The 117,977-nt window shown below is 39.8% G+C and overlaps 4 protein-coding genes across 10 annotated transcripts; 2 read left to right on the top strand and 2 right to left on the bottom strand.

Moving 5' to 3' along the window:
• Nucleotides 1-20,142: 20,142 nt before the first annotated feature.
• Nucleotides 20,143-23,722, bottom strand: BAG5 (BAG cochaperone 5). Of its 2 annotated transcripts, none has more exons than XM_057397163.1 (2): nt 23,654-23,722; nt 20,143-23,102 (listed from the first exon to the last, which is right to left on the bottom strand). In XM_057397163.1, exon 2 carries the CDS (start codon nt 23,072-23,074, stop codon nt 21,722-21,724), a length of 1,353 nt encoding a protein of 450 aa, XP_057253146.1. In that variant the 5' UTR covers nt 23,075-23,102; nt 23,654-23,722; the 3' UTR covers nt 20,143-21,721. The 2 variants fall into 2 exon arrangements, with proteins under 2 accessions (XP_057253146.1, XP_057253147.1); XM_057397164.1 differs by lacking the exon at nt 23,654-23,722 and adding an exon at nt 23,270-23,290.
• A 126-nt stretch (nt 23,723-23,848) lies between these two features.
• On the top strand, nt 23,849-30,774 carry LOC130592670 (cytochrome c oxidase assembly factor 8). The gene is made up of 5 exons (XM_057397167.1): nt 23,849-23,994; nt 24,753-24,950; nt 26,011-26,074; nt 27,916-28,006; nt 30,523-30,774. The coding sequence occupies exons 1-5, from the start codon at nt 23,884-23,886 to the stop codon at nt 30,626-30,628; spliced, it is 570 nt and encodes a 189-aa protein (XP_057253150.1). The 5' UTR covers nt 23,849-23,883; the 3' UTR covers nt 30,629-30,774.
• Nucleotides 30,775-47,242: 16,468 nt separating this feature from the next.
• Nucleotides 47,243-96,617, top strand: KLC1 (kinesin light chain 1). 6 transcript variants are annotated; one of them, XM_057397160.1, is made up of 16 exons: nt 47,243-47,411; nt 67,414-67,675; nt 70,018-70,248; nt 72,236-72,314; nt 74,232-74,457; nt 74,966-75,053; nt 75,782-75,883; nt 76,537-76,710; nt 76,857-76,956; nt 77,817-77,866; nt 77,953-78,020; nt 79,414-79,522; nt 82,847-83,008; nt 88,215-88,345; nt 92,755-92,821; nt 94,192-96,617. In XM_057397160.1, exons 2-16 carry the CDS (start codon nt 67,415-67,417, stop codon nt 94,255-94,257), a joined length of 1,914 nt encoding a protein of 637 aa, XP_057253143.1. In that variant the 5' UTR covers nt 47,243-47,411; nt 67,414; the 3' UTR covers nt 94,258-96,617. The 6 variants fall into 6 exon arrangements, with proteins under 6 accessions (XP_057253143.1, XP_057253140.1, XP_057253141.1 ...); XM_057397157.1 differs by lacking the exon at nt 47,243-47,411 and having other exon boundaries at nt 82,847-82,981; XM_057397158.1 differs by lacking the exons at nt 47,243-47,411; nt 92,755-92,821.
• Nucleotides 96,618-100,223: 3,606 nt separating this feature from the next.
• XRCC3 (X-ray repair cross complementing 3) lies at nt 100,224-117,760 on the bottom strand. The gene is made up of 8 exons (XM_057397168.1): nt 117,675-117,760; nt 116,809-116,906; nt 116,322-116,459; nt 115,205-115,417; nt 105,605-105,759; nt 103,301-103,513; nt 101,917-101,963; nt 100,224-100,586 (listed from the first exon to the last, which is right to left on the bottom strand). The coding sequence occupies exons 2-8, from the start codon at nt 116,861-116,863 to the stop codon at nt 100,364-100,366; spliced, it is 1,044 nt and encodes a 347-aa protein (XP_057253151.1). The 5' UTR covers nt 116,864-116,906; nt 117,675-117,760; the 3' UTR covers nt 100,224-100,363.
• Between the last annotated feature and the right edge of the window lie 217 nt (nt 117,761-117,977).

Consider the following 117,977-nt stretch of genomic DNA (forward strand, 5'->3'; position numbering starts at 1 on the left):
TTCTGGGAGTACATGCTGGATGAGCTCAGTAACATCTACTGAGCTGCAGCCTTGATCCGATTCCTCTTTATTGATACTGCAGAGAAAACACAAGAATTTTGCTTTGTCTCTGCCAAGACAGCAAAAGCACCCTCTTCCTACAGCACTCCAAGCAGGAGTCAGACATGATTGTGCCCTTGAATGCTTCATCCACCCTGCTGGAAACAGACACCTTCCCTTGCACTCACCTGCAGGTTTCGACAGAGGGGAAGGAGAGCATTTGCTCTTCCCTACTGAGGACAGAAGGCATGAACTTGCTTTGTAAGGGAGGGGATGTCCAGTTCCCCTTCCAGACAGAGGCACAATTCAACTGACTTCTATAAAAAAAGATTTCATTCTGTTTGACACCCACTTTTCATGTAGTGGGGCTCCACTTTGCCATCTGCATTGGCCAGTATCAGCTAAAGACAAAATACAGTCTGGGGCTTGACTTTCTAGATGGAGCAAACAATCTCAAAACAGCTGCAGAGACTGTTCAAGCTGCCAGAATATAAAATGATAGAAATATTCATAGAATCACAGAATCATAGAATAATTAGGGTTGGAAAGGACCTTAAGATCATCTAGTTCCAACCCCCCTTACCATGGGCAGGGACACCTCACACTAAACCATGTCACCCAAGGCTCTGTCCAACCTGGCCTTGAACACAGCCAGGGATGGAGCATTCACAACTTCCCTGGGCAACCCATTCCAGTGACTCACCACCCTAATAGGAAAGAACTTTTTCCTTATATCCAATCTAAACTTACCCTGTTTAAATTTAAACCCATTTCCTCTTGTCCTGTCAGTACAGTCACTGATTAAGAGTCCCTCTCTGGCACCCTTGTAGACCCCCTTCAGATACTGGAAGGCTGCCATGAGGTCTCCACGCAGCCTTCTCTTCTTCTGGCTGAACAGCCCCAGCTTTCTCAGCCTGTCTTTGTATTGTTTTGTGTTCTTATACGTCTCTAGGTCTCAAGAAAAACTGCACACAATGCTTACATACAAGTCATGGTTTTATCTTTACCAAAGGAACCAAGAAAGAAGCTCAACACTATTTTATAAATACCTATATTTAGTCTTTATAACATTGTCTCTCATTCCTCTACTAGGGCATGAAGCTGAGAAGAATACAGAATAAGTATCCATTATGGTACTGTTTGTAGGAAAGGACAATCATCAAGGATAATCTCACTTTTTAAGGATTCTTGGGGGGTAAAACACAAATCCCTCCAGAATCTCATACTCTCTACAGAACAAACAGAAGATGCAGCATTCTTACAAGCCAGGCATATCAGAGGAAGACAGATATCCAAGCTGACAGATACATAACAAAACAATATTTCACAATGACAGTAGTGAGACACTGGGGCAGAGACACAGAAACAGGTGGACTCTCCATCCCTGGAGATACTGAAAACTCAACCGGACAGTGCCTTGAGCAATTCAATCTAACTTCAAAGTCAGGCCTGTTTTGAGCAGGAGGTTGAACTAAATGACCTACGGGTCCCTTCCAACCTAGATTATTCCCTGTCTCTATGATGCAGACAAGGATAACAACATCCCACCCTTCCACTCTGACCAGCAGTCAATGAACTTAACATTGTCTCTCTCTCCATGGGAAGGCTGCACCAACCTAGAGCTAACGAGTTGCTGATTCACCCAGCAGTCATGTCAGGCCAAGTCCTGCAGCATCGCCCCTGAGGAAGCTCCTCTAGCTAAAGCTGACCAACATGAGTGTGCATCTTTCCGCATTACAGTAAACTCCCAGAGGCCATTGCTTTTAAGCAAACACAATATTTCAAATGCAGCTGACAAAACAAAATTTGGGGACAGTATAGCACACCCTTTCCAGATGAAAATCCCCATTAAGTGTAAACATAGTTCTTACTCATCACACTAGTTTTCCCACACAACTTTCCTCAAACCTGTACATTAAGGCTGATCCTCTCTTCATCATCCAAAAGCAAAGCTTCTTCACTAATGTCAGCTGCCAGTTCATCCAGCTGGGCCAAGCTGCAGCTCTTGTTGAGCCTGTATGCACCTTTTCTCTGCTAAACAGCATTTTGTTCCGGTTGCTTCACCAAAGCCCATCTAAGATGGGCAAAATGCGAATTTCCAGGAGACCTCCATTTTCTTACAGAATGCACTCCTAAGGTTTTCTTCACGTCAATGTTACATTTATTATCAAAACTATTTCTGCATTGTCATTGCATCCAGGAACCCATGGTCCTATGACTGCTCAGTGGATCTCTGCTGCATATCTTGACTGGTTTTGATTGAAAAATTCCTAACCTAAAACCTTTTTCTGCTCAAATTTCACTCTTTATTTGCCTGATTTTACAGCTACTCAGTTAACTGCTACTCACTGTGGTTTGAAAACCTTGGAGATAGCCTGTGAAGGTGTACTGTGATATGCCTGAAAGGACATGCAGTGTCCTCTTACGGATGATGGTTAACCTCACAGATTTCAATGTGATGGTGCAAGAGGGAGTGAGCAACCACTTCACAGTACACAGTCTGTGGCTGGGCACATGCCAAAGGCAGGGCAGGCTGGACTGCTCCCCAACCCTGCTGCTGCCAGAGGTCCCCTTCAGTGAGGTCCCCGAGAATCAGAGTAGATCAGGGCTAACAGCATCCATTGCCTACCCTCCAGACCTCACTTTAATTACTCTCACGCTGCCAGACATGGTTCACAGACTGAAAACCAGAGGGACTATTGCAGTGCTCTGGTGTGACTCCTGCACACCACAAGCCAAAGTCTCTGCCACTAACTCCTGCAGCAGAGGAGAATTCTTTTTCCCTTGTTATATCATAGAATCATAGAATGGTTTGCATTGGAAAGGACCTTAAGATCATCTAGTTCCGCCCCCCATGTCATGGGCAGACACCTCACACTAAACCATGTCACCCAAGTTACCCATATATGAACATGTATCAAGCTTGCAACATGCTGCATCACGTAGAGCTACCAGCAGTGAAAACAAATGGGCTGTGTGTCATGCTCAGAGATTAATTAAATGGCTATTGAGTAGCCCAGCTTCCTTAGCTAGCAAAGATGTTTTGGAGGTACTGGGAAACTTTGACCTCCAGTAATGTGTCACCATTCTCCTTCACCGAGGTCACCAAAACATGTGGCAATGCACTGATGTATTCATATCCCCTCTGAGAAGAGCATGGCCAGCAGAGCCACCAGCTGACACCTTGCTCTTCTTCACAAATCTTGAGGTTTTAATAGGCCCCTGGAGGCAAAGGAAGGGAGGAGATGAGCCTGCCCCAGTGTGTCCTGGCATTTCTGGAGGCACGTTCACTCAGACACAGACTTGCAGAAGGCTTACGTTTGCTCCTCATCAAAGCAACACAGGAAACAAACCTGCCAGCTGAAGCAGCATGCACTTCATACAAGCCAAAGCTAGTACCAGCCATGTGAGGAGTGACTTTATAACTGATTTCACTTCTTTCCATTGGCTTACACAAACAACCACAAGCTGAGTCTGAAAGTCACAGCCTTGGCTTCAGTGGAAGTGCAATAGAAACAGGAGGAGATGCATGCAGAAGCTGGTGGTGGCAGAGGTAACCTGCAAAGGCAGTCACTGGCTGCAGGAGTATTAATGTACCCACAGAAGAAGTTCATAAATTGTTTCAGCAGTCCCCCTGCTAATCCTCAATTCTGAAAAACGTGTGGATGAGTTGGTGACCTGTACAAAGTGTACAAGGGCAGGAGGCATGGACAGAGTTTATGCTCCTTCTCTAAGCATCCCAAGGGCCCCACGGAGTGCCCCCAGCCACCATGCCACCAGTGCAGGGTTGAGCTTATCCAGTGGCTGGGACACAGCCCCTCCATTCCCTGCTGCTACAGAATGTAACTCCTGGAGCAGCTCTTCATGTCCAAAAGGGCTGTGGGAGGAGACGGAAATATTGCAGGGCACAAAGGCTGGTGGCTGAGGGGACCAGGGTTGCAGTGGGGGGGGTGGCTTGCTTGGGAGTGAATGTCACACAGCTAAACACCTTGATTAAGCTCTACTGAAAAGCAGCTGTCAGGTCTGCCACCGATTTCATTGCTTAATTGACTCCTGAGCAGTTCAGGGAGTTGTCTCAAAACCAGAGGGCACATTTCGTTGGTTGTATGCAATAAAGAATTGCTGCAAATGTTTATCTTAGGGGCTCAGGAGACAGAAAGCTCTTAGGGTAGAAAATATAGGGGATAAAAAGTGGGCCTGTCCTGAAGGACATAAGCTTGGACTGCCTCACGTGAAGCACAGTGCAGAAAATGCCAGTAGCAGCATTCAGGGAAACATGAATGCATTGGTACAGCTCAGGGCATGGAGGTGAACTTTTACTTTGTGCAGAGCTGGTGTTTTTGAGCTGCCTTTTCATTGCAGAGGACAACAGAGAGGGCTGAATGCCAGGGCTGCCTGCATGGAGACTGCACCCCCAGGAGAGCCGGAGCTCTGGTGTCCCGGGTTGCTGGAAGCCACAGTCCCCTGGAGCATCCTCCATGTCATGGGGCCACACAACATCGGCTGGCACCCATCACTTTCCCTGCTTGTATTGTGGTTTTCTGCTTGGAAAAGAGAGTCTATGCAATGCCCTCTCTGCCTTGATACCCAAGAATGCAGAAGTGAAAAGGTAGCAGCTCTTTACTGCTATGGCTGCCACTAATGCTGTCCTTGGGAAGGGAGGCAGGGCCATGAGACTTAGTCTGCTGATTTGTTGGCGGTTGAATTTGCAAAGAATAATTAAAAACATAAAACAAATAAAGCAGAGGACAGTTACTGATTTTCTTTAATCTATTCCTCAAAATAAGTAGATAAAAAAATTAAATGATTTCACATTTCAGCCGTGGGGAAAAATCCAAGGTTTTTTTTACCTCCCAACCTCACCTCGTTGAACACCAGAAGGAGAAGGTGAAGATGAGCCATTCTCCCCTGACTCACTAGGGCTCATCTGCTTCATCTCCATCCCAACCATACAAACAATGCTCTGCTCTCTCTAATTCAATCTTACCTGGTACTCAAAGGTGCAGATACAGAGTGTGTATACAGCTGGAGCCACAGCTAGCACAATGAATAGTCCCATTGCTCATAGAATTAAAATGCAGAGCAAAGACCATGACATTGCAGAGTACATTCATGGAAACAAGTGGACCAGCAGTTATCTACCAGACCATGACTGCCCACTTCCAGGCTGCTTAGAGCATCTAAGGCCAGAGCTCTAAAAAGCTCTGTGGCTATGCAGGGAATGTGGATTTCCCTCCAGAGCCCTAAGCCACAGCCATGCTGATGCCCACAGCAGGAGTATGAATGTCGCCCTCTCTCCTCAGAGGTGGAGCAAATGTTCTAAAGGAGCTTCCACCATCTCATGTCATTTTGCAGACAGAGGGCTATCAGGCCTGGCTGTCACTTATCCTGCTTGGTCCCTGAGGCAGATCAGCATTGGCAGATAGGTGGAAAATTGCTTTTATTCAGAGAGGTTAAAAAATGCTTACTGGCAAAACCTGTGGCATTAACTACAAGAGATCAATAGCTGCTGGATTTTTATATTGCTTGAGACTAGCCAGCACAAGGATAACAGCTGCTTTTTGATTCTGAGCAAGGTCTAGAAAGAAACCATCACTCGCCTATTCAGCCAGGTGCTTTTTATTAAATGAAAAGTCACTTGTTTCACAAGCAAATGCTCCTAAATTTGAATTCACCACATCAAGAGGGTATCAGGTACCTGCACTGCATACTGCAAAGAAAGTTAGAAGAAGAATCCAGCCTTCATGCATTAAATACTGGTCTAGAGAGGGTGGGCACCAGTGGGGTAAGGGATTACTGAATGCAGTATCAAGAGGAAATGAATGGTAAACAGTGCTGTGAGCGGGTGCATGTGTGACAGCAGTACATCTTCTGCAGTAAGCCCTGCACAACCCTATTTTTATCACTTTTCTCTGACCCAAATACAGGCAAACACAATACCCTGGAGCTGTCTCGACACAACAGGGTTGGTTCCTGAAACACCGCTAAAGCACCTGCACTCCTCACACCTACCAGATTATATTCATCTTCCTGATGCCCAGGAAATGGGCAGTTTTGCAGCCTCCTGTGCAGGAGAGAGGGTTTACTTTATATACTGCCAGATCAGTGGCACAGAGGTCTGACCAGGAGGCAAGGCTCAGGGTCTCAGTGGACCACGGGGGATGCAGTGGAGAGCAGGGACAGCTTTGTGCGAATATCAACTAATGCCCTTCAGTTGGCAGGTGTGACTTGAACTCACAGAGACAAACTGGACATCGCAGTAGGCAAAGCAGCTGGGAATGAATTAATGCACAGATAAAACTCCTTCTGCAGAAATATGAGAGACTTTTGGAGAAACAGCAAGAAAGTTATTTACTGAGGAACAGCCTTGGCATATCCAGGCTGGCAAAATGTGCCCATGTGCACAAACCCCAAGGAAACCCTGCACAAACCATGCTGGGGTGGGCTGACATATAAACACAGCGGGGGAGGATGCGCTTTTGAAGCTAAAGGACAAAGCTGGCATAAGGATCATAGAACCAGCTAGGTTAGGAAAGACCTTTGAGATCATCAGGTCCAACGTTTACCCCAGCGCTGCCAAGACCACCAACAGACCATATCACTGAGGGCTTCATCTACATGGTTTTTGAACGCTTCCAGGGACAGTGACTCCACCACTTCCCTGGGAAGCCCAGCCTAATGCCTGATCACCCTCTCTGTGAAGAAATTTTTCCCAATATCCAGTCTAAACCTCCTCAGGTGCAGCTTGAGGCTGTTACCTCTTGTCCTAATGAATGGTTATAAACTGGTCATCAGCAATCTTAGGCAGGACACTGTGAGACTGCAGCTAGCTGGGAAGTTTGGGAACAGGGCAGTGGAAACAAAAATAGTCCATTTGGAAGGAGGTTTGCTGAGTTTAAGAGGGGATTTTTATGAAGTGGTGTTTGCAACAGCCAGGGTCAGCAGGCAGTGACCCTAAATGTGCCAGGAGCGCAGTGCTGCTGTGTGGTTGCTCTGGTCCCTGTCAGGGCACAACATGGTCCCTTACCCTGTGGCTAACCTGTGTGCTGGGCATGAGCCCACACTGCACTCCAGATGCTGTGTGAAGGGGATGCACTCACATATGGCAGCTGTGGAGCTGTTTGCCATAGATACAGGAGCTGGAAGGGTGCCCTGGGTGTGGCCAGCTCGCTATCAAATAGACTGAGAGCCTGAAATGGCCTTAATTTGCTTAACCTGCTATAAAAATAGGATGGAAAGCAATTCTTGGAAGTGCTGCCCTTCTCCATATGCCAAACCAGCACGGATGGAAGAATGAAACTCCCAGATGAGCACATTGGACTCCACAAGAGCACATCAAGCAGAAACTCGGGACCTTCTGTGGTCCACTGCTGTTCTGGCCATGGTTATATTTATTTGTTGCTGTTGTTGAAAGGTAAATCTTTTTTTACTGTGTTATCATCAGGTTGGGGTGTTATCAACCAGTCAGAGCTGGTTTAAATTGGGTCTTCGAGTCATATAAACCCTGAGGTAAAAGCTCATAATCCCAGGCAGTGTTTGTCCTTCTAAGCAAGTTGTAGTGCAGCTAACATCTTGCCTTTCGTGCTGTCTCCTGTGCATGGGTTTGCACATATAAATGACTTTGCTGGCTGAAATAACAAAGTTTGCATTTCTGCAGCCAGAAAAAACTGAGAGACAAAAAAACAAAAACAAAACCCCAAACAGCTGGCTAAGCATTAGCCCCATGATATTTTTTGAAAGGAATTCTATTAACTTCAACTTCCTCTTGTTCACTGAGCTTTTCAGTGCTTCTCCTACCATTTACATTTATGAAGGGCTTTAAAAAACACCTTACATGCCAGCACTTATGTTGATGAGTTCTTATGTAAGAAATCCACTCAGTCTGAAAAATGTAAACATGCACCTCTACTTCCATTTTATGGTTTCATTTTTTGCAAAATCACAACTTTTTCTTCCCTGAGCACTCGATGAAAGCAGCTGCAGTGTCACGTCTAAGCAGTTTATCAGACACCTCACATCTTCAGGAATTTAACACCAGCGGCTGAAGACTTATCAGCACCCTATAAACATCTGCCAGTGCTTTCTTGGTGCTTTGAGCTGGTAGGCAGTCCTCTCCCTCTGCACAGAACAGGCCACTTCGAGTGAGGAGGGGCTCAAGGTTTTGCAAGACTGCATTCCTGGTAGCTTTGGAGAACCATGTGTTGTGAGATGGAAGTCAGAGCTGGTCTCTCTAGCTAAATGACAGAGCTGAATCCTGCCCCCTGCAAATCCACAGGCAATAATCATTCTGACTTCCCGCACTGCCAAAATGCCCTTAAAATGCATTTATTTTAGTTGTTCTGCCAGCTGTTTTATAAAAAGGTGAAGTCAACAAAAAAGTCAAAGCCTTGCTGCTTTCAGTTGGAAAAGTGGCAAGTCAGGTTAAACCCTTCATGAGACCTGAGGAATAGTGTCTCCTATTCTGCACCCCATGACAATACAGCAGCCGCGAAGTACTGCAACTTATTTTGGGAAGTGTGTCATGCACTCCAGTTATATATAGAAAACAGCAGATTAAGTGGTGCCACTGTTTCTTTCAAGACCCTCAGGAGATTTAGGGGACCAGGTACAAGTCTGGCACCCAAGCACAGGGGGATGTCAGACGAAACAGGTAAGTAGAGTAGAAATGGAATGGCTCAGACCCTGCAAGGCAGCAGCCGTGCATGGCAGACAGCGACAATCTGGAGCAGCACACAGAAATAGAAAGCTTGTATTGTCCCTCCCCCTTCCTTCCCAAATGAAACCTACTTCCATCAAACTGCAGTAACACTGCAACTAGGGGAGCATGTGGCTTCGTGCTTCACAGCAGAACCATCCTGGTGAGATTAAAAGTCACAGCAAGTATCAAATCAGAAAGAAAATCAAGAAGCAGCACAAGACACTGTAAAGTGTTGGCAAAGGTGGGTTTTCCACCCACAATGAGAAGAAACAATCTGAAGCAGAGAGCAATCTGCCTTGAAGAACCATGGGCAATAGACACTCCCAACACACCCAGCAGCTCATACAATGGCTGGAACTATCCAAGTGCCTGCTGCAAAGAAATGAAGTGTTTAACCCTGTGACACAAGGAAAGAGGTGACTTTCATCCTCAAGTTGCACAAACGGCTGGGGTTGCCTTGTACAGTGCATTGACTGTTTTCTCCAGGTGGTCTGATGGCCTGGCATCCCCATAGGAGGTGGGGACCTGAAAAAGAGGGAGCTTCTCTGTAACAGGTGACTTTATCTGAGGGAAAGGCTGAGTTTAAGCTAAGGTGAGCAGTCACAAGTAGGGATTCTGGTGCAGGTGTTTGTATGGAAGGGTGTTTATCTCACAGAAAGTCTTTGGAAGGAGCAAAGCTAACCTCTCCGTCTTTACATTTTAAAATCATATTAAAAACAGAGTCAGGGATCTGCAAACTGCTTTACACCTGAGAAGGTAGCTCTGCTGTTGGTTGTGGTGGCTTATCTTCACAGTGCTTCCATCCATATGCACCCAGGGTTGGAGCTTATGTGGACCACTGAAGTCAGGCTGGAAACTCCAGTTCAGCTCATGGGTTCAGACTGAACAGGAACTCTGGTCATGAACAGCCATATATCTACCCTACTTCCCAGTGTCACTGGTCTTACTCCTCACTGTGCTGGGTATTGAACCAAGACACAGAAAGATCTAATCATTAACCCAGGGACCAGCAATTTAAGGCCCAGGTGTCAAAACAAGGTTTTCTCAGGCCTGTGGTAATGATTGCCACCCACATCTATCTTCTTACTTTGAAATGTTATTCCCTTCCAAGCTAGAACACAGATGAGAAATACACAGTACAGAGAAAGCTTCAACTTAAAACACAGCCTGATAATCACTAATATAAGTGATCTACCTTAATCCAGATTATGTGAGTGTATTCATTGTCAATGAGCTACACAAGCCTATAAAATCCCAGAGAAAGAGTGCTTTATATTTTATGAGAACTCTAGCATGCTATAAAGCAGAAGGCACTCCTATGTTAAGCAGTTGAGTGTGTAAAACTAAGGAAGGGTGTGGGAATTGGGAGAAGGCTGAGCAACATGAAAAGAACCAAGATTTTCGCATGTTTCTAGTTAGTATGGAGATATTTTTAAGGGTCCTGTTAGAGGTCTCTGAGCAGTACTTTGTCTTCAGAAAATGTTTGGAAACAATCCCTGAATGAGACCTCTTTTGGAAGTTTCAGGTCAAGTAGCTGAAATATGCCTCCTCCTCCAGTTGAATACCTTCCCTCCAGTTGCTGAACTTGGTGATTCAGAGAAGAAGAGTTTCCATATGATTCCTTTCTGTCGAGCTTTCAGAAGATCACAGGATCAGAATGGCAACAGGAAAGGGTCTGGGGGTTGCAGGTTTTTCAAGCACCCGCATAAGTTAGTGGTACATCAGGATGCCTGGCTGGGCAGAAGCCTGTCACCTCCATTTATGTGGGGCAGCAGGCACAGCTCCAGGGCACAACTGAAGTGGTCATCCTCTTGGGGGGCTCACTGGCAGTTGGCACAGCCTTAGTCAGGGAATCAGAGATGGTGGCAACCAGCCATGGCTGGCATGGGGAGCCATGGCACAGCAAATACGTGCTCTCGCCCTAGCTGCAGGCAGGCCAAAGGCAGAAGCCAGTGGTGTGAGTCCTGCACTTGATGTGTGAGATCAGACAGGCCCAGGCTTATGCAGGATCATATGCTGATCATGAGCCAACTGCATGATGCTGTTGCAAGGAAGATGTTCTTGGCTGTGTGTCTAAGGCTGTAACAGCTAAAATATGAGAGGCAATTATGCCATGTTACTAATTGCTAATGACTCCCCGACTGTAGTCCTGTGTCCATTTTTGGAAATAGTACTTTAAGAAATAGGCCTCTCTATGGGAGAGTCACCTCAGCAACCGGAATTTAAATAACGTGATGTTATTCTGTCATGGAATACTGAAGCTGTTTGGGTGCTTAACCCATAAAAGCAAGTGCTAAAAAAGGGGCTAAAGGAGGAAACAGCTATTTTCTGTGAATAATAAGGGATTAGTTATTTATTACTAATGATTGCCTAATAACTCTCCAGATTCATGGGGATAAAGTAAGAATAAAACCAAAAAATTAGTATTTAAATCTTTAGATGAAGAGTCAAACTGCTAGGGAAAACTTGCTGGCTATAGGAGTAGTAAAGACCTAGAACAGACTACCTGCAGAGAATGCGGATTCTTTAAGAAGGTTACACAAACGTTTGTCACTCATGATCTGTTGATATTAATCCTCTCTTAATGCAGAAATTTTCATGAGATGATCTTCTTATGTCTCTCCCAAGCTGTCTACCAGACACTACTCACAGCTTTCTGTGCTTTTTGTCTGTAAGAATTTAACAGAACTTTATAGCTACTCTGAAGTGGATGGCACATTTATTTCCAAAGAAGATTAAGCTAAATAGAAATACGTATCATGTACTCGCATATCCAAAGACTTAAGAATGAAGACACTCAAAACCTCAAAGGTATCTTTGGGGTAATCAAGGCAACATGTCACACAACTTCCTTCAGAAATTGTCTCTTCTTCTCTTTTCCAGCCTGGCTAATTTGTACCCATTTGTATTTCTACCCACACCATCTATTAGCTTAAGTAATTGCTTTTTCATCTTTGATACTTACCCTACTATTTAGAGAGAGCAATCTTGTGTTTTTTTCTCAGCTTTCATTTTTAACTACAAAACTGATCTTTTTTAATGCCTTCCAATAAAGCAGCTCCTTTATTCTTCTGGTCTGTTTTGCTAGTAATGACTACCTCTTGTAGTCATCAAGCTTCCCTGAGTGCAAATAGCCAGAAGTTCCTCTGATATTTCAAAGGGGGTTTCCCTACTGCTCTATTCAGTGACAATAATGCTTCCCTTTCTGTACTGGAGATATCATCTCTGGTGCATTGTAGGAACATCTTCATCTTCTTCATGGCCATACCATAGGGATAGCTGTGTAGAAATACTCAGAAAGCTTTCCATGAGGTAGTGCCAAAACTGAAAGCGATACTGCAGTGACCACTCAAATTTCTACATGAAGTTCTATGCAGCTTCTGAGTAAAGATCAATTGGCCTTACATTAAATATAACAACTGCATCTGCTAGTCTTCAGTCATATAGCATTATCCTACATTGCATCACCCCATAGTAAGCAAGTGGGAATGCAATCGCATCATGAAATGGTGGATGTGCTGGTGTGTGGCTGTTTTTGTATCATATGATTAGAAATTGCATGGTTACTTAAAGTCCAGACCTTTTGCATGCTCATGTGTTTGAGATGCTCTTCAGCTGACTGTGCTGAACGGCTTTCTGAATTTATAGATGTACAGGAATGCAGCTTTATGAGCTGAGATCAAAACCAAATTTCCCATGGTTTATCCTTGTGTTGACTCAATTGCTGGTTATTTTCTACTACCAACACTTCAATGATCCCCTAACCACTTATAAACCCTATCTAAAACGTTGTCATCTTTGATTATTATCATCCTTGATTATTTGGACTCACTGACTGGGGCCCTGACCGCAACCTGCTGGCTGAGTTCCCAGCTTGACCTCAGACCTGCCTTATCACCAGGCTTGTCTGGCCTGCTGTCACAGTGGCTCCTGGCACCCTATCCTGTTCTCCATCTTGTCCCCTAACTCCTTCCATCAACTGAGTATATCAACAATATTAGTATTTTTTAGCCACCTTCTTGGCTGTTCTTGTACCCTCTCATGTTTTCTTATTTGTTGTTACAACCTTCTAATGTCCTCTTTTTCTGTATAAGGAATGAAACTCATAAAAATCCTCCCAGCTGCTTTGTCTCTTAAATGGTTTCTTCACAACTACCAGAGCCTTGGTCCAAGAGATCCATGACACAGCAGCTCATACAGAGTGCATGTGTTTTTTCAGGGTCTCCAGGTCTTACCGAGTGAGTAAAATTGATCTTGGCCAGAGAACTCCACAAACAAATGCATCCTGAATGTAATCTGTAACATTACATTACAACATGACAAAGCCTTGGGTGGCATGGTTTAGTGTGAGGTGCCCCTGCTCATGGCAGGGGGGGGTGGAACTAGATGATCTCAAGGTCCTTTCCAACCCTAACTATTCTATGATTCTATGAGTTCCACCAGGACAAAGAAATAACTCAGCCATTGGTGAAGTGGTAGAAACTGTCCACAGAAGAATTAGTTACTTGGGAAGCAGCTTGAGCTTAGGAAGAACAAGATGGACCAGAAACAGAAATGATGCAATTTGCCACAAAACTGAATTAAAGGATTATAATGAAAGACAGAGACAAAATAGAATAGCTGTGTAGAAATAAAAGAGACAATAAATCGGCTTCTGCTCTGAGAACAGGAATGCTGAGAAATGTTGCAAAGCACTGAGCTGGAATGTGGCTGTTCTCAGGCCTCTCAAAGCAGCTGTTGGCTTCACTGCCTTTCAGTAATCTTCAGGGTGTTTTAAGATTATTTGCCATCATTGCTATAAACTTACTTGAACTTTTCAGAAAGCCATCTTACAACTTGTATTCTGCAGGCTCCCAGTGATCCCAGGTGTACTCTTAGGAGCTCCCAAAAGGAAACCGTTGTCAGTAGATTTTAATTTGCATGTGTAATTTTTGGAGTTTATAATTTGAAGAAGGTTGGAAATCACAGCACACACACCATATGAATGTCCGCTTACATATATATGTTCAGCAAGATGTTTTGTAGGTGATTAGGTATTTTTCATATGAATTTAGTACTCCTAACCCTCCTAGTACCCCTAATAATTCAAATCTGAAAGGACATCTAAACATTATAGCAATGTAAACCATCCTTCCACACTATGTGCACTTTCACAAGCAGTCTCCTGTTTCAACTGATGATTTCAAAGACCTGTGCTGGGAATTGGGGTGGACTGTCCCTGAGGAAGCTTTTATTCTAGTTTGGATACTATTGCACTTGCCGAAATAAACTCATACTTCCAGCCAGGTGAGATGATGAGTGATAGCTTCTGGTCTAAAAACCACTCCCATGTGGTTCCTTCAAACAACACCACACATGCTGCTGATGTAAAAAACCCTAGTGAAGTTTGAAAATGTTTCCAGTCCCTTTCTGCGGGTCACTCAAAATTATTGGTTGCTAGAACATCCAAACAGCAAAGCAAGCTGGGCATGAAGGTGGTGCCACAACGAAAGCACTAAAAATACATAGTTCTGTGTTTTACAATTGCACTGCTACAGATTTGTGATAACTCACCTTTTTAGACTTCCTGTAAACAATGCATCAAACAAGGCACTTGTACGGGCTCCTAGTTCAGGTTGGAAGTATCTAGCCTTAGATACACTTGGAGCTGAAAAAACTCACGAAAAAAAAGAAAAGAAATACTACTGTGAATTTCCTTTTGATTCAGAGAGTAGACATTTTCAAAGGAGCTCAGCCTGTTTGGGTGTATTTGCTTGGTAGCCAAGCAAAACAGGAGCTGAGAGGCAATTCAGCTGTGGTCTATAAATACACTCTAGACTACACACTAGGGGAGGAAAAAAGCTTCTCGTAAATATGGTTATGCTAGAAATTAGAAGGTAAATCAATCCTAACAGCAACAATGGTTTGGAGCAGCTTTTCACTGGTGGAATGAGGCAAAGCCATTTTAAGTGGTGGCTTGATTAGCTGCAAGGGTGACCTTGTGTTTGTGACAAGAAACAACAGGGTGCGTGGGTCTATGGATGGGCTCCTTTTCAAAACATGGCCTTACTTGTCACAGTGGGAACTTTGGGATGCTGAGAATTCTGAAAATCTGGCTTTTACTAGAAAGTGAGGACAGTGAGTGTCTAGAGTGTCTGAAAGTGAGGAGAGGCCATTTATTAATATTCATAGTCGACAGAGCTCTTCAAACCTCCTTTTCATGTGGTATTAATATGAGGCACCTGAAAGGTAAGAAATAGGCATTTGATCATACACTGACTTGAATAAAACAATGTTACAAAGAATTAAAAAAAAAAAAAAAAACAAAGAAATTTAGCCTAAAATTATCTTACTACTTGCTGTTACTTACAGACTTGCTAACAGTTATTATACTATTCCTTCCAATTACCAGTTTGTTACAGGATAAAACATTCATGTTGCACACTATCTTCTGCAAGACAAGATATTCCAATAGTGTGCTAAGAGTTCCCATGATCAGAAATTTCAGAGAGAATGAGGGTAATTATGGCATCCCTAGAGATGGGCAGCATTGTCTTGCCCAAGGGCACACCAAAGTAACCCCCATCAGCTAGAGGTTGGATAGTGCCCTGGAGAAATGCTTCGGGTGACTTAGGGTAGAAAACAGTGTTGATCTGCAGGGTATAGACTAGGTATAATGCAACAAGGCAAAGGGAGCTTTGCTTTGCTTTTTCTTGTGCTATAAAACTGAAAGAAGTCAGTCAACCAACCACCTCAGTTTTCCTCCAGCCTTCCTTGTTTTTCTGCTTGAGGTTTTCATTTGGCTTACAGACTTCCTGGTGATCACAATCACAGATTTGGATTTGGGTATCTGTTTTGGAGTTGATACAACTGGGGAGCTAAATAAGACAGGGCCTTATTAAGGACATTGCACTGCATCATTGTGTTTCTTCCCTCTTGAGATATTTCTGATTAGCTGCCTGAAATACAGGTTTCACAAGGAACTCCTGTGGCACAGAAGTTTGTCTGGCAATACTAATTGAGAAGAAATGGCCCAATTAAGAAACTCATTGTACTTTTCCATTTCTAATGGCAAACTCTGCTACAATTTATGTCCTGTAGGAAGAGTTTTCAAATTTTGAAAGGGTCCTCATTATTTTTGCAGTGACAAGCAGAGCAACTCATGCATTCATCTGTTTGGAAGTCCCCAGAATGAAATACTGTAGAAAGGATAAGCAAAGCCTTCAACAAAAGCACACCTCATCCTCAGCTTCTTCAGTTAATGACCAGCTTTCAAATGACATATATATGCTTACTAATATAATTGAAAGCATTATGTAAATAATTGTTTCAGGTAGCAAACCAGAATGATATCCAGGCCAGCCAACAACTAGTACATGCCCCACTCAGGGGCTCAGGAAAAGCCTTAAACAAAATTTCTCAGCTTCATCTAAAACAGAAAGCCTGACAGAATTTCAGGGACTATCCCCCCCAAAAAATCCACTTTTTCAGTGAAAACTCATAAGCAACAGGAGACCAGGTACAGAGTGCACTCAAAACACCAGCTCTGAACATCTGGTCACATCTCTGCTAGCAGCTGCCTCTAGCAGGAATGTTTCCCCAGATCCTGCCATTTCAGTGTCCCCTGCTGGCACCCAGCTTAAACCCCCAGGCCTTGTCATGGGTTCAGTACTAAAGTCCTTCTACTCCTTCAAGTTCTCAGCTGAGAATTTTCCAAAGGAGAGGATACACCTATATGGAAATAGAGTTTTTCCAGTTAAACCATTTCAGGCACCAAAATCTGCCTGTCCCAAACACACACACCAGAATTTTTAGCAAGGCAAATTCTCTCCTTTGACGAGTAAACAGCTGATCAGGACAAACAGGTCAGCAGCTAGCTGAGCAACATCTAGAGCTATTGCCCAGATGATTTACTGGCCTTTGAATAATATTATTTACTTCAAATAAGCCCTACTGTTAAAAGGGAGAAGAAGAAGGTACAGTGAACTTGTTACCTATAGGAATATTCCACATCTGTAAACCATATTCTTATCTGATGTCTGTAGAGTAAAACTTTTCCAGGTTGTGTACAGTGCTTCAACATGATCCCTTGTGCTTTGCATTACTTGAACACTTACTATATAACACTGAAGAGCAACTGAAAAGAACCGGTTTATTTTCTGTACATGATTCACTTCTATTTCCTTCATCATAGCCCATTACTAAAGCAGTGAATTCCTACTTGTCTGTAGGAGTTGGTAGTGCCACCTTCTTTCCTCTTCAGAGATTTAGTTAATGACTGGCTGCTACTGAAAATCTTAACATTTGCTCTCTAATGCCTGGCTGCATGACCAACCCATTCATTTTGCAGTCGCTCTGGCCCACATGTCCTTCTACAATCCAGTTCAAACCCACAAAACACTCCCTCCTCCACTTTTGTTAAGTTTGTTTTCCCCCATTTTATTGTATTCAATCATCTCATAGGAGTTGGCCAAGCAGCAGAAACTGCACAAAGCCAGCAGCTTTCTGGGCAATGTCTGATTTCCATCAGCAGTGAGCTGATAACTTGCCTCAGTGCATCCCGAGAAAACATACTGAGCCATCGGAACAATCATGTGAACATGCCTCATCTACAGAGTTTAAAACCAGATTAGCTTACCTCCTACTAAAGATTCTTTAATCCACATTGATTCAAAGCTATTGCTGAAGAAGAAACACAACCAATGACTGATGTAATGATTGTAATGCAAGGTTGAAAGCAGAGAAAACCAAAAAGACACCAGATTTAGCAACCACAGTTATGAGTGGTTTCCACACAAAGAACTTTATTTTCATAAATACAGCAGTGGAAAAGCAAACTTCTAAAGGAGGGGAAAAAATAACTTTATGTCCATATGTTTAATAAAAACACTTTCTCCAAGACAAAAATCATTTACATTCTGATAACTCACATTCAAAAATAAATAGAGAAAGGCAGCAGGGCATAACATTCAAATGAATAACTAGTAAAAGGTAGTAAAGTTATTTTTATTAATAATCAAGAATATAACACTGCAATACTTAATCTTGAATTTGTATGTACCAATGCCATATCCTACACAGCAACAAATCAAGATATACACACCATAAGGAGCATGTTCAATAACTCCTGTTAAAGTGAAAAAGTAGGAATCATATTTAACAAAAAATCTCCTCCAAGCTGGTAACAGAAAACCCACTTTGAGCAGTAAACAACAAAAATAAACACTGAAATAACGCAAGAAAACTAATTTAAAAAGAAAACCAATTATCAAATAGGAATAATGATATAGGATTACCTCTCCCCCAAATAGCCAATCATTTATTTTGCTCTAAGGTAGGTAACACAGCACACAGGAAAGTTACTGTATTCCAGTACAGTACTAAAATGCAGGCTCCTGCAATTTGGTCCATTTGCATGTTGCTGATTATTTTAGCCTGTCACAAAAGCAAGGATAGTTGTGTCCCTCAATCTTTGGGTAAAAACCAGAGAAATTACATTCTTCATCACAAAAGCAAGATTTTGGGAAATGTGTGGGGTTTTTGGTTTTTTTTTTGCTTGTTAAGCATACTTAGTTTATTTCATTCATGCAAAAGCTGTGAATTAATGCCATTCCAGATGAGGATTTTACCTTAAAATTTAAATAGTAATAAAATCAGAGGACACTGGAAAAAAGCTTAATCCACATAATATCTTGGTGCTGAACTCAGTCAAAATTGCACTAATCTCACACATTTGCCTTCTTAGAGACACAGATGTAATGATTCATTCAGAAAAGCTAAGACAAAAATGTAAAACAGATAAAAACTATACTTACTCATTTTTACCTAAGAGGTTCAAACATTTATAAAGCTACACATAACCTCCAAAGAACATGGACACTAAATTGTTAAACAAACTACAAGTAACCACTGCAGACCTGACGGTAATACTAAAAAAAAAATAAATGTGTAATATCATTATGCTATCAAATTCTTGCATTTCCTAAAAATGTAAATGCAAATCAGAAGTTACAGTTCAAATGTGTAGAAAGCTTGAAATGAGTATTCAGGTGCATACCATTATTAATATTCTGTGTTAGCCACATAGTATATAAATATATTGGAATTTTAAGTAGGGGAAAATACATCTTTTTTTGAGGTAAGGAGAGAGAAATTTAACAGGATTGTATCTCTGAAGGTGCGCAGAGTGTCCTGGGTCACTTGCTGAAGCAAACAGCTACGGGCAGGTGTGTTCTGCAGCAGAGCAGGGGCTTGCAATGGACAGGGGCATTCAGTGTGGTTTTCCTGAGCCAGGGAACCCCAGGGGAGCACTGAGACCCACCTGCTCACAAAAGAGGGGCCAAGAGTAATGGCTCCTCCAACTCCCACAAAGGGCAGCCCCAAGGAGTGCGGTGACCAGTGTGGCACAGCAGTTCATGCATTCCACATGCCGCCTGCACAGGTCAGGTCACACGTCCTACCTGACCCACAAGGCAGAGTGGTGGGCACATGCTGGAAAGCATAAGCAGCAGCCCCATTTGGGGGACCTGTACTATCTACACCAGTTGGTGGTGGCTGAAGCCTTTACTCACATGGAGGAGCTGCAAGGAGAGGCTACAGTGCAGAGCTTGACTTGCAAGAGGTGCCCAGACCCTTCTCCTGGGGCAGGAATCGGCAGCAGGCCAGACTTGGACCTGCTCAGGCGAGTTGAGAGGAGGGCACAGAGATGATTAGAGAGCTGGAGCACCTCTCCTATGAAGACAGGCTGAGACAGATAGGGTTGTTCAGAATGGAGAAGAGAAGGCTCCGGGGACACTTTCTATCAGCCTTTCAGTACCTAAAGGGAACCTATATGAAAGCTGGAGAGGGACCTTTTATGAAGGCATGTTGTGATAGGACAAGGGGGAATGGCTTTAAGCTGACAGAGGGAAGATTTAGATTAGATATTAGGAAGAAGTTTTTCACTATGAGTGTGGTGAGACACTGGAACTGGGTGCCCAGAGCAGCTGTAGATGCCTCAATCCTGGAAGTGTTCAAGGCCAGGGTGGATTTGGCTTTGAGCAACCTTGTCTAGTGGGAGGTGTCCCTGCCCATAGCAGGGGGGTGGCACTAAAGGTCCCTTCCAACCCAAACCAGTCTACAACAAACATTCTGTGATTGCCTAATTGTGCCTTAGGCACTGTACTCAACTGAAAAAAATATGCCAGTTTATGCCAGTTTTGGTAAGTAAATTGGCAAAGCAATCCCCTGTACAATCACAAACCAAATATATTCACACTCTGACGTTACACAGCCTCAAAAACTACATGATCTCAAAGCATATTATGGAGCAAACATATTCTCTCCTTCTTGCAGGAACAGGCACAGGAGACCTGCCTGAAGTCCCCCACATCCACATCAATGCATTCATTTTTAAGCAGAATCCATATCTCCCAATTTTGATATTCATTCTCAGGACTCAATAGAACAAGTGTCATCTATCATATTATGTTACATTGACATACATTATACTATAATTATATTTATGTGAGAAATCCAGTTTGCAAAGATTACAAATGTACCAAGCTGCTAGTAAACAGTTGCTCTATCTACATATGACAGTGCAAGTTAGCAGTGTCATAAAGGCACTTGTCTCTCACAGACAGTATTGTCTTTTCTAATCAGTCAAAAATAGATCTAAAAATATTTAACATCCAAAATGTTTTTTACTCCTTAAAGTGGTGCAAATCGTCATCTATAATCAATTAATTCACCATCAAAGACCTAAGTGCAAAGTATCCATAATTAAATGTATATTTATAATTAATTCATTTTAGTGCCATGCTCTCAAAAAAAATGCCTAAAACCATGCTATAGTAGAAATTTGATTGGCACTAGCAACGACAAATGAAAAGGCAGGTGCATACAATAGAATAAGCAAGCTTATTTACAAAGTTACTAAAACAATTAAGTGCTGGGTTGCAAGAAGAAGCATTTGCCATAAGTCTTTTCCAAGACATGCTTAAAGCCACACCTGACCAGTATGAAACATGTAACATGCATTTACATCATTTGGGACATCTTTATAGCTACCTAATTTTACAAAAATAATTTCAAAAATGTTCATTCACTTTAAAGTGGTTTGGGTTTTCACTGAATGTGAAAAGACAAGTCCAAACCAGAGCTAACAACAAAGTTGAAAAAGACACCTAAGTAGCCACTATACAAAATTCAGTGCAGCTTTCAGATTACCAATGTATAAGTTGCCAGTATTTATGGATGGCAGTGTGAAATCCCTTAAATCCAGTTTATCTGGTCAGTATATATGTACAGATTTCCCCCTTCAAGTCTCAGCAACTTAAAGCAACTTAAAATTTGACAATTTCCAACAACAAAAGACCTGGTTTTAGAAATCAAAGGGCTCAGGTATTAAAAAAAAGACATAATTGGCTTTGCCTATGTAAATGTTAATTGGTAGTTGGCATTATAGCTCCATTAGCTGAGAAATCTAAACACCCAGAAAGGTGTGAGGGATGGAATAAATCAAGTACAGCCCAAAAGCCAGCAGGTTTTTTGCCCTTTGCACATTAAGAGTATATCCAGACTGCTGTGAAGTTGTTGGATGGAGCCTCATGCTTGAATATTAATTTCCATGTCCAGTCTTCTGTAAATAATTTTGCTAGTACCATACCCTAAGGAAGTTTCTGCGTCTTTGAAAAATCTGCATCCACTGACCATTGCACAAGGTTATTAAAACAAAGACAGGAGGAAAAAAAAAGAAGCCATTTGATCAAGTATTAAGCTAATCCTTCAGAGAATCACACTTTCTTTACTTATAGCAATGACCAGAATTGCTGATGGTGTACTGACAGTTTCCATGGAAAGTGGGTGACTGCGTGGGATAGCAGACATACAGCCAAGTCAACTGCTTATGCAATCTTCGTGATACAAGCAAGCACAGAACACACCACTTGTATTATGTGCTGCCTATGATCTGCATAAAGTGCCAAAGGAAAAAACATTCCTCTCTGTCAGGCCATGGCTATTTCAGTATTCCCATTCATCTGTTTTCATGTCCAGGTAGTAAAGAATATTCTGTGCAAGCTTTACCGCTTGCTTTCTGGCAGTCTTGCACCGCTCATCACCTTGGGGATCAACAGCATCAAGTGCTAGAAGTTGTTTTGTAAGAAGTTCTTCCAATCTCATGTAATTCTTATCTGTTCTGTTTCCATCAAATGAAATCACCTCCTGCTGAATCTGAGACAAGTTTCCAAGAACATTCCAAACTGCTTTATGAGACTGATGTTCAGCAGCAATTTGCTCAGAATACATTTTCCTCTTTTCAAGTGCTTCCTTCAGATCAATATACGTTATGAGAGTTTGAACTTCTATTACTGCTCTTCTCCTGGCTTCTCTAATACAGGGGTTTTTTCCTGGACTCACTTCATCCAAGCGAGCAATTAATCCCTGCAATTCTGCTCTAGATCCCAAAAACAAATCAGAGGCATTCTCAGTTTTTAAAAGTAAAGAATTAATTTCTTTCATTTTCTTCCGGATCTCTTCTATTTTTAGAATGGACTGATTTTGTGCCAAATCATAAGCCTGAGTAGAATCTGCTTCTTCTTCCAAGTCCAGATATTTCTGCAGTTTATTGATCTCTTCTACAACTTCCTTTCTGTAATTTCTGATTTCTGTGTGTCCACAGACATCTAAAGCATCCAAATCAGCAATAAGGCCTGTAAGCACACAAGACAGATGCCTGCAGGTATCATTACTACTCACTCCCATTAGAAGTGCAATGAGAGTTCCTCTTGCTTTGTTCACATCGCACATTACAGAGTTAATTTTGGAGACGGAAGGATGTGCATCATTAGAGAGTGGCAGGGACAGCTGTTGCTTCACACCGCTTTCTATGATCTCCTGAACAGCACATACTTTTGTCAGAGTGCGGTATCTTGCTTTGCGTAGAGAAACCTTCCCTCCAGTTTTCACCTGGGTAAGCCTCAGTACAATGTCCTGAATACCTTCTTCAAACTCATCACTTATACAGTTACCTCCTTTGTAAAAAGGTGTAATCTCACGTTCCACAAGTGACTGTGCCTCCTTGAATATAGCCTCTATTTCCAGTCTGCGTGGATGGTTTGCATTTTGTTCCAGCTCCTTAAGGAGCCTCTCTATTTCCTGAGCAGCTCGCTTTCTGGCTTGCTGAATATCGCCCTTGCCTTCGGTGTCTACAGAATCTATTTCAAAGAGCTGTTTGGTAAGACTCCTTTCTAGTTTCTTGTAATCCCGATCAGTAGATAGACCACTGAAGACAACCACTTGCTGTTCAATCTCTTTGACTTCTTTCTGTATTTCATGCAACCGTTTTATGGATGGGTGTTGGTTACCCATATCCATTCTCTTCGTTTGTCCAGTTTCAGATGAACTACAAGGAAAGTGAGAACAAGACTTGCGATTAATAAAGTGCTATGCAAGCACACAAAACTTTCACAGCATCCTGAATCACTTCATCATTGCAGCTATTTTAAATATCACTAGCAATAGGAATAAACCATTCGGATATTTCATAGCCATTCCTCTGTTTTTTCACACCCCTTTCTCCTGCTCGGGCCGCAGGCGTGATGCTTTAGTTACCACACGACCGGCTCTTGCCGTTTACGCACAACCTCCAGCCCTCCCCTCCCTACCTGTTCCGCAGCCGACGGCATCGCGGAACAAACCGGACACCCGCAGCCCGGGGGAAAACCAGGAGCGGAACCGGGCGCCTTGCGGGTGCCCCAGCCCCAGGGCAAGGCTGACTTCCCCCGCACAGGCCCCACAGCCGGCGCTCCCGCCTCCAAGCCCCTCCGCGGCGACGGGGCCCGAGACTGGGAGAGATGACAACGAGCCGCCGCTAGGGAGAGCCCCGCGCCCCCCTGCAGCGCCCCCACCCGTAACGCTCCCCCGGCCCCCGCGCACCCCGTCCCGCCGTCTCACCCGCCAGGCACCGCAGCCGATGAACCGGGCGCCCGACCCGCCGCTGCGCCACGGGCCGAGCGGCAGCGAGCCCTGCGAGCCCCGCCCCGCCACCGGGAGGGGGCGGACACGGCGCTGCCGAGGGACGCGGCCCCCTCCCCAGCACCGCCCCCGGCCGCCGCGCCGCGCTCAGAGCCGTCCTGCCTTTGCGACATCGCCGTAAAGCGCCAGGCGCCGGCAGGAGATGGGCGATGGCGGCGGCCCGGCTGTTGCGGGGCGGGTGCTGTTGTCACCGTCGCCTCCTCTCCTCGGCGGTCAGCAGCCGCCCCACGGTGGAACGCGGGGACCGGCAGGAGAGCGCGGTAAATCCGGGCGGGACGGTGGGGGCAGCTCCTGTGTTTCGGACCTGGCGTGCCGCCAGGCGGTGCGGGAGGCCTTGAGGTGTCCCGGCCCAGCGGAGCCCTGAGGGAGGAGCAGGCCCCCCCCCCCACGGTAGCTCTCAGCGTCGCTGGGCGGGTGCGTCCCGATAACAGCCTCGTGTTCCCCGAGGCCTCTCGTTGTTTATGTAATTTCCAACCCCCCCTGTGTTTGTAAATACCACGCTGTGGGGGCGCCGAGGCTCAAGGGGAGTAAAGTGTTTGTATAAGCGGGCAGGGAGCTACGAGCCTCTAGACCCGGGTGTCCCTAGACCCAGCCTCAAAACTTACACGCTGATGTGTGCACACAAGGATGCATGAGGAAAACAGCGCTTAGGAGGACTTCCGTACTTGCTAGTTCTTGCTATCAAGTGATTTAACGAAGTGGAAGATCAGTAATGCAAAAGGGACAAACACCCACACACCACAGCCCTCCCCCTGCTCTCCCAAACTGTTGATTGAAAGAACCCAGAAGTGTTGGGAAAGAGTCACAGATATCTTCTCTGTAGTGCATTTATAAATAAAAGTAGATTTTAAATGTATCGCATTGTTTTCGGTCACGGTAAATGAATGTGCATAATTTCTGAACTCGTGATGGTCACATGTTTTAAGGTTGTGTGGAGTTTTGGAATTTATTTCGCATCAGGATGTTATCTTAAAACTCGGCCAAAGCAGTCATAATGAGTTCTGCCTGTGTTTTCCAGGGCCTGGGTTTCAGCCCCCCCGCGCACTCCCGTAATGACTGGATCGGCCCCCCCGACAAGCACTCCAACCTGCGGCCGGTCATCTTCTACGTGCCCCCCGAGGAGTCGCCCTTGGAGCGGCGGCTGCGGGAGGCGCGGCAGGAGGCGCAGGCCTACGACCAGTGCTTCTGGGCACGGCACAACCGCGCCTTCTGCCAGGTGAGCGGCGCCGCTTGGCTCCCCCCTGCTGCCCACCCACAGTTGGGGTTGGTGTCTGAGGGGTAGGGTGCTGTTCCGCTTACGGTTACTGGCTGGTGATTGCTACTGCTTCTTTTAATGCACACTGTGTCTTAGTGGAAATTACTTTTTTGTCATTCATTTCTTTAAACTGATGTACAGTGCTGAGGAGTCTGTATATTCTGTTGCTGTTTAGTGGCATATAACAGTATTTGCCTTTTTCCTGTCTTGCACTTGTATGGAGTTGTAACCACCCTACGTGCAAGACCTGTCTATAACTGGAGCAGCTGTTGAAAATTATTCAGAGCTTATTTTGCTCTATCATAAGTGAGAGAAATTAAGTACAATCACCAAGGATAAATGAGGGAAGTGTCCTGTTTCACTGGCAGGGTACCCCAACAAGGCTAAAAGTGGGGACTTCTCAGTCACGATCTGTCTTCTTTCGTGATTGGTTAGGAGACACTGAATTTTGTGGGCAGAACAGTAATAGTGTGGTAATTCGCCATCATTTGTGACAATCTTTGATCATCATATCCTCCTAAGACTTGCAAAGGTCTCAGAGGAAAAGCTTAGTTGTTTGGGTTTTTTTTTTCAATTCTGTATAACTGCTTTTTAAGTTTGATAAGCTTACATACAAATAATTATTCTGCTTTCATCTAAGTAATTTCATATTTTTTAACATTGCATGTTTTTCTGCATGCTCAAATTCTCAGTTACACAGCATATCTTCATAGTTTGTCTTACAAACTGAAGGTTTGGATCCTGTCAAGCAATACTGAAGCTCAGCTGTAGCTTTAATCCACAAATAAGTTGTATATATATCAGTAGAAGACTTGCAGGAATTGATTGATGCATGCAGGCAGCAGGATCTAGGTGACAGACTCATTGGATTCAGGCAGGTGTTTTGTTGATGTTTCCAGTATAATGAGTATTGCTTATTATTTCAGAGGGTGTTAAGCACTACACTGCTGTATGATTAAAAACAATGGTTAACTTCAAGGACTGAGTACCTCAGATTCTAATGTGGAAAAACATGTTTTAGGAAAAAGAAGAATTTATTTATTCACGACTGAAAGCCAAGGGTCTGGAAATGAGAGATGAAACAGGTTGGTGAGATATTTGTTTATGGTTCAGGATGCATTCTGAATTCTGCTTAACTTTTAATTTCATTAATATATGCTTTTTGTGTTCTGTCACAAGTAAACCTTGAGGGTAGGACTCAGAAGTGTTTTCAGGAGCATGATAAAGAGGGGAGGAGCTTTTCAGAGATGTGCATGTGGGGGTCAGATCATCTATTGCACTGTTCTTCCCTATGTCCTTCTCACAGCCGGAGGGAATGCACTGAAATCCTGGCCAAGTAATATAATCATCCTGTAGTCTGAGGAGAAAAGGGCCTTTTTCCTTTCACAGTTTCTAAACCAGTGAGCTAGCTGAGCTAAACAAACAGAGCATTTTCCTCAAGTGCATGTTATGGTTGGGTGGATAAATTCACATTCATTGGCTTCAGGTCCATAGTGTGTACAGTGAACACAGTATTTTTCCTTAAGGGAGACTAAGACAGCTTCAGAGGAGACAGCAGCTGATACCTGCTTGTCTCTGCCTGATCACAGTTGCTGTAGAATAGTTGCCTCTCTAATTCATTATGTAAAATTGAAAACAGGATGCTTTCATAATAACAGTGAATTGGCCATTGTGGTATGAGGTTGAACGTTTTATTCATAGAATAATGATCTGTTTGAGTTTAGTAAAGCATCTGCTCTGACATTCTGTATATCACAGACCATTATTTTTCTCTTCTGTTTGTATCCCGGTGACCAGTGTGTGGTTGAGATAAAATTTTAATTAAGTTTTGTGTTATTTCAAAGGCGTTTTTTCTTTTATATTGCCATTTTGGGTTTGGTTGGTTGGTTTGTTTTGGGTGTGGTGGGGGGGGGTGTGTTATTTTGTTTTTGTTTTGGGTGGGGATTGTTGGTTTAATACCATAGAAATCAAAGAAAAAATAGTAAGCGGGTACATCCCTTCTAAATAAAATTATATTGGCTGCGTGTGTTGATTAACTTTCTGTAATACAGTTCTATAATACAGCTGTGTGTGTATATAAAAATAAGAGTAATAATATATATGAACTGTTGGAACAAGATGTAATTTTTTGTGTAAGTGAAGCTACAGTCAATTCTTCTGATACCGGCATGAAGAAACAAATTAACTACAGGTGTTAAGTAGTCAGCCTTCAAATAGTCTTAGAGTAAATTTATCCCATTTATCCCATAGTATGTTAATCCGTAGTAATATATCAGATTTGTAAATAATGACACATAGGACTGATCAATAATTTACATTTCTATGATCAGTCTCAGGAGCTTCACAGAATAATTGCTATATTGTTAATAAAGCTGACATCTCGGAACATATACTTGTTGGTATAAGTTACCTTGAAATTTATTAACAGCAACAGAAAAAATGTACATCTGAATATCTGTCAGTCACAGCTGGTGTTCTGGTGTTCTTTCTATATTCATTGACTTGCTTGGGGGGGGTGGGAATTAAATTACTAAGTGCTCTTACTTGAGCTGTTTAGACTTCAGCCCTGCAAGAGCTTAATTTTACTCAAAGGTAGATACTCCTAGATCTATGGATTTTTTCATAGGGGTCCACTAATTCCCTAAATAATCTAAGACCTTCTTAAGGTCTTTCAAAAGACCTTAAGACTTTCAAAAGTAATAAGGGTTTAAAAGTTACACCAGCTGCAACATGGTAAGTATTTTTAATCTCTTGTGTTCCCTAGACTAAGTTTTAAGAAGTTGTAAGATAAAAATGTATTAACTGACTCAGGCTTACACAGGAAGCTTGTAGGAATAAGGGGTCAGATGTAGATCTCCTGCATCTGAATCCAGTGTTTTAATCCAGTGAATTGTGTTGACATTGTTATGCCAAAACTTATTTTCAGGTCAGAAAGCAACACTGAATGCAGAAGAAATGGCTGACTTTTACAAGGACTTTCTAAGTAAAAATTTTAGAAAGCATATGCAGTATAACAGGTATGTAGAAGATATTTATGTTGACTGTTACACATTACAGCCTTAGTGAAAGGCATAAGATGAAATTTGAACATTTTTTCCGTAATTGGTAAAGCAGCATCTAAAACCATCATCTAGAAAATTAGTTTTTTAAATGCTATTATTAGCATTTGTCAGAAATTTGCATTAGCATTTGAGTTCTGCTGCTGCTTAATGTTGATTTAGGGGAGAGATTAATCTCTTATCTGAGATTCAGAGAGGTGATCAGGCACTCTTTTCATTTATGGGTCTTTCCATGCTCCTAACTGAAACAGACAAATATGCAAATAGAAAAGTTTAAATTTCTGTGTAACAGATTCTAGTTGACTGTTAAATAGGGACTAGTACATGTGATTAATCTCAAAGGAAAATTGTACTTAGTACTCTTGGGTTTATTCTTTTGCAAGCATATAGAAAAATGAAAGTGATTATTCTTGAGTTTTTGGTTTCTTGTGTGGCAAAGCATTGCTGAAATGATTTCCTGAATTCATCCTGTGTAGAACCTTACAACCGGGTAAGCCCTGCCTCTTCACAACATCTACTGCATTGTTTTTGCAGCAGTAGTTGATAAATTGAGTTGGGCATCTGAAACAACTGAAAAATTACTTGCAATCACATACACCCTGCAAGTAGCTGTGCGCAGTTGATAGCTAAAAATGAGGAAGGAATGGGAAGCTAGAGGAGAATAGCACTTAGTCCAGTTACACTAGCACCTGCCCACTGCATGTGAACCCACAACTTCAGTTTCTTCTCTGTATTGGACTGAAAGATTTTTGGGCTTAAATGTGTCAAGTGTAACTGGTTTCTTAATGGTGTAATGCTAGTGATAATTCTACCACCACTATAATTGGCCTATAATAAATTGTGGTTTAGGATTCTTGGTATATATTGTGCATACACCATAACATACTCTATTGTAAGAACAATTTTAATGCAAATCTTGTCTTGCCTATGGGGAGAGAGGGTGGGGAGGAAAACCTCACCATAACCTAAGCAGCAGCATGAAAAGAAGGAAAGTAAAACATTAATTTTAGTAAGAGGATTATTGTTCAAGTTGGCTGTAACTGGTAAGTGAGAAAGCAAATCATTTGTTTTAGAACTGGTCACCAGATACCATTGCTGTAGTGACCTTGGGATAGTATTCCATTTTTATGGTGAGAGAGTTGAGGTTTTGTGCCTACACATGCCCTTCCTTGTTGCTGCCTTGTATAATCGGGTAGTGTCAGCTGCATCATTGTCGTTTCAAAGTGAAACTACACAGCCCTGAAAGCAGTGAGCTTTTTACAGGCACTCTGATTCTGAGGAGTCATATTTATAAAAATCTGTTTATGCATTCAGCTGTATGTTCTTTTGCAGTGTTGAAAACTGTCCTGAAAACTGGCTGCTGAAGTGTTGCAACTTCTAAAATTTAGTTAAAATTGAAACAATGACTGTACATACACACAATATTTAGTTCAGGGTTCTTAGACTGGAAATACAGTCTAGCAAAAGGATATAGGACATCTGAAAGGATATCTGAAAAGAGAAAAGAAACAGTTTTGATGTTAGCATGATATTTTGATTTAACATGACATTTGAGGGGAGAGCTCAGTGCTGCTTGTCAACACAATTCCGGCTACTATCCTTACCTGAGAGGTTAGTATTTCAGGTTTATGTTAGATCTGTACATGCAAGGTTTCCCACAGAGATCTCAAGAAAATACCCAAATTCCAGAGTTTAATATTCCCTGCTAGTTCTACAGTAAATATATTCTATTGCTTCTTGTGCAGCAAGAAATGACGCAGGGAGCCTTGTTAGAAACTAGAAAGAAATTGTGATATTATCTTAGTTCCTCAAAGGGGCTAGAATTTGAAGCAAGTTCTCAGAGGTTAAAAAAGGGCTGATACAGACTATCCTGTCTGTATCTTGAATTGGTTCCAGAAGCCATGCATGCTTCATAGAAACTATTCGAAGATACAAAGACTTTGGTGTAAGGCATAATCTTTAAAAGGTGCTGCATTAGAAGCATAATGTTTCCTGTACTGGGTTATACAATTACTCTTTGAAGTGTGATTTTTATTTTATTTTTCTTACCCTTGTAAGTAACCAACTATGTCTTTTCCAGCACACATCTTCATACATGTACTAACAAGTCTTACCCATAGCACAGTGCTGGCAGGAAATTCTTCTAGATGGCTTTACTTCTGAAGCACTGCAGGTGCTAATTTCAAATACAGTTTGTCATAAAATTGCAAATCCCTTAACTGGTTAACAGTTAAGCTCTCAATGGTTGTAGCCCTATAGTCCGCATCCATCTGTTCATGGCTGTGGATATTCAATAGACCTTTTCATAGATTATTTAACTCTCATTAGGCACAAAAAGTTCTGCCACAAAGAACTGAAAATGTAGGCCATCCCTGATGATCACTTTGTCAATGCCAAAAGATATTTTAATATAATTGTGTACCTTTCTCCCATTCTTGTTCTATGTGCTGATTTTCCTGGCTTTGGAATCCTAGAGATTGGTATAAACGTAACTTTACTATCACATTCCTCATGGGACAAGTAGCACTGGCAAGAGCTCTGAGGTGCCTTCGTTGGAAGAAGAAAAATGTTGGAAATTAATCATAGCTCCGTGAAGAATGCAACACTAACTAGGCCTGCTATAAACTTGTCGTTTATAGTGATGTTCATAATCGGAATGACTTGTGATAATTGCTTGAATCTGTTAAATTATGTAAATAAAAGTTGCTATTGGTCTTAATTTATAATCACTGTGTTGATTTCCTGTATCTTTTATTCCAAGAATATGTATAATATTTTCCAACCAAGTTGTATTATTAAAACTGTTCCTTGTTTACATTAAATGGAATGGATCACAACTATCACATTTTTACCACAGTCATAGCTCTGAAATAATGTGTGATTTGGTATGCTGGACGTACACTCAGGTTAGAGAATGATGTCTTCCCCCTACCTTGTTAGTTTATAAAGACAGAAATGCCTCATTTGCAGCAGTTGTCTGTCTGGGGCGGCAGCTATCTGTAAGTAATACAAAGTGGCTGAAGTGAGAAGTTACGATTTTTGAGTATACATACAATCAGTTTAGGGTAGTCCTCTTTTCAGTGTGATTATTGTCTGTTTTTAATAAAGATTTAAGATGTTTTCATATAAATTACTAATGCAATAGGATCTTCTTCGATAATGTTGTTTTAATTAAAAGCAACATGCCCCCCTTGGACAAGAGTTCCTCTAACCTGTGACTCGTAAAAATTTTAGTTGCTGAGCAGTGAAACAGATGCACTGCCAGTCACTAAATCCTGCTAGAAAAGGAAGCTGATAGTCGGCTGTGTGGAGGAGAGCAACATTATTACTAATACACACTGCATTCTACTGGTTCATTTCTTTTAAAAAATGTGCTATTCTCACCAGTTTCTCAGAGACACTCAAAACAACTTGCTTGAGGGTGATTCTTCTGACCCCCAGGTACATAACATCAACCGAAGGAGGCTGGTTTAAGTGAAGTCTTAAAATGTTGTGCCATATATCACTGATTTAAAATAAGTTCTATTCCTCAGTATGTTTTCTTTGTTCATTTATACAGTTAAATGATTTTTTTGGATGTGCTGAGAGGATTCTGTTGAAAAGAATGTATGCTGTTAGATGAAGCGTGTTTTCCTAAAGCTATGCTGTGGGGAAGGTTCTGCTTTTGGAAACATCAGCTCCATAACCATTGACCTGTTTTTCGTACCTCAACATGGCATGATTTATTCACAGGCTCTTTTAGCTGGAGCAAAAAGAGCTTTGTCAGTATCATCTGTAATAATTCCTTTGCAAGATGAAATAAATATTAATGATACAGGAGCACTGTTTTGTACCCTCATGCTATCATCAGTGGAGCTAAAATGGTCACTGAATTGTGGTTTTAACTTTTTTTATCAGTAAATGAAAACAGTCATTAATAATGATTGATGAGGTGATAACCAACAATTCTGGAAAATATTGTGAATATTATTTACTGCATTGGTAGTGTAAAAGTTATGTATTTATTAAAAAGTTACAAAATGCCATATTTCTTTAGGGAAAATACATTTTGAAGATAGACTACTCTGGGTATGTAACATAATTCTTCAGGGCTTTACAGAAAATCGTATCTTATGGTATGCAAGCTTTGACCACCATGCAAATGTAAACTTTAATAACTGATTCTGTTGTAAAAGAGTGATTGGGTAATACAAGACAATATCGCTGAAAGGCAGAGACCAGAACCCTGGTGGACTGGTGGTTGAGGTGGTTGATAGCCGTATGTTCTGACAGTCTGTGTGCAAGATCCCTACGGTAGTTTCACATATGCTTTTAAGTGGATCGAGGTCAGTCAAAAGAAGGATTTGCCTCTTTTGAGTTGCTTGCTGTTATTAACACAGACATTTTGTGTCTGCTTGCTGAGCCAGATCAGGAAATTGTTTCATTAGTAGAACTAATCCAAGGAAAAAAGTGTTAGATGTCACTTGAATTAATCTGCCGTGATGCAGATCTGAGTGTTGGTGGGTGGGATTCATATGGAAGGTTTGGATTGCACTTCAGTTAATTCATAGTTAAAAACTCTTTTCTGAACGTGTAATCTTAGTGTTGGTCACCCAACAGTGTACAACTATACAACCGGTATAGTTGGCATGCAATGGATCACACTCTGAGCTATTTGTAGGTAAAGTTCATGCCTTCTGGCATTGCCTTCATAGAGTCTTTCAGATTGGAAAAGACGTTTAAGCTCATTAAGTCCAACCCTTAACCCAGCACTGCCAAGTCCACCACTGAACCATATCTAGGTGTCTTTTAAATACCTCCAGGGATGGTGACAACGCCACTTCCCTGGGCAGCCTGTTCCTATGCTTGATAATCATTTGGAAGGAATTTTTCCTAATATCCATTCTACACTTCACCTTGAGGTCATGTCCTCTTGTCTGTCTCTTGATGCTTGGGGGAAGAGACCTACCCCCAGCTTGCTACAACCTCCCTTCAGGCACTTACAGAGGGTGATCAGGTCCCACCTCAGGTTCCTTTCCTCCAGGCTAAACAACCTTAGTTCCCTCAGCTGCTCCTCATAAGACTTGTGCTCTAGAACCTTCCCCAGCTTTGTTGCCCTTCTCTGGACACATTCCAGCACCTCAATACCTTTCTGGTAGTGGGACCCAAAAATGAAGATGGTATTTGAAGTGCAGCCTCATTGCAGTGCACACTATTTCTGATACAGGCCAGGATGCTATTGGCCTTCTTGGCCACGTGGGCACACTGCTGGCTCATATCCTGCAGTCAACATTGAAGGCGTTGACCCAAGTGTAGGACCTGGGATTTTGCCTTGTTGAACTTCATACGCCTGGCCTCAGCCTGTCCATCCAGCCTGTCTAGATCCCTCTGCAGAGCCTTCCCATCCTCCAGCAGATCAACACTCCCAGCCAATTTGGTGTTGCCTGCAAATTTACTGAGGGTGCACTCGATCCCCTCATCCAGATCATCAATAAAGATATTAAACAACACTGGGCCTAATACTGAGCCCTGGGAAACACCACTTGTGACTGACTGGCTGCCAACTGGATTTAGCTCCATTCACCACTACTCCTTGGGCTTGGCCATCCAGCTGTTTTTTTAGCCAGTGAAGTGTACTCCCATCCAAGCCACGAGCAGCCAGTTTTTCCAGGAGAACGCTGTGGGGAATGGTATCAAAGGCTTTACTAAAGTCTAGGTAGACAATACCCACAGCCTTTCCATCATCCACTAGGTGGGTCACCTTGTCACAGGAGATCAGGCGAGTCAAGCAGGACCTGCCTTTCATAAACCCATGCTGACTGGGCCTGATCACCTGCTTGTCCTGTACGTGCTGTGTGATGATCTGCTCCATAACCTTCCTCAGCACTGAGGTCATGTTGACAGGCCTGTAGTTTCCTGGATCCTTCTTTCAGCCATTCTTGTAGATGCACGTCCCAACTCCACGTTTAGTCAGGGGATAAATAATTAATGCTGATAAATGATGGAAAGTGGCTCAGTGAGGACTTCCACCAGCTCCCTCAGTACCCTTGCGTGGATCCCATCTGGCTCCATACATTTGTGTGTGTCTAAGTGGTGTAGCAAGTCACTGACCATTTCTCCTTGGATTATGGGGGCTTCATGCTGCTGCTTATTATCCCTGTCTTCCAGCTCAGGGAGCTGGGTATGGTCTCACTATTGAAGACTGAAGGCAGTGCCTCAGCCTTTTCCTCATCCTTTATCGCTATTTCTCCTGCATCCAATAGAGGATGGGGATTCTCCTTAGTCCTTCTTTTGTTGGTAACACAGAGACATTTTCTATTGTCTTTTACAGCACAGACAGATGAAGTTCTAGTTGGGCTTGGGCACTTCTAACTTTCTCCCTGCATAATCTCTAAACAGTCTTGTAGTCCTCCTGAGTTGCCTGCCCTTCCTCCAAAGGTCATAAACTCTCCCACTGTGCCAAGATGCACTATGCAACCATTCCATCGCCCACAAGTCCTTCTCTCTTAACAAACAACAGGTCCAGGGGTGTGCTTCCTCACCAGCTGTCAGGAAGTTATCTTCCACACTCTCCAGGAACCTCTTGGGATTGTTTCGTCTCCGCTATATTGTATTTCCAGCAGACATCTGGTAAGTTGAAGCTCCCCATGAGAGCAACTGCGAGACTTATCCCAGCTGCTCATAGGGTATTTCATCTGCCTCTTCATTCTGGTTGGGTGGTCTGTAACAGACTCCCATTGTGATACCTGCCTTGCTGGCCTTCCCTCTGATTCTCATCCAGAAACACTCAACCCTGCTGTCACCATAGTCAAACTCTAGACAGCCAAACAGTCCATAACATAGAGGGCTACCCCAATACCCCTCCTTCCTTGCCTACCTCTTGGGTAGTGTACAGCCATCCATTGTGGCACTCCAGTTGTGTGAGTCATCCCACCATGTTTGGGTGACGGCAACTACTGCATGGGTTTCCTGCTGCACACTGGTTTCCAGCTTCTCCTGTTTGTCACCTATGGGTGTGTGCACTGGTGCAGATGCACTTCAGTTGGGTTATTGATCCTGCCACGTTTTTGGAGGGATAAGCCCCAATTCTTACATCAACCGTTTTCAGGCGCTTCCATGGTTTCTAACACATCAATAACCTTTGCATCTTTGCTGCCACATGGATCTCCCTCCCCTACCTCCACTGAGACAGCAGACCGAAGGACCTCACTAGCACATCATCCCACAAACACTGGTGTGCTGCCCCATCTCTAGTGAGCCTGGTTGTATCCCTTTCCCCCTTCAAAATCATTAAGATTCTGTATCGAGGGCTGGGTCCTTTCATCTAAAGCTGTTTGAAGGAGTCATGTATTTATCTACTGGGTAAGTGTTGAGCTCTGACTTAGAATAACTAATAAAGCCACTGTGAAAAGATGTTACTAAAAGTAATCCATCTGAAGTTTTGACTCTCATTACCAAAACCACATACATTTACTGAGATAATTACATTTTCTGAACAGCCAAAAGCCATATCAGTTTTGCAAGTGTTGCATTACTTTGTAGGTTTTTTTTCTTGACACAGAGCAATTGTAATAATGCCAGCTGCTTTCAGATATTATTGATTATAAATCCTTTATACATGAAAGGAAGAATAAGGAGCTGCCACAGACTACTAAAAATACTTTTTTTTATGTATATGAAGGCCTCCTACAATAACTGAGGCTGGTGAAATAGATCAAAGAGTGACTTTTCTGTGTTCATTTTCTGAGTGTGAGAAAAATATAGGTCAGTGTTCTTATCAGTGAGGTGTTTAGCTAATCCTGTCAGAAGGAACGGCAGTATTTCATCCTTAGCTGTGTCAGCATTTGTCATATTAATCTGTCTCCTGCACTCAGTAAGTGCATAATAAAGCAACAGTATTCTGGTAATATTAAAATAATTTGAAGTGGTTTGTATTGACTTTGGGTGTTTATGTTCGTTCTGATCATCTGTGTGTTTTGTTGCTATTCACTGATTTTTTTACTGGAGCATTAATTCTGGTAGAATATGAGAGGAGTAAGAGGAAGTATCAAATGGCGATTAAGAGACCAACTAACAGTTGGAGGGAAGTGATAGCAGCATCTTTATATATGCTTAATAAAGAACTGTACCTCTTAAAAAAATAATCTCAATTTCATTATGAATATTAAAAGTAATGGTAGCAACTACTGAGAAGATATCTTGTATGTTTAATTCAATATTCTTAGTGATAACATTAAAATCTAGTTCAAAACTCAGATTTCTTATTTTGAAGCTGACCCTTCCTGGCCCCATTTTAAGGAGACTGTTCTGCTTGTAATTCTTAGCTGCTGCTATCACTAAGCAAGATTGGTACCCTACAGGGTAATCAGATGTAGCCAAACAAGAACTTAATTTACATCCTGCGCAGAGCCCATGGGCCAGGCTTTTGCATAAACACTGGGAGATTGAAATGTTTTCAGGAAAGGGTAATATATGCCTGGAACTGTACTATGCATGAAAGACATTTCATATTAAAAATTAGATCTACTGATTGCTGTAAACCAATTCACAGAATAATAGCCCTGTAATTGAACATTCAGGTTCATTTCTCAAAAGAAAAAAAATAGTACGGGAAACACAACTTACTCTATTTCTTAAGTTTATTTCTTATGTTTATTTCTTACAAAGAGTTTATAAGTACATGGAATATAAGCATCTTGAAATACACACTCTTTTAATATTTGTTATTATATAAATCACTTATTAGTGCCTTGACTTTGCCTTCATTAAGGGATTAAGATTTACCCAAGTACTGTGAGATTTAGTTGACAGATACATTCAAATAGCAGATACTGTGGAAGTGCAAAAGCAGTCCTTATGGCTGGAAATTGTAAAGGCAAAAAATTACACAATCCCATTGTAAGTGTGATCTTATGCAAGAGAAATATTATAGTACTATGCAGAGTCAAAACAGTATTAGAAGCCATGTAAATGCTTTGAAGATGTGGTCTCCGTTTCACACAGCTGCTTGTGGTTTACTAGATACCCATTTAACTGCATTTCTTATATTTTGCAGGGAAAGGCACAGTAGTTTTTCTTACTTGTTCATGCAAGTTGTCTCCCAGGTGCATTGTGACTGGGGCCTGAGATGTCAGGAAGCAGCAAGAATGACTGTATTCATCTCCTGAAGTGCCCAGGAGGCAATTCACACTTAGCCTAAGCTGGAGTAGCCCTGAAGCTCCTTTGATAGGCCATGACTGGGAAGAGTTTCTGGCAGCCCCCATGCCAATCAAGAACTGCTGGCATCCAGCAGTACTCTGTTCACACTGCTGTGTCCAAAGTACCCACTGCTATGATTCAGCTGCAGAACTGGCTGTGATAACTTTCTTCAGCTGAGCCAAAGCACGTTAACAGGCAAAATGCAGGTTTCAGAATCATAAGAAATTCAGGTTGCTATTCATATCTCATTGTTAAAGAACTTCTTGTTGGCACATTTTACCTGACACAATTTAACTCATTTAATAAATGCCTGGTGACCAGTGTGTCGTATTGCATTGGCTGCTTCTACAGGTTTCCATAAAAGTGACAGGTTTTAATTTCTAGAATGATTTTAATAATTAGAAGTCTAGATTCTCGAGGGGCAATGTGTGTGTGGGTGTGTGTGTGTGTGTGTGTGTGTGTGTGTGTGTGTGTGTGTGTGCAAAAACCAGATTCTGTCGTAAGGCCCTATTACAAGACAAAAATCCACAAATTGCAAATTTCAAAATTTTGATTGCCTGCTTTGATTGCTTTCCAAGAGATTTTATTATTCTGGAGTGTCATATAGAAAATGGATGGTATGACACAACATAAATATCCTGTAACAAACCAAGTCAAGACAGTTCTGACCTTAGTTGCTATAGAAACTAGTAATACTTAGGTAGAAAACTCATATTTGTCCAAAATTGTATGAGACTGGAAGACAAAATGGAAACTAAATTCCAGTGAATATGTAATAAAATGTCTTCAGGATTTACCAATATTCTTCTCACACTTACCAAAATAATACTTTACTTTAAATGTTGTGTCTGGAAAACCTCCAGTTTTCTCAGGCCTATGACAAATTGCACCATGAAAAACCAACAAAATGCTAAGCTGATATCCGAGTAAATAGCCACAGGTGCTTATTTGTGTCAAAGGAGAATTCAAGCTCACTTCAAACAAAAAATCAGCTCTTCCATAGGATATTATGGAGCAACTTTAACTGACAAAAGATGCTCAAAACTAATTTATTTGCTATGCTTCTCTACTGCTTCTTCCCTAGTGCTGCTTTTGCTGTTGCGAAAAGAGGCATCTGTTCAAGGTGACATCTGGAGACTTGCAGGGCATGCTTAACAGTTACCACGGTATCACAGCCATAAATCTGATTGCCATAGGGCTGACTAAAATAGGCTGCTGCTTGGACAATGTGGCTGAAGAGCTGCCACTGGACAGAGCATGTTTTCATCTTAGGAAGATTTTTCTCCAGCTTTTGCATCACGAGGTTTACACTTTCTCTAAAAGCAGCAAAGAAGCTTATTACTTACCCTCTTGAGTCTTTAATTTATAGGTATTATCTAACAGCCACTTAGCACTCAGTGTTTGATTTTGTATGTAATTAACAATGTTCTTTCAACTTTTAGCTCTATTATATGTTTACATGTAAATTAGAAAAGCAATCTCACCTATCTGCAATATGAACTTTGTTTTTTGGCACTACCCAAGAGAGTTCACAGCCAAAAATTCAAAGAGAAAGGAGATAAGTGAAATTAATGAGAATGCCGGTAACACAGCATTCCGGCTTCCTTTGGCTGCAAAATGAGTGGGATGCGATATGACAAACGTGTGAACCTTCCTTTATTTAGAGCGCTTTTTGCATCAGTGAATGATAAACCTGGCAGTAACATTTTACAGTTCTGTAGTTAATTATAAGGATATAGGGATGTTAAATTGCTGCTACAACAGAACCGTTTACTGGGTAGATTTCTGGTCAGTGTTATACATTGATGAAGGAAGATACTGTTATTCATCAGCCTGTTCTGGGTGAGTCATGTTTTCAAACATATGGTGATAGTGTACTTTGTGGCCCTTCAGCATGTAATAACAAGTATAACACTGTGTAGGCAGTACATTTCACTTTCATGGCTAATTTATATATATCAGCTGTTCCCAGCTTTCTCCTAGTGTTTATTGAGGCATGTTTCAGTTCCAGTTTATAGTTACATTATTTTCCATACACAGGGTTTTGTAAACTATGTAAAACTGCAATCTATATGTCTTTGAAACAATTTCAATGTACTTCAGCTTTCATTAAAACATAATTATTATTTTAAATATGAAGGAATAATTTTACGTTAAAATACAAAGACTCAAAATCTAAAGCAGTGCATATGGCATGTTTCAACAGTTCCCCAGAACCTCACCAGGAGACTTGTTGTTATCTGATGTGATGGAGTGAACTGCTCCCTCCATGTAATCAAAACACCTCAGACAATCCAGGTGTTTTAGGTGACACTGGTGTGCTGAGAACCACGGAGGTATGGATTTTTTCTTTGAAAGAAATTACTACAAGTTCTGATTTCTGTGAATTTTACTATGCCCTGCTCGCCACCAAAGTCAAAGGTCAAGGAGTCCTGCTTTAAATGCCTGTCCTCTGAAGCAAAAAATCCTGTAGTCTCAGAATATCTGTGATGATATACATACTGATGAGATAGCTGCCTTCTTAGCCAGTTCCCACATAAATTACAATTCACCTAAGTTGAGTCTAGCCTTTTTGGCACAAGAAAAGCCTTCAGAACATGATGTGATACAGCAGTATCTGCCAAACCTGACAAATTAATAGCATCCACTCCCTGGTTTTGGGGGTTGTTTTAGGCATTTTGGGGTTGGTTTTGTTGTTGTTTGTTTTTATATCCTGGTCTCTAAAACACCTATACACAGATGTATGAGGAATTCCTTTCTTCAGAAATCACCACCTACAAGGCTAGTTTCTAAGACCTCCTTTCACATACCCTAATATAGGGGGTATACGAATGGGTTATGGATTGGGTTACAGATGGATCCTGTGGAGGTCCTGGGCAGAACTCTCCCATGGAAGCCAGGTCCTTGTGGTTGTCTAAATCACACAGGGAGCAGGGAATATTATGGGCCTGGGAAGGCACAAAGATGATTTAAAACCATTCTTCCAAACCCTTCTCATCTGAGATACCAGACCCTGTTCTGGACCTTTTGAAGGACGTCCGCAGACTGAGGTCTTCAAGAATATCTGCTCTCAGGTAACTGACAGACAAGTCTGTCGAGATACAAGACACTACCCATCCTGTAGGAGTCAATTATGCAATGATGGCACTAATGTTTTAAGTCTAAGACTTGAAGGCAGCAATGTACACATCTTGCTTTCTTCACTGTTGTTATGAGGATACAGAATTGAAGAGTGTGTCCATGGAATGTCTGTGCACTTCTTACTTTAAATGGGATTTCTCTATGAACTGGCAAGAAAATGTTTCATTAAAGCAGATAAAAAAATAAAGATAGAAATACAACAGAAGAGATGGGAATTACAACATTTGAAACTAAGGCATAAACTTCACAGTACCTACTTGCTGTGGGAAGAGGGAGGCAGCAAGGAGAGAGAATTCATATTCAAGCCCCTCTGAGTAAGATCATCTTTTCTTATCCTGCATCTGCTCTATTTCCCAGAAAACAGGATGAGGAATGGAATATTTAGCACAGGCAGTTCTGCTTCCTATTGATTTCTAGAGTGACTCTGCCCTTTTCAGCCCCACATACTCTATACCATCCATCTAGCCACAGGCATACCCACAGAAGCCATTTTCTGTAAAGACATAATTGCTCATTGGCACAGAAACTACAGAAACAATTGTCATACAGCAGAAAAATTTCCATTTCCTTTTCCCTTGGGGCAAACCGTATTACCATCAATTCCTCATCCCAGTGCAGCTGAGTACTGCCTTGGTTTGAATACCCTCTTAACCAAGGTAAAGAAAGACCTTTTATTTTCCAACAATGAAAAGCAGATGTAAAATGGCCTCCCATAAAAAAAATGAGAAATTCCAATCAACCTTGGATGCCAAGTGAATTTGCTGTAATTCCATATGGAGCGTTAATTGAGAAGGAGAGAAAAGCATTTAACAGAAGAACTGAAAGGGGGGTAAGGGTTTGGCAATTACTGTGGCATGTGCAGAAAAGGAATACAAGTGAAAGAAAGTTACAATCAGACTTAGGAACAATAATTTTCAATAGTGACCATGGCACAAACAATTGCTGCACATTAGCTTCAAGAAAGATGAATGCAATGAGAGCAGAGAAGGGCAAGTTGAATAATCAGGGAGATATGCAATCTCTCTTAAAGAGATTAAGAGTTCAGTTTGTTTAACCAAGCAAATTGGTGGTCAGGAGGGGAGAGAGGAGTGCAGAATCTCGTAGACAGGTGAGTGGAGAAAGGATCAGCTAAGAGGGTTACCCAGGGAAGAACCTTCTTTCTCTACAATAATTTAATCAAACATATGAAAGAGAAGCATTACATTTGAGGATTTCATTAGAAATGCAAACATATAGAGAAATGGGGCCAATGACTTGCAAGGAAAAACAGCTAGAAAGGAAGGATACAATTTGCACAGCATCTGTATGTATATATTACCCTTGAGACTCAACAGTGGAGGAGTGAGGTTCTTGGGCAGGAAGGGCAGGATGCTGGCTTGGTTTTCAATAGAGTTTGATAATTACATTTAGGAAAAGACCAGATGAGGTAGTTGTCTGTAATACCTGTTAGACTTCTGAGACTTACTTCTCTTTCATCAGTAGGTGCAAATTTCCACTTGGAAAGTAGAGGCACATACTGACATAAACATTTCTTCTGATTAGCATATGCATGGACTTTAATAAAAGGCAGCATCTGAAAAATCACAATATTTTATAAATATATGTAGGAATCTTAGTGGCAATAAAGAGCATATATCTGTATGTTCATGAGGAAAGCACCAGTTTCCCGGGTGCCACAACAAGTTCATGTCTCAGTCTGTGCCTTTGCCTAATGTTTGTTGGAAAACCAAATGCCTTTCTTATGCTTTCAAAGATTCCCTTCTCAAAAAAAGAAAAATCTCATAGTGGTTAATAAAATTATCCTAGATTTACACTGATGTGTGACTGAAATTAAAATCATAGCCCTCACAGGTTTTTGGTTTTTTTTAGGGAAAAAGCACTTTTGATAATGAAACTCTGGAGAATTTACTGAGAAAATGGTAGCTATAAGTCTCCTTTGCCATGGAAAAAACACTATAATGCCTACCAAGATTACCAAGGTAAGAGTCTCACCCTATCTAATTGCAAGTAATCTAGCAGCAAAGCCTGATGACCTAGCAAATCTCCATAAAGGAATGCTGACAAACCATATAGTAACAAACAGCTGGTAGTCAAAGAATGAGAAGGGGATAATGTAAGTAATAAAGCAGGCACTTAGAAATCAGTAGAGGTGATCCTTCTGTTTTCTGCCTTTAGCCAAGTGTTCTAGAGTTTGAACATAGACTGTCAAAGATTTTGGTTTGGAAGAATGTGTTTGTGGGAGAAACTTTTTTTCTTGTCAATACCAGGCCAATAGAAAGGTAAAGAAAGGAAGCACATTCATACTCGGGAAGTAAAGACATGGGATGGTAAATAGAAGTACTGTATCACACACTGAATGTTCCTACTCTAGTTGTGGCCACGACTGTGATATTCCAGCAACAGAGTTTTCTATTTCCTCTGAAGAATACATTTCTGCAATGGTTCAGTGACTAAAGTAGGTGAGTACAGAAAGAAAAAGTAACTTCATATGCAATTATTAATAATTCTCATAACCTTGAATGAGCAACTGAAACCCCATGAGAGAATAACCTCACTAAAAAGTGAGTATAGAGGAGCATAAACAACGCACTATCTTTCTTCATGTCTAAACACTGTAAATCATGAAAACTGAATATGGAGAAGGGTCATTCCAAACTATAAAGGTGCTTGTATAGTCAACTCCCAGCTGACTACAGAGCTTGAAAGCAAGTCAGGAAGAAGTCACTCTTTTACTGAAATTGTAAGTATGGCAGCTGTAAAGAAGGAACAGAAATGGCTGGTTGAGCATAGTAAGGATGTATTACTATAAACAATCCCTCATAGAAGGGGGAACTTCTTGAATGCAGGGAGTAAATATACAACCCTAATAATCATCATAAGCTCTCTTCTGTAAGCCCTCCAGCTGTTGGGAATTTTGATACTTAAAAGTAGGATCTTGGAAAATACCAACAGTGTCTGTAAATACATATTGCGAGGAGTTTGTCAAAGAGTGCAATTATTAGCTCATTGGCCATTTACCTACTTTGAAGATAATAGTGAAAATTGGGATATACAAGTAGCCATGTAGCTGAAACTGTCAACTATTTTTTGGTATGTTCACATTAATATTGACATGAAATTCTCTAATAGTTTGTAGCTTTCAAGCGGTTACTTTAACTGTATCACCTGAGGTTTGTAAGTCTGTTTTTTTATAACAGAACTGTTTTAAAGCTAACCTTTCAGTCAGTATCTTTTGGGCTTTAATAGTAGCACAGCTCTGTAATAGTTGGGAGATTAAAAGAATTCCACTTGGCAAAATGCTGCTGTCCAGCGCTGAGCATCCCGCTTGTTTAAAGGGAGTAACAAAAATTAACTGATGAAATGGCCTGTTAAGAGTTGAATTAACACTGCATGCTTTATTTCCTTGTTATTTCTCTGTGGATAGAAAACAGCAGGGAAAAGCATGCTGGCTTTCATTTGTTACAGCTTTCTAGAAATCCTTGTGACTCTGAAAAAGGAGAATTCACTTGCATGTGAATAAAGCTTATTGACTTAGGAAGCAGAATCACAATCAGGGTTGTTTTTTTTTTACTTAGAACTTCAATGCCATGCTCAGTGGTGGGTTCAGGCATCTTGACTATGAAAGTGAGTCAAGGCAAGAGAAAATACCGTCCTTTTACTCTGAAGTGCCTGAATTCCCCGACACCAAGGTCACTCTGCATGCAGTAATTGAACATATGCACAATTGGGCTAAAATTGTGCCTGAAACCATGTACCTGACACTTTTTAAATCTTGAGCATTGATTTTTATGTTTTCTCTTTTCCATAAAGGACATTCTTGTAGAAAATACAAACTAAAAGCATATGCAACTGTCAAGTGATTGTGATGAAAAGCCAGCAAGGTTGCTGAATCTGGCCTTTCAATAGTTATTATTGCCAGGATGCTTTTAGACAGCACTTTAGCAGCAGTTGAAATTACTCCAATGTAGTGCTTTATTGTAGCCCATACTTATAAAATGAAGTCATAGATTTTACAGACTGTCGCACTAGATTTAAAAAACTCTTGTCTCTTTTGGAGAAAAGATTCTCTAAGACAGGAGGATAATTTTTTAATTAAAACTACCCACACTTCTTAAATGAAGTGAGCCTGAATTTCCTTACAGAGGTTTGCTCTATTTGTGGATGTCAGTTAAACCGCATCTCAATTTGTTGCATGTGTATCTCACACTGTTGCACCACAAAAACCCAAGAGCTTTGTGCTGCATAAGTTGAACTGTTCCCTTTTTTCTTACCCATTGTGAATTACAAACCTCCTTCCCTCTTCTGGGAGAGAAGGGAGATGGGTATATTGAAAATAAATAATCCATCATTGTAAATAATGGTTTTGGGGGTTTTAATACCCACTCTGATGTCTCCAGAAAGCCATGGTGACCTTGTTGGTGGCAGACAAAGAATATTCCACAGTCAACATGTCTAGATCATTCAATCCTAAAAGCAGGGCATGTAGCATAACTAGTTCCCTAAAAGAAGATGGAAATGTGGACAGTAAGTAGTTTTTACTGCTGGATGAACTTGGATAATTCTTACGTAGATGAGACAGGAAAAACAAGATCCAAGTGGAAAGGAAGTTCTGATATTTCAGGTCAGGCAGAAGCTTGATGAAGAAGCAGGCTCACCAAGCCTCTTCTGTGCCTGATCTGCTGTGGGCCATAAACACAGGGGAGTGATACTGCACTTCAGTTCCATGAGCTAATCAACCTTCCTGGGGGAAAGAGCTCACAGGGTATGTCCCACAGTGGGAAGTGGACAGCATGTATATACTCGATTAGCCAGCATATTATGCACCAGGGTCAGAGCTGGAGCAGCTGCTTTGTTCAGCGATGCTCTGATCCCTCGGGTAAACAGCTAATTGCAGGAAATCTTTTAAGGCAAGTGTGTGATAGAAAGAATGCAATCAATATTGTTTATTCAAAAAACAGGAGTGGCTCCTCTGAATCAGTTCTCTTGTGTAATTATGTAATTGGGGCATGTTCTATTTTTAATTAAATGTCTTGCAAATTCATGAAAATACTCTGAACCTGTGGACCAACTGGCATGACTAACTTTTAAAATGTAGCTTGTATAAAGGAATGTGCTTCAACCTTTTTTCTCCCTTTCATATTACTGTGCAAAAATGTGTTTCACATTATTATACATAGACTGTATTGACTATCAACACTAAAATATTATCTTAAACTACTAAGACAAAATTTCCAGAGAAATGTTGTAAATGGAGATGAAGAACACAAGAAGCTGTAGCTCTGAAATGATAGTATGACAATTATTTTTTGTTGGGCAGCTTGACCTGTGTGAGAGATCAGTGAGTGGTACTCAGCAAGTGTATTTCATTTCCCTCAGCTCTTCAAATCCAACAGTGACTCTGTATTTGCAGTCTGCAGACAATTCATGTTCCCCTGACTTTGTTTCTTGTGGGCTTCTGTGAATCTTCCTGTTCTTCTGCCTCTTTGTCAACAGCATCAGCTTTGATTCCTCCTCCAACTTCCTGCTTCTCCTTAGGAGTCTTGCTTTCTTCCCTGACTCTTGTTCTCCCATCTGCATTTTGTAGACTTGCTCAGTGTTGTATGTGAGGACAAACAGATATAAGCTCTGCTTTCCTTGCGTATTTTAGATATTGCCATTTAGGTGAGGCTGGACGTTCTGATTTACCATAATACCTCCATGTCTCTATTAACTTATGACTGTTATTAATAACTCTTTCATAGTTATGCTGTCACTATTCCATAATGATTTCCAATGCACATTTTATGCTTTGCTATACTTGTTTTTTTCGTCACAGACATCAACCCCTTCCATCTTTAATTCCTGCACTTAACTTCCATCTGGCAGAACATAAAGCAACGTGACGAAAATACTGTGGTTGTTCCTTTTTCTCTAGGGACCGTGGGAATGAAATTGGAGGCTGTAAAGAAATAGCTCTTGTGACAAGTGTCTTCTTACGTGTACACCTGTGGAAGACTAGGGATCTTCCAGTTGATTCAGTGTGGAACAAACACAACGGCTTTAAAATACATTAGCAGCACATAATTAGCCCTCAGGGGCTTTCACTACAGAATCAGCACTTCAGCCTGTTTCCCTGTCTGAGCTGGCTGCACGCAGTGGAGTGCATTTCATGTCCATCGTCCCAGCGGTGTCCCACCGAGACAGGCACGTCAGCTTTACAAGTCCCGCTTGCTGTCACTTCGCTTTACAGACGCAAACCGCTCAACTGCTTTCCGCGACACTGAGATCACACGACACGAAAAGCACCTGCGACGGTTCCCCGCGCCGGAGCAAGACACCTCGGTGGCAGCAGAGGGTGCGCTGAGGCAACGCCGCGTTCGCTCGCCACTCACACCCCCGTCAGGCAGACAAGGCCTCAGCACGGTTGAGCACGTCCGCCACCCGTGCGGCCTCGCACCTGAACCCATGAAGGCCCCCTCCAGCATCCCCCTTCCCGGGGACAACCCCGCGCTGAGGGGACACAGCGAGAGAGGGAGAGGAAGGGACAGCCGCCCCGGATGGGGTGCCGCACCGCCCCCTACCCGCGCTGCCCGCTCCCGCCCGGCAGGGTGACGTCATCGATCGGAGGGGCGGTGGGAGAAAACGGCACGCGGGGGGTTGTGGGAGAAGAGGGGAGCCGCCATGTTGGGCGGGGCGGCGCGGTGGGCGGGCGCGGGGGCGGTGGCGGGTGTCTGCAGCCGTCAGCGCCCGCTCCTCGGACCGCGCTGCGCGCCGACCACCGAGGCCGCCGCGCTGGGCCAGGACACACCTGTCAGCACCCCGGGGCAGGCACTGAGGGCGCCGCGGCGCTGACCCGCTTCCTTCCTTCCATCTCCTCGGTCCTTCCCCCCCCCCCCCCAAAAAAAAAAACCCTTTTCCTTCCTCTCTTCTGCCCGCCCATCGCTGACATCCTCCTCCCGTCGTCGTTGTCGGCGTGCACCCCCTTCCCCCCCCGCCGCCCGGGCTGCGCGGCCCCCGCCGCCTCTGCGAGCGCTGCGCACATCGCCCGAGCTTGCAGCACCGAGCGGTGAGTGAGGGGAGCTGTCCTCGCCCGGGGAGGCACTGGCGGCGTTTGGCGGGGGCTGCGGGGGAGACGTGGGGGGGAGGATGTTAAATCTTTTTGCCTTTTTATCTGCTGTTACGCACACAACAAAAGGCTGCGCGGGCCGGTGGGTCCCCGCAGCGCTGCTGACAGCCAGCTCTTTCTGTGCGCGGACACGGGAGGGTGCTTGGGCGGTGGGGGCGAGGCTGTTCTTCGGTGCTCTGTGCGAAGCTCTGTCAGTTGCAGCCGCTGCTCGGCTGCGGAAAGGAGGAACCTTCCCGCGGGGATGGGGATCGCCCCGGCTTTGTCCCCAGCTCCTCTCCTGGCTCCCGGCGGTGCTGCGGCTGGGGCCGGGCGCCGCCCTGGGAGGGACCCGGGGCAAAGAAGGGGGGCGCCGGCCTCGCCCCCTCCGCCCCCCCCCCTTCCCCGGCCAGCCCCTTAGGATGGGGCGTGCGGAGCTCGGTCTTTATTGCGCCGGTTTAGCTTAGGTGATTTGTTCTGTTGCGAAGTCAGAAACGGTGAAAGAGGAGGCGAGAACAGCTCTTTCTTGGGTTTTGCAACTCGGGACCGGATTTATATGTTGTAGGTCACCTGCTATGCTGTAGTCGGAGGCGATTTGTAGCCTTGGGTCTTGGCAAGATTTCTACATTTATAAAATAAGCATTGATTAGGAACAGGTTATTCTAGCAAAAAAAACGGAGCTGACTTAACTGGTAACTGTATCTCTAAGGCAGTGATTAATTAGACACTTTAAAATCTTAATCAGTCTATCTTCATGTTTCTTATATTTTTGGGTAAGAAGATGCCAAGTTGTAGATCTGCATAGCACTTGTCCATAATCGCAAGAAGGAACTTCTTGACTCCTTATTGAATTCTGTGTTCTGAGTATATCAAAGCGTATTTTAATAACCAAAGTGGCATCACCTAGTGTAATGCCATAGTCTGGCTTTTTAAAGGCTACTAAATCAATGATGGTGCTCTTACTCTGTTTTTATTTCCTCCTGTTAATGATTTCCATTAGTGTATATGATTTAAATGTAGTAGCAGTACTCTGGTATTGCTCATTGAATCAGAATACAGAATTGGCACATAAAAGCAGCTAGAAAAAAAATGAGTTTGTTTTTGTAGTTTGCTATAGCAAAATGGTGAGGAAATGTCATTCATGATATAAAATGCCCTCACAGTTGTACATAAAAATACATAAAATGAAAGCGTAATCTTAGCGTTCTTGCAATTGGCAGGAGGTTTGGTAACAATTACTCTGAGAAGTAATTGCCTCTTTCACTTCCACTTTTGTATTTGCGCATCAGTTAAATAGGAAACTTATGCCCAAAGGGTATGCATTGGAAGCTAAAAAGGAACCTTTGAGATTTAGGCAGTTTAGCATTTTAATTAAAAAAAAAAAAAATCGCAGCAAACCAACAGGACAAACAACTAAACAAACCCCAAGAAAATTAAACCCCGTCTTTCTTAATGCACAGTTTTCAGACTTTGTTGGGAAATAGCTTCATTTTAATTGATTATGAATTCCAAAGCTTCAGTGAAACACGATGGAGGATATTATAACCCTGGGATTATAGATACGATTGAAAGTAACACATTCAGCATTTACTGGCAGCAGAAAGAAAGCTGATCCAGGTGATTCTGAGCAGAAGGCCTTGTATTTTGAAGTCACACAATTATTTTTGTTAACACATGGTTTAAGAGTACCTTTCTGTGAAATTACAAAAGGTACTGAGAATTCTGGCAGTTCCATTTAGATATGCGTTTTATGTAATGCAGAACCGTGTGGGTAAATGCATACAATTTAAATTGTTACTTCCTGGAACTCGCACAATAATGCAGAATCACTTCTGCATCATGTTGCAGTTGAAGTTTGGCAACCTTTATGTTTCTGAAAGACCACGATGGAACTGAACAGACCACGACAGAACTGGACAATTCCACTAATCAGAAATTCTAACAGCAATTTGAGCTTAGATTCCCTTCACTTCCTAATCAAAGAAAATATGCTGTCATATGTAATCAAGAGAATAAAGTTACTCTCGGAACATTCCATGAAACAGCCTCATCTATGTTTGTCAAATTGCCATAGTGTGCTAACAGTGCGTTATTAATGGAAACTGGTTTTTAAAAAGATCTGGTTTTGACAAATGAGGAATTGCTTGCAAAATCATTGATTAAATTTGCAGGAGTCTAGAATACCATCTTCTGAATGTTTTTGAGTGGACATACAATACTGTGGACATGCAATAATACTGTACAGACGCTTAAGCTTGTAAGAGCGATTGATGCTTCCTCTGTTTTTGAAGAACTTGCCATGTCAGAAAACCTTCACTTGTGTGCTACTGTGTATTACAGCATACTCTGTTTACCTATATAGGTGTCTCTGTGTATACATGCATGACCACATATTAGTTAGGAGTTTGGGGAAATACTGTAGCCTCATATTCAGTTCTGAGTCCATTTAATGCAGATTTTGTTTCTCTTGAGAGCTAGGCTTGTGCAGTTACTCTTTCATCTCTTCCTCTGTTTGGCTTCTCTGGCAGACGTGCAGTTGGATTTATTCTGGGATTAATAGCATCTGTTCAGATGCATACTCACAATTATTTTAAAATTTCAGTGTACAAATATTTGTTGTAATGTTTTTGTAAGAGGAGTGGAAAATAAGGAAACTTGAGTAAATTAATAAATATGCAAATTATACTTCTGTATTTAATGTTGAAGGACATCGCAGCATATAGTGATGGGCACAAGCATGCTGGGTCTGTTTAAATGAACATGTCTTGTAGTCTGCCTGCCTCCAGGGTGTTCTTCAGTATGACACAAGTATTGTAAACATGAACCAATTCCATAATCATTGCAATGAAGTTGCTAGCCACAGACTTTGCTCTTAATTCAGTCTGCATAATACTCTGTGTTTCCAAAGTATTTTTCAGTTGTTTTGTAAGAACATCATGCTTACCTTGACCAAAGTTTAGGAAAACGTTTCTTTTCAATGTCAACTCTCATTTTCCTTAAAACAAAAGCATGACACACATGATGTCTGATACTTCATGGTAACCAAATACCAGTCAAATTGTTCATTCTGAAAAGAAACCTTTTTGACTTCAAAATAGAGCTGATCATAGTAGTTGTATCCTGAGTCACAGTTGTTTTTGGGTGGTTTTGAGGTATTAAGGCTTTCCCAATAAATGCTTTAGTGAAACGTTTTTTTTATGAAAGCAGGCTGTAGAAGTAAGTGTGGTTCCCTTGAAGAATTACTTAATAAATGCCTGACCAGAAAAAGGTGCACTTATGCTGTCTTAGGTTTGCTGAGATGCTTTTGTTGCCTTCATGTTATGGTGTTTAAGTTGGGCACTTTGTTAGAGGGTCAGAGCCGAAATTATGACTTTCAGTGATGGAGGAATTATTTCTGTAGGGTTTTGTGTGAGGTGCTTTGCAAGCATCAGGCACATGATGACACTATACTTGCTGGTGGGTTTTTTTGCTAGACAATAAATTTCAATAATGTCTGGCCACAGTGATTAGGCAAGCATGCGGACTGAGGACGTATGTTTCCTTTACCCATGATATATTTGGAAATGTGAACAAAGGAGTTGTTCTCAGAGGATGAACACTAAAGCACAGTTAACACTAGAACTGCTAATTTCTCATAATATATAAAGAAAATTAGTATCTGATAGCTGACAGTTTCTTCAGATTCAGTCTGCTAAGGAAGCAGATGCAAGTAATAGTATCTGTGTGTTGATTTAATCACTGCTTGTTTCTTTGAATCCAGCTTATCTCTTGTGGATTCCGCTATTTAATTCTTGTTTCAATCAGAAACAATTTTAATTCTGGAAGCTGTGTTTTGACATATACTTAGAATTAAATTGAATTTATTTTGTGAAATAATTACTATTGGTCATCTTTGCTCAAAATTAGGAAGCAGGGAATCATGTCATCTTATATTCCAAATAATGCTTTCCCTCCATTGTCTGCTTAAATGTATAGATTATTCATATAGTTTTTCAATATCAAGTCTTGCTAACAGGTAAAAGCAGTAAAATACCTTTTGCAGGTAGGCTTAAAAGAGAGCAGTTTCCTATTTTGGTCCTTTTGTAAATATCTGCCATAAATCCCATTCATCATAATAAGATTGTGTTTCTTGGATTGTGTCAGAACTATGGTTGATTTTATTAAATTTTGAAGTGAAGAAAGCAAAGGATGGAAGCAGTATAGTGGTAGTACTGACTTCCTTATGTGTCAGTAGGATTGGCATAGTGGCTAATTATACTCTGCTTACTATATGATGTACTGCAGCAAACTATTAAAAAAGGCAGTGTTGCACTAAAGTAATGTTCAGAAGAAGGTCAGGAAATATCTGACATAAAGCTGAACTTCTTGGTACTGCTTTAAAAGTCGTATCTAAAAATCAGGCCTTTTAAAGGACAATACTTAGGGTTTTTTTTTAATTATCAGATAACTGTATATCTTAATTCCTAGTAATTTGCATTGTCTACAAACACTGATGTTTTCATAAATTCATAAATGTTTTCTTAAATCCTGTGCTGCTGTGCAGCTTATTACTACTGGTATTTTATAGTGTTCTAATTTTGTGCTTTGTCTGGCGACAGCACAAGTAGTTAAATGTTAATAGAAAATTAAGATTACTAGCACTGTGCTATTTGTGTATGCGTGCTGTTCATTACTCATGTACGGGGTGGTGGTTTTAAACTTTTTAAGGGATTGCAATAGCTGCATTCCTGTGATGTATCTTGAGTTTGCTCTTTCCAGCTGACAGTAGCTGAGGCAAAGTATGTAAGGTTATGGACTAGCAGGGGGGAGGCACGTTCTGTGTTGGGTGTGGGTCTGCTTTCTTTTCTCCCCCCCCCCCCTTTTTTTTTTCCTCTTCTTACCTGAATAGAATATTGTTTTTAAGACTGTGTGTATCTGTGGATGTTCCTTTATCAAACAATGTGAGCATGAGTAGTGTAGAAAAGTCACAGTTTATCCTTCTCCTCCACTTTGAGCAGCTTCCATTTCAGAGTGACTGCTGATAGTCCTTCACTGTGAGTGGATTTTACAATAGCCTCACCTTTGACATTTCGTTTGTTTACATGCTTAAACTGAATGTTCCTTCCTGCCTCCCCAAAATCATACTTGGTGTGTATTAGAGAGAGAGGGATTGGTTAAAAAAGTGGGAGTTTCTCCTCGCCGCATCAGTGTAGAGGGTGGCTGTGTATAGTTGGATTAATGCAACTAGTGGGGTGGTAATATGTGAGGATATAGATGAGGTTATAGGTTTGAGATGGGGACAGGACAACAACCTCCTCAAATGTTTCTGCTGATACAAATAGGATTATGTAATCAGACTCTTACGGATATAGTTGAACTCGTCTTCAGTCTCAGTGCTGGTTTATGTAGTCCTTATTCAGTTAACACAGCTCACTGCATGGCAGCCTGGGGAAATAGATGTGTTTTGGCTGTGTTAGTGTCCTGGTCCTTTTACTTTTCTGTCCCCTTGGTTGTGACTGAAAAATAATCCAGTGGTTTGATTCATTACAAATGGGTGTTTGTGTTGGAATGATGGGGGATGTGAATGGAATGTTTGACTGCATGAGGAGCATCACCAGGGTATTATTTCTACCCATAGCCTTAGTGAATGAATGCTGATGGTCTTGTGTTTGTAGGAAGCCAGACCAGATCAATCAGTGGCCATTTGTGTCTCTAAATTCTTGTGTACGCAGAAGGCAGTAAGAGATAAGAATGCACTGTTGTTTATATTTATCATTTCCCTGGATGTAGCCCAGTTGCATGCAGTATAATAGCTATTACTGTATTGAAATATGGAGGGGCACAGGAGTCACGGGGATTTTTGCCAGTATGCTGACACACATGATAGTGACCTAGAGATCTTACTAGAGGTATGGATGAATGCATTAATCAGGAAGATACATTAATTTTGAGGAGTGATATATTGTAGAGTATATAGTGGGAAGGTTTGGTGTGTGAACCTGATGGCTATGCCTCCTGTAAGGCAGATCTACATTTAACAGGAATTGATAAAACTGCCTGCAGGCTTCTGGTCTGGGAGCATTCTGGAACACAGAATGCTGGTGCTTGGCAGGCATTCCTTGGGGTTTAAGAAATCCTGCAGAGATGACAGGTAGTTTTTTGTTATGTTAACTGATAGGTGTCTTAGCCAAATGTCCTCATTTTTTCGATGATGTTTTACCCATCCTATACCTTTTGAAAAGGCAAGAGGCACCACAGGATGACTTTGACTCAGTGTCCCAGTAATTTGCTGTTACTTAATTATATCTTCTTTCCATTGTTCAAAAAGGAGATACAGGCAGATCAGTGATTCAGTTACAGTGCTCTAAAGTCTTATTCAGTTAGTGTCAATTTCTCTCACAATAATTTACATTTCTGCCATTTCTGTTACAATACATTGTTTAACTTAGAAAATAGTTTCTGAGTTTGTGCAGAATGCAGGTGTAGGGCAAAGGCACAACAGATATTTTGAAAGCAGCTGTCAGTGGGGTTTGCAAAGTGCCTGCTAGTAGTTTGTGTGGCTATTCAATCTTGAGTCTTGATCCCTGCCCAGTTGTTAACAAATGGCTGGAAATAATCTTGCTGACTTTTTTGTTTCCTTTTTTTTTTTCTTGTCTTTTTTTTTTTTTTCCCTTTTCCCTTGTTCTCTTTTTCCTTTTTTTTTTTTGGTCTGTAGTCGGGCTGCACATGGAGCAACACTTGCAAGTGCATGGTATGTTGTTTTGAAGCACACTTGCTTTGGGAAGTGACTGCTCTGCCATCATTCCCCAGGGGGATGCTTTCTGATTCGGAGAAAACTCCAGGAACAAACTTTCCAGCAGAGTTTCAAGTTGACAAGCAGGTATTCTTTATTGCGGCGCCGGGAGACACGGGGGATAGCTCCTCCTAACTGTGTCCCCGAATTGCTATACAGGTTATCCTTGTATGGTCACTGAGCATATTACATCATTTTCCAAAAAGTTTCCGGCATGCATGCAAAAATGTGGTGGTCTTTAAGGGTCGTTTACTTTTCCCAACAATCTTAATTAACATTACAGACATAGCAATCATCCTGGCCTTCTACTTACCAGTTAGTTTAACTGCTCTCATCCTGGGCATCTGCTAGTCCGGGATACTCCCTAGTAGATGCTTACACCAGCTTAATGGGTTTATTAACACCCCAAGCATAGCAATCATCCTGTTCTTTTACTTATCAGTTAGTTTATCTGTGCCCACCCTGGACATCTGCTAGTCCCAGATACTCCCCATCCCCAGGTCCTGTCCTGTTCTGCTTTTCTCACACCTTTTGTACTGAGGTCCTGAAACTATGTCAACTACCTTCAAGCACCGCAGTTGTTTTCCATTACAAAGCCATCAAACTTAACATTACTTAGAACTGATTACATTTTTGTGCCTCCTTGTCTCATTTCAAAACAGGTTTATCCAAGTGAGACGGTTTAAAAATAATATTAAAAATGTAACTTCTTTTGTGTCTGTTTTCCCGTTAGTACGTGCTTCTGTTCTGTGTCAGTCCACCAGAAGAGTAGAGTACTGCAGCAGGATGGAGGAACTGTCACACTAGTGTTATCACAGCCAGTATTTCAGGAGTCCCAGAGGAGCACTCAGTGCTCCAGTGCTAGCAAAGATAAATAATAGATGTGAAAGATCACTGAAGAAGGGGCTAAAACTATGGTTTCATCCTCAGGTGTGAGTGCACAGAATGTTAAGTTCTCTTTGTCAAACGCTAGGTTAAGGACTGCTGTAGTGCTCTCTACCTCCTCGCCCAGTAGAGTTTAGACCATCTGAATAAACCCTGCACGTTATTGAGGACTTAACAAGGAAATTATTTCCAGTTTTACAGCAAAATCTCCTCTCTGCTGTAGCAGGCAAGGAACAGTGAGTGATATGAGGTTGTTTTTCTAGGTGACTGCATCATTTGTTATTCTTTATATGAAACAAAATTTGTAAGGTGTAAAAAACTATTAGTGATACTTGTTGATTGCCATTGAAAATATCAATTTTAATGTAGTATTTAAGGGGGTAAAGTAATTTCTTCTTAATATTAAGGACAGTACCTGCACAATTTAATTATGCAATTCTCTCTCTGTAGTTGTTTTGGAAGAAGGTTGGTGGTTTTGTGTTTCTTTGTTTTTCAGTGGAAGAATGATTGGAGGGGGAGGGGTCTGTTTTTTCTGAAGCTTGAAGGGAGACTGCACAGTTTGTGCATCTTAGTGGAAGCTGTTAGGTAGCTTCAAAACCAGATTTAAGGATTTGTTAAACCTAAAGGCTGGTGTGTGTTGAAGAAAGTTAGTGGATGTTCCTTTTATGTCTGCAGAAGAAATTGCTGGCTTTTTCATTTTGGTTCAGGTAACCTTTCTCTTCAATGTCCTCAAGTGTGTAAAAGCAACATAATCTGTACTTACAGTAAATTGTCAGCAAAGCTTCCCACACAGATCCAATAATATGAGGCAGTATGCGGCCTTTTCTGCCCTTCCTGTGTGCATTTTTTATGATGGTTATAGGTATGCCATAAAAAGTAGATTTGGTTAAGATTATAGGGCTGATGGTGGTAAGTGGAAGGTGATAGGGTTTTTAATGCATTATGGAAGTCCAATTTGATGGGAACATTCCTGTGCTTTTACCTAAGTGGTATTTAGAGTTAATATAAATAGATAATGGAGGTAGATACTTACTTTGATAAGTCAATAAAGCAGTTCTTGTCCAAAAATAGCAATGCAAAATGAGTCAAGCTCTAAAAATGTTTTGTCTGTGGTATTGACAGCTTAAAATCGCAAGGCAAGTTTGAAAATACTTCGATATTACTGTACCTCTATTCCAGTCTCCAGTGTGTCCAGAGACACTTTCACTGGCTAGAAGCAGCTGTTAAAAATGTCTTATCGATACTCAAGATTCACCGAAGACATGGTTGCACAAGTTGGCAAGTCCATAAGGAGCCATGTGCTATTTCCGCACAAATAAATGTAGATTCTTGGAATATTGCCTGTAAAAACTGGAATTTGATAGTAATGATGGATTTGTAACTCAGACTGTCTTTGACAGTATCTTTCAAAATTTCCTTTCAATGCAGTTTAAGTAGGTAATTCATGAAGCATGTCTTCTTAACTACAAAATACTGAACTATAATATTTTTCTGTACACAAGTAGCTGTGATTTTTCCGGATGTATTGTTGTTTTTTGTGACAAGCATTTTTAATAAGTGAGGGTAAATATGATGACTTTTAAAATTATTCTACATCTGCCTTCTGTTGCATTTGTTTATTCTGTCTTCATGTAAGTACTCTTAATACGGTTGTGATCATTTTGTTAAAATGATCCAGTGAGGTGGGTTTTGTGGTCATAAGCATAAGTCCCCTGTGGCCTAGGCTGTTTCGTTTGTCAGTGTTTTAATGACCAGGCAAAATGCTCTGCTTTCTTGAGGTCCATTGGTGGCCGCTTGGAAGCGTTTATTAGTGCTCACAAGAAACTAAGGAAGTGCTGGCTTTGAGGAAGATCAGCAGATGCTGTTTGCTGTTGACACAGCAAGAGTACAAAAAAAAAGAGACAGCTCCCTTGCTCCAAGGGGTAGAATGCACAGTGATCTGCAGTCTGTCTTTAGAAATTGCATGGACATAACTAAATTAACAAATTGGCATTAGAGCTCTTTGCCCAGGACTCTTAAATAGCAGAAGACATTTGTATTGAATTTTATTGTTCTGGAAAAGAATGGGGTTGTCATCTTGTCACAGGTCTGAGGATGTTAACCAAGTATGTTGTTTCAGATTTTGAGTAAGGAAGTTACGTACCACCAGCCTATAACAGATGATAGTAACCTTGGTTAACAAAGTTAAAAAAGCATGTACTTTCATGAAAGTATGGCTTTTAGTGTAGTTCCTTTAGACTTTTGACTGGGTCTACTAAGCAACCTTAGACGTGCCTGTCAAATTTCTCTTTCACTTGCTTCAGCTTTCAGAAAGACTCATCTTTGATGTGATTAAAAATGCATAGAAGGATCTTATTTCCATGCAGTGTCATTTGAAACCTGAGGTGGTAGAAGGGCTTAAGAATGTACACAGAGAGTATGTTTTTCTCTTACATATGATACTTGCAGTCTGATGTTAGGATTTAAACAGCTGCCACTTCCCACGGGAAATAATCCACTGTGATTTTAGGTTATGTGACTATTCTGTGTTTTAATCACTGTCTATTTTTAGGGCTTCAGAAAGGTAAAATGTAGTGGGTGAGATATGCCAGAAAGAGAATATTTTCCCTTGATTCCTTTCACACAAATAGTGGGGGAAGGCATAATGATGTGTGTGTGAGGGTAGCTGTATCATCCAAGGGTCCCTACTGCTGCAGTATGTGAGCAGGAGGAGTAAGGTGGTATTTGGCCATGGTCTGCAGCACTATAGAATTACAGATACGGTTAAATCTAAAAGAGAGTTTGGAAATAGATTGGCAGGTCATCTGGATTGTCTGCAGTTAAATGTTAGAGGCTTGATTGTATCATGATAATTGAAACGCTACCTAGTAGCTAGTGTTTCTTCAGTGGAGTACTGTCAAGGGATTGACACCATAATCTTTTATTTAAAGGGAAGAATAATCTGTATAGTTACAGGATGCTTTCATGCCACTTAGTAGTTTTGTACTATGTAAGAATTATTTTACTGCATTAACTGTTTCAGCAGGAAGTTATAATTTCAATGAAAACAGTTTACTTTCTACAAAAGAAGGAAGACTGAAGGCTGAAATTACTCTGAAGGTTTTTTTGTCAGTTATCTCAAAATATGCAAAAGTATTTATTTTAAAATAGTGTTAAGATTGCTACTTACAGGAATAACTATGATTGCTAAGAAACAGTATATGCTTCATCAGTGTTGATACGGCATGCTATAGAAATCCTAAATAAAAGGACTCCACAGCAGTGCAAGTCTTCATAGCTTGTGCTTTCTCAGTGGTGCAAATCTTCTTAGCTTGACTGTTCTCAAAGAGTCAAGCTCTTTGACAAGATTGTTCTCAAAGAGAACAGTCAGCATCACCCTTGCAACAGGTTTTATAGGAGCGATTTGAGCTATCATCTCTTTTATTAGCAAATATGGTTTGTTTGCATGCTCTTCTCCATAGTAATTTTGTAATCTTCCAAAGAATCCAGAGACTTCTCCTGAAAGGCATTAATGTTTTTCTATATAGCAGGCTGTGATGTTTAAAGATTCTGAGATTTATCAAGGCAAGTATACAGTCCCTGTGTTGTTCACTTAAACAAGGACATAATCCTTTTCACTTAAACAAGGACATAATCCTCTTCACTTAAACATAGTTTAATGCAGTGGATGGGTTTATTGATGACCATTAGGGTTTCCTACAGTCTGCAGTGTTTTTCAAAGGTTGATGCTGTTGTGAAGCAGGGTTAGAACATGTGCTTATGCAGCCTTTTCCCACTGATGTGATGTGGAGAAGAGGCTGCACCTGCCAGTCTTGTCAGAAGAGCAGCAGCCATGTTAGTCCAATGGGAAATCTCTTGCTAGTATTGAAGTTTTTAGTGTTTTACATGTTTTAGTCAAGCTGTCCCATGCTTGTTGTGCATTTCTTCAGAAATTTTTATGTTTACCTTTTTATAAATGTTAACTCTTTACAAAGTATGCGTGTTTGTCCAGTTTGCTTACCAACACAAATATCTTGTGTTTTTAAGGTTGTAGATCAACCTATGAACGTGATTCTGATCTTTTTATTAGGATATGTGCCCGTGACATTAAAGGACTAGAGATGTCCTTTTTACAATATTTACTGTGCTTAAAATGAAGGTATGCACGGTATCCAGGTGGTAGGGCAGACTCCTACATGCAGGGTTAGTGCCAAGTTGAAGGCTGGAAGAAGGAGCACAGTAAGGTTTTTTTGAATCCTGATGCTTACTAGCTGGAAGTTGATAGAAAAATGAATCCACAGGGTTAATTCTGTGTTGTTATTGTTTGTTTGTTGTTTTTTTTTTTTCTCCAAACTCATCATGTTTTCTAAAAGACTTCTCTGTAGCTTAATGTTGGTTGCTACGCATGTGCAACACCATCTTCTTACCTGCTTCAGGTCAGTGATTTACGGCCTCCACTATGTGCTGCTAATTGTTCCCACTGAGTTATTTTTAGGGTGGCTTGTGCATATGTATGCTGAATTGTGAAGACACTTTTGGAGATAGTGTATTTGGAAGCCTGAGGCAGTACGGAAGTGCAGCAGTATTCTGTTTATAGAACTGGGTCAGCAAGTGTACCTTAAGGCTGACCTCCAGCAGGACACTGTTTGCAAGTGCAGTTCATGACTTTATATTCTGTAAAGGCTCATATATGGATTTAAATCTAGTATGATAAGAAGAGTGCCAGATAGCATTGGCAGTTCAGCTACAGTTCTGAATATGTCAAGAGGAAAAAGCTACTCTCTTTTGTTTGTGGGGTTAGAGATGAATGTATTGAAATAAAATTCCTGAGTGTAAAGGGATAATTTTAATTAAAAGGAGGGTAGGTCAAACAAAGATGAAGATTGTAAATTTTCTTATGCATGGGAATATGACTTGTGATAGAATAAGTAGCCTCACAGAGAAAGAAAAATTAACGTCTTATATTAAAAAACCACACCCAAATGACAAGTAACCATTGTGCTTTCAAACTCGGAGATTTCTGACTGTAATCCATAGCAGCAGTATATTCAAACTATAGTGTTTCTTATCTGAGTCCTTTTACAAATACCTTTCTAAGCATATGAAAGACATCCGTGGGTGATTCATCCTTGCCATTTCTGACTAGTGTGTTGCTGAGGTGCCTTGTTAGGAAGGGGAACAGTTAATGTAGCGTTTGACAAACTACTCATATCCCTCAGCAGACTCTTTTTTCATCTCTTGCCTTTGGTTGGTGGCCTTTCTGTCTTGTGCGTGGAAGGCCTGTGATCTTTTGAGGACTGTTTGAGAAGGCAGTTTTCCACATCGTGAAGATTAGCAGTTACACCAGCTCTCAGTTTTGCAAGATAGTGTGTTCCATGATGTAATTGATGCGCGGATTGACTCCACAACTCGTTAAAGTTGTAAAGTAGGTATGCTTTTTATTCAGCGCTGAGACGCATGGGGATAATTCCTCAAAGTCATGCGTACCTCAGTGTTGTTTCCCTCTACATTTATTCTCTAAAGTTATATATATTCATAAGGTTGCACAACACGCCTATACATATTCATGTCCTATCCCCGCTTCGTATTATAATGAGCCAGAAGGTCCTCTGCACCTGCGCAGTGCCCCCTCTGGTCATGGGCAGGGGTCTCAAGATGAAGTAACTGAGTCTTCCTCCTGTGGGTAGGAGTCTTCAAGATGAAGTAAATGAGTCTTCCTCTTCTTGCACTTTTCACCTTTCAGTCTTCACATATGGCCTTAGGGTTTGGTCGGTATCCCAGCCATAAACCATCTGCTTCTCCCCCTTATCAGTAGATTCAGGTGTCTGCTTTTCCTTATCAATAGCTGCTTATCAATAGGATCAAGTGCCTGCATTTCCTTATCAATAGCTGCTTATCAATAGGACCAAGTGTCTGCTTTTCCTTATCAATAGGACCAGGTGCCTTTGTTCTGCTTAGCAGGCATTTACAATAGATAATACTTTTGTTTAAGCAAGCAAATTCCTCTAACCCCCTTGTACAACCCCCCTGTACATTGGTCAGCTCTCTGCATCATAATGAGATGTGTTCTTGGTCTAAACAGGGCATTAATGACTTGAAATTTGCAGCTAATACAAAATGAAACAAGCTCATGCCAGATGCAGGACACTGAGCCTTGCCATTTAATTAAGGAGGAACCAAGAGTAAAATTAGGTTAAAAACCCTGAATAGATTGCTGTTACAAAACAGTGAGCAGATAGGTAGATATTGGAGATACAAAAAAGAAATCAAATTAATATGTACTATATCCTTGTGGAGTTTGCAGTGCTTGTAGATGTCAGGACCCATAGGTGTGGCTTGAGCCAGTCTTGCAGTAGCTTTTACTGTTAGGAAGATGATATGCTCTTTCTTGCATGAAGACACATTATTCTGTAGTTTTTAGCTATTCTGTCTCTTATGTGTATGTTTCAGTGAAAAGGTTGAGGGAGATTTTGACTTGTCACAGCAGTTTACAGACTTTTATTAAATTGTGTTTTTAAAACAATAATGATCAGACAAAGGATACATTAAAATTTTATCTTCCAAGCTTTTAGTACTTGAAATCTGACAAATAATGAAAACATCAGTACTAAGAAAAGGAATACTCAAGGATACATAACAAGGACATAAAAAAATCAGAACTGTTTTTGTTTGTTTATTTTTCTTTAGGACCCATTTTAATCTTTAGTCAAGGAAACAAATAACCTTGTTGTTTCTTAGAAAAATGTTTTACCTTTTATAAGTTTTCCGACACAAAGACATTTTCATATGGTTACATGGGTTAGTTCAAGAATTCTTTGAGGTGATCTGCAGGGAAATTACACTTTTTAAAAAGTAGTGGAGTAGGAAAAGCTATGTATGTTTAACAGGTCCTTAAATGTAAGTTGAAGAGCTTAATTAGCTAATTTGGATATGTCTTGCATCTGTTTGAATTTAGGCACAAAATGTGAAGTCAGCATTATTAGTACAGTTGGTTTTAAAGTTTTATGTATAACAAAATACTTAAAGTGATTAAAAATACAGCCACTTAAGTCTTTTGTATATGATATCTCAGAGAATATATGATATTATCTGAGCAGTTATATGACTGAAAGACAGTAGACTTGACTCTGAGCTTTTTTTGCTTCAGATTCTTGCTGTTCTCAATCAACTTCTTTGACTGGAGTCTATGTTACAAAATTCTGCAAAATCCTCTTTAATAGGTGTCATTGTAGGACTTTTTATGTTTATCTGTCCAAGTTCATTAATATTTTGTGTTTGAAGACAAATGCTTGATTTCTCTTTAAAAGTGTTGGAAAGTGTTAGGTGATTTCTGTACTTCAGCATAATTTGTGTTGTGGTAAATAAACCAGGAAGGTAATACTTTAGGTCTACGTAGGCACATATTTAATATGATACGTAAACTGCTTAAGCCAGCTGGCCAGTGTGCCACTCTGGCTGCATTTCATTTTTTTTTTAATCCAAAATTCTGTTTTCCAGCAAAACCTTTGTGTGTTTTAACTTTTTCTTTTGTTTTGAATTGTGAAATTAATGAAAAATTAGTATGGCTAATTCCTGCCCTGTAAGAGGTAAAATTTGCAGTTCACTGTACTTGTATAAAACTGACAAAGTAGCCTTTTACTATGCCCTTTTTTTCTGTAGGGAAAAAATAGAGGAAGAAAGAATTAACATTTTCGAAAAGTGACAATAGAAAGGCATGGTAGATTTTATCTCTCTTCCTCTGTATACATGCATGCCTATTTCCTGCACACACATGTAGCTTTTTTGCTTCCTGTATGGCATTTGTTGCCTTAGGGTATACGAAAGTAATTGTACAATTGCCTAGTCAAATATGGCCTTGTTTGATGAACACCACACCCGCTACTCTTAAAAGATATTAGATATTTATTCATTAATCTTTCTCCTAGAACAAATCATATCTGACAATATGATAAATTATGTATTTGTTATTCTCCTTGTAAATTATTCTCACAAACACAATCTACAAAAAAAAACCTATGCAGAAAAATTTATTCCTTTCTTGTCAGTGGGAGAGATCAGGATTCTAACAGTTTTCACTAGAGGAGACTTTAGAAGTCTCCTCTAGGCTGCATGGACCTTCAAATATGTGTCTTGATGCAGCTTTTGACTTGATGCCAGCTACCAGTACAGTTGCTTGTACTGGTAGGTCTGAGACAGTGAAAGCTTATAGCTATATTTGGTTTAGAATGAGGTAGTTTAAAAATCTGGCACACTGGATTGAGATGAGAAGCATGTATTTGTAAATTAGGTCTACTGCTGCCATGGGCTTTAAGCATACTTTTGTCCTATAGGGTTTAAACCTCCTTTTACTTTCCTCAGAAGCTTCTGTGCTGACTTAGCCTTCTTCCATTGCGGCTTCAGTGTATTCAGCCAGAGCTATGTGACTGATTCTGATGGAACTAAGTGATCTTGAAGGTCCCTTCCAACCCAAACCATTCTATGATTCTGTGACTGACTTCATATGTCAGATAGGTACTTCCCAGACTTCTGTATTCTGTTTGCATGAAGGCATGACCATTGCAAGGTCTAATACAGTTTTGGTGTTACTTTATTGAATGGTTTTGTGTAGCCTTTTCTTAACAGTGAATGGCTGTTAATTTATCTGTATTCATCACCTATAATTAATTAAACTTCTCTGGGTGTGGTTAAAATGTGCAGTTTCTTTTAAACAGCATCTCTATATGTATTACATGTAGATGCATGTACCCGCCTTTCATCTTCAGTGTAGAATGACTACAAAATACTGAAGCACACAGAAGAATTGTTACCCCTGTTCATGTAAGACAGACAAATGATCACATACTTCAGAATGTTGTAGAAAACCTAGGTATTTAAAAATCTCATTTCTCCGAACTTCTCTAATACAAAATGGAATTACCTATTCATTACATGTCCTCTGCTGTTTGCCTAACGATCCTCGAAGGTTCAGTTCTTTGTATTCAGGATGAAAATTGTTGATTAAAGGTGTGAAAGTTGATGGTAATTAGGGTTGTGTTGTATGCTGAAGTTAGTGTAATTCATAACAGTTTCTTATATGACTGTGCATGTTAGAAGCATGCATTTGCAAATTTGGCTCATATTAAATTGCAGTTCATTTTTATACACAATTTCACAGAGTATGTGCTTTAAAAATGTCGTTGAAGCATTCTGGGTAATAGTTCTCAGGTTTTAAGTGGGAAACATGTAAATACCATTCTTATCAGGCTTTGGTGAGCTGATTTTTTTATATGGATGTATATGCTGTCTATTGCATATATTCGTGAATGTGAAGTTCTTGCATTCAACTGTATAAAACCAAATTCACTGCTTCCCCACATGGTGTTTTCAGACAATAGATTATTACAAAATAAACCAGCGTAGTGTTCACCTCTTTTGTGACAAATGGGTATGCCTTTTAGGTACTGTATTGCAGGAGGCAATGTGGGTAATTTTGAGTCTTCATAAACAGGGGACACTTTTTGTTTGCAGTTTTGGTGTTTTTTTTTTTCCAGAATTGAATGTAATACAAGAGCATAACACCACATCCTTTGGCTGTTGTCAGAAAGTGGTGCATATATATCCATGTTTCTTACAGCACTCTTATTCAAGATTTAAGTGGTTGTAATTTTTTTTTTTGCCTTCTAAAACTAGACTTATTTCTGTACAGAATTTTAATACAGATTAGATGATTAATCTAAATGTTAGTTTATTGAAGCTTCTCCAAATGTCTTCATATAAATGTGCTAATTTATTGCTCTTGAAAAATCTTACCTACTTTATTCTAATCTATATTCCCTGGTTCACCCGAAGATATAAATATCTTAAGTATAAAGGAGCAATTCCTCAGTTCATTGTTGAACATTTTTCCGGCAACATTTAAAACATATCAAGTGGTTTCCATGTCTTCAGTCTGTATTTTTACAGTGTTATACTTGTCACTTCAGTAACAGCGTGTGTGATAAGAAAGTTACTTGAGTTTCTAAACTTTTTTTCATCTTCATTTGAATTTGAGAAGCATCCAGATATCTGCCAGCCTTAAAGTAGTGCAAGAGGTACTGACAAAATTGCACAGTGAAATGTTTCTTGCAAGTGTTGTGTTATACTAAACATTTTCCAGCATGAGGCAGCTGCAACTTCATCAGAACTGCTGCACCTAACCTGTAGGCAATTGAATGCATATATTTAGCTGCAGAGTTCCAATAATGAATGTAAAGTAATCTTAGGGGGCAGTTGTTATTTTCAAAATACATAGTGGTAACAGCTTCTGTAGCCCTTGGAAAAGGATAAAGATGGTGTTTCCTTCTCACTGGAAAAGGATGTTTTTTCTCATGATTCCTGTTCCTACATGCTCTTGTAAAAAAAACATTCTAGATTTATTGTAGGCCCCCTTAAGGTACTGAAAGACTGTTGCAAGTTCTCCCTGGAGCCTTTTCTTCTCCAGGCTGAACAACCCCAACTCTCTCAGTCTGTCTTCACAGGAGAGGTACTCCAGCCTGCTGAGCATCTTTGTGGCCCTCCTCTGGACTCTCTCCAACAGGTCCACATCCTTCTTGTGTTTGGAGCCCCAGAGCTGGACGTAGTACTCCATGTTGGGGTCTCATGAGAGCAGAGTAGAGGGGGAGAATCACCTCCCTCTCCCTGTTGGTCTCACTCCTTTTGATGCAGCCCAGCATACAGTTGGCTTTCTGGGCTGCAAGCACATGCTGCCAGGTCATGTTGAGCCTCTCATCAGCCAACACCCCTGGTCTTTTTCCTCATAGCTGCTCTCAGTCCACTCTCTGTCGAGCCTGTAGTTGTGCTTAGGATTGCCCTGACCCAGGTGCAGGGCCTTGCATTAGAAGTTCATGAGGTTCACGCAGGCCCCCTCTCAATTGTGTCAAGGTCCCTCTGGATGGCATCCTTTTTCTCCAGCATGTTGACCATACCACTCAGCTTGGTGTCATCAGCAAACTTGCTGACGGTACACTCAATCCTGTTGTCCATGTCACTGCCAAATGATGTTTAACACCAGCAGTCCCAATACTGATCTCTGAACAGCACCTCTTGTCACTGGTCTCCAGTTTGACATTGAGCCGTTGACTGCAACTCTTCAGGTGCGACTGTCCAGCCAATTCCTATCCACCAAATAGTCTATCCATCAAATTCTTGTTTCTCCAGTTTAGAAGCAAGGTTATGGTGTGGGACAGTTTTGCCCAAGTCCAGGTAGATGATATCAGTTGTTCTTTTCCACCAGTGCTGTAGCTCTGTTGTAAAAGGCCACCAATTTGTCAGGCAGAATTTGCCCTTAGTGAAGCCATGTTGGCTATCACCAATCACCTCCTTATTTTCCACATGCATTAGCATGGTTTCCAGGAGAAACTGCTTCATGATCTTGCCAGGCACTGAGGTGAGACTGACCAGCCTGTAGTTCTCCTGTTTAACCTTTTAAAAATGGGGATTATGTTTCCCCTTTTCCAGTCAGTGGGAACTTCCCTGGACTGACATGACCTCTTAAATTTGATGGACAGTGGTGTAGCCACTTCATCCACCAGTTCCCTCAGGACCTGTGGATGCATTTCATCAGGCCCCATGGACTTGTGCACTTTCAGGTTCCTTAGATGGACTCAAACCTGATCTTCTGCAGTGGGTGATTCTTAATTCTCCCATTCCCTGCCTTTGCCTCCTATGACCTGGTTGGTGTGGCTGGAGCTCTTGCTGGGGAGCACCAAGGCAAAAAAAATTTGTGTACCTCGGCCTTCCCCATGTCCCTGGTAACCAGGTCTCCTATTTCCTTCTGTAGAGGGCCCCCATTTTCCCTAGTCTTCCTTTTGTCAACAGCATACCTATACAAGCTTTTCTTGTGGCCCTTGATGTCTCTGGACAGATTTAATTCTACTGGGGCGTTATCTTTCCTAACCTGATCCCTGACTGCTTGAACAGTTTCTCTGTATTCCTTCCTGTCCTTGCTTCCACCCTCTGTAGGCTTCCTTTTTGTGTTGGAGTTTGTCCAGGAGCTAGTTGTTCATCAGTGCAGACCTCCTCGTGTTTTTGCCTGACTTCCTCTGTGTTGTAGTATGCATCTTACTTTCTGTTCTTGCTTGGCTTATGAATTAGTGTTAATGTTGAATCTGGAAATAGAAACTGGAAAATTTGAAACTGTGTGTTCAAACTCAGGACTTGAAACATTGTGAAGGTTGTGCAAAAATATAATTGCATTCTGAATATACATTTAAAATTTGTATTTTTTTATGACTTCTTAAAGGAAAACTTTATTCAGTTATAGAGAACTGCTTATTTTTCTTTCTGATTAACTAGTGTATTCTTCCATTTCAGAATGTATGAAAACATGTCCACAATGGTGTATTTAAAGGAAGAGAAGTTGGAGAAGCTCACTCAAGATGAAATCATCGCCAAAACTAAGCAAGTGATCAATGGACTAGAGGCACTGAAGAATGAACACAATTCGATTTTACAGAGTTTACTTGAAACACTGAAATGTTTGAAGAAAGATGATGAAACTAATCTGGTTGAGGAAAAATCAAACATGATTCGAAAGTCACTGGAAATGCTGGAGCTTGGCCTTAGTGAAGCACAGGTAAAACTGCAGTAAGAATAAAGTATTTCAGATGTTGAGGACCTAAGATTTGCCTTACTGAGTATTAGTAATGTGCTGGGACATTTATGTTGTTATTGTAAGTTAAGGAAAAAGACTGCTGTAATAGTAGAGGTAGATACTATTTGTCTTGCTGTGTTACAAATTATGCATTCAGCTTTGCAGCACTGAGGCTCATAATTGAGCCCTCTTTACTTAGTGAGACAGTGGCTATTTGCTGTTTAGACTTTTCCACAGCATTAGGCGGATAATGTGTAAGCAACTCAGGAACTAAACTTCGGCATTCTAACTCTAAATTATTGCATATGTATGTCTCCCACACACAAATAAATTTGCTCCAACCTTTGAGCTCTGCTGCAACCTTAAGTTCATGTTTATATTCCCTTGATTCTGGGATTCTTTATAATAACTTACAATGCTCCTGGATCTCAAGAATCTGTAATGTTTATTGAATATTTTCCAAAACCAAAATTGAATCTAAAAGCATTTTAAAGGTTGGGAATTGAGTATACAATGTAAGTTTCACTCTTAAAGGACTCCTTCTTTGAACTATCTTAGTTGATGAAGGTATTGTCTACAGAAGATGAGTGAAAAGATGTTCGTTTAGTCAGGATGTTAGGAGTGTATTTACAGTCCAACTTTAGGGTATTTTGTACTAGGTCAGAAACCTGAAATCTGATGTCGTGCGACACATTCATCGGTATAAAATGGCAGAGTGTTTGCAGATGAGTTGAAAATGCCAATGAGTCAGCCCTATATTAATAGGCTTTATCTTTGTAACTGCTTAGTCTTTTCATCGAGCTGTTGAGCTATTACTGTTTGGTGATCTGAAGTTGTGTGCATTGGACTATGATGAATTGAAGCCTGAGAGAATGAACAAGTATGGGTTACCAGACCTGGCAATGTAGAAAGAGCCCCTGGACATTATGGTGCAAACTAGGTCATTTTTTATTAGTATTTTGTGTAAGTTTTTATCCCTTCTATTGGAATAAAATACTAGAAGAGATATGGAATAAAATTACAATAGTAGAGTTACCTTTAGTGGGTGTTTGTAGAAGATCTGTGAATGAATAACTTGTGTCTTCTAATTTTGCCATGGTATTGGGACTCGGAAAAGGTACTTCTGATTCTTGGCTCTGTTGGATTTAGCAGCCTCAGTTGCAGATGTGCCTGCCTAGTTTGGCCCACATGGTGTTCTATGAACTGTGGTGGTGAGGAGCCAAGAAGTCTGCATTTAGTGCTTTTTTTAGGAAGCAATTCTTCAAACTGCTACACTCAAACCTGATAAACCTACCATTCCTGCACACTTTGGGTTGCAACAATGTAGGATTTTTTTATTATTATTTGCAGTAGTTAAATTAGACATGGAAATAATTTAAAGATTTTTTGTGACATGGATGTAGGTCTGATACGAGAGTTATTTCTGTAAAAATGAAACAGACGTTGCTGAAGCAGCAGTCAAACTTTCCTTCCAGTTAATTCTAGAGAGTAAGATTACAAAGGGGTTTAGTTTGCCATTGTAGCGTGTACAGTGTTATTTGAGTATGTTGACCCCGTTATCACAACTCTCCTAAATGTACTTTCTGATGTTAAAAATGGCCACTGTTTGAATAGAACAGGTAATTTAAATTATTAACAATTCTGAATGTGTAAATAGTAGGTGCTGAAGTCTGGAGACTTGGATTGGTATTAGGAATAATATGTGGAGTTTTTGCCTTTATAGGGAAAAGTAGTTTCTAAAGGTTTCATGTGTTTCTTCTGGCACCAGAAATTTCATGTCAGGACACCATCTGTTTCACATGAAATATTTAGCTTAAAAACTCTTCAAGGTAACTTTGTTTTAAAGAAACATGAAATGCTAAATAACTTCAGGATTTCAGATTCATCTAAAAGAAGATTTGTATTACTGCCAATGACTGTTTCTTACAAGGTGTGCTTTGTGGGATTGCTGTGAACTGTTCTACGTGTATCAGTGGGAGATTACGTGAACAGTGAAGGGAAAGTGTCTTCTGTATGTAGTGTTTGGCTTTCACTTAACAAGTGTCTTTTTCATTTAACTTTGCTTAGCAAAAGAGCCCAATCCAAGTAGACTGCTTCTGTGGCTTTTGTATTTTTTTCCTGCAGGTGAATTCTGGCTGGGCAAATGGTAAAAAGTTGAGAGGAAGAGTGAGATAGATTGAGATAAAACCAGACAGATGAAGAAGAGAAACTTAAATGTTCACCAAATTTCACAGCTGACAGATTTTTAAATAATAAAAGTTTTTTAGATTAAATACAAGACTGCGTTCTAGAGGAACTGTCATGTGACACCTTTTGCTTTCTAGGTAATGATGGCCTTGTCAAATCACTTAAATGCAGTGGAATCAGAGAAGCAGAAATTGCGTGCTCAGGTTCGTCGGCTATGCCAGGAAAACCAATGGCTACGGGATGAACTAGCCAATACACAACAGAAACTACAGAAAAGTGAGCAATCTGTGGCTCAACTGGAGGAAGAAAAGAAACATCTAGAATTCATGAATCAGTTAAAAAAATATGATGATGATATTTCACCATCTGTAAGTAGCTGTGTAGTAAAAAGCCCCTTAAATGTACACGTGTGTTGTAATCTGCCTTTTTACCAAGAAGTGGTGCAAGCTTTTTTATTTCTCTAACATAAACTTGTCATGAAAATGCTTACCTTCTACCAGGGTCACATAGTTTGCAGAAAGATTCTAAATCCTGAGTTCATTCTTATTTTAAGAGAAGAAACGTTTCTCTGTCTGTAGATAACAAAATACATATGAGAATCAAAATCCATAAGTACTTATATAGGATTATATTATCTTAAAAAAATATGAAAAACTAAATAAAAAATTTCTTTCTGTAAACTCAACAATTAAGTGGAGAATTTAAACTATTAGAGATTCTAAGTACATAGGGGGCATGGCTTATTTTGACTGCAAGAGAAATGCTTAATTTTCGTCTAGTGAAATCAGTGTGCAGGTTTTATATCTGTTGATAATTTACACTAGGATAGGATGTTACTGGATCACTTTCTGCCAGACACTGTGATGGTCTGCATGCCCGCTGTGTTACATATACTTAGATTCAGAGAGAAAATGGATACAGTATTAATTTATAGAAGTAATTTACCACTTAAAAAGACTTCTGGATTATTTGCACTTCTTGTTACCCTTTTATGTTTCCTTAAGTTAGATGGCACAGTAGAGAGAGATCTCAGTTTGTATGTTTAGACCTATTCAGCTGTGTTTTGGAAAGAACAGGTTTTTTTAACCAGTTATTTCAGCAACATAATGATTGAAAATGTACGTGTTTGTCACGCTTAACTGACTGCTTGACTGAATCCTTTTTAATATATTGTGAGCAGTGAGAGTTGTTTTGGCACATGGAACTTTTCAGTGCTATTTCATGAGTTGGTATTTGTAGCTGAATACTGCCAGGGAAGTCTGTTTAGAAAAGGAGTGGGAGGAGGGAATTTTGTGATTTTGATGTGCTAACTGTTGAACTGTAATCTGCAGATGGCCTAAATAGCGCCATTATTTAAAGTTTAATTGGCAAATAGGGTCAATGTAAGCATGGCAGCATCTTTATAGTTCCACTAACCATATGAACAGTCTCACTTGTTAACCTTTGAAAACAGTCAATTCTGTATGCTCAGTGTAAGGCTGGAATCAGCACACGTAACATTATGAACTTCCCTTCTGAGATCTAGTCCCATTAATCTGCTGTTTTTGCAGAGCACACGCTTTGCCACCACTGAACTCCAATGCCAGTAGCTGCAGTTGTCTTTTTCTCTTGGATGAGGAGCAGAAAAATGGGAGTATCTTCTGCTTCTGGGCTTTCTTCTGACTGAGATTAAATTTTCTGAGGACTTTAACCATTTATATTATATTGACTCCACATTTAAGAAACAGAATTGAGAGATGATCTGTTTCTTTAATTTTAAATGATGTGGAATGATCTTTGGATGTTTAATCAGTGTAGACTAATGGATTGTGCAGAAGTTAATATGGTTCCAGATGAATACTACTGGAGATGAACTTCCATGCAGGTGGCTTTATAATTTTTGATCCTTATAGATTGCAATTGCAAAACCTATTTTTTTTGTGCAGAAGTTGAGCACTCCGGAATTTAGGTCTCCATATTTCTCTCCCTTGCCCATCTGTAACTGTGTTTAAGACTAAAAATATACAATATTCAGTGTTTAGTAGCACTGAATCTGTATTCAGCACTGGATACTTTCACGAGGTATGATGTCTCTATAAGAGTAGCAAATGTGTTCTTGTGTGTTTAAATTGAGGCTAAAATCTAGGAGGCCTGATTGCTATTCCTGTCTCTTCTGAAGATGTCCTGTATTGTTTGGGACAGAGTATGTAAATACATTTGAACATAAAACCTTCATAGAACTTCTAGAAGAAGTGTTATTCTTGTATATTCCTAAGTTTTGGATGTGGGGTTTTCTTTAACATTGCTGATTAAATGGACTGTCTCTTCATGCCTTAGATTTAAGTATAACAGTTTGGCTTTGGGCTTGTTCTATAGGAGGATAAGGATACAGATTCCACCAAAGAGCCTTTGGATGACTTATTTCCCAATGATGAAGATGACCAAGGACAAGGAAGTAAGTGCACTTCAATTTACAATGTTAGTGGGTTTCTGCAGTGCAGAAAAATAAACCCATGTTTAGGGTCCTCTGGGACACATTGAGTGGTGAATGCCTCTGCTAGAATAAGGAAGCCAGTCACTGATACATACAGAACTGGGACTTAGGTTTTTACATAGAGTTTACTGGCTCTTTTAAAGTTCTTGGCACTGACCCTGATATAGCCCTAGAGGGCAGGGGGGCCCAAGACTGTTGGTTGATTCAAGGATCACCTACTACAAGCTCAGGAGCATTGTATCCCAACTAGAAGGAAGTGCCTAGGAGGGCCAGGAGACCTCTTTGGATGGATAAGGAGCTGCTGAGGAAAATTTGAAGAAAAAAAGAGGCTTATAAAAGGTGGAAGCAGGGACAGGTGACCTGGGAAGAATACATACAATATTTTGTCCTTTGCTGAGGTTTTCTTCCTTAGTTTTACTACTCATTCTAGAAGTGTTGTCTTCTGGTCAGGACTCGTGAATAGGCTGTGAAGTTTGAGGTAGAGGTTTGGTAGCACGATTGATAGAAGCCATTAATAGATAAGTCTTGCTAAGTGAAATTTTGGGGATTTTACGGGGGTAAAGCTGGTATTGTATAATGTATTGATATTATAGTGTATAGGCAGTATGCTAGTAATATAATGGTTCTCAGTAGACAAGTGACTGCAGAAAAAAAATGTCTGAAGGGTCCCACCTGTGTGGGACCTTCACGGGCACATACACAAAATACACTGCATTCTTCATAGCATGGTAATGCTATCCATAGTCAGCAATGGAAGGAAGACTTGAAGAATTTAGAATAGGTTAGTGTTGACCATGAACTTGCTTCTGAGCTCATGCTTGCTTCACTAGAATTTTGTAGTAGGAAGGTTGGATGGCAACACTGTCTATGTACCTGCATAATCCACCTACCTTATTTCAAAGTTGATTTGTTAGTAATTTCCTTGACCTCCAGGAAAACTACTGAAATGTTCCAGTGCTTTGGTAGGCAGTGGTAGTAGGTATAGGCTTGTAATTGTATGATGCTGGTGGTATAAAAAGGCTCTCACTTGAGGTGAGAGTGGTTTTTGTCCATAGAAAGAAGAAAGACTCATGGCTGGAGCCCTTATCCTGTGTGTCGTTTAGAATTTAACGCAAATGAGTAAGAGGGAATTTTCTGCGTTGTCCCAGAAATCTCCTAGAGGAAGAGAAAGGCAGTAGTGGATTTGGGAGGGAGAGGTGGGGTAAAGGAGGGAATTGGAGCATGGTGATTGCAACACCCAAAGGTTAGGAGCTTCTGGAAAACAAGTGGCTAAGCCTGAGGGTTAGTTAGTAAAACCTAAACATTTTGCTTAAAGTATCACTGGCCTTGACTTGATGCCTTTTCTCTTGCAACCGTTAGTTGTGGCATGCAAGATCTTTTAATCCATTATGTGCCAACCTTAAGTACTCTTTGATACAGCAAAAAAGGGAAACACACACAAAAAAGGTATGTTTAGAGAAGAATAAAGGAAAAAGGACAAATCGTTGGAGCTTTTCTGCCGGTATTTGGCTTGTCTGTGTTAATGTTCCTTTCCATAGGGAAACGTGGATATTTGTAAGTGCAAAATTATGGTATAATTTTGGGAATTGATAATGATTTGCCGAGCTGAAATAGTTTCCTGCTTTCTTCTGTGGTTTATTACATTTGGGCCTTTGAGCTAATAGAAGTGTAAAATAACACAGTAATGGACAGAACATGAATAATTAAATTGTCGTAGTTTCACTGTCACTGTTGAAGACAGCATGATTACTGTGAAGTATGTTCTAATACTAATACTTTATAAAATTCAGTCTCATTTTTTGTCACTGAGCAGTAACGCTAAATGCTTTAGTTACAGTCATATTTTAAACGTATTTAAATCTTGCATGTTTCTTTCAGTTCAACAGCAGCATAGCAGTGCAGCAGCTGCTGCCCAACAAGGTGGCTATGAAATTCCAGCAAGATTAAGGACCCTTCATAATCTTGTCATTCAGTATGCTTCCCAAGGTAGATATGAGGTTGCTGTACCTCTCTGTAAACAAGCTCTTGAAGACCTAGAGAAGACTTCAGGTCATGATCATCCTGATGTTGCTACTATGTTGAACATACTTGCTTTGGTGTACAGGTTTGTATACTGCCATAGATAAATATCAATTAACTAAATAATATTTGGCTACAACCTGTTAATGTTCAGACTAACATTTTTTGACTATTTTCCATTCCCTTTTTTTAAAAAAAATTGAAACCCTCAGGAGGGTCCTGCAGCATTTGTATATATCCCTATGCTTAAAAGTCAAAAAAGTTACTGCATTTCTGCCTGTGCCTTTTCTTTGGAAGTGAAGCTGGTTTTGATACCATTTTTTTTTTCTGTTGAGGGTCTTGTCTTGATTACCCACTTCCAGATAATCTAGAGGAATAAACTGGACAACAGTTCAGCAGTAGTACATGCTAGTTCTGAAACAGTGAACTACTTCACAGTTACAGGCTTCATGTTTTTACTTCCCAATTCCTGAATATATTCTCAATTACTCTTCTTTTGCACTAGCATCTTTAGGAGAATACTGAAGTCAGCTTTGTTTTTATGATTTCTTTTTCTGAATCCCCTGTGTTAATTATGACTCTTTAAAATTTAGAGACCAGAACAAATACAAAGATGCAGCAAATCTCCTGAATGATGCCTTGGCTATACGTGAGAAGACTTTGGGCAAAGATCATCCAGCGGTTTGTATACATGCAATATCATATTTTCAGTTGTGTTTTTCACTGAACTTTTTTTCAACTCATTTTAATATTAAACTCAACAGGAAAGTTTTTAAGACCTGGCTTATCTCTAGACAGTACAGGTAGGAGGCCACAATGTAACATGCTTCATTTTCTCTTAAATATTTAACATGCCTTTTGAGCATTATATTCAGTGCTGTTTCACCATAAATGACTCTCACACATTTGATTTTTGATGGCATGGATTTTCTGTGGGAAATCAATTTGTGAAGAAAGATTTTCGTTTTCTTACTCAAATCACTTTATAAAACTCATATCGAAGGGACCCTTCTAATTTGTTTTATGGCTGCTTTTAAATGACACTTAAATCAAGCTTTTGTAATCGGTGTTTAAAATTAATGTGGTATCTCACTTCGTATACCCTGTGTGATGCAGGGCAGCTCTGAGTATAGATCTGAGAAATAACTTTGTAAGAGAAGAACATATGAAGAAAATGTGTGCCCTAAATGACATTTCCACAAGTGAAGCGAAACTATTTCATGATTTTTTTCCCCTTTCCTTGTTTGTGTATGAATGCATTTGATAGTAATTATTTCATTTGCAAATCTCAAGAGGTCCACCTTGTGCATGGAAAATTTGAAAACGTCAGTGCATTGCAGATGTATTCATTTGTCACATATTTGTATCAGTAAATTCCAGTGTAATTAAAATTTCTCTACCGTTGACAGGTGGCAGCAACTCTAAACAATCTTGCAGTACTTTATGGTAAACGTGGAAAGTACAAAGAAGCTGAACCGTTGTGTAAGCGAGCTCTGGAAATCAGGGAAAAGGTATGAGTAAAAGAACTCATCACTTTTGAATGGATTTTTTTGAGGGAGAGGGCAAGGCTAAGCTTGCTTTTTTTACTTGTTTTTTTGTTTTGGTTGAGTTGATCTGCCAGGTAAACCACAGTTATCCGTGCCCTGGTAGCTAGCTGTGTGTGCAATTCAAAACAGTTGCACATTCAAGTAGTCCTATGGAGCTGTTGGAGCACTCTGGGTATATTACAAATTCTGTATTTTCTAATTAACCTTCTTTCACTTTTTCTTTCCCCTTTGATAGTTAAGTAATCATGTGATAAAAGCTTTGGAGCTAAAAATGAAACATCATTAAAATTTTGAAGTTGATTAGATTATTCTATGACTATGTGGATATTTATTCTAGTCCATGACACTGAATGCCTGCATCCTCAGGCTTTGTGTAATACCCTGCGTATAATGTTGTTCTGCTACTTGTATTATTCCTGTTATGAATTGTTCTGCAGCATTCTCAGTTCTTAATAGAATTGAGTAATTTTCATATCTCTCAAACGCAGTTTTTCTTTTGTTATCCTCATGTTGAATTGATAAGGAATAAAAACTAACGGCATGTTTCTAAATGATGCATTTCTAAGCCCTGATACGATGATTGGAGAATGTTTTAATGCAAGTTATTTAATTTTCAGGTCCTGGGGAAGGATCACCCTGATGTTGCTAAACAATTGAATAACTTGGCTTTACTGTGCCAGAACCAGGGTAAATATGAGGAGGTTGAATACTACTATCAGAGAGCACTGGAAATTTACCAGACCAAGCTGGGACCAGATGATCCAAATGTTGCAAAAACAAAGAATAACCTGGTAAACCTTTTATAGAGTAAATCTAAGAAAAAAGCAAGATTTTTCGATTAATTGCAATGCACCTTATTCAGCATGTATTGTATTTGTTATTTATCAAGCTAAATAAAAGTGTGCTGATAACTTTTGGGGGGGTATTTCGTTTTTAGGCATCCTGCTATCTAAAACAGGGCAAATTCAAGCAAGCGGAAACTTTATACAAAGAGATTCTTACTCGTGCTCATGAACGGGAATTTGGCTCTGTAGATGGTAAGAAAATGAGTCCCTAGATTTGAATGTATGTGTCATTTTGGTAGTTATTATGAAATAATATCTGCAGGAAGTTAATTGTATCCTGATCAAAATTATTGTGTGCTTGAGGTAGACTTAAAAAGTGAGGTAATAAACATGTTGAAGTATATTCATTATAAGAAAGCATTTAGATATGTCAGTAGCATTTGATTGAAAGGCAAGTTTTTCATAAACGAGGTAGACTTGATAGGTTTATGTTTTATGGATTCTATTTCTGGCATAATTTACATTATGTCCAACCAAAATCAATTATGGTATTTTTATAGAGGCAGAAAAATCTGTGACTTTCCAGTTACAGGTAAAAGTCAGTGCAGGATTTTTAATGATATAATAAATACATTGTTAATGTGAGTCTTCCATTAATACATTTAAAGAATGGGGAAAATACCCTTAAATTGTGAATTATGATGTACTTTGAAGTCAAATGCATTTTATCAACTGTAAATCACATTGCGTTCCATTACGGTAGTATGTGTACCACTTAGTGGGTGTCAAAGCAGTTTTTATGATAGAATAAATAAATGCGCAGTTTTTAGCCCAGAACTAGGCTCATGACAAATCAATGTCAGCATATGCTAACTTCAAAGCTTCTCAGAAGTAACTGTTTCTAAGTTCAGATAAAAGAAGACACAGTTGTAAAACTATAAAGAAGAGGCACATGTTTTATTTACCTGCTGCTTGTAGTATGGACAGTAAGCTTTTTTGTGGTAATAGTATAATTCCCTGGTTCACAGCTTCATTTCAGAAGGGTGAAAATGAGAACAATGAATGCTTTGTAGTTTTGTTCTTTTGTAATATATTTTCTTGTGTTTCGTCAGATGAAAATAAACCTATTTGGATGCATGCAGAAGAGAGGGAAGAATGCAAAGTAAGGCCATTGCCATAAATCTTTTTTGGAGTTTTTTACTTAAGTTGCAAGTTGGTTATTTTTGTTCAATGTTTCTTTTGTTTTAGGGAAAGCAAAAAGATGGCACAACTTTTGGAGAATATGGTGGCTGGTACAAAGCTTGCAAAGTTGACAGGTAGGTAATTTCTTCATGGGACAGACAACATGGCAATACACAGTATCCAGAAATGTCGCATTAACTCGTGTTTAAAAATGGAGCCACACCAGATGCTTGCTTTGGACTGTAAAAACGATAGTATTAAAAATTCAGGCCCCAAGAAAGGGTTTCAGGAATGTACTAAAAGTTTTCAAGTCCTGTGATGCTTTTAATCTATCCTAGTTAGACTAGTAAGTGAAAGAAAAATTCACCAGTTGTATTCTTGGCAGTCCTTCAGGTAAAGCGTAGGTCACCTTTTTTTTTATTCCATTGGTTGGTGTAGGGCTCTAGAGAGGTCCAGAAGCAAAAAGGAGGCTGTGCAAGTAACTGAGCCTTGAGATTCTTTAGGTGGTACAAGAAAACAAAGTCAAAACTGCTACAGTTGAGCATTATTTGAGTTTATAAAGCTCAAAGAATATAGCTTTGTGTGAGTGAAAAAGTGTACTTTAAAATGGAAGAAGAGAAACAAGGACTTCTGCTTGGATTGTACTTGTTGAAATAGGGTTGTTTGCTTTAATTTTGTAACTTGCCTGCCTTTTTTCTAGTGTGCAAGTGGTACAAGGTAAGAAACCTTCATCTAGTACTGTTACGTTTAGTGAGGGGTTTTAATTTATTCAGTGTTTGAATTCATGTATTTAACAAGTAGCAGAACCTTTGAACTGTTGAAATCTGCTCTTGTCTCTCCATCCTGAACTCTGGGTGCAATACATTTTGTTGGTTTGTTTTTCATGTAGTAATTCATCCTAATGCATGAGATCTTTTCTCTGTTGTTACTGGAGCAAAACTTTGTACAACAATATGGTGACTGAGCTAATACTGTGTCATTGAAACAGAATTGTCTTGCTGGAGTGTGAGACTTGTTAATGGAATGTACAATTTATTTTTTTTTCCCTTTTATTCTTGAAGCATAGTTTGAAAGCATAGAAAATAAGTATAAAGTAAAAGCTGATGAGCTGTCAATTTGTTTTGTGCCTAACACATGCTACAGTAATGGTCACTGTATGCATGAGTAGGCATATTTTCTGGAAGCTTCACAGTTATTCAGTTGGGCACACTAACTAAGCTAAATTTTTACCTTGAGATGCACATGAGAAACAGAAGGATACAGCACTCCATTTTTCTCCTGAGTAGATTTAGAGGCTGTTTACTAACTTTCAGTTTCAGGGCTGTTGACTAATCGTAGTGTGAGTCATTAATGCATTTGGAAAGGAGTTAACAGGTTTATCCATGTACATGCAGTACAATGTAGTGTATTTCAAGAGACTTCCTTTTTGTAATTATTTAATATGATAAATACTATATTTTAAGTTTTTTTTAGTTTGTGAATTGAGAAGTTTAGTGTGTGTGTGTGTGTATTTTTTTCTTTCAATAGTCCAACAGTAACAACTACCTTAAAGAACCTTGGAGCGCTTTACAGACGACAGGGCAAGTTTGAAGCTGCTGAAACATTAGAGGAGGCAGCAATGAGATCTCGTAAACAGGCAAGTATGAAAATTCTCAATAATATGTCTTCATTGTGATCATGCAGATTTTCAACTTCAGTATCTATCGTATGTACAGAATATGTGAACTTTCAGCTATGTAGTGTCTGGTATGTTCAGTTATTTAGTATCTTTAATTTCAGTCTGAACTGATGATAAACCAGTACCATCTTAACACTTGAAACTGATTAATTGCTAGGGCAGTGGCATTGTATCCTGGGGGCATGATTCAAATTGGCAGTGAAATTGCATGGAAAATGGCACAGCAGAAAATACTGTTATAGCCAGCAGTCCTTACTTGCCTACATGTGGTGGGAGAGAGGCTATAGCTAGGGGAAGATGGAGAGTTTCAGTGATAATCTCGTTTGCCAGTAATGCTGTTCTGTTTTCAGTAAGGAGCTATAAAACTTTCAAATGTTTTGTTTCTGCATGCAGCTGACTTGACTGTTGCAGGCCTTTAGAAGGCCATTATAAATGTGTCAGCTGTTTCTATTACTTCCGCAGACTGATGAGATGGATATTACAGTTTAAGTGGTGGGTGTGTTCTTTTAATGCAGGGAAGTTCTGTGCCTGTGTTCTCAGATCTGCAATTAAAGTAACCCTTTCTCAGTCTTAGAAGGTGGGAGAGAGATTTGGGGTTTTTTGGTAGTGTTTTATTGGCTTTTTGTTTTTCCTTTCCCTATTGGATGGATTGATACAATGTCTTGTATAAAAGTATCCAAGACAGGACAAGCAAATATGGCTTGTCAGTATTAAAATGGAAAACAAAATAAGAAAATGTAAGTGAATTAAAAAAAACCCTTGGAAGTTCAATCTTAATTTCATTTTTTCACGATGATTTGCTTTGTTTCTGTGGGGTATTTTTTTTGTCTTATACTGATTCAGAGTTGTATTTTGAACCATGATATTGCAGTGTTTGATGTATATAGAAGCAAATTTCTGGAAAAGGGAGAGAGCAAAAAGCTCCTGGCAAGCCTCATGCTCTTCTAGTGAATTCAAGAATAGTTCCCTTTGATGTAAGGTGGTTTAAGTTCTTTCCTCCACAACAAAATGATGGAAAACTTACAAGTGTTTGCCACGTAAATGGAATGAAACTGGTAAGAGGAAAATATGACTCTGGGACAAAGGTTCTTCAGCAAGGAAAATTCAAGGGTGGGGAGCATAGTTGATACAGATACTTTCTTTTACTGAGGATGATTTTAACTTACTTTTACTGAAGGCTCATTTTTGGAGTGTCTCCATTTGAAAACAAGAAGTGAAGATTCACTGTGTCTTAAAATGTTTGCCTTGGTTCTTAGTTTTGCTGTTGCCATTACATGTGATTCTTCTTTTTTTTTTTTTTGGGTGTGAACAGATACAAGCAGGATAAATTGGAATAATGTAATAGTAATAAGGCAGCTTAGCTTGTATTTGTTCTTTTTATGTATATATTAGAACCAAAACAAAACACAGCACCAGCTTCACCAGCTTTTCAAGTTGAAATTTCCACTGGGAACCTTGGAATTGATTATTTGGGAATTAAGGATGAGAGGATCTTGCTACTGGAGAAGTCTTTTTTTACAGTCCCTGTGTAATCAGCCCACTTTTGGCTTGCCAGTACCACTGCGAAAACTGTTCCTTGTCTCCATTTTCCTTAAAGCCTGATGGAGGTTTGCTGCTGCTACTTTGTTTTTATTAAGCATGCTTCAGGTTTTCATTGGTGCATCATATATACCATGTCTACCATTGTATCACACACACCACTGGATTTGGGCATGTAGGAAACAGTGCTGTCTTACTATCAGTGTTTACCTTTCTATTTTAGGTCATTAAATTAAAGGAGAACAGACAGGGTTAATACATTTCCCCTTTTCAGCTGAAAGCAAAGAAGTGCTTCTGTTCCCAGATTTGGAAAAGTACCAGTCCTCCATTGTTCTGTTCTCCTTCATGCATGTTTTGTTTGCTTTAGCTGCTGGGATGTAAATGCAAGATTTTTGAAGACCAGTGAAGTTCTTTGTCCTTCATCTTTCATGACAGAATCAAACTGGGGAAGTGCAGTTCCCCATCCCTTTGTTTTTTAAATGTATGTACTAACATGTGAAGTAAATGAGTCATCATAGCTTTGGAGCAGAGCCCAGGGTCTTTATGTGATACTTCACCTCTTTAGTGGTGATTTTAAATAGTTTTATGGTTTTTGTGTTCTGTGCTGCTGAAGGGATTGGTGCAGAAGCCATTTTGAGCCTGTGCTTCAGTACTGTCTGAGAGCTCTAGCCAGTTTTCTGCACCATACAGCCACGTGGAAGTGAAAATATATGATCATTATGTGTTCATACTTCCTTATTTGTAGCATTCCATTAGGGAGGGCTGTTCTGCTCTTCATTTAGTGGAAAGCAGCTATATGGAACCAAGAACCTGATTTTCCATGCTACTAAACCAACTTTCTTTCTTATTCATGCACGTTACTTTTTAGGAGAATTTTGGCATGATTTTCACTTTCTGTATTATGGTAGGCTTTATGGATTTGTCACACAGATTCCCTGCTGCATTTGCTGCTAATGTTGCACAGTGAAAGATGTAGAATATTTTCTTATGTGTAAGGCACTGACTGGGCATCTCTTCCTGCAGGGTACTGTTCATGACATGGAGTATATTCTAAAGAAACCAAAACTCGAATATGAATTGAGCTTTATTACTTTCTAGTTTCTGTTAAAGATTTTGCCTTTATTTTTATAGGAGGTATTTAAAGATATTCAAAGTTATGTGGTAATTGACAGACATTGTTTAACACAAAGCAAATGTATTTTATTGACCACAAATATAGTCTGTTCTATTATAAGCTTATTTTCTATTTAATGTCTTTCTGAACAATCAGTTATACCGCTGTGCCAAGTATCATATGTCTCTATTTTTAAATAACACAACCTGTGTCTCAGGTATTAGATAGTCAGGTACCTGCAATGTTCTTTCCAAAGGTGGGTGAATACTGTACTGTTTGATAGGTGGAAAACTGAGAATTGCATTGACTGTTCATAATCTAGGAATTGCTTAAACATTAAGCTGGTGGCCAGTTGCCTTCAGGTAAGTTACGTGAACACTGTGAAGCTTTGACAAGTGATAGGGAAGGAGGTAAAGAATGGCAAGTCACTGAATTCTCTACTGAACTGCCTGTCCACTTCATGCTCTGTTGATTTCTGCAGTGTATAAAGGGCAACTCAGCTGCCCTTTGAAAGTAGAATTGGGGTGATGGAGTAATGGGTTGTTTTGACATTTTTTGTGATATGGTTATTGTGTGTTAGTACAGCTTGCAATAGAAGAAAACATTTTGCCATTTTTTCTAATTCTCAGGGTCTTGACAATGTTCATAAACAGAGAGTTGCTGAAGTGCTGAATGACCCTGAGAGCATAGAAAAAAGGCGAAGCCGAGAAAGCCTCAATGTTGATGTGGTAAAGTACGAGAGTGGTCCTGATGGAGGCGAGGAAGTGAGTATGAGCGTAGAATGGAATGGGGTAAGTACAGTACACAGTTTAAGAAAATAGCCTAAATCAATTAACACCAGAACAAATATGGTTGTCCATTCACCAGCCTCTTGTGTTTTCAGTTGTTTCTTGGTTAATCTACTTTTTATTTTGTAATTTTGCAGAATCAAAAATAAAGAATAATATTTTGTTTATCATAACATAACTAAAAAAATTGTACCATTTAAAAAATTTAAACCATCCTTTGTTTTCCTGAATGGTGAAATTTCTTCAAGAATCCTAAGCAGTTGTATTTAACTTTAAGTTGTTTAATGCTGATTGAATGTCCTGGTTATGGTCTGGTGTACAGTTGCTTCTTAGTGGTTTCTTTTTACTGGTAGAAATACTCTGGCAATTGACTCTACTTTTGCTTTTGTCCTTTTGATGCTGTATTTGCCTGTATTTTAAATGTTTCTTTACAAATATTGCATCTCTTGGAATCACAAAGAACATTTGCTATGGAGATGCATTAAGTGTCAGCAGTTTTAGAGTAAATATGTGAGCAGTATTTTAGTAACACTAAAATAATTCCAATATCCTCCATACCCAAAAGGAAAAAAAGTAACTTTTCAAGCTGCTATACAGTCCATTTTAAGAGGCAGTGCCATCGCATAAGAATATGATAGTAACTTCACATATCTTGAGTGAAATATTAATAACACTTTTCTTTATTAGAATTTGGCTGGAGTCAGGGCTTGTTCCAATTTTTCCCATGTATTGGCTTCACTATATAACTGTCATAAAGTAAAAACATACATATAATGTGATTACATATGCATTTTTGTAACCACTGTCTTCCTTTAATTTGGAAGACAGTGCCAGCTTTCAGTTATTGATCTGGCTTATGTAGTTGCTTGCTTCTGTCACCACATTTTCCATGCTTTATTCCATTGCCAGCAATGGGATATATATTGCACTGTTAACCATCTCCCAGCTGCAGTTCTGCTGAAAATACTCTGTTAGATTATAAGGTGTTGCCTGCTTTTGCTGTACGGGAGGAGAAGTAGCCTACTTTGCAGAATTGAGTGTTCTGAAGTTTCATTTCTCTTGCGGTAGCAGACTTTTTATTTCTTTTTGTTAGCCACATGAGACAAAGTTTAGCATTCCAAAGAAACCTTGATAAAATACATACTGCTTTACTCTTTAAGGAGAAGGTTCTTTCCATCTTTTGTCTCTTTATTATTGTTTTCTTGGCATTGGTGTTCTCGGTGCCAAGACAGTCAATCAGCATCTACTGTATAACACTGCATCATCAATAAAGCCAAAGTAAGGTTGGATTAACACTTTTTTTAATTCTCATTTTGCCCATTCAGCTTTAGAACTGTGTACTGTACTCCTCCCTTAATTTTCGCTGTACTTTGCATGACTATATGTTCTAAACAGATTAAACATTTTTCTGTTATTGACATTAATTAAACAAGCATGCAGGTTTTGGATTGAAAGGGCCTTTTTTGGAAAAGCAGTAGACAGTATTTCTAGGTCAATATGTGAATCAAATTTGGTGATAAAAATTGTTGATCTGAAAAGCTAAATTCTGACCTCTCAGAGCAGACTTCATTTTTAGTGTGCTGAAGTGGCATCGCTTTATTCTCATCTTAGTTTATTTTTTTCCCTCGTGAGAGGTATTTTTGTATTACATGTTTTACATAAAAGTGGGCAACTCTCTCTCCCTGACCCTGCTAGTGTTTCTATCTCAGCGCTGTTCTTCCTTCTACTTTATATTGTGTAGGTTTTTTTACCCTCATGTGTTCCCTCCAGACAAAATACTCTGGTTCATGAAGTATAGTAGAATTTTTTACTTCTGTTTTTTTCCATTTAAATTCTTCTGAATTGGTCAAGCTGAGTGTCAGAATACCTGGAGTATGTAAAGCAACAAACTTCAACAAAAAGTTGATAGAAGATTTATTGTAATTAAGTGATTTCCGTGTGTAATTTAATCCATGTTAAGCAGGATATGCTTTGATGTAATGTCTTGCACTCTTACAAAAAGAACTGAAATATCTATTGAAGTTAATCTGCTAATAACTATTAAAACTGATATGTTAAGTTTTATAGTGCGTGTTTACATGTTTCTTAGAAAGTCCATCCCTCTAAGTTAACAGAAAATACAAAGAGAGCAATGAAATACTTGGTTTTGAAAAATCAGGATAGAAATCTCAAGATTTCTGTCCCCTGTTATATTTGTATGTAAAAAAATTACAGTGTGTATCTGACATTTTTGCAAATTGATCTTTCAGCTGGTTGCAGGACGGATAAAAATCCTTGTGGTGTGATAGTGCTTAATTTAAGATGATGTTCTTACTCTAACCTATGTGCTTCAAAGATACATCTTTTGAGCACAAAAGTCTGCTTTCAGGTGTGAAACAAAAGCAGTATATTTCAGTACTATACACTAGCTGCTAAGAGTTGCTCTACTTTAATAGGAAGTATCAGATCAGTCAGAGGGGCATTGCAGCAGACAACTAGAGAGTACAAGAAGTGATGGTGGGGAAGTGTAAGCAAAAGTAGTAAGGCGATTCTCATTCTGAGCAACATAAAAATTGGCAGTTAATCTTTGCCATAGAAATGGAGATATTTTCTGCTTTTTTGATTGTTTTTGCTGGATTTAGGAAGCTTGGGTTTTTTTTTAACCATAAACTCATGTTTTAAAGGTATTTTTTTTTAATCATGCAGTCATTGTTTAACTTGGGAGTTTAATATATTTATTCCAGATTTGAAGTAAGCAAAAGCTTTTCTGCTTATTCATAATGTGCTAGTTAGCGTGATGGAAGTTACACACTCCTACCAAACTTGTCTTGCATTTGTTCCTTAGATCATTATCACTACTATAGCACCACTGGTTTAAGGCCATAGGAATAATTAGCCTTTTCACTGATCTAATACTTCTAATTGGAATTTAAACTGCAGTTTATTCAATCCTGCAAAGCTGAAGTGTGTTTTTAAAAGTGTGAACAACGCACACAATTTAGTTTGAAACAGAAATACTCAGTTATATTTTGATCTTCTGATCACTTTGTAGCAGGGCATTCTGCTATTTCCAAGAATAATTTTAATTAGTGTTTATTCCAGTTGCTGTAGGTAAAGGCCTTCAAAACAGTTACCTTAAGATTATTAGTAATGGTCTCTGTGCTGTGTGTAAACTGAACTAGAGCTTATTTTTAATATCAGATATTAATATCAGATGCCTCACTGCATTAGGAAGAGGAGAGAAATTTCCACTTGGATTTTAGATATTATTTTATACATCTATTTATACACACAGAGGGATGCATTCTAAAATTATTCTGAAACTGAATTGACACAGGTCAGTTGGATTCTAGTTCCTTAAAGGAATGAACAGGATTTTGTCTGGAGGTTAGGAGAAGACCTCTTTCTTCTTGCTGTTGTGTTTTGAGGAACATTCCTGACAGAAGTTAAAGCTGAAATGAATGCACCTTGCTCTGTTCCTTTCTTCCGGTTTGTTTTTTATTTTTTCCTTTATTTTTTAGTTTTGTGTTAATGTCACCTGAAAAGAAAAATCCTTTCTTTGCTTACAAAATGTAACACTAAAGCTATCACTTCTTAAAGTTTTTTTTGTATTTTATGCAAATTCTAACTTAAAAAATGCACGGAATCATTCATGTGCATTTGTAAGTTGCATATTAGTGATACAGGTGAAACCGCAGAAAGATGTAGGTTCTGGTAATTGCAAGGGCCTGCACTTTGTGTTTCAGGGCAGCCCAAATACTCCAGAAAAAAATGTTTTGAATGTGACCTAGAAATACTGTAAACTTAACTGTTCAAAATTGAAAACTGTTGAATTTTCCCCAACAGTTTCATTGAGTTTTTCTCTCTCCATTTCTGACAGGCCTAGATGCCTTTTGTGAGTCTTATACTGTCTCCTGCATGACGGGCGTGCACCATCTTCAGGCTTTAACTTCTCTCTTCAGTACTGACTGCTGTGTTTTAGCAAACCCCTTAAGATTCTTGTCAGAGCTACACTTCCCTGTAAACTGGCCATTCCTTCAGTGCTGGTGTCTTTTTTTGGTTTTCTATTTCTGTACATGTGTAGCTTTGCCAGTTATGTATCTAGTCATACAAAATGTTACTACAACCATTTGCTGTGTAATACATATTAAAAAAAAGTAACAATGAACTTTAGAAGTAGCTGTTCACTATGGAAAAAAGGTAGTTAAAAGTATCACACAAGGTATTACTGAAATGGCATGATGGTGATCCTTACGGGAGAAAAACAAAACCAAACCCATAAAAGTAAGGCATGTTCTCCAAGTGCTTCAAAATGTATTTAGAGACCTATTACATGGTTAACATCAATATGGAACTCTGGATGTCTTCAATTATGAATATTCTAAAGTAGCATTGCTGTATAGTCTTTGTGTGAGATTTTCGCAATTATGCTTTTCTCTACTAATCTCGGTGTTCAGTGATTTGTGTATTTGTCTTTCTAACTTCTAATAAACTCACTCTAACTCAGGTGTCTGTCTGCTTAGTAATGCTTTACTTTCTCCTTTTACAATTCTTGTTTCATAGTCACATAGGATTTCTATGAAGTAGGAAATGGTCACTTCTAATCTTACTAAACTGGTTTGGTTTGGGGTTTTTTTTTTAAGAGTAAAACATTAAAAAATAGAATTTTTGTCAGATGGAAATTTCTTCTGGTCAGCACAGCAGTGTGTAAAACACGAATGCAGTGTATGAAAAATTCATTGTGTTTTACATTTTCTTTGGTACAAGTTAAAATGAAGCACAGGAATTTAACCATACATGTTTCTGTCAGAAATATTTTTGTTTAAGGACTTTAGGATTAATTAAGCATGTTTGCAGGTAGTGTAGATGTTTAGAAAGAATAAAACAGGGTTTTTTCCTTAGCGATGGAATGTTTTTTGCGTGGGGCTTGTGCTATGTTAACTACAGTGTGCTCTTATAAAATGGTAACATGATGATTTGTTTGACTCCTGTGGTGGGTTTTTACTAATTATGAATCATGGCTTGAGCATGTCTTGACATTTTAGAAATCTCTTACAGTTTGGAAAGCACCCTGTTATAGTGAAGTTGTAGCTACACAGTGTTACGTATTTAGGTAATTGTACCAAGTACCTATTAATAGCAGTAAAAAGTCATCAATGAAAGGGTCTTGAGCCAGTTTTGGGGGAGGGCACCAACTCTTGCAGTTTCACATTTGTTCAATTTTTTTCAGGATGGCACTGGATCTTTAAAGCGCAGTGGTTCCTTTAGCAAACTTCGTGCTTCCATTAGACGCAGCAGTGAGAAGCTGGTTAGAAAGCTGAAGGGAGGAAGTTCACGGGACAGTGAACCAAAGAATCCAGGGTAATTACCTATCCTTAGCTATGCTGCTGTGCCTTCCTTCTGTGCCCCCCACTGTAGCCTAGTGTAGTGCCTAGAGCAGTGTTTTCTTCTCTGTTTAGCTAACTCTATTTCATATAGATTTATATCTTAAAGTAAAGTAAAATAAGAAATAATTTCTAAAACTTAAAGTTCTGTAACATCCGAGGAATTATATTTGCTTTTAAGAGTCAACTCAATTTTAACAGCGTTTTTTCCCTTTTTACTGCTTTAGCCATTTGAGGAATAGAAAAGCCTCATAGAAATATTGATAAATGTTAAGTTACCTGCAAAATTCTCTTCACACAGCAGTGAAGGAAAATAAATGTTACTGATTTTTGGTATAGCTTAATATCCTGATATATTCTTAATAGAGCTTTATATATTGCTGTGGGTATAAAGAGAACTACTAACTTGAGCCCTTCTCAGTTTCTATTTTTGGAAACCCCAGATTTCAGAGAGCAGAGGAAAATGTTGACAAACTTGAACCTCATTGTGTGTCTCATTAACATTTTGGCCTCAGTAAAGTCAGTGCTAAAAATTCAAATTTTAATGTATTTAACTTCTCTTTCTTATTTACCATACGATTATAGATTTGCGTGTATGTCATATTTCTAATAACTGCATTAAAAACGTTCACTTACTGGCTGCTGCAGAGAAGTTGAAATGTTAAAGTACACTGCTATTTTTCATAATAGCATTTGTGGGTGTTCTGTTTTGCCCCAACATTATTGCAGTCAGATTTGCAGGGTTTTTTCCCCTTACTGTGGAAAACTGGAACTCACTTCGTTGACTGGAAACTGAATGACAGTGTGAATTTGAACTTATACTTTAAAACAGTTAAATTGGAGAATGTGAAGTAACTTCTGATGGAGCGACTACATCTCAGTAATATAGTAGATGATGATGGTGGTAATACCTGAGACAGTGATCTGGAGGCAGGCTCTCGATGTGTTTCTGTAAGCACTCCACTGAAGTTTTGCCTCATTGTTTTCTGTGGCTGTAAAACGTGTACAGCTGCAATACACGTAGAATTCACATGTGATTAGAAGAAGGAAATATGTAAATGTAAAATGCTTTAGGGAAAACAAGCAAATGCAGACCAAAGTAGAATAAAATGGTTTTCCTTCTTTGTCTCCAGTGTGAGCATTTTCAAAATCTGGTTTTCTGTTTCTGTTCAGCTCTGCCTAGAGTTCATACACTGTAGCTCAGGTATATTATTCCATGAATAGATGTATATATTCATAGCTAATTTTGTATTTTCTCATCAGTTTTTGAGACATGGAAAGGTTTTAAGTTCCTGAAAAGCCAAGAGTTTTATTCCTTGTTCTCTGTAGTAAATAGACCTATTTTGCCTGCAGGTAAAATAATTCCATGGTTATAGGTGTACAAAATTACGCTTATGTATAACTGAAGACATTTGGCTTTGCAATTTCCTGTAAGAATTTGCCTACCTTTTTATTATCTGCACTTTAGGAATGCTATTTGACCAATGTAGAAGTAATCTACCCACAGTAACATTAATTGTATCGTGGGGTCTGTATCACTAGAAAAGATTGCCTCAAATAAAGACATTAATATGAAATAGATATTTGTTTGAAAACAAAGCAATTATCTTTCTTGCTTTCATTTTTTGACAAAGTATTCTTGTTTTTTTAGATGTCACCATAGTTCTTAAAGAATAAGTTATTCTTAAACTTGCAATACATGTTTTGCGTTGACAAGCTTTATTGTAGGTATACACATTGAGTGTATAAGACAAATACTGAAAGCTCTGTTCTTATGAAATTGAGACACTTTTAAATTCTAATTTATACTGGCTGGTTTTAATAACAAAGATTCCTGGTATTAAACACCAGCTTTGTAGCTCATGAAGCATAACTGTACATACTGATATTCCAGAAAGTCATTCTGATCTCATTATCTGAAAAACTTTAGTAAATAAATATATTTTTTTCTGCTTCTGAGTTTACTAAAACGGATATTCAGTTTTATTATGCAGACATTTGTTTTTAGAGTGTTTGATAGCTGAATATTACAATAGTGACATAGTGTACATATAAATCATTTTTGCTGTGAAGTCAGCTGCTCTAGGTAGATAGGGGACATATGTGCTCCCATCCTTACCAGTACATCTCTGCATTCCCTGCCTATGTTTTTAGGAAGACTTTGTTTTGAAATTGATTTACAGCTGTGGTTTATATTGTGCTTCTGTAAGTAGCAGTTAACACTGCTGGTAAGATTCTGAAAGAGGCATACTCAAATAGAAACACATTAATATCATAGCATGAAAGAGAGTTATTGTGTTGTTGCTTGGTACAGAAGGCTGGAGAAAATAAAGTAGAAAACTCATCAGGGAAATTGTTTATGTAAAATCATGCAAAATCCTTCTTGACAAAGAATAAGAATTGTTCTTTGAAACACACAATACCTGAAGCACTGTATCAGTTCTTTCTTTAGCGTATTTCAGAATTCAGTTCTGTAGTAATTTAACTTCACACAGTGTTAGGTCTGATGTTTTCACTTTGAAAATTTTGATCATAGAGCAGAACAGTTAAGATTTATAATTAAAAATAGGTTTAATAATTGCTATTTAAGCAATGATATTAAGCACTGGAAAAACAGCTGCATGCTTTTTGTGCAATTATGTTTCTAACATGGAGGGGGTTTTAAAAGTGCATTTGCCAGACTAAAGTTCTCAAGCATGTTGTTTTAAAACAAACACACAAAGAAACAAAACCAACCCCCCAGGAAACAAAGAAACCAGTATCTCATGTGATTAAAAAAAAAAATAATAATTTTTTAATTGGCACTTTAGCGAGAACATAAAAATATGTGTGTAAATTTTCACTGGTGGATTTTCTATTTCCCTGGAATATTTTCCGTAAATCTTTATGCTCTTTTGGAGAGTTTTATGTAATGTTTGTTTGTGTTTTACTGATTAACTTACTTTGGCTTCCATATATAACCTCTTCTTCTACGTGTTTCCTTGAATAAATGAGAGGTGTATACCATGCATGAATCTTTGCTTTGTTGTTGCTAACACTCATGTCAAATATTTTAAATTGTGTGTGTTCTAGCTTCTGAAACACTCGGATTTAATGCTAGGAAAGGATAGCCTATGTTACGTGACAGGTGTTGCCTGTGTATGTTAGTGTTTGGTTTGTTATTTTGTTTGTTAAGTCATTGCTTTATGAAAGCATTTAAAAATCATGCTTGACTTCAACTATTAGTAGTTGTGCTTCAGTAGGAAGAAACACTAATATCTAAGGTGATCTGTATGGATAAACCTTTCCGTGTTACTGGAAGGCTTAGAAACTTGGCCTTGACCAGTTGTGTATAACGCTGTAGGCAGCACTGCAGGATTAGGGCCTCATCGTCTTGTGAATAGTTCATCAAATATGTATTCAAATCCCTCCTTTAGGAGTTCTGAAGTAGTTAAAGAGCTAGTGAAAAATCAAAGCAAATATAGAACCTTATGAGTAGTGTACAGACGCTTGGGAATAAAGGACATCAGACATTCCTGTTGTAGTCACCATGATGGTATGAATCTTAAGGCTCATTTTGAATTCCATTGCACATTTTAAAATATTTTGTTAAATTTTGTGTATATTTGAGAAATGTAGGTAAACTTAATCCCCATCTCAAACAGGAGTAGATATTACAGTTAACGCATTGATATTCTGTCAGTAGTTTCTGTGTAGGTGATTATTTTTTTTAAAGTCATCTGTTGCTTTCAGTACAGTAGTCTCCGGTGGTTGTTACCACTGCTCAGAGTGTTATAAAGCCAAAAGCATAACCAAAGTTAATAGCAGCAACCCTCTTGTTTCCCTCACTTTGAAATGTATAAAATAAAATATTTTAAAATGATTTTTGAAATTGGTTCTGCAGATTTACCTAGATCAGGCAGAAAGCCATAAATAGATGTTTGTTGTAGGTTTTCCAAGTTAAATGCTGCCTATGTAACAAACTTCCTCATGCTTCGCATTTTTTCCTAAACTGTCTGAATATTTTGATGCTTTTGTAAGAAGCTGCATAAAATTGAAACTGAGAATTAGTTAATTAAAAATCAGTGCTAACTCAGTGTATTAACTTGATATGCTTTAAAAACTAAGATTTTGTTTTGAGTTGAAATTAAATCAGTGGCCTGTAATGTTTAAGTTCTGAGAGCTTGTAATATTTTTTTTTTCTGTTTCATATGTAAATTGGAACTGAATACAAACATGTTCTAAGTTATGTAGTTATCTCAAAGGGTATCCCTCAGGTCAGTTTTGGGGGACTGTTCAAACTCCCTTAACTATGCATTGCTCATTGTTATATTTGTGTTTTTAGAGCTGTTAGTTTTCAGCCATTCTGATTGGTTTATCCTTGCATGTTCACTGTCCTGGTTGCAGCATGAAGCGTGCCAGTTCTCTGAATGTTCTTAACATGGGTGGCAAGGCTACTGAAGATCATTTTCAAGTAAGAAGCCCTACAATACTCTTACAAAAATAGCTATCATTAGTAGGGTTTGGGATAAAGAGAATATAATGATTAATAAAACAACAAACTCCCAATGAGTGTCAAGAGCCTTCCTCTGTAAGATGCTTAAAACATATGCTTAAGGCATAATTCTGTAACAGTGTTGTGAATTATGCTTCATTTTAAGCAAGTGCTTATGTCCAACCAGTAAAGAGCATTGGCTTTTATGATACCAAGCAGGCTCTGCTTTGGACTTTCTATTACAGTGGATATGAAACTTCTGGAATCATATGTTCTTGTAAAGATAAAATACAGGAACTTGTAAAGGCCAGTTCAGGATTTATTTACTTCATCCCCTTTATGGCAAAAAGCCAAATCATCTTAATTGCTGTGCATTTTCAGATTCCTTTAAATGCGAACTCAGTTGTTTCTGAGGTTCTGGAGGAGCAGTCTGAGTTTGTCGGATCTGTGCTATGCTTCTGCTAATATAAAACCCTATTTTGCTCAACCGTGAACCATGTTCCCAACTGCTACTCCCCATTTCCTGTTTTTACCTAATAAATCATAGTTTCTTTTGTTGCCAAATGAGTTAGCAGTGTTCTGTGTTCTAAACGCTGTCGTGCATTTTACTAACGCAGTAACTGCAACTAATTCTTAGGAAGATAAAATTGCTTCTTTGTACTAACAAAACTGTAAGTTTTGGATCTTGAGCACTGTTTGTCCTAAAGTAGCAAGAAAACCCAAACTGTGTGGCTTTTTGCTGTTGAGTGGCATAAAGATGTTTTAACTATATTATCTCTAATGAATGTACTGCAGAGTTTTCTGTCGTGTGACATATATGCATAACTTTACTTAGGGTGAACTTCAGCCAAAAAAAAAATCCAGGGTAAAGCATAATTCTTTGCAGCAACAGTGGCAAGGGTTCAGAATGCTATGCCCTAGGTGCCCCTAACCTGGATCCTTAGTGTGTAACTGATGTGACTTCCAGAAGAGTAATTTGTTGTTTATGTGTACACAGCAATACTAAAATTAGTTTTCACTTCTTGTGAACTTCAGTAGTTCACTCACTGTAGAGACTCATGGCAATATCTGTAGATGGGCTCTTGCATTTCTGGTAAGGCATCAGCACTGTAAAGGGTGTATATACCTGTCAGTAGATCTTTTCAGTATCACTATTTGAAAGTTGGGGAAAAAGCTGTTTATTAGAATACAGAAAAGTTGTTCTGCCACCCAACATGAGCATGGCCAGTTCTCTGTAGTTCCTTGTATTTGTTTGTTCCTGTTTGTTAAAGCAAGTAATTTTGTTTATTTGCCTGAACTATCTGGACGTCTGCTTAATTTATTTGTTTGTCTTTTTCCCCTTCACACAGGAACGAAATAATTGTCTGACAGACTCGAGAGCTCTGAGTGTCAGTCATACTGATTTGGCGCATTGAGAGTCTTGGACAGAAGCTAGCTAATATTCCTTTGTGAATAAAAGAAGCACTGAGACCTTCAAAGCTTTGGTTCCTCATCATTATGTATAGGAACACCTAGTTTGTAATTTTGTTGGGTTTTCTTCCAATGGACTGCTTGTTTTACCTTTTTGAAATAGGGATGATTTAAACACAGCATTAGTGTTTTTTTTCCTCTAAAGGAAAACTATGTAGATATATATTGCTCATAGCACTGCTCCCATTCATACTATTTACGTTGATTTCTTTAATAGATTGGAATATCACAGCCGCCAAAAAAGTGTAAAGATACAAACATATTTACAGCATACCAAAATGCATTTGAAAATGCTGGCAAAATTAAATGTGTAGCAGTAAATATATACAGTGCTGGAATGAGAAAAGGATACACTGATGTGCATTACTGTATAAATTCAAATTAAGTTACTGTATTGGTGGGGCTTTCTTTTGCTCCACTGATTACTGCAGTGTTAGAAACCTTAGCTGGCAAAGCCACACGTAGACACGGCTTACTTAACCACTATATTGAGCTATTAAATTTATCAGAAGAGATGGCTGGGGTTGCATTATATAGAGATGGCATGAATAGCAATATCTGTGACCATGACTTTGATACTTGCTGATGTAAGTCTTAGGGCACAATTATCAATGGAGAGAGGATGGCTCGTGTTGATCAGGAGAAATGGAAAATGTTTTGACCTTTACCTTGTACGGTTGAAGAATACTGAAGTTTTGGACTGCAACTGTCCCAGAGCAGCTCCTGGTGCTCTTGGGGAAACATAAAGCCTCAGGTTGACTTGCTTGTCCACTGGAATTCACAGTCCCATCCTGTTTGTCAGAAGGGCCCCAACATTTCCTTATGCTGATCCCAAATCCTGCCTTTCTCCATGATAGCTGACGAGAGCAGAAGCAGGCAGCTACACACTAGGCTGTTACGTGGTGGAGTCGCTGCTGTGCAGAGGACCACTGAAATCCTAGGGGCCCTAGGGGAAGCATAAGATGGTCGTAAATGTACTTATGGTTAATATATATGCTGTCTGTATACAGGACTGCTGCTGGAACTGAATACGTATGTTTTAAGTATTGTATAGACACTAGTGATTCCTTTTGCTTTTCTGTAAAACTTGTAATTTTGTTCATCTTTTGTAAAAGTTCTTATTCATGTGAAGTTGATTGAGAAAGTAAAAAGTGTGTGTACAAGTGTATTTGTGGTCATAGCTGGGAGTTGGAAAATGATAAAGGAGACTAACTTTGGGAAAAGCTGGAATGTTCATTCAAGGTTAGTGCCAGCTGAAGGAGGCAAAACAAAGGAACATAAGCAAGTTTTAGTGTTTGAGTAGGCTGTGAGGAGTCATTAGAATTAGTATTTTGTAGAAGTCTTGGACTGATTTTCATTTGAAGTTGGTTACAGTAACTGATGCAATAAAGCTGTGTATGTTATGCACTTAACTATGTTTACCAGGAGGTGTGTACCTGCTAGAAAGACAGTTTAGAAACAGTGAGATGCAATGCTGCTAATGTGTAGGAGTTTTTAGCACAGAGTAATGCAATTCATTAATGAACTCGAGCAAGAACAGATTGCTGCTCAGTTACCTTAACAATATGTACTTATATAATGTAGACTCTTGAGTTTTAAGCTTTTTATTGAGAGCTTTTTATATTAAAAATTACATAATATATGTACTTTTATTCCCCCTAAAGTAAGACATGTTGTATGAACTTGTTGGTGAATCCGTTTTCCACCCAAAAGCAGATTGAGCTGGCTCTGCATGAGGAGCTGGACATGGGCCACAGGCCCCTAAGCCAGGGCGAGCTGGGAAGTGACAGAGTTGTCTGTCCCTCTGGCTGCGAACACCCCTCGCAGTTGGCCCATTCCACACCAGCAGGATGGTACTGCTGCTGTAGGAATGTCTCGGTGGGCCTGGTCTGTGAGCTCAGCACTTCACTGGGAGACCCTCACAGGAGTCCAGCTCCCAAAAAAGCCCACAGAACTGGAGGCAGACATTATTTTGGTAATAAGAAAGTACTTAAATGGAAGATTTTTTTCTACATTGATCTTTCAGCTTTGAAGGAAAATTATTTTTGCAGCTTCTTAACCCCCAACAAACCACCTTGTGTAAATAGCAATAAAATATTTAACCATGCCAAACTACAATGTGCCGGAAGTTTTAAAAGGCATAGTGCGTGGTGGTGGTAGTAAGGGAACTTTCTCGTTCAGGATCTTACTGTTGGTGGCATTACTGGTACTGTGCTTTTAAATGTTTTAAACCTTTATATAGTAAAGTGTGTTGGAAGATTAAGTTGAGCTACTGCCTATTAAATGATTCTTACATTTAAAAGGTTATTTTTTTTATTTTTCAGAGAAGAAACAAATTTCAAGACTTCTCTAATCCATAAATCACCCAGAATTATAGCCAGGTCCTGATAGTTATGAGCCAGTGAGCTGTTTGAGAAGAACTTGTAAAGTACAAAAGCAAGCTTACTGTGTTTGAATGGTGAATGAGTTACTGTCACGACAATGTTTGTATACATTTAAATTTCAGGTGGGCCTCTTAGTGTGCTTTTATGGAAGAGTTTCTTTCTGAATTTCCCTGTACCAGTTTTAGCTGACAGTGCACAAAGTGTAGACCCAGAATACCCAATTGTGTAAGTCCTGAATGTCTTCAGTACTGAACCAAATCCACAGCTCTTACGAAACAGAAAACTAAAGACCTTCAGTATTGACAGGCATCTTGTTAGTGTTGGGCTGCTGAGGTTTAAATCTCACAGTTTTGTAAGTGTGAATTTCACCCAAATGAATTTCACCGTGATAAGGACACCAGTTAGGCCACTTCAGCCAAGTTCTCCTATGGTTCTGGGATATAGCAGTGGGGTGCTGGAGGAATTGTGCATGGAATTGTCACTGAGGGAAGGATGCCCACGGGCCTTCTGTCCGTGTGGTGGTGTGCAGGTCTCTAGGAATTCTGACAGTATTTGGTCTTGAGTTCAGATCTTACTAAATACTATTGTAAAATGTAACTTTCATGATTTGCTCCTCTTCAGAAGGAATGACTGGACTATTGCTGTGATGTTTGTGCTTGCAGTACTGTGGTGACAGAACATAGCACTGAAACAACAGAAAAACTATTTAATGCATTCTCTAAGAGTTTGAACCTTTTCTTAAATGGCATCCCCTTTTCTCCCAAGCCTTCCTGAATGGTAGTAAAATAAAATGGGTTTAAGTTTGAGGAGTATTTGTGCTTAAATTGTACCATTGAGTCTAGCAATTTTGAAAATGGTGTGATTCTGTTGTACATAAACAGTAAAAGGGGCATGCAGTACTGTGATGAAAGTGTGTTTACAAAACCTGATGAGTTCAAGTTACTTCACTTTTTGTTCTGCATGTCATGTATTTTGTCTGAAAGCTGCTAAGAGAATTGCATTGTTGGTCATGTTGGCCTGTACTGGGAGAATAAATGTTAAAGAGATGTGATGCTGTGGAGTTTACAGTTTCCTTGTAGTCTTTTTACATTGTCACAAACTTACAGAAGTATCAGTATAAACACTGGAACTGTAAATAGTTTAGAATTGAGGGAAATTTGAACATCTGCATTTGATTATTGCCTCACTCCGATGCACTTGCACTAGTCTCAGTGCACTCAGTAGCCAAGGTCAGTAGCTTGTTTAAAAAAAAAAAAGCCAAAAACAACAAAGCAAGAGCAAAGTACGGTGCCACTATTGGATAGAAGGCAGAAGCCAGGAGCTGTTGAGAAAGATGCTCAGCATCTTTGATCTTATCTCATAGTGAGGCTGCAAAACTGTTCTTTAGTTGTAAGAAATCTTATCTTTTAAATAAGAAATACTGAGAGAGCCATAGTTAGAAGCTTCATTTAACATTCAAAGCTGCTCTAACAGTTGTGCTGTCACACAGTTGAGAGAGACTAAACGTTGTATAGAGCATAGGACAAGTATAGTGAAGTAGTTTTTAAAACCAGATCAATCCTGAGGCTCCATATCTTTATATGCGAGTCCCCACTCAAGCAGGGGAGGTTATTGTGTATTTAGTTTTAAATTATGTAGTAGAAGCACCATGGAGTAGGGGTGGTGGGTGACAGTGGAATTAGGCCAGATGAGTTCTGTGCAGTTGGGAACGGTATTTTCTGTTTTCTAGGACCTGGTTTAAGAAAAAACCCCACCACCATCAGAAAGCCATTTGTAATGTCTGTGTATCCTTCTTGGGGATACACAAACTCCTCCTTTTCCCCCCTGAGGTTGCTGAACAACTGAGGTTGTTCAGAGTGTTTTATTACATTTGTTCTGATGATAGGTCAGTTGTGTCCATTCTTTATCAAGCACAAATTAGGTTCTACTTTTCCAAAGTCATGTTTCCAGAGCTCTGAGCTTTCTGCTGAAAAAGGCCTCTTTCTATACATCACCAAGTTGTAGGTTAACTTGAAACTGCTTAAAATTTCTCAAATGTCACTTAACATTTCTTTTCAAGGTGTAGAAAAATGTTTAAATGCAGCCTTACAGGATAAAGATGACAAACTGAATACATTCTAGAATGTAATTCTTTGTAAAAAAATATTCATTTTTTCCTGTACAGTAACAACTCTCCGTTGTGCAATCCAAAGATGAATAAAGCTGTGTAAAGGGAAGGTTCTTAACTTGCATTTATTAAGACTGCAGCATGTTTCAGCACTTTTGACAGAAGGCTTCAAAGAGGGTTTGTACCCCAAATGCTATACCAGTGTCAGGTGAGCAACGGTCTGGTTTTTTGACTCTGGCTGTAACTGCAGAAAGGAGTAGGAACTGCAGGTGAACACTAAGCTGCTGCAAGCAGCTCATGACTATGAACATGGGGGTTGCTTGTATTCTAGAGGCTCAGGGTTTGTGTGTGATGATGAGCCAGGAAATGGCCTCTAACTCAGATTTAAGCCTCCAGCTGGAGAGTTAAATAAGAACCAACACAGGCGACATCAGAAGACTCGTGCAGGAAAATGCACGCGAGTACCTTCATCTGGCTTATTGTCCACAGAATTCAGCAGTGACTAGAGAAAGCAGATGTCATAGTTGTAGTTGGAAGGTAACAGAAAAAGTTGTGATAGCGCAAAAATGAAAAGAAAAACACATAAAGCTCTAAAAATGCAAATTTAGGAAAAGCAATCACTCCAGGTATGGATGGAACCTGCTACAGCAGCCCTTCAGGAGCACAGCTGAGCAAAGCCGGGGGCAGAAGCTACAGGGGCAGTGATCCAGGGGCTGATCAAGAATATTACCCTGATCCAATGAACCACAGAACAGTGTAGAGCATCTGGAGGAACATGAACAGAGCCCTTGCTCTGAAGCTGCCTGGTGCAGCTTCAGTGGTGGGCCAGCAGAGCAGAACAAGAGGATGGCGCTGTGTGGTTTGTTTTTAACTGGAAGATGCCAAAGAGGCTTTTGCCATGAGGGGAGAGAACCGGAACGCAGGAAAAGAGCTATTTCTAAAAAAACTGACAAAGTTCTGTGAAGCTAGATATGTCCATATAGTACAAAAGCAGAACAATTCTAATTCTTACAGTAAGATGTTAAAATCAACTATCTATGTTTGGTTTTTTTTTAATCCTAATATTAACAAGTTGTTTTAAAATAGGATAGCTGCTTTGTGCTATTTCTGAGGCCCTACAGATTGAAGAATGGCTGTATTTAATGGCAACATGAGGCCCAGAAACACCAGCAGAAAATAGTCACTGGCTGAATTTGAGTCCTTGTGGGTCTTCACACAGAGAAGGTACACTACTGCAGCACATGCTGTCACTAGATTAGCATGCTATTAAAGCTAAATTAGAAATCGGGTCTCCCCTACCATGGGGACTGACACATCACACTTCATTCTGCAGCCTCTGTCCACCCAAAGCTCTACTCTTCAGAATACTTAGAAGAAAAATGTGAACATACATCCAGGTATAAAGAGATCTTTCACAATGTTAACAACGCCTGATGTAGTCACATAACTGTTTCTGTATTTCAGCATCCATTTCTCTCATCTAGGAAGAATTTAATTTAACCAGTAATTCCTCCTGAAGCAAAGTAGTTTTGGAGCAGAGTTCTTTACAGTGCAAATAATTTATTTTATTCCTTTTACACCTTCCACTTTTACTGTGTAGCAGCAAGAGGAGGGAGGGAGATGAGGAGCAAAAACTACTCGTAAAGTCCTCACACTTCCAGTGTGGTGTGACACTACTCCAGGGGGTTGCTCAGGCTGTGGTGTTCGGCTGACCATCAGTCGCATTAGCAGTTGATTTGCCCAGGTTATTCCAAGTGCTGGAGAGACACTGTTACCCGCTACACTAGAAAGAAAACATTAGAGATTTCTGCATGTATGAATTTAATATGAATTATTTACACTTGTAACAAAATTACACCGGAAGCAATGACCTACTGTCTCTGTATTTACTGTCATTTGCTGTATTTAAACTTACAGGTCTTAAAACATGGAGATTAATGGGCTATCCCCACAAATCTACATGCTGGGTTCTCTTTATATCAGGGTAATAATGGGAAGAGAAGTGATTCCATACAGAATAATTCAGTCATTCTTCCAGCTGCAGCCATTGTGAACACCTGCCTCTGTCCTGGTGTGTCCCCTCTTGTGATAGGACAACAGTGATACAAAAATGGTTGAACTGTAAGCATCTGAACCATGTAACTGTTGGCCTTGGATTCCATTTGCAGGTATATTTAACTATTCATTTCAACCTGAAGTTTAAAACAACTTTTTTTTTTTTTTTCCTTGCAAAGAATGCAATCCTTCCAGTAAAGGAATTACAACATAACCAGGGGTGGGAGGAGGAAACTGAACCTTATTCTTGTTCTGTGTCACTTTCTGAATCTGGAGGACATTAAGTTCTCGCAGAAACGCATTTATTTAGCACCTACCTATCTAGTAACTCTAGATTACAGTTAGGCTTCAAACAAGAAATATGTATGTTTGAATCCTGTTAATACCTTTGTGTCAAAGAGGCTTTTTATCTTAAGCAACAAAATCAACCAGTAAGGTTTAGTTGCTGTATTTTTTTAAGTTATAGTCACAGAATCACAGAATGGTTTGGGTTGGAAGGGACCTTCAAGGTTATCTAGTTCCACTCCCCTGCCATGGGGGGACACCTTCCACTAGACCAGGTTGCTCAAAGCCCCATCCAGCCTGGCCTTGAACACTCCCAGGGATGGGGCATTCGCAGCTTCTCTGGGCAACCTGTTTCAGTGTCTCACCACCCTCACAGTAAACAAGTTCTTCCTAATACCTAATCTGAATCTACTCCCTTCTAGGTTAAAAGCCATTCCCCCTATCACTACATGCCCTTGTAAAAAGTCCATCCCCAGCTTTCAAAGACAAGCTATCAGAGATGAGAAGCAAAAATATTCTTGCGTAAAAAAGTACAATGCCCATTAACTTCTTCCCTCTAGCTGCTGATTCGGGATTACCACATAAGCATATATGACAGTTTCTTCCACTTTACAGCACATTAGTTATTGCTAATCTCCAGCAAATGCAGCAATGCTGGGTAAATGAATACCACTCTTAACACACTCTGGTAGATTATATTGGAGTTATAAAAAATACAGTGGTTAAATGCCGCTGTGGATGACACTGTTGCATTTCTGTTGCAGATGACTTACCTACAACTGCACTGAGCAGCTTCTGACTCACTCACTGCATCAGTCACCTAAAACAGAAAAACGATGGTTGAAGTTGACCTGCAGTTCTGCATTGGTTTTTAGCAAGCAGAAGGACAGGGAAGGCAATGAAGCTACAAAAACCCAAGTTACTGGATCACATGTTAAGCCAAGTTAGAAAACCCTTATTCTTTCCAGGCAAACTAAAAGGAAGTTGTGAGGTATAATCTTAGTTTACAGTACTACAACTATTTAGCTAGCTACAGGTTATATGAATTTAACTAATACTAGATATTAATATTGTTAAAAAAATCGGTTAAAACATTACTCCTAACTTGAGGCTGAAATTTAATCCTTACTGAATCTTAACGGGATTCTTACTGAAAAGAAAAACACTATACATGCCTGAAAGCTGTTCTGATTACTGCTAGGTATGAATTCCAATACACTCCCCTCCAGTTATGGTAGTAAATACAAGGTTTTACACCTTGCATGTTCCGTAATTCCAGAACTACTCCTAGAAAGAAATCAAACGAGTAACAGTTGACTTGATGTTTCTAGAACATCCTTCTTCCTGATATAAAATTCTTCTTGTTTGTAACTTCTTTAGTTCAACTTTTGTTCCTACCCCATTCTCCTCTGCTGTGAGGAAGAAACTTCAGGACTGAGTACTTACTCACTGAATGGAGGGGCCCACTGGAAAGGGAGTGTCCCAGCAGTGGATTGCCTGCACATCTACTTATCCCTTTCTGAGGCCACATTCCAAGTGTCAATGCTTTATCTCCAGCATGCGCATGCTCCTTCGATTTGTGATTAGGCTAAGAGCAGTGGCATGTGACTTCTACAGGACAGATGTAGCATCTTGTCTAGTATTCTCAAAAGACTATTACTCTTGACTAGTACTATTGTGGGGTTTTTGATTGAATGCATTCTAATGTTTTACTAGTCTCAGCAGTTACACAGAAGTGCTGAGCTTCACAAAAATGCAGCACGGTCCTTGGTGTTTCACTGCCTCCCATGTATGTGAAATAATAACTGTTCCCAAAGCAATCCTGCTGGCAATGGCATTTGAAGTTAGTGTTAAGAACTCCTCTTATTTTAGTTAGATGCTTGGCGCAGTTGCTATACGTATCTATTTTCATTAGCTTTAATGGTCAGCCTTTGAAGTCATTAACAGTCTATAAAACCTTAAATTATACTCTTTGAGAAGTTAACAGTTACTAGTTTAAAGTACACCAGTTTAATCAAGCTTTAGTTTCCATCAGTCAATAATACTCAGTTGGCAATGTTAAATATAACACCAAGAAATCTGCATACACAGATTTCTTCCTTCTCAACCATTTATTAAATGATCCCTCTAAACTAAGCAGCAGTTTTCATGTCGTACCTGATTAATACACATTATTGGAGTCCTGAATCTAGTGCTTAAACTGTGAAGCTGTGCTCCAAATGTCTGCAAATACCGAGCCTTCGTAACAGAATCTGAAGCTCCAAATTCGCACCGAAATAAGGCAGCTATAGAATCGATGACCACCAACCGCACCATGCCTCTTGTAAGCAGCAGGGAAATCCTTTTAGTAATGCAGTTGTGAAAGGCATTCTACCACAAAATACAGTCAGTATTAGAACAGTTCAAATACCTCTGTTTGTAAAATTGAGGTAGTAACTACAGATAGCATTGCTGAAGCAGAAGCTGATGGAGTTTCTATCATAAAGTGAGTTTGTGGAGCTTTAAGCCTCACCAGTAACCATTTTTCACAAACATCTTCTGCTTTTACCTTAAGAATAAAGAGATCTGGTCATTTAGAATCATAGAACAGTTAGGGTTGGAAAGGACCTTAAGATCATCTAGTTCCAACCCCCCTGCCATGAAATTAACTGCGTGTACAGTTATCTGCAGCTCTGACTTGAGGCAGCTGTTTACTAACATTTCAAATCTCAAGAATGCAATACTACTGTCCTAAGCCATTCTATTTTGCAAGAGTGGTTCTCACTGAAACACTGTGGACTCAAGACTAATATTAAATATTTAAAACCAAAGTTATAGACTACATTACTGTTCCATTAAAAATACATTAACAGTAAAATACACAGTTACTACATCAAATCCATATTGATCAAGAGGCTTGATCAATGAACACTGCAACTTACATCCTCCCTCCCTATTATGAGTTTTACTAATTTAATATTTTGAAGCCACCAAACATTTCAGTTGCGGGACCCTTAACTAACAAATATTTTGTAGAGCTCAGCATCTATTATATAATAAGGTCATTGTAGCCTGGTGCTTGTCTTTAACAATGTGGCCTACAGCAGCTGAGTGGAAAGAATAACAACCTCACGGTGATAATCTCTGCCTCTAGCCATCAGGAATTTCAGCGTTGGCAAGAAAAAAATAATGTGAGGGTCACACTTCTGACTGGTGCCACTCTTTACATCAAAGAGAGGTTCACAGCTAAGAACTTACATTCAGCCAAAATCACGTAAAATATCCTCCAGCATTCCACAGCTTTTAGAGTTGAATTGGAATTTTCCAGTCTGAGTTACAGTAAGTTCTATTCTACTGAATGAGCAGCTTTCTACAAAATAATATTATAATATCAAAGGCTTTTCTTTTTTCTTAACTGATGGGAAAGAGTTGCTCTGAAGAATACACAGCTACTTCCCATTCTGGAAAAGGGATTTTTTTGTTGTTGTTTCTTTTGTTTCACTTACTGATATATCTACAGGAAACTATGCAGCACTTCAAACACTTCTGTGTTGTAAGTGGTCCTTCTGTTTGTACAAGACTCATTCTTTTCAAGTGAATACACAAACAACTGGATTCTTAGCATGAAGCAAGTAAAAACAACTTTGGCATGAAAGAAAATGCAGACTGTAATTGTGACTTGGGTTTCTACTTCAGCTGCTGTCATCTGCCTATGTATATGGATGCACACACAAAACCTGAATCTATATATAACAATATATGAATTGTAACCATCTACTGTGCAGTTACTGGACTTACCAGTGAGTGTAATGGTTTACTTTTAAAGGTATCTTAGAGAGATGTACATACTAGTATAGGGCAGTTCTCTCATTTATACAATAACATACTCTGTAGCTTCCAGATACTACAATTAGAAGTTTAAGACTTCCAGTGAAAGGGACACGGAGAAGGTAGCTTAGCTGCTGAATGGACTAAGCTTACTGATGTACAGGATCTTCTTACACTTGCAAACTACAATTCAAAAAAACCAACAATTGGAATGATTTCAGAAATGCTACTTGCAAGCCTTAGAGAAAACAGAACTTCAGGAGCTCTATCAATAAAGAGCATTATTAACAGCTGCCTAAGAAAAGCACAACAAAGGGCTTTTACAAGGCAAAAATACAGTACTCAGGTTGTATATTTTCCCCTCCAGTTCTACTATGGCATCTTACAGGTAAATGGGCAAGAGGTTTTAATAAACATAATGACTTATAAAAATTCACTATATTATTTATTCTTTTAAAATATTTGCATTTTAATATACTTCATAAAAAATACTGTAATAGTTCTTTAACAACAAATGGGAGAGATTAAATAGTATTCACTACACATCTTAGATCACTCAACCTTTTGTAAGGTCTCCTACTTGAAGAAAATCACCCTGAGGTTACTGGATTATAGTGTAATAATTGTACATTCTTAATTTGTGTTACTACTTACTAGGTCTGCTGCATGTTCAACAAAAATACTGTTTCCAAATTTGATCTTCTGTATGACTTCAGCTGGAACATCTGCTCGCAGCTTATGTTGTTGATCTATGAGTTGTTGCAAACGTTTACTTGGGAATACATCTTCTGTACAAATGTAGACAGCTCCTATAGTCAAGGAAAGCACCTCTGTTATTACAACAGGGCTCTTACACGCCCTTTGCTTAACAGCACAAAAATAATACATTCTGCACCCAATGATGTGTACCTGGAAATTCATGTTACTGTTTTTTGTAGCCATATTGAATCAATTATGAACAACAAAAAACCCACTGCTATGACTTTCCCATAGTTGCCAGTTCCTTTTTTTGGTGCCTGCTGATACAATTGGGTTTTTTGTACTCTCCACTAGGTGACACTCATCTTGCACATCGGTGGAACACCTCAACCATCTCTATCGGGTTATTACAGGTATCATAATTTATCCAATCCACAAACGAGCAACACCTCAGAGTTTGTCTGTTCTGGTCAGAAATATAAAGCACAGCACTATACTGTGCAGAAAATGCCAACACAGCGCAAACAGTATTTTGATCACTTTCACTCACTGTTTTTAAGATTCTTGTTTTAAATTTACAAGTGGAGGGGTACTTATTGCTACAATGGGTCTGTTTAAAGAGGATCACTCATCCAATCTCAGTCCAATTAACTCTTCCTGAAAATGGTAGATTAGACAAGAAGTATTATACTTCAATCCCATTACTGTGACTGATAGCTGTGTATTCCTACTGTGGTTTCTGGTTAACAAGTATGTGTTATTGCAGAGAAAATTAACCACATGCATCAAAGACGCTGGGGAAATCAAACACATGCAATATTTATTAAAAAAAAAAATTGTTACTGTTATTGCAGAACTACCTGGAATTATCAGCTAATACTTGAAGGGTTACATTTAAGGATTAAGTCCACTCACTGAAGTGACTGACGCTGCTAACACAGTTTAGCAGCTTATGTGCTTGGCAACCTGTGATATCCTGAACATTTCCACCCCAATGGTGGAAAGTCCCATTTCCAGAAGCAACTTCCAAATCCTCTATATGTTCCACTGAAAAAATTACGAAAACTGTATCCAACAGCAGGAACTGAGAGATCTCAGGATGGGATCAAGTGAAAATCAAAAGTTACTTTATCTATAAAAATATTTTTTGCTGATGGACACCTGTATAACACAGGGTATTGAATTCTGAGAATATAAGACAAAGATGAGGCTAATAATTTTGACAGCTGAGATTTAAATAACTTCCTAAATTATTGTCACATGGAAAAATGCTTCATCATCATCCATGCCTTCCATAGGAGGTCCTGAAATATTTCCACAATTTCTGTTTTCATTCTACCTAATAACAGTTTCAAGTTATACTTCAGCTCGTTTTTACTTTCTTTGGCCCTGGCAGCTAATAGCACTTATCACTCAAATTCAGCCCCCATTCTTAACTGCCCAGTTTCATTGTGTATATACTCATGTCCATGAGGGGTGTTAGCAGTTTGTAACATTTGACAGTGAATAAGGACTACAATAAAGCATTAGCAGTCAGAGCCATCATGATCTCATCATGATTCCTAAACTACAACATACAAAAAACTTAAGAAGTTGAACCATGAATACATTCTGTATTTTGCCCACTTTTTTTCCTAGCACTTGAGTGGATGGAATAAATGCTGTCTTCAGTAATTACAACTGAAGTAATTCGCAATACCTGTAGACACAAATGAGTGCAGGTACAAGGTTCTATCACTAAAGGAAAATTTTAAATAAATAAATGAATAAATGAGCCCACAGTTACTTGACTCCATTAAGTTTACAGTGACGATCAGCAGCTTCTTAAATAGTGCCTGAACTTGGATGAAGCTCAGGCAAGGAGAACACAGTAACCTATTAATTATATCACTTAACTGCTAAAGGCTTTTTAAGTATCTAATTAGTAAACAATTAATTATGTGAACCTTAATTTTCTTCACTATTTCCCTAGGTTAATTTCTCCTAATTGGAACTAATTTTCCTATTCTTTTCCAACTTGACAGTGACAGCTGATGGCAGATGAGGCAAATAGGCAGATGAGCATCTTTACTAAGGACTTTACTACTGCTTCCCAATCAGGTTTCAGTTTCACAATTTCTAAAAAGCTACTAAGTCAAGAAAAATGTCTAATCACAAGGTATATCCCATACCAACCTCACTCAGAGCAGCAATTATGTCTTGAAACACACCACAAAGCTGAAAATCACATCATGTTTATACCTGATGAACAAGAAATTCGAGGCTAACAAGATAACCCTAAAGCGGTAATACCTATAAGGAAAAAAAGAACTGCTGGAGAAGCAAAAAACTGGTCCTCTCTGCTCCACTGGTCCAGCAGCCTATATTTAAAAATCCTGATCAATAGATACACACTGACCTCTTTGTAAAACCATGACAGCAATTCTGAAGTTCAAGTGAGCTCATTTAGTCAGGTTAACTGTTTTTAGTGAAATACTTGTTAATAATAAAGAAAAATAATCAAGAATTCCTTCTTAAGAACAGTTCTACTTCACAGAGTATTCTCTGCCTCGGTTTAGTTTTGTAAATACCAGCATTCACACCTGCCAACCTTGCATTCTTCTGTAGCGTTTCTTTGACATCAGGTAAATCCACTACAGCAGATATTGTACTCTGAATACATAACTGTTCAATTTGTGATGGACACAAGGACAACCTGTTTTTTCTTGAAGTGCTGCCCATTCCACGAAACGAGTATGTCATCTGCATCTTGAACTTTTAAAAGTTAAACGACATAAAATATATCAGGTGAGCTTTGCCTCAGCTGAAAATTTGAGTTGCACAGTACAATAAGAATAGCGCTCTCTCCTACTGAACCTTCATCAAGCCTTCTCAGTTTTTATTTGAAGCACAAACTTCAGCTTGATCCACAATTTAATGTTTGATTAACACACCTATGCATTAAAAATGTAGGTACTTCATAGCAAAGTTACAATGGCTAGAAAAGATTGACAAATACCAAAACTCAGTATTAAAGGCTGATGCCTAATTATGAGGCAAAAGCACTGAATATTCATGTATCTTTAAAGATGAATGAATTGCCATAACCTTAATACCAAGAGGACAGTAGTACAAGGCAAACAGAAAAGCCTATGACATTGTGCTATTTACAGTTTATTAAGAAGTTGTCAACACTAATGAGTCAAGAGTCAGGGTTGTTACAACTTTTGAGAAAGAAGCTGAGAGAAGCTCTTAATAAGCCAGTTGTCCTCAGTAATTCTATAAACATTATTCCTCACAAAAACTTGTTTTGAAGCAATTGCATCAAATCCCAGGGCTCTACTTTCAGTTACAGTGATGGAAGTGCTACCCTGGTTGTTGACCAAAAACCACCCTAAAGCAAAACAAAAAAAACACACCAAAAAAAACCCTCCCTCAAGGGACAAATTTTGAGTCCTGTGAACCTGATTTGTCATGCACCAAACCAGCCTGTTACAAAAAATCAGTAGCAGACTTTTTCTAATTCAGAACTCTAATATTGATCTGAATTTGTCATGTTATATTCATACATTACTTATGAATATAAAATAAATTCAGCCAGCATGCAATTGACCATAACTGACATTCTTAGAATGGCAGAAAGAGAACCTGGAGGGAAAGCATGTCCTAATTTCTGTTTGCTGCCAGCATCGTAGCACTTCAGAATTGTAAGCAAGATTAGCACTAAATCAAATGAAGGAAATACACAATAAATCTATACTGTCTAAAGAAATGTATTTCAACATCACCACCTAAGAGAAGGGAAGTTTCTAGCACTAAAACAACCCCAAACACAATGAAAACCAACAGCAAAAGAACACAAACAGCCCCCTCCAAAAAAAACCCAGCATAATTTTATATCTGTAGCAAAGTTGTAGCACCAAGATTAATCTCTTATTGGTAGTGTCAGACTTCTGTGATAGTGACTAAGCATTGTTGTTGTTCTCAAGCTTTCTAAAGAATAAAACTTCTCATACTTAATGTTTTTAGTTCCTGTGTTTCTCATGAGAGACTCAACACAAACCCTTATTTATAAACTGAAGCAAAACCAAGTTTCATTTTCTGTGTGCTATGTAAACAGTATCTGCTGATATGACTGTATGCCTTATAACATATGGGAAGCTGAGAGAAAGCAGCACTCCTTGCTCCAGGCCCAAAATGTGAAGGGGCCTCAAGCGTCCATTGTAGCTCACGGAGGAAAGGAGGCCGCTAACCCAGGAAGCTGGGAAACAATAACAAAAAAAAAACAAAAACAAAAAAAAGGAGGAAGAGGACAATTAAAAGCCAGGGGCTTCCTCCTAAATCTGTTGTCCCCACCCAGAACCGCTTTGCTGTCCTGCAGGGGGCTGATGAGGAAACATGAACAACCGGCTGATGCACTGCTAAAGAAGATCTCTACTGGTGCTGCCAGGAAAACAGCTGCGGATCATAGTGGCAGGGGACTCTACTTTGAAAGGGACAGAGGCACTCATCTGTTGGCCTGACCCAGTCTCAAGGGAGACGTGTTGCCTGCCAGGGGCTTGGATCAGGGATGTTGCAGAGAGGCTGCCTGGTCCAGTGAGTCCCACTGTCTTACCCACTTCCAGTGGTCCATGTGGGTGCTATGGATATAGACAGCAATAGCCTGGGAACATGAAGAAGGACTACAGAGCCCTGGGGGAGGTGGTTAGGGGCTCTGGAGCTCAGATTGTCTTTTCGTCAATTCTCCAGGATACAGGGAAGGACCTTAAAAAGGCTGGGAGGATTGGCCAGGTTAAGAAATGGTTAAAAGGGTGGTGCCATAGTCAGGGGTTTGGGTGTCTTGAACATGGGACCCAAGTTTGTAGGCCAGGTCTACTGGAGGCTGGTGGAGCTGCAGGGCACAGAGTTTTGGTAGGAGGCTTGCCAGACTGGTCAAGAAAGCTTTAACTGGATGTGCTGGGGGAGGGGGGCATCATTCCATCCCAACTCACCCAGTCAGTTGCCAGTACCTATAATAAATGCTCAGAGCAATGTAGAGATATTCCAGCCACTCCAGCCAATGAGCCAGCTTCATTTGGAGCTTGGCTCAGATGCCTCTATACAAACGCCCATAGCATGGGAAACAAACAAGAGGAATTAGAGATGTGTGCACGTGTATGGGGGTATGATATAATAGTCATCACAGAAACATGGTGGGATGGCTCCTATAGCTGGAGTGTTGAAATGGAAGGTTACAGGCTCTTTAGAAAAGACAGGCCTGGCAGGCAGGGAGGGGGAGTTGCCCTTTATGTTAGGGATAGGCTGGAGAGTATGGAACTCTCTCTGGGGACAGGTGAGCAGTTAACAGAGAGTTTGTGGGTCAGAGTTAAAGGGAATACAGCTATGGGACACATTACTGTGGGGATCTGTTACAGACAGGGATCTGGTCAAGAGGACTCTGGATGAAGCACTCTACAGACAGATAGGAAAAGCCTCATGCTCACAGGCCCTTGTTCTGATGGGGGACTTCAACCACCCTGGCATCTGTTGGAGGGATGATACATCCCAGCACAAGCAATCCAGGAGGTTCCTTGATTGTGTGGAAGACAACTTCCTTCTGCAAGTAATAGAGGAGCTGACAAGGAGAGGTGCCATGCTTGACCTCGTGCTCACCAACAGGGAAGGGCTCGTTGGAAATGTGACTCTCCAGGGCAGCCTTGGATGCAGAGATCATGAGATGGTCAAGTTAAAGATCCTCAAGACAGTGAGAAGAGCGTGCAGCAAGCTCACTGCCCTGGACTTCAAGAGAGCAGATATTGGCCTCTTCAGGAACCTGCTTGGTAAGGTTCCATGGGATACAGCCCTAGAGGGCAGGGGGTCCCAAAACTGTTGGTTGAAGGATCACCTGCTCCAAGCTCAGGAGTGTTGCATCCCAGCTAGAAGGAAGTGCAGCAGGAGGGCCAGGAGACCTCCTTGGATGGATAAGGAGATGCTGAGGAGAATTCTAAGGGAAAAAGAGGCTTACAAAAGGTGGAAGCAAGGACAGGCGGCCTGGGAAGAATACAGGGATGTTGTCCGGGAAGCTAGGGACCAAGTTAGGAAATCTAAGGCCCAGTTAGAATTAAACTTGGCTAGGGACGTGAAAGATAACAGGAAGGGATTCTACAGGTACATTGCAAATAAAAGACAAACTAGAGACAACATAGGCCCCCTCTGGAAGCTCTCAGGAGAACTGGCTACCCTGGATTTGGAGAAGGCTGAGGTTCTGAATGACTTCTTTGCCTCGGTCTTCACTGGCAAATGCTCTGACCACACAACACAAGTCTTGGAAGGCAGACGCAGGGACTGTGAGAATGAAGACCTTGGGACCACTGTAGGAGAGGATCTGGTTTGAGACCATCTTATAATACGAACATGCACAAGTCCATGGGTCCTGATGAAATCCATCCATGGGTCCTGAAGGAGCTGGCAAATGAAGTTGCTAACCCATTGGCCATCATATTTGAAAAATCATGGCAGTCAGGTGAAGTTCCTGATGACTGGAAAAAGGGAAATATAACCCCCATTTTCAAGAAGGGGAAAATGGATGACCTGGGGAATTACAGACCAGTCAGTCTCACCTCTGTGCCTGGCAAAATCTTGAAGCAGATTCTCCTGGAAGGCATGCTAAAGCACATGAAAAACAACAAGGTGCTTGGTGACAGCCAGCATGGCTTCACTAAAGGGAAATCCTGCCTGACCAATTTGGTGGCCTTCTATGATGCGACTACAGAACTGATGGACAGGGGTAGAGCAGTTGATGTCATCTACCTGGACTTGTGCAAAGCATTTGACACTGTCCCACATGACATCCTTGTCTCTAAACTGGAGCGACATCAATTTGATGGATGGACCACTCGGTGGATAAAGAACTGGCTGGATGGCCACACACAAAGAGTTGTGGTCAATGGCTCAATGTCCGTCCGGCTGGAGACCAGTAACGAGTGGTGTCCCTCAGGGATCGGTGTTGGGACCAGTCTTGTTCAACATCTTTGTCACTGACATGGACAGTGGGATTGAGTGCGCCCTCAGCAAGTTTGCCGATGACACCAAGCTGTGTGGTTGGGCTGATACCCTGGAGGGAAGGAATGCCATCCAGAGGGACCTTGACACGCTTGTGAGGTGGGCTGATGCCAACCTCATGAAGTTTAACCATGCCAAGTGCAAGGTCCTACACCTGGGTGGGATCAATCCCAGGCACAGCTACAGGTTGGGCAGAGAAGAGATTCAGAGCAGCCCTGCGGAGAAGGACTTGGGGGTGTTGGTCGATGAAAAAATGAACATGAGCCAGCAGTGTGCACTCACAGCCCAGAAAGCCAACTGTATCCTGGGCTGCATCAAAAGGAAAGTGACCAGCAGGTTGAAGGAGGTGATCCTGCCCCTTTACTCTGCTCTCGTGAGACCTCACCTGGAGTATTGTGTGCAGTTCTGGTGTCCTCAACATAAAAAGGACATGGAACTGTTGGAACAAGTCCAGAGAAGGGCCACGAGGATGATCAGGGGACTGGAGCACCTCCAATATGAAGACAGGCTGAGAAAGTTGGGGCTGTTCAGCCTGGAGAGGAGAAGGCTGCGTGGAGACCTCATAGCAGCCTTCCAGTATCTGAAGGGGGGTGCTACAGGGATGCTGCGGATGGACTATTCATTAGGGAGTGTAGTGATAGGAGAAGGAGTAATGGGTTAAAACTTTAACAGGGGAAGTTTAGATTGGATATAAGGAAGAAATTCTTTACTGTAAGGGTGATGAGGCACTGGAATGGGTTGCCCAGGGAGGTTGTGAATGCTCCATCCTTGGTGGTGCTCAAGGCCAGGCTGGACAGAGCCTTGGGTGAGATGGTTTAGTGTGATATGGTTTAGTGTGAGGTGACCCTACCCATGGTAGGGGGTTTGGAACTAGATGATCTTAAGGTCCTTTCTGACCCTAACTGTTCTATGATTCTAAGATATCAGTCTGAGAGTAAAGAATTGTAAGAATTAGGATTCTACCACTCCCTTAGCTGTCCAACTCCAGCAGCAGGGTATTTCCATCTTCTACACCTTCATGATCCTCAAACATTCTGTCCTCTCAGCCCTTCCAAAACACTCTGGTTCTCTACAGAAGCACTGATATGATGGCCAGGCCTATTTTCCATGAGACACTTAGGATTGGGTAGATGTGGGACACACACAGAACAAAGCCATCCTATTAGCACCAAGTACAAGATGCGTAAGAAAGAAGAACCATCTTCAAACACAGTTAATGAAAAGACTTGCCATTTTGTAGCCCTACAAGGTCTGGCACAAGAGACAAGAGTGTCATAAGGTTGTTGGGCATCGTCTGTGCTCTGTTCTGGTTTGTTTCAACACAAATCAGTACCAGTGTTGAGGCACAAATCAAATGTATATACATTCAAACTATTTGCAGCAGTTACCAGCAACACGCCAAGGAATCAAACCAAAGATATGCTTCTGCTCTGACTAATGACGTAAATTGAAACACAGTAACGTAAGCCACAGGCTAATTACAGCCCTTTAAGCAAGATTTTCATTTGGACATTCCATGACTTTTCCATATGGGTGGATATAGTACTAGAAATAATTAAGTATCCCCACAACAAACAACTGAGCTGCCAAAATAAAGCCAGTGCTGCATAGAAGGAAGAACAAGATCACAGCCAAAACGCACCTAAGGCAAATTACCAGGACACCAAATTCTTAGAAGTGACAGAAGTTTCCTTCCTTTCCAACACAGCACAGAACACTAGAAAACACCCAGTAAATACTAGGAGTTAGATTAATGTGACAGACAGTCAAAAACTGATACTCAAAGAACAAACCTGTATACTTTGGCAAAGCCACACAAAACAACATTAACTGTCCTCAATTATATTTCCATCAGTTTTACTCTGTAAATCCCTGTAATTATAGTTATCAAACTAAATACTCTTTGAAATTCAAAATCCCCAACTTGGGTATAACACATACCAGAGGCGTCTGTGGAAAATCATCAGACAAGCTGTTTTGCTGTGGTTGATACCTGAGGAGTCAGTAACTACTTACAACAGCAATGCTTTTCATATATTCTAGTTTAACCACAGCAGCAGGCAGGCAAATAACAGCCAATAGTAATTTTGTATTAAGTTATGCTGTGATGCTGGTAATGTACAGAGCATACTTTTCTTTCTATGACAATTAATAACTAACTAGCTTACTACTAAAGCTGTAAGGGTAAGACATCACTGAATTATATGAATCTACTTCAGTGCACTGATGGCTTTAAGCTGACAGGGGAGATTAGACATTAAATAAAAATTCTTCCTTGTGAGGGTGGTGAGACCCTGGCACAGGTTGCCCAGAGAAGCTGTGGATGCCTCATCCCTGGCAGTGTTCAAGGCCAGGGTGGATGGGGCTTTGAGTAACCTGGTGTACTGGAAGGTGTCCCTGCTTATGGCAGGGGGTTGGAACTAGGTGATCTTAAGTTCCTTTTCAACCCAAACCATTCTACGATTCTATGATGTTCTTAAAGACAGTATTTCCTCAAAACGCCAAATTAATCAGTACTTACATTTCGGTACTTACCAGACTCTAATCCACCATATTTGTAAGGATACTGCACACAAAGGCACAGCTGTAAGCTAATCTGAGTCTTCCCAGCAGAACTTTCCCCGGCAACTTCTGTGATTCCCACTAAGGGAATGCCACCTTTTAACAAGTTATCTAGTACTGAACATCCAAGGCTCAGCTTCTGGTGCTGAGAGGTGTGATGATCTTTATCTTGGTAGAGCTGAAGTGCTGCAGGGTTTGAGGTTTTGTTGGTTTTTTTTTAATATTAAAAAGGGACAAAAAAAAAAAAAAGAGGAGTTTCATTCGGTACCTTTCCAACATGCAATGATACAAAATAGAAGCTGTATATCAGATGTATGCCTGTAAGAGATGCTTGCTTTGTTGATGGGAATTTTTCTGAGTCAGCCTCTTCTTTCCACCTCCCTTTCCGCATAGGCCCTACTAACCAAATGCCTGCTCAAAAACTGAGAGTTTACACTGAGCCCTTTCCGCCTCTCAAAGCTTTTTTCCTTTCTCTGCCTCCAAAGAGGCTCTGTGGGAAGCTATAGCCTCAGAAAATACTGCCAGCAAGGTTCAAGCACAATTACGCTAAATGGAAAGCTATAGCAGACTATGAAACAGTGTAGCAGCAGGCACCTGGCCAAAGCCTGAAGACATATGCACATCAAAAAATACATTTTAATACAGAGCTGCTATGACGCATTTGTACAGGAGGAGCTACTAGGTCCTGCTTATTTTGGAATGAGATGTTTATATCAAATCAGTTTATGTAGTTTTTTAAAATGTAAGTTTTTCAACAAATCTTAGTCCAAAAGAAAAATTGCAAGAGGGGGAGAGAGAGTGAGAAAGAAAAATTAAATGTTTTGTTCCTTTAATCAAGTTTTTCAGACTGGAGAATTATTTTGTCCTGTTTCAAGCAGGCTTGATCTTGAAGAATGACACCCACCCACTTCTATGTACCTTTAAGGTCTCCAAGAGGAGCTGTCCTTTGCATAGTTAAGTAATTCACCACAGCATTTTCATTTTCAGACTTGCATTACTGAGTCAATGAGGAGCCAAAACCGTATTTTCTCTCAGTGAGAGGTATTTTAAGACTTAAATAGAACAGGGGGTTTTGTATTGACTGTACTACCTGTAAGCATACTGTTTCTCCTTAGCATGTGAGAGACCGTTTTCAATAAGCACTGTATATCTGCACTGGACAGTTTCATCAATCGTTGCAAGTCTGCTCCAGAAAGATTTAAAATCTCCTTTATTGATTTTATGTCAGCTGAAATCAGAAGAATTTTTATAAATACTTTGGGGTAGATTACAGTTTTATGCACAAAAGTAAGAGTCTTCCCACTTCCTACTACTCATTTACTTAAGTTTGTCTACCCTGCATTCTTGTAAGCTGGGCAGGCAACACTTACTTTGAATGCACCAACACATGCTATAAAATTGTTTGGAAAATGATTATTGGAGCACGGGCAAAAGCCATCATTTCAAGTTACTCAAAAAACTTGCTTATGAAACAATTACAGTTCTAAAATGCTAATGTACATCTATATACTTATACCCACAGAAGAAAGACACTTTGCTGACAGATCTATTAGTGAGACACTGGCAAAATAAGTTACCTTTCTTAAGGGCAGCAATTACTTTAGGGTTCAAGTCAAACTGGTCCCAATCCATTTTCTGATATAGCACCTGGATGAACAGTGCATCAGGCAATCATCTGTAATTGAAGTGGCTTTTATCAGATATACATGCAACAAGAAAAGTAAGCATCATTCAAAAGTCTCTAGGATACATTCTTACTTTTTGATGATACATTTATCAGTTAGTTTAGAAAAATAATTATTCAGCACATTGGCAGAAGTCTTCTCAGACAGCTGTTGACATATATACCCTGTTAAAGAGTTCAACCAGTAATACTGCTGTTAAGAGCTACTAGTCACTTGTAATGGCTTACAATGGCTTGTAATTCTGCATAGTGCTTTTGCTCTGGATTGAACAAAGCTCACAAATACTTTGGACAATCATTTCTATCCAACCACTTTTTACATCAGTTTTTAATTTTCAAATAGAAAATAAATCTTATGCATGTGCAATTTACGATGATCCAGGACTATTCATACATTGGTTAGTCAAACATATATTTATTAATGAATAGCAAATTTAGCATTAGAACATTAAAATCAGTTTGTTTCTTGAAACAACATTAAACACTTTTTAATACTTTGATCTGAAACACAGTAGTTTAGCACTAGAGTTGCCTGGAAGAGGTTTGCTGCTATTATTCAGATCATTGCCATGAAGGCTTGCGGCAGACCCAAGGGAGTTAGGTAAGAATATACGACTTAATGAACAATCCCTTTTTTAACATGGAGGAGAGGTTGCCGTGGATCCTGACGGCAGAACAAATACAGGAAAAGAAAGAGTTCTTTTTAAGCAACACCTCTGTAAAGCAGCATTCTGACAAGAGCTAGAAGTCAAAACTTACTGATGTCAATCATGATTACGGTGACCTCTGACAGGATGGATTCCAAACCATTTTGCACACCCTGGGCACACGAAGCCGCGCCAGGGCGGCCACCGTTTGAGGCCCTAAAAGAGAAATCAGCAGAAACAAGTCGCGGAGAAGTCAGGCGGCTCCCACGGACGAGGCGCGGAGGAGGCCGCTCGGATCTGCCACAGCCCAGACACGGGGAAAGGAGAACGGGACAGAGGGGAGTGCAGTGAGGGCCGCGGCGGGCGGGCAGGCAGCGCAGCACCAACCGCCCAGCCCTGCCAGCCAGACAGACAC

Source organism: Pezoporus wallicus, unplaced genomic scaffold (genome assembly GCF_028554395.1).
Source record: "Pezoporus wallicus isolate ANWC-B61680 ecotype Strahan unplaced genomic scaffold, APGP_CSIRO_Pwel_v1 contig_7068, whole genome shotgun sequence".
Lineage (NCBI taxonomy): Eukaryota > Metazoa > Chordata > Aves > Psittaciformes > Psittacidae > Pezoporus > Pezoporus wallicus.

Excerpts from the sequence above, each read along its gene's own strand:
- KLC1 (XM_057397160.1), top strand. The coding sequence starts at position 67,415 with ATGTATGAAAACATGTCCACAATGGTGTATTTAAAGGAAGAGAAGTTG. Across the intron at positions 72,315-74,231 it reads AGATGACCAAGGACAAGGAA|TTCAACAGCAGCATAGCAGT; the intron begins GTAAGTGCACTT and ends TGTTTCTTTCAG. Across the intron at positions 77,867-77,952 it reads AAGAGAGGGAAGAATGCAAA|GGAAAGCAAAAAGATGGCAC; the intron begins GTAAGGCCATTG and ends CTTTTGTTTTAG.
- LOC130592670 (XM_057397167.1), top strand. The coding sequence starts at position 23,884 with ATGGCGGCGGCCCGGCTGTTGCGGGGCGGGTGCTGTTGTCACCGTCGC. Across the intron at positions 23,995-24,752 it reads GGGACCGGCAGGAGAGCGCG|GGCCTGGGTTTCAGCCCCCC; the intron begins GTAAATCCGGGC and ends TGTGTTTTCCAG. Across the intron at positions 28,007-30,522 it reads AAGCATATGCAGTATAACAG|AGATTGGTATAAACGTAACT; the intron begins GTATGTAGAAGA and ends TTGGAATCCTAG.
- XRCC3 (XM_057397168.1), bottom strand. The coding sequence starts at position 116,863 with ATGGATTGGGACCAGTTTGACTTGAACCCTAAAGTAATTGCTGCCCTT. Across the intron at positions 115,418-116,321 it reads GAGAAACAGTATGCTTACAG|CACTTCAGCTCTACCAAGAT; the intron begins GTAGTACAGTCA and ends CAAACCCTGCAG. Across the intron at positions 103,514-105,604 it reads TTGAACATGCAGCAGACCTA|AATGCCTTTCACAACTGCAT; the intron begins GTAAGTAGTAAC and ends ATTTTGTGGTAG.
- BAG5 (XM_057397163.1), bottom strand. The coding sequence starts at position 23,074 with ATGGATATGGGTAACCAACACCCATCCATAAAACGGTTGCATGAAATA.